Here is a 132081-nt window from a genome sequence, read left to right as displayed (position 1 = left end):
GACAAATAATTTTGTGTTGAGAATTGCATTAAGCTAATGACGTGTATAATTAGAACCGATCTTCACTAATGGCTAATAGAATTTTATCCACTGTAACAGCTGATGCCATTTTAAACGGCTTATAAAATAGTATTCGAAGAGAAAAACAAACGACATGAAGAGATAACAAGTTATGGAAATAAAGTTTAAGTGTAGTAAAGACACGAACTCCTAAATAAAACACGTAAATTGAAGATCTAGTTTAAAACACACACTATACAATGCTAGTTGTAGACCATGAATAATAATTTGTTTGTTTTGAATTTCGCGCAAAGCTAGCTGTACCTGGAGGAGAGGCAGCTAGTCATCACTCTTGTTCTATTCTTTTACTAACGAATAGTTGAATTGAATTTCACGTTATAATGTTTGCACGTCTGAAAGGTCGAGCATGTTTGGTGTGTCGAGGATTCGAACGCACGTCCCTTCGACTAGGAGTTGAACGTCCTAGGCACCAATAAAACGCCTAAATTGAAGTTTAGGAACAGAAAACACATGAAAAAAGATAGGAACAAATACTCTGTAAACAATCCACAAAACATAATTAGACAGAAAAGATGTCTGAAACATTAGGTAGCTTGATAAATCATAAGGAAAGATAGAAAAAACGAAAATATATCCAATGTGCAAAAAAAAAAAGCGCTTATTTTTTTCAGAGAACTTGTAAAAAGGCTTCGAAAATTCGTGTACTGATAATTAGTATGAAAAACACATATCAACTGTAATTATCAATATTGAATACGTCAAAAGTTATACGAAAAAATACATCGTAAGCATTATCTACGAAATAATACATGGACTGACATACTGAAATATCGTTCTGAATATTTTGTAGCTCGCGGTTTCAAACATACATTAACAAACGAATCTGGTGTTAAGAAAATTGACGAGGCTATTATTAATGTCTAATGGTCAGCTTTTTCTTAGGTTTGTAGTTGTTGTGTATACGTGTTGCTGTTGCCAACAGCTTAAATAAACGGTTCTCGAATTAAATGAGAAAAGATAAAAGTGGTAAATCTGTAAGGAAAACAATAAAACTAAGAAAAAAATTCAAGTTACAGAAAAGACAATAAAAGAAATCTATATGTGGACAATCCGCAAAAGAATAGACAAGAGTAAAAAAGATAAAAACTGATTCAAAGAATATATCCAATGTTATAAACGTCGTGTACTATTAGAAAGAACTGTGAAAGTGAGGAAGAATAGACATATCTTGATGTACAAAATTGGAATAATATCTATTCAAATTTCCCATGCTTTATGCCTTTATTTGTTGTGACAATTTAGGATATGTTCGATTTTACACCATGTCTGCAGAAGGAAAGGAATCTAGTAAACGGAACTTTATTTTAAAATTCTTAAATTTAGAAGATTATTTTGTATTGATAGCATATTAAGTCGATCTTTTCCTTTGTATTTATTTTTTTTAAATAAAGGGGGAAAAATCCTAAAATCGTTCCTTTTATAAAATTGGTTAACGCTAACCAAAAGTATTTTGGTCGTGAAAATTCGAAACTCTTTCTCCTTGACTTGTTTTGACTATTTCAGCTATTTAAAATCCTACACATCCGAAGAAAAGAAACGGATTCAGACACAGATTTTTTTTTAAATTCTTAAATCTAGACAGTTATTTTGTTTATATTTCTGGCAAGTCCACCTTTAACTTTGTCTCTATTCTTGATAAGAGATATTTTCTTGTTTTTACACTTCGAAACACATCACGACTTATTAAAGTTACGATATTTCAATTTTGTGCATTTATAAAAAGTAAAAACAGTAGGTGGTTTCACATTTAGTTTTGCTTATGGCAAATTTTGTATAAGACGTTTCACAAAATATTTTTTCCACACCTACTAAACACTATTTAACGTGTTTTCCAAAGTAATTTCTTGACACAAATTACAATGTATTTTTAATTTTTTTTTGAAATGTTGTATTTTTATATAATTTATGTAGAAAAATGCACACAGTGTACGCTTATTATTGGACAGAAGTGTTCCAATAAAAGCCCCTAGAGTCTAGACTTTTCACGCGATTTGTATTGCGAATTTAAACTATGTTTGTTTTTACTATGCCAGATAAAAGAAAGCGATTGAGGAATATGAAATTCTTTTTAAAATCCTATAACCTAATTCGTTACAGATTTAGTCCATCGTTAAATTTGTTTCTTTTCTGGATAAGAGATATTTTCTTTATTAAACTTTGAATAAATTATATTTGTTAAAGCTACAACGTTTCAGTATTTTGTTTTTCCAGGAAATAAACAAATCGGAAAGTTTCACGTTTACTTTTACTTTCAAGTAAGCGCATTTTTACGTGTTTTCCAAAAGTCATTTTTCAGCTCGGCAAAAGGGAACTCTTTCCGTAAAATTCACTATACTTTCCGCACGAGTTGTATGAGGAACTTACCCTATGTTCGATTTAACTATACCCGAAGAAAAGAAAAGGATTCAGGAAAAGGAATTTTATTTTAAAATCCTATAACCGAGAAACTCGTTTGTTGTTCATTGCAGATTTAGTCCATCTTTAATTTTGTTTGTGTTCTCGATAAGGGATATTTTCGTTTCTTAGTTTTCGACATGTTATGATTTATTAAAGTCACAATGATTCGATGGGCTTTTCTTAGAAGCATATACAATGAAATATTCCACACTTAATTTTACTTTGAAATAAGTATTTTGTCATATTTGTTCAAAATTATTTTATTATTCACCGAAACAACAAAGAACAAAGTTCTTGAATTTTTTTACCATAATATTATTTCTGTAAAAATATGCACTTAGGGCACAGTTTTGAAAAATAAACTCTCTACATTAAAACTCCCAATGCGTATCTTATCATTTGTTGCAAGATTTTCAACTGCGTTTGATTTTAATACACGTCTGAAGAAAACAAAGGGATTCAGGATTAAGAATTTTATTTTAAAATTTTGACGATTATCTGTTCCGCTGTCTTGGTTTAATCAATTGTAAACTTTGTTGCGATATTATATGAGAAATTTTCTTTTTTCAGTTTTAGACTATTATGATTTATTAAAGTCACAGTATTTTCTAAGAAATAAACCCGTAATTGTGTTTTCAAACTATTATTTTAAGGCGTTTTACGAAAGTTATTTTTCACCCTAACTAGACTGTATTTTTTAAAAATGTTTTCCAAATTTTTACAGCTTGTCATGGCCAGATGGTCGAGGCACTCAACTCCCCGTCACACTAAACTTGCTCGCCATTTCAGTCGTGGGTGCGTTATGATGTAACGATTCATCTCACTATTCGTTGGTAAAAGAGTAACCCAAGAGTTGGCGGTGGATGGAAATTGTTGATATAGTAATACGCACTTCATGCATGTTTTTTCTAAAGGGAATTGTTTTCATAAAAAGTTCGAAAACTTATTCCATTATTAATTTTTAGAATTCGGGTATATTCGATTTTACCATTTATCTGAAGAAAATAAAATGATTGATTTGTTTTTGAATTCGCAGAAAGCTACTCGAGGGCTAGCTGTGCTAGCCGTCCCTAATTTTGCAGTGTAAGACTAGAGGGAAGGCAGCTAGTCATCACCACCCACCGCCAACTCTTGGGCTACTCTTTTACCAACGAATAGTGGGATTGATCATCCCATTATAACGCCGCCCCCATGGCTGAAAGGGCGAGCATGTTTGGCGCGACCGGGATGTGAACCCGCGACCCTCAGATTACGACTCGCACGCCTTAACACGCTTGGCCATGCCGGGCCAAAATAAGAACTCCGTGGAAAATGCATTGTTTATAATTTAATAATAGGATCTATAAAGACGAAGAAGACCTAATCATGGGTTATCCACTGTCTCTCTTGTTTGTGTGATGTTTTCTTGGATACGTTTAAAACTGGTACTTTGGTGATTGTTAAACTTAAATCTGAAATATGGATTAGGTATGTCGATGACTCATTCGTTATTTAGCGGCGTAATAAAGAAAACTTGACAGATTTTGCTAATTACATGAACGGCTTAGAAGCCAATACTAAAATTACTTATTAAATTGAAGAAAATAATAATTCACCGTATTTCTTGGCGTATTTGAGAAAAACAAAATTTATAAACCACTGATTTCCATAAAATTTTACCATTTATCTGAAGAAAATAAAATGATTTATTTGTTTTTGAATTTGCACAAAGCTACTCGAGGGCTATCTGTGCTAGCCGTCCCTAATTTTGCAGTGTAAGACTAGAGGGAAGGCAGCTAGTCATCACCACCCACCGCCAACTCTTGGGCTACTCTTTTACCAACGAATAGTAGGATTGACCTTCACATTATAACGCCCCCACCGCTAGAAGGGCGAGCATGTTTTGGCGCGACTCGGGCGCGAACTCGCGACCCTCATATTACCAATTGCACGCCTTAACGCGATAGGCCATGCCAGGCCCAAATAAAATAATTCAAATTAGGAATTTTCTGTTTAATTTCTTATATCTAGAAGCCTTAATTGTTTTAAACCATTTTTTTAAATTGTTTGTAAATTGCGTTAGAGAGATTTTCTTTTTTTGTAACTTAACCGTACGTATGAATTGTGTTTTTCTAAGAAATGAACACAGTAAGAGGTTTCAAATTTAATATTTCTTTAAAATAAGTTTTAAAGTGTTTTTAAAAATAATTTCTTTCCGAAAAGTGCAAATTAAAATTTTATATTCATATATTTGGTTTTGAAAGATACACTTCATTTTCACTATGCTCATTGAAATTCCTTATACATTCCTATGATCTGTTTGAGAATTTCTTAAATGTAAGATTTTACTACATGTCTGAAGTAAAAAAAGAAATGATCTAATTATGTTAATTTTCATTTAAAATTATTAAATCTTGATGGTTAATTTTTCTTAATAGCATACATAGTCCATCCTTAGCTTTGATTCTGTACTGGATAAAAACTTTTTTTTGGACATATCATAATTTAATAAATCACACTTTTCAATTTTGTTTATGTTCCATACTTATGTTTGTTTTAAAATAAGTACTCGTTAACAGTTCCGAAAACGCTTTTTTTTAATAAAAAAAACTACATAAAATTAGCGTTTTAAAAGTATTTCTCAAGCATGATTTAGCATTCTGAAAAAGTGTTAAGATAAAGTTTTTCATCTGATCTTCCTCCTGGATTAAAGCTATGTTTTCTTCATGTCAAATGCAGATTTCAATTTTCAGCAAACTGGACAATGTAATTCTGTCCTTTCCTTGAAATTACACAGAGAGAAAGCCAAGCAGAACTTTCCTGCTTTATTTTAAGAAAAGTACGAATATGATTATTAAAGACATCTGACTTTAGAAAGGAAGTGGTAAATCTCGCAAATTTTCATTATCTCGACTGCTTTTTTTTCTATTTTTGTTTGTTTTTTACTTCTATAAGGTATTAGGTTGTCCAGAAATGTTTTTGAACTGCAAAGTTTGGAAAAGTATAAACTAATGTTGTAAAACATGCTTTAATCAAAGTAAGCACCATTTGTTTCAACACACTTTTGCCAACTTGTAACGACGCTGTTTATGTCCCTGCTGTAGAAATCAGAGTCTCTGTGGTCAATGAACTCCCTGAAAGCTTTTTTGCTGCTGCCAGGTTTTGAAAGACTTTGTTGTTCAAAAAGTTGTCAAAGTGCTTGATAAAATAAAAAAATTGTAGGGGAAAGGCCTGGGGAATAAGGTGGATGAGACAGAACCTCGATTCCCCATTCGTTCAATTTTTGGAGCGTCATCCTTGACAGGTCTCATAACGCCGATTTTGTTTATCTTCAGTCAGTTCATACGGAGCCCATTTATCCAACTTTTTCGTCTTTCCAATCGTACTCAGGTGGTTGGCAATGCTTGATTTGCTTGTTCCTAGCTTTTCTGTAAGCTCACGTACTGTTATGCAAGGGTCTGTCTCAATTGCTTCCCTTAATACGTTTTCATCTGAAGACGGCTTCCTTCCTCGACCTTCGTGGTCTTCAAAACGTTCATCTTCATGTCGAAACCTTTGGGACCAATGCTGAACTGTACGTTCAGTAACAGATCCATGGCCGAATGCCTGGTTGATGCTCCGTGTAGTTTCAGTAGCTTTTCGTCCAAGTTTGAAGTTATTGAGGAAAATTAGATGAAAGTCTTTCTTTTCCATGTTGCCTTAGGGGCTGCAAAAGTTACTCTGAGTAGAGTTGAAACAGCAGACAATTAAGACACCTTGTAAGTGACAAACGTTGGATTAAACCAATCACACCAACGATAAGATACTCAATATTCAGCTTCTAAATGTCATTGTGAGAATTTTGATATTTATTTTTTGACAACCAAAAACAACAAGCTGGAACTGTAATCCTGACAACATATTCTCGGGCCCGGCATGGGCAAGTGGTTAAGGCGCTTGACTCATAATCCGAGGGTAACGGGTTCGAATCCTTGCCACACAAAACATACTCGCCCTTTCAGCTGTGGGAAGTTATAATGTTTCAGTCAATCCCACTCTTCGTTGGTAAAATAGTCCAAGAGCTTGCGTTGGGTGATATGACTAACTCCTTCTCTCTAATCTTACACTGCTAAATTAGGGACGTCTAGCGCAGATAACCCTGGAGTAGCTTTGCGCGAAGGCCAAAACAAACAATTTAACACAAATATATTTCCTTATACAAACATAAAAATAATACAATTTATATTAACGGTTATTACTAATAGTTATTACAAATTATAGTTTATACACAATAATTTACAAACTATATTGAATCTTATACCTGGTCTAGAGCTAAATATTTTATCAACGATCCAGGTTCACGACGAACGTATTAATTCTGAGTTGATATTATTGCACCTCGCTCAAGTTAGTTAGGCTTCATTGGTCTTACACCATTGTAACTTCGATACTACCAATGAAGATATTTAATCTCTTTGTAGAAACAATAACGTCCGAAATAATTCACTGAAGTTGAACTGTTTGTAATGTCCAAGAATCCATAAACGTTCCTGGTAAAATTCTGTAGTTTTCCGATTAATAGACGTTAATCACAATTATAGCTTCCGAGCTTTATAGCGTACTGACTGACTTCTGCTGTCCAATAATATATTCACTTTCTTCGGCGATTTTGTAGAACTTTCGACAGAATTCAGGCCTGGCATGGCCGAGCGCGTAAGGCGTGCGACTCGTAATCCGAGGGTCGCGGGTTCGCGCCCGCGTCGCGCTAAAACATGCTCGCCCTCCCAGCCGTGGGGGTGCATAATGTGACGGTCAATCCCACTATTCGTTGGTAAAAGAGTAGCCCAAGAGTTGGCGGTGGGTGGTGATGACTAGCTGCCTTCCCTCTAGTCTTACACTGCTAAATTAGGGACGGCTAGCACAGACAGCCCTCGAGTAGCTTCGTGCGAAATTCCAAAACAAAATCGACAGAATTCTCGAGCGCTTTCATCAAACAATCATTGTTGGTTTCTGTACAAGTTTCGAGAACAGGCATTACACAGTTAAAAATATACGTCACAGTGAAACAAGAAAACTATACACATAAGCTCATGTAGTATAACAAATATATAACTGTAAAATCTGTTGCAACTTCTGTTCATCTTTTGTCACTTAGTGCATGCAAATATTGTAGTTAACTAATAGGAGCTTAGGGTTTTAATAGCTTATAATGTATTGTTCTTTTTACTGTTGTTCAACATAAGTTTATTCAGTTTTTTTATATATTTAGTCTCAATTTTTTATGCGTGATTAAGGTTTGATTTTTGTTTTTGGTTTTCATTAGTTGCATTTTAAGTTCGTACAAATCACTATGTAATGCTTTACATTGTTGTTTGCATAAATGACTCAAATTATTATTAAGTAAGGTCGAGGAAGTTTTTCTAGGATCTCGTTGACACCTTGCAGTATATTAAAGGCAAAACTCTATCATATCCAAACTGACTAAGTATCATTCGAACAATAACGATTATTCAGAGTGGAAGAAGTAAATAACAGGATATAAAGTGTCATAATTGCAACAAAAAGGACATTCTACCAGGAATTGCACACATCTGTAAACTGGTCTCAAAAAATGCCAAAAGAAAAGTAAACTTCAATAATGTGGATTCCAATTTTTTTTTATATTTTGCGAAAACACTAACTATGTTATTCTTCTGAATAACAAAACAAAAGTCAACAACATCAACCAATCTCAGTATTAAGTAATGGTATCCTATTTATAAATTCATACAAATCAATATCATAAAGAATGAACAAAATATATTTGAATGCTCGCTATTTACATTTTTTTAAGTGAGCAAAACACCAATAGGTCATTGGTTACTAGTGTTAAACCAATTTTTCATACCATTTTATTTTTCTTAGTCAGTTCCAAAAGTATTCATATTATCTTTTAAAAATAGTGATGCGATGTTCAAACATTACACTGGTTACATTTTAGATAGAATAGTAACCATTTAGAGCTCAGCAAAATGAGTTTTGTGGTATTAAGGTGGATCCTGATAAGATTGAGCGGGCCCACCGCTAGTGAAGCGGTATGTCTACGGATTTACAACGCTAAAATCAGAGATTCGCTTTCCCTCGGTGAGCTCAGCAGATAGCCCAATGTGGCTTTGCTGGAAGAAAACACACACAAGATTGAGAGGAAGAAGATAAGCAGAGCACACGTCTGTAGTAATATTAATTTAGTTATCTAACACAGATAATGAGAGATGGCATTAATATCTAGCTGGTAAAGTTTATCTCAGGAGATCCAAATAAGACTGAGAGGAGTGTTATTCAATATATTTTATGCTAATATGATACAACATTAACGTTAGGTTAGAACAACATTATATTTCAGTGTTGGCCTTTCTAACGTAAAAAGTTTAAAAACACTCTGCTAATAATTTTAGAGGAGGTAAATAATTGGACATGTAATATATCTACTACCATTTTTTTGTATAGGTCATTGGTTAGGTCACATTTATAGTGTTCAGTTTTGGACTCATTACCTTAAGAAGGACATTGAATCATTGAAGAGGGTTCAGAGGAGGGCTATGAATATAGTTTCTCAAATGAAGATAGGTCAAGATTTCTCTTGATAGGTCAAGAATCAGATAATTAAGATTTTTCAAGAAATTGAGTATTGATACATAATATTTTTAGTACTTACTTAAAAGAATAGTAGAATATTTATTTTTGCAGGGTACGAGTGAGCTTCATCTAAGATAAATTTATTTTTCTAACAGTATAATTGGTCTTTGTAATGGATCGCCTTTGGCTGATGCAATTAATTTAAGGAAACTTAAGGGAAGGTTTGATCAAGATCTGAATGATAATGGCTGGCTTTGAGCATTTTATTTTAAACTTTAATGAATGAGACAACCAAGATGGATTCACAGGTCTTTTGATGCCCTTTAAGTATACATAATCTGTAATACCACGGTACCATGCCTCTTGTAAGTTTTCGTAAAGTCAAATGGATTTCGTTACTTTCTTTCAAGAAAAAACCTAACAATGATAATAAACTTTTTATAAAATCAGACACAAGGCAGGATGTATCCATGGGTTCATGCTGTTTACACCAAATTCTGACTCAACCATCTGCATGTTTCAGTAGAAATCGAGATTCGTCAGATCAGACGACGTTTTTTCAATCTACAGTTTCGGTCACTTGAAGCCCCGGCATGGCTAGGTGGGTTAAGGCATTCGACTCGTAATCTGACGGTCGCGGGTTCGAATCCCGGTCGCACCAAACATACTTGCCCTTTCAGCCGTGGGGGCGTTATAAGTTTACGGTCAGTTCCACTATTCGTTGGTAAAAGTGTAGCCTAAGAGTTGGTGGTGGGTGGTGATGACTAGCTGTCTTCCCTCTAGTCTTATACTGCTAAATTAGGGACGGCTAGCGCAGCTAGCCCTCGAGTAGCTTTGAGCGAAATTCAAAAACAAACAAACAAACAAACAAACAATCGGAGACTTCGTGCCACCGCTGCCTTATATTTTTTTCTTATTTGATAGGTGTACCCAATAATGTAGCCACTGAGTGTAATTATTTGGAATAACTATTTATAATATCTGTTATTATCAATTGTATTATTATTTGTATGTTAAAATATATTTATGTTAAGAAAAAAATTGTGTGTATCAATCTTGTTGGCAAATATTATAAATTTGATAGATTTTAGCATTTAATTAACTTCTAAGTTCAACTTCAAAATTCCGGCTATTTGAAATTGTAATACGTAATGGTTTTGATTTGTTTTGAATTTTGCGCAAAGCTACACGAGGGCTATTTGCGCTAGCGTTCCTAATTTTGCAGTTTAAGACTAGAGAGTTTGTGTGTTTGTTTTTTGGAATTTCGCACAAAGCTACTCGAGGGCTATCTGTGCTAGCCGTCCCTAATTTAGCAGTGTAGGACTAGAGGGAAGGCAGCTAGTCATCACCACCCACGGCTAACTCTTAGGCTACTCTTTTACCAACGAATAGTGGAATTGACAATAATATTATAAAGCCACCACGGTTGAAAGGGCGAGCATGTTTGGTGTGACGGGGATTCGAACCCGCGACTCTCGGATTACGAGTCGAATGCCTTAACCACCTGGCCATGCCAGGCCGATACATAGTGTACGTAACATAATAAATCGGAGACTCCTTCGAAATAAATTAAAATACATACCACTGTATATATACGCTGCTGGCCAAAATCTTAAGGCCAATGAACATAAAGAAAAAATATGCATTTTGCGTTGTTAGACTCAACCATTTATTTGAGTAGAGCTTCGAAAGATGAAAATATGAATTTAATAGGGAAAATGTAAACACAAAGAAATTAGCCTAAATACTAGCTGGTCAAAAGATTAAGACCATACCAAAAAAGAAGTTCTAAACAGGGTAGGAAATACCTAACAAGAGGTCTCAGTAGCGAGTTGCACGGCCGTCATTGCAAATGACTTCAAACATTCGTTTTGGCATGGTCAATATAAGCATTTGCAGAAGGCTGGCTGGAATGTTATTTCAAGTGGTGAAGATGGCTTCACGAAGATCATGCACTGTTTGGAATTGACGTCCATTTCTATAAACTTCCCTTACCATCTACTCCAAACATTTTGAATGGGATTCAGTTCGAGCGAACACGCTGGATGGTCCAAAAGAATCACGTTGTTTGCCATGAAAAAAAGTCCTTTGTCCTGCGGACATTGTGGATTGGAGCATTGTCCTGCTGAAAGGTCCAGTCATTTCCACACAAGCGAGGGCCTTCAGTCAATGAGGATGCTCTCTCCAACATGCCAATGTAGCCAGCTGCTGTTTGACGCTCCTGTATAACCTGAAGCTCCATTGTTCCATGGAAGAAAAAAGCACCCCAGATCATGACGGAACCTCCTCCACTGTGTCGTGTAGAAAATGTCTCCTGTGGGATATCCTTGTCGTGCCAGTAATGTTGAAAGCCATCTGGACCATCCAGGTTAAATTTTTTCTCATCAGAGAACAAAACCTTCCTCCACTTTTTTACGTCCTATGTTTGGTGCTTCTCACCAATGTTTAACCGAGTTGTTTCGTGGTGTGGAAGGAGGCGGGCCTTTGAAGACGTTTACGATTTTTTAAAGCCTTTCTCACGTAGATGCCGTCTTATTGTTCTTGAGCTGCATTCTGTGTCCGTAAGGGCCTTAATCTGGTTCGACGATCGGCTGGTGTCTTGGCGAACAACCTTTCGAATCTTCCTGCTCAACTCCAGCGAAATTTTCTTGGGCCGACCACTTGAAATTTTCGTTCCGTATTCCTCAGGGTCTTTTAAGACATTTGCAACAGCAGTTTTACTATGCCCAGTCTCACTAGCGAAGGCACTTTGAGAGAGACCTTGCTTTTGCAGCTCGACGATTCTGTAACGTTCAAACTCTGCCAACTTTTTAGCCTTTGCCATGTTTTTACCCAATGTAACACAGGATATATCAGTGGGAGATGTTGACAACGCTAATACTTGAGCATAAATGACTAAATTTCGGTACGTGTTAACCAATTAACGCTTCGTTTCAGTATAGTCTTAAGCTTTTGACTAGCTAGTAATTAGGCTAATTTCATAGTGTTCACAATTTCTCTATTAAATGCTAAAACAGTTTTTTATTTTTATTTTCCCTCTTCTTATTTTCATCTTTCGAAGCTCTAACAACGCAAAATGCATATTTTTTCTTTATGTTCATTGGTCTTAAGATTTTGGCCAGCAGTATATACAGTTTGAAATATCGAACTTGGGAAATACCGTTCAAATATTTTAAAACTATATATAATATTTTTTATTTCTTTAAGCTCCCCTTCGCTTGTACAGCGGTAAGTCCACAGATTTACAACGTTAAAATCAGTGGTTCGATTCCCCCTCGGTGGGCTCAGCAGCTAGCCTGATGTGGCTTTGCTATAAGAAAAACAAATTAGTTCTTCAAAGTATATTAGAAAATGTGTGTAAATATTTGAGCTTTTCAATAAATTGAAATCAGTGCCCATAATACAATGTAATACATTACATATATATTTCACCTTTATTAGCTCATAGTCCATCTGACGGTTATATCCGTAATATATTTTAATACGTAAAATAAGTGTACTGAGTTACAGTTTTATTTGAGTCACTTGTACTTTATTTATAAGTGTATATAAAAGAAATTGTTGTAATTTACGTATCAAATTGCGGTTGTAATGTTTCTGAAACCTTTTTAGTGTGAAGTCTCACTCTTTACTCAAGGGTTCGGAAAGGTTATTATTAATTATAGTTTGTTATAGTTAGTGAGAAGCTAGTATTGTGGTTATTAGTGTTAGTAATACTATTAGTAGGCCTATATAAGTACTTGGTGTTAGTATTACCACCATCGAAACAGGTCTTTTGACATTTTTAGGCACTTAACCATATTAATTATTACCATATCATCATTATCAGTACATGAACTAAGACTTTAATTGTTTATTCTACATTGGATATTTCAGTTGCAAAGTTTTCACTGAACTGATGAGTATACTTTGATGATAACATAGTACTAATAATAATATAGCACTAATAATACAAAGTACAACTCCACATTATGTTATTCATTAGAATTATTGTCCATGTTCCTGACTGAAATAGTGAAAGAATGAAAAATCTGTAATTGATACAAATAGGTTGTACATCAGACAGACAAAATTATTTTAACTCGTAACACTTAAATATTAGAAGTAATTACGTAGCTGGCAAAACATGCACATAATGGACAGTACTTTTCATAAAGCAGTAACATTTACCTTGCTGGGCTTTCAGTAGAAAGGTCAAAGGTTTAAGGCTACAGTAACTTATTTGTGGTATTAAATATTACTTTTATAAAATGCTATAACTGAAAATTTAAACCATCATTAGCAGCAGCATATTCAGGTCTCTGACTTGGCTATTTGGTATTATTCAGATTTAAAAGTGTAAAATCCCACACATAAAAGACACTATTAGCTTTATTTATGTTATAGTTGATGTTTGTAGTAGGCCAAGTACATTAAAAATTCAGTATTTGTGAAAGTAGTAGAAGTAGACTTTCCAGGTACTAATACATTTCTCTCGTATCAGTAACTTTAGCACATATACATTTTAAAAATTGATGTTTTAACCCTTTTGCAGTAGGCTCATTATAAGATACACAAGTGTGTCTACGTATTTACACACATAAAGTATTTGCACTATGACTTTTGATACAGCATGTGTATTTTCACAAAATTTGGTTGACATTCAGTGAAGATTACAAGCTTTTAGTATACAAAAAATCAGATTCTTAAATTAAATATTTTTATTAAAGATTTGTTTGTGAAAATAGTGTTTCATTACTAGTGTGAGTGCAAAATGATTTCATGTTATGAGTAAAAATATATTATCTGTCCCAAAAATTTCAAATATCAATTGTGTTATATCTTAAAATGTAAATACATTTTAAAAGTTTGTTTTAAATAAGTCTTAATATTTTATATTATTTTCTATACCCTAACTACATATGGTAAATTGACCAATGTTGTAACCATCATAAAAAAAAAAAAAGGGAAGTAAATATGAATTATGTTTTTATTTTTTTGTGCTAGAATGACCACATATTATAACATGAAAATACAAATGTTTAATCTAAGTACCTTAAGTCTTGTAGTGCTGTATATGAATATATATATAATTTTTTATTATATTGAACCTCCAGTCATGCCTACCTAAAAAGTATGTAACTTGCATTGAAACAGTGTATGTGCACTCTGGTTGCCTATCCAGTAATATAAAACTGACTGTTAGTCTGCCCTGTCTTGGCTTTGTTTCAGTGAGCTATTATTTTGTAATATTTATTCACATTTCAATTATTTTACATTATTACTATTTAGAAATGAATTAGTAAACTTGTTTTTCTTAAAATATTGAAAAATAAATCAAGAAGCAAAGGAAATGATCATTTCTTCTTGCTATGACCTTTGCACTTGGTTATTTCTGGACATAGGTTGCCAGTTCTTTTTAAAATTTCACACATGGAGGAAATCAAACAAAATTTTTTTTTTTTCAGTGGAGGAAATATTGCTTAGAGGCATGTATAAATATACTGTGGTATGAGAGGGTGGATCAAACCTTCTAGCCTTAGAAGTCTAGGAGTGAAGTGTGAGTAAGGAGACTGTTAGATATTACCCATTTGCTCTGACATCTTCTGTAGCTTACCTAGTTTCAAACATATGAAACTTTTCTTTGGAGCAAATCAGCCAAGTCAAGAGTGGGATTTCGATCCACAGGGATTCCAGGATTTTCACAACTGTCCAGTTTATTTTGTATTTTGGAAAGAATACTCTTGACTTCATCACCAGTGTAGAAACAACATTGGAAACATCAATTACGAGATACAAGTCCATCTCATTTTGCAGTTGCATACAAGAAAGACATAGTGTCTGTGAATATTGATTTGGATATGTGGGGAAAAACTGCTGATAACCAGAGTGTATTGGAAACAAGCAATTGAGCTGAACCTGAGAAAGGAGAACGAAAGATTAAAGTAAGAAGAGAAGAGAATGTGTTGAAAAAATTCAAAAGCTGTACAATCAACTTGAGGGTACAAAAGTTGTATGTGAGTGTCAAACATCCAATTATTAAACTGGATTACTCACTTACATCCAGAAATGTCAACACCACTTTTACAGGTGTAAATATCTAATGTTTTACAAGACAGAAAGATGCCAACCACTACTAATACTAGAGGCTCATTGACTGTGGAAGACACTACTGGAATAGTTCATTGTATTAGGTATGGATTCTTTGATGCCGTTTTTGCATCAACATTTGTTGAAGACAGTGTTCCTTCCTCTGAATCTCTAGGGATTTGATTACATAGGATTGTTCTTTACTTTCCATTTCTCATATGTCTTTCATTTCTTTCCATTTCTTGCTATTTGACCAGCATACTGAGAACTGTTTGATGCTTTTCTATTTTCCATGCATAGGACCCCTTGTGATGTATTTCTTTATGTGGTGAGAGATTTCTTCTGTAGGAGTACATCTCCATCTGTAAAGAAGAAACTGTGCTGCCTGTCAATGACCTTATATTGACATTCACATTGTCATATCTACCTACCACTGTCAAGGCAGGATGTTTAAACTGTAATGTAATGCCTTATTTTCTAACCTTCCCTGGTGTTTCCATTGTCAGTAGTTTGAACATTCTAAGGAATTTTGTTACAGTTCTATATTTGCTTGTTTTGGTAGCAAAGACCATGATGCCTATGAATGTCAACTGGATTCTCATTGCATCAACATTTCTTGTCCCAAAACCTATAAGTTTTGGACATATGTTGCTGCACTCCATTCCATTATTATAATGGGAGTGCAGACAGACCTTTCCATGCTTCCATTTCTCTCACCATGTTGAGAGTTTTTTGCTGCGTGTGGATGCAAGAGGTAAAAAAGTTTACATCTGTTGTCTCCAAGGTGCAGAACCTTTATTGGTCATACTTATAGTCATTGGGAGTCTCTTTCTGACAGAGATCTGTCCAGTTGACTTTGGTGGTTGATCGACCTCTTTCTACTAAGGAAAAATGTTTGGTCACAAATGAAAGGGTTCTCTGCCAAGTTCTCCTTTTAAATAAAAATGGTAACTTTGATACAGTGGAACTGACAAAGTTTTTATTCTAATTCAAATAACTATCTATCATTCAGTGTATCTATCTTTGCAAGAATCATTCCTTCAGCCTATTTGGCTCTATTCCTTGTACCAGAATGACGTGCAATGCAATGGTCGAGTTCATGGAGATGTGACACTGCTGGTTGACCCGTAAATATCCACCTTGTGTGTGCCACTTGATACATCCCTGGAGGCTATAGCTGTCTTTATCTTTATTGGTTTTACCATTATTGTGTGTTCTGTATACTTTGCTTGAGGAGAGATGATCAACCATACATTGATGATCATTAGAGAACAGTTACTTTCTCCCTTTTTCCTCTTCATAGGCTTTAATAGACTCAATAAATACATACTTTCAGATCACAACCGTTTTCTCCAATACTGGTTTATTTACCTATACTTAAACACCTAGTCCTTCTTTAATGCTATTGGTGTATGTATCTGTTGTCCTTTGCTTCTTTTTTTTTTTACTTTTCTTAGAGGGTTGACAGTGGCCCATTTGGCAGGGATCATTTTGAGGGGTATTGGCTATGGCTAATACCACCTAACCCATGTGCTATAGTGGAAGTTGGAGCAGGTTGACTGATTATCTTTCACTTCTCTCTTGGAACTTGGTCCTGTTACTATTAGTCTCGCATATATTAAGGACTGTATGGAGGCAGTGACTGACTCTGTAATTCAAGCAGCTGTTTATTCTATCCCCAAAACCTTGACATGTTTCTCACAGTATAATTATCCATGGTGGTCTTTGCTTTTCAGCTTTATCAAAGCATGGGAAGGACCCCAAGATTCTCTAATTATTGCTCAGTTGCTTTGACTAGCTGTCTGTAAGGTTTTGGAGAGGGTGTCTTTGTTTCATTCCTTGAATCAAACAGTCTCCTCTTGCCAACCCAGTGTGTTTTTTATTGTCAGCACCTGTGGACCACCTGTTTTGTCCCAAAATCTCAATCAGGGAAGCTTTCGTAAAGTAAGAGTATCTTGTTTCTATATTTTTTTATCTTTAGAAGGCTGATGACACCACATTGAGGTTTTGTATTTTATGTGATTTCCTGTAGGCTGCATGGCCATTTACCAACTTTTATTTGTAACTTTTCACCTCCCAGTAGCACAGCAAAATGTTTGTGGACTTTTGCTGCTAGAGACCAGGTTCCAGTATCTGTGGTGGGCAGAGCAAAGATAGCCCATTGTGTAGCTTTGCACTTAATCACTAACAAATAAATTGTAACCTTTTACTCAGCTGGAGTTTTGAAGTCTATGTAGGTTTGACACTGTCCCAATCATTTGCTCAGGAACCTTGAGCCCCTCAGGGCTCTGTATTAGTGTAACACTTTTCAGCATTAAGATCAGTGCTTTCACTGATCAACTTTCTTCTATTATAGCAAACAACTTCTATATTGACAACTTCACATTTCTTGTGGGTTGTTGAACATGAAGTTTACTGAGTAGTAGCTTCAGGCTGCTCTCACTCTGTTGGACTGGACTAGGGCAAATGGTTTCACTTGTAAGATTGTTTGTATTAATTTCTGCCTCCAGCAGGTTCTGCATCCTGATCCAGAGCTCCATCTTAGTGGTGATGTTCTTTCTGTGGTGGCTGAGACAAAGTTCTTGGGACTTATCTTTGACTGTAAGCTTCCTTTAATTTCTCATATTGAGCAACTTCATGTTAAGTGTACAAGTGCACTTAACATTTCCTGTGTACTTTCTTTCACCTCTTGGGGAATGGATGGATGTTCAGTGCTCAAGATCTGTTGTGCTTCATGTGATTCAAGCCAAATTATGGGTCTCAGGTCTGTGGTTCTTCTAGGCTTTCTGCCTTGAAGGTGTCAGACCCTGTACTTCAATTGGGGGTTTGGCTTTGCACAGGTACTTTCTGAACTTCTCAAGTCCAGAGTCTGTACACAGTAACATGAATGTCTAATATTTGTAACTTTCTTGGCAGTATACTATTAAATGTTGATCTTTATCATGGCATATGACATTTGGTTTTCACTATCATCTGTTACTATTCAGTTTTTCTGGATATTCTAGGGAAGGAGCATATTGACACTGGAGCTAAGTCCATATACTTTAGTGCTGTCACAGCCATGTCTATCTTGTATATGGCCTATGGTACTGTGATCTAGGCTCAACTTCTTGTAAGTTGGCAGTTGAACTAGGGTGAACAACTTTATAACAAGCTTTTCCAGGGCAAACCTTTGTTGTCGTTTAGCTATTCAGTTTCCACAAGGTTTGAGTGAAGGAAGTTGTATAGGTTAAGCTATGCATTGTTCAGAGGTTTTCACCCATCATTTTATTTTGTGTGGGATTGAATTGCCAGCATGTGACATTTCTGATACTCACTTGTTTTCTGTTTATCTTTTATTTTTTTTACTTCTGCCATTTGTACCAGTTCTTTTGGACAGGTAGCCTAGTTGCTCTGCACCAAGAAACACTGAACAACCTATCTAGGACATGTTCCTGGTTCATTTTAATTCCCAATTTCAAATGCCTTATTCTCCTCAATTTCAGCATTCTTTTCCATGACTTATGACCATATTTCTTTTCTGTTTTTGGTTTCTAATCCCTGAAGTCCCTTCTATTCATGTATGGAACTGATTTCCAGTATCACTGTCTCCTGCTAAATTTTCCCATTTTCACTTATCTCTTAATTACCTCCTATATTAACTATTCTTTCCAACTTCTATTTGAAGCACTACACTGTAATCTCATTTGTTTCTCTGGGAATCTACATTTGGTTTTTTCCAATACCTTATACAGGAGTCTCTGCTTATTTGGTTCTTCTGTTGTTGGAATCTCCTTGTGTGACACTCTTCTCTGTACTAAAAATGTTCTCTGTTATTTCTTTCATGACCTATGTCTAGCTTCTTTTCTTTACCTTGAACTCTACAGGGAAATTTTTGACCTCTTAGAGATTTGGGCTGAGGCTGCTTAATACTTGTACCCTATTTTCTCCTTGTGTTTTTATCTTTCATAACCTTAACCCTATGAACCCTTAACCACTCTCTCTCTTCTCATATCTTGTGCATATGCCACTTGTTAATGTCTTCCTGCTCTTTTGGATTGGCTCGTCACGTTTTTCAAGTCATTCCTCACTCAGACTCAATACTTGGCCCACCTTGGAGTCTTTCAATTAACAACTCAGTCAGGTTCAGCCTTCTCCTTTCATCTGTGGGACATGAAATGTCTAGTCATGTTAACTCTTGCTTCTCCTATTGTTACTGTGTGAGAGGTTCTTTTTCTGTTGGGGGATTGTCACTTTTCAAGAACATCTTGTCCCTCTAGGTCACCCCTTGGTGTGGATTCTTGTATGTGGTGAGGGGACCTTCCAGGGAAGGTTCTATTCTTTCAATTTACCTCCTCTGGGATCTAAACATCCCCAATATGTTTGCCATGCATGGTGACCAGTAAAGGGGAGGAGAGGATCCTGGTGGTTGAGGGGTCCAACCCTAACTCACCACTTTGGCCTTGAATTCCTATAGATGGAGAGCCTTGGGGTGGCCCCCTAGGGTCAATAAGCTGGTCCACTTGGGCTAGGGTCAACCAAGTACCAGTGTTGGATGTTTTCAACAGGTTTTGTGAATATTGTATCTGATGCTGGTGTTTGGGTATAGTGCTGACATTGCTGCAGTGTACTTGTTTGACATTGTAGTGCATTCCTTCATAGGGCTCCACAATGGGTACTGAAATGTAGCTTCTTTGTTGTGGATACCCCTCTTTCTAACAAAATAAATAAAAATGAAAGAATAGAAAAAACATATCATTGGAAAATGACCACACATGGATGACTGTTGTACAGTTACCATGACAGCCAGATTCTACACCTTGATTTCTGATTCTTCATTCCTTATTTGAGAAATTCTTGGGGCAGATGTCTCCATTTTCATTCAGAAGGGATTAGAGGGACTTGCTGGTTCACCAAAGTCAGTAAAGAAGTTGCATTCTGGAAACATTGTGATGGAAATATTTTCACCACAGCATACCAAACTCCTCTTGAAATCAAAAGCCATTGGGGATATACCCATTGAGGTTACTCCTAATGTGACTTTGAATTCTTTCAGAGAAGTTATAGTTGAGAGGGTTTTAAAGAACATTCCTGAGTTGGAAATTCTTGCTGGTTTCTCCAGCCAAGGCGTTACTATGGTACACTGAACCTTCACCCATAAAGATGGGATTATGGATCCTACCGGTGGTTTGATACTAACATTTACATCACCTCGTCCTCCTGCCACAGTCAAAGCAAGTTATCTGAACTGCAAGATATTTCCAGTTCAGTTAGGATAGGATGGGATCACAACATAAGGCCTTCTCTCCAATTCATATGTAACCAAAAGTGCTAACTATAATTTGTCCTAACCAATTGTCATGGCCTGTCATTAGCACTAGATTGGTAGTTAAACCCTGGTTTATGTTTATGCAGTGCCCACTTCTTCCACTTCCTCTTTGGTCATCTCTGTGAAGCTAACCATGATCTGACATTGTTTATGTGGCTCTCCAAAAGCTCAAGCTTCAGGTACGGAAGTTATTCAGTTGTTCATATGGCATCAAATTTAATTTCTAAGGTTGCTATGCACATCTCAGACTTTCCTTAATCTCTCAGTGGACATTTATCAACAGAAATGTCACACTTATTGGTAACTGTGTATTAAGACAAGGTTAAATCCACTTCAGTCAGAAGTGCCAAACATAACTCATTTTTAACATGGCTCTTTATCAAGGGTTTTGCATATTCCACAATCACTCTTCTATAAGGCAGCTTTATCAACTCCCATTCAATAATCAAAACAAATATTATTTGAGTCCCTATTACTCTCCTGCTTCGTCAAGTCACTTTGAGTCCTTTATCCCAAATGACCTTTCAAGTTACTTAACTGGTATTTTAAAGTTGCATTACATGCTTTTTTCTCAACAATAATTTGTGACTTTATCCTCATTATCTTTCTCTGAAGGATTTTTTTTATGTTACTGCTGACCTACAGACATTGCCAATCGGGGTAGTTTGTGCTGACTTCACAAAGGACACATTATCATTCTGCCTATTTTCTCAAACTGATTCTTTTTCACAAAGACACTACCAACCACAGAAGGGGATAAATTATTTTCAATAATTCATGATTCATCTGATCACTATAACTCGATTTCATGACTTATCAGATTTCATTTGTTTGTTATATCCAGTGAGGATCTTGAAGATTTTGTCACATACACTAATGCCTTTAGAGATCCTAAAAAACAGCTGTTCATTCATTGGGATCATTCCATTTCCAAGGATTTATCCACTGTTACATTGATGAGGTGGATATGAAGTTGATCCATTTAATTTATTTTGGTCTTTCTTTGAATGTGTGGAATGCTCTGAAAGTTGCATGTTATCAGATTTGTCACATTTTCGTGTCTTTAACAGCTTCCTTGAATTGCCTGCTGAAGAATACTGTGTGAACTGGTATGTGGACCTCCAATACCTTTATCTCACATTATTTGCATGATCTAACATTATTTTTATCTGAGGATTTTTGTCTCCCTTTTACAACTATGCTAACAACTATCACTTTTTTACAAGATCCTACTCTGTGGCAGTTGTGCTTTTATCAAACCAATTCTACAATAGCAACCATTAACTCAAGGTACTTTATTTGGGTCGCAACAGGCTCTGTAGAAACGAGTTGTTTCATAAGACTACCTAGAGGCTGACTGGGTGGTATTACTGTAATATGCTAAACTGCCACTCATGGACTACCATAAGTAATGCAAAAGTAGATCTTGCTCATCCTTGTTGATTATTGGATTGAATAAATCAGGGTAGGATTGCTTTTAAAAATTTAGGGTACTTGGTGCACCTATTGCACCAAGTAGTGTTGTGTTTCTAGAGTATTGTTTCATTTCCTATTGCCACCAAACATGTTTGCCCTGTCTTTGTTATGACAAAGCTAATAAGGCTATTTGGCACTGTTACTGATTTAGAATTTTTTTATTAGAGAAGAAAGCAGCTGTCTGGCATCTATTAATAAAGTAATGAGAGATGCCAGTTAAATGAGTAGGAAATACCAATAATCTCCCAGCTCTAGCATTAAGGAATGATGATGAATAGAGAATAGACAGAGTGGCAAAGAACAAAGTAGTGGGGAATGAATAACAATAAACATTTAAATTTGTTAAGAAGAGACAAAACTGGAAGGATTTCAAATTTGAATTGTATAATCTGATGCTTTCAAATTATTATAACCGTAACCCAAGTGATATTGTTGTAAAATATAGGTGCAAGCCTAATATTAATAAAGTCACTGAACAATTAAAAACGTGATTCTCTTTTATCTTCTAATTGTGGTCAGACTTCATGTTCAATTCATGTATTTGCAAGGAAGTATCTCATAAATGTAAAATTGTATCTCAGGTAAAGAATAATTTAGCTTTGTACATGCTCTTTTAATGCACATTTTACAGTTTTATCTCAGAATGGCTAGTATGGGTATTAACACTTACTGATAAGGAGAGAAGGTTTCGACCTTCCTTGGTCATCTTCAGGTTAAGATCAAAACATTGTTCTCTCCTTATTAGTAAAAGTGTTAATACCCATACCAGCCATTTTGAGATACATTTTTATTTCAAGTGGGTTTCTCATCATCAAGAAGGATATTTTACATTTGTCTTTTGAACTAAGTTTATTATAGATTTTTATAATTTATAGAAGAATTCTGTGATTCTTATATATTGCCATTACAAAGTGAGACATTGACCACAGTTTGCTACTGTGTTTAGTACTTTTATTAAATTTGTATTAAAATAGAAATATTTTCACAGTGCAGATACACACTGTTGGTTAGAATATTTAATATAGCTCATTTTATTTTTTATTTTAAGTATAATTTTATGTTTTACTATTTTATGATAATGATTATTCTGTCCTGTGAATTTAGTATGTGGTTTTAAGAAGCCTAGGCTGTCTGAATCTTGTGAAATATTGTTGAGATAATGGCCAAAATTATCTTTAAGAACTAGGGTACTTAACTAATAACTCTGTGCAGTCTATGGTCTTTGCTAGGTACTCATGTAGATAGCTTTGTTTGATGAAGAGTTAGGCCATTAAAGAAATTGTACATTTCACAAGTGGTATTTTGATTATCGTTTATCTCAGTGGACTTTTAATTATTTTCTATTCATTTTTAAAGTAGACCTTTCAACAGTTGGTTTGCTGTGGAATTTGTTTTTTTTTTATATAAACTTTATTTATTTTCTTTTAGGAAAAAGCTCCGTTCAGTAGTTGAAAATCAATTTCTACATATTTCTCCTGAAGATGTTAACATTCTTGTTCCAAAGAAAGAAGAAATAATTAAGATGAAAGTTATGACACACAGTGGAAATCATGTATTTATCTATTTTTGTGGAGCAACTCCCATTTTATTTGAGTTAGAAGACAGGGTTTTCCCCACAGTTTACACTTTATGGAAGTTTCCCAATTTACTTTCATCTGTGACTACATGGGCACCTGTGTTCGAAAAGTTACTGGGAGGAGCTGATCTCATGTTGCCAGGGCTTGTGAGGAGAACAAGTAAACATCTCTCAACTTTAAGATCCTTAAAAGAGAATGACATCTGTGCAGTAACACTTCATGGTAACAAGACACCCATTGCAGTTGGAACCTGTGTCGTATCAGGTGATGAACTAGTATCAGATGATGCCAAAGGGAAAGCAGTTCGAATTTATCATCTTCATACTGACTTGTTATGGTCACGTGGAAACAGAAGTGAACCACCTCTTTTGGAAGAAACAGAAGATTCTACTGATTGTCAAAATGATGAATTTTATGCTTGTGATATTAATCATGATGAAATGTCTTCTAACAATGTAGTAGACAGAGATAATTGTCCTGAACAACATGAAACAAAGAAATGTGAGTATCCTGAAAATCCTCAAACTTCACAAAAGTCACAAGACTTTGCAATGCTAGAAGGTTTTGAAGATTTAACTATTGTTCAAGAAGATGATCCAACATGTGAAAATCTTTCAGAAAATATTAATATTGAAGAACAACAAGATACCTCAAATAAATCTGTTACAGAAGAAATAGACTGTCTTCTTAAAGAATGCTTTTTCACAGCATTGAAAACTTTAGGCAAGAAAATAAAATTACCTATTCTGACTAGCATATTTTATAGAGCTTATGTTATTGCTGCATGTCCACCTGGTTGTCAGATTGATATAAAAAAAAGTAGTTTCAAAAAATTATCGACATTCCTTAAGGAAATGGAAAAAATTGGGGTCATCATTGTTAAAGAAATGTCCAAAGGTGTTGAAAACATAGTATCTATAAACGTAGAACATGAGGAGTTAACCTGTTTCAAACCAAATCCTGTTTTTGAAATGCAGCTAAAGAACTTTCATTGTGATGCCATGGGGTGCTCAAACAAAGTTGAAAATCATCTGCCCAGTATCAGAGAAGTGCATACTGTAACAGTGGCAGTGTTGCCTTTGTTTAAATCTCAAAATTACAGGTAAGGTGCATTATTTGTTAAAAGTGAGTCTTTAGTTCTGTGTGTGTGTGGACAAATTTTCCTGATAAATTTGTTCATGTAAATATTTGTTTAGGTGAAATTTCCAAAGTGCAAATAGTTTACATTGTTGAACCTGTGAATGGACCAAAATAAAGTAAAAGTAAATTATGCTTTTGAAAATCCCAAGGTAAGGTTTGGTTTTTCATTTCTCTACGTTTTATTTTAATTATTTTTGCAGTTATTCTAATTCTCAATCTTCTTATTTTAATATGGTGTTTAATGTGTTTCTACACCTTGTGAATTTTTAAAAATAAATTTAAAATGAAAATATTTGGTATTTCAGTTCTATTTTGAATTTTGGTATATCATACTAAATTTTTTTTTGTTATTGTGATAGAAAAAAATAAAATCTTAGTGATATACTTGTAAATGTATCTTTGTTCACTCAGCAAAAAATATAACATATGAGGGACTACAGTCAGCTACTTCACCTGTTGTGGCTGTCTTGTTCATATCAACAAATGCCTTTCTGCTTTTATCAAGCCCTAACTTCCAAAGTCTCATCAAGCCCTCGGTTGAACTGTCCCAACCTTGTATGTCTACTATGTTTAAATGTAATCTGTTCCAAAACTACAGACTGTCTCTATCCTACCAAGTCTTAAGTCTGTTCCTCTTATTCCTACCATTCTTGGAATAAAACAGTAAAAAAAAATCATTGGTCCTCTATCCCATTTATATTTTTAACACTCTAGTCAGATCCCCTCTAATTTTTTTGTCAAGAAAAAAATAGTTTTAAGAACCTTAACTTGACCTTGTATCAGCTGTCTCAATATCAGGAATTGTCTCGGTAGTCTTTGATGAATTTCTACAGTTTGATGTTCTTGTTAAAGTAAGGAATCCAAGACTGAATACAGTACTCTAAATGAGGCCTGTCCAGAGATTTGGACTAAGAAACAATAATCTCCTTAATCTCCTTATCTGCATACTCGTGCAGATAAAACCCAAATCCTACTTTCATAATGGCAATAATATACTGCATACAAGGCACCATTTCAAGGGCATTTACATGTGAAGTCTTTGGAAGTCTAAATGTTTAACAAGCCTTTCTATTACATTAAATAACACAAGTAAAACATGGGTTAAGTTACCAATTAAGTTGAGAAATTCTCTGAATCATAATCTGTATAACCATATTAATAGTTCTTTTAAGATAGCTTTAAAAAATTACATTATAAGCAGTTTCAAATCTACTTCACTTTTCTCTTTCTATACAGTATTAAACCTTACCTGAAGCTCCATTAGACTAGATCAGAAATAGCATAGACAAGTTTCTGTGGGGAACTTGTAGATTTAGGACTATTACTATCTTCTGTCATTTGGAGTCCAAACAACTTATCAGAGAGTATTCTCAAGACAGCTGGTATGGGTATTAACACTTTTACTATTAAAGCAGAGAACAACATTTCAACCTTCCTTGGTCATCTTCAGGTTAACAAAGAGAATTGGCAATTGACCATTGCTGGGCATGTCTTAGGGATGATAGTGTAAACAGATACAAGATTGTAGGGGTTGTTGCAATTAGATGTTAGGTTATTAATTAATATAGACCAAATTCTTCCGATAGTGATCTTTGTTATCTCATGATCTGTCAATGGGTTTGTCTCTACTTTAGGAGTTCTCATATTGATGCATTTGCAGCTCCTCTCTTTGCAGCCTTTCATTTTTTATCACCAATGTCAGAATCCATGATCCTGGTGGTATTCTTTCTGAGTTTGTATTGGTCCACCATCTTAAAGTGTGCCTATCATTTCTCCATCTTCTTCCCAGTTTGCTGTTTGTGATTTGTCACCTCTTGCTGTGATTTTCTCATTGTCCTCTTTAGCAAGTTTAGTCATGAGTTTTATTCCTTTAACTCGTGACAGTCCTGGGGCATCTGGCTCTTCCACCTTGGAGATCACTTTTGCTTCATCTTTGGCATTCCTTCTTTCACCACAATGATTCCACACATGCATCTTCACTTTGGCTTTTGTCCAGTATAGTTTCAGATAGCCAGGTTTTTCTTTTTGAGTAACCAATTTTTATGTTGACTTTTTTCAACCACCCGACCTTGCAATTTATCATGAGAAGTAGATGATTTGTAAATTCTTTTTTTTTCTTTATTCTCTCTCTCCATGTTGTCTGAAACAGTTCAGCATTTTACTTCCTTTGTTTACCAGACATTTTGATGGTTATCTACATTTCTACAATGTTCTACAACAGTGCAAATTTGTCAAAGGTTATGTGTTCTCCATGGTCATTCTCTTTTATTTCTCTAGTTCTTAGGAATCTGTTTAGAGCATTTCTAAATCTCATCTTCCTCAGCTGATGCCTATTTTTCTTGAGTGGGACTTTATTTTAATTCTCAGATCTCCTGTATGTCTTCCATTAGAAAGTTTGGCTGCCTGTTCCCTATACCATCTTTTTCTCGTTGGAGACATTGCTTATATGTTTGTCTCATCCCTAACTATTCATCACAAAAACAGGTTTGTTCTGATTGTATCTGATTCCCCAAGAATTCGACTGCTTGGAAGGATGATTGGTTTTTATGTTTCTTTCAGTTTCTTTAGATGTTCATTAAGACCTTGACTCCTTTCTTATTGTGACTTAACTTCTACCTTAACCAGTCAGATTAAACTTATCATCCAGTTTATATATTCTTTTATGGGAGTAGATAAGTTTATTATTTTTCATGTATTGTTCAGGAACTAAAATATCCTTTCCAATTGTCATTGTTTGAGATAAATTATAATCTGATGAAGAGTACTACAACTTTCACCACTACAGTTTGTGGTTTGGTATTCCTCATACAAAGGGTTCTCCATTTCAAGACCTCCCCTAATGATCAAATCCTTATGTTATTTGGAATTTTGGTGATAGTCGCTTTCTATACCAATTGATATGAACTTTAAAGAGCATAACCAGTGAAACTTAACTTCATACTGAAAATTTTGCAGGTACAATACTATCCAACATATTCCTTTGAAATTTCTGAGCCCAAATTTTAATTACTTGCAGACATTTCATAATGCACATGATAGAGCTGTTATGGTATATTGTATTTTATCCTTCAGCAGAACTTACAAGAACATGTTTTAATAATGTGGATAGCTCAAAACCTTTGTATAAGTTTTCTATACTTTTTTTGGTCTTCATGCATTTAGACAGAAGTACAATTGTTATCCTTCTCAACAGGTAGGTGTAGCATACCATCTTTTTGTAGGAAATAAATTTAGTCCTTTGGAAAAGTACTAATTCTATCATTTCACAAGATTATCATTTTGCAGAAATCAACTTTCATCTCTGGAGAAAGTATTACTTACAAAGTGGTTCCTTTTACCAATTTTTTTGGCTCAGCCTTTGGGTGTATATAATATGCCTTGATCCAGTATTGCATAACAAAATTATTTAGTTATTTCTCACTTGGAGCCATGATAAAGGTGTTAGACTATATCAATATTTGTGGCATATTTTTTTTACTGGTACAGCAAATTTTACATTTGTAACATCAGCAAAGAACCTTGCTTTTACACAAGTGTTCACACACACAATCTTTCTAATCTGTTTAAAAAACAAAACAAAATGGGACTTCATTTCAATTTAATAGATGGGTTACCAGTTCATAGAGAAGACAGTTAATTTATCAATCATAGTGAAACATTTATTTCAAGTGATGTATACAACATGAGATGTAGTGTTATTACCTTCAGTTCATCATTTACTTGAATCCCTTTTTAGCAGTTGATTTTATAATTGTAAAGTTTTTGTAGTAAACTAATTTGATTTTTTTAAGTTATTGATATGAAAATATTACATTAAGTGAAAAACACTTGATTTTTCTCTTCCATTTCAGTAAAGGATCTGCTATAGCTGCTACTGATATCAGAAAGACTTTAACAAATTATGTTAAGTCAAATAACTTGCAAGATTCGGAGAATCAGAGGTAAATTTTTTAAAAGTATGTTTGTGATTTTTTGGAGTTTGATTTTTACATGAATATTATTATCATCATTGTTTTATTCATTTAGAAGTTATTTTTTAAGTTTGTTTGTATGCATAATTTCTTATTTGTGTAGTTTTCTTAATTTTGATGTTTTTTTTTAGTTTTGTATTTATTCACAGTACTTAAAAAATGAATTTTTCTAGTTTGTATTTTGTTTGTTTTTTTTATTTACACTTAGAATCCTCATTTTTGGTTTAACATTCTTGCATTGTTTCCACTCATGTCTTCTATGTATAAGTTTAACCCTTTTACAATAGATCAGAGTTCACATGCCATGTCATCGCATTTATTTAGTTGCATTAAAAATTTTATCAAACTACTATTTTATAAATTTATGTCAAAAAGTTTAGAAGCAAATTATAGATTATAATTCAAACCTTAATATTATGTACAAGTTATTTTCTTAATTTAAAAGTAAATATTAAAAGACATTTAAATATAGATTTTAGTGAGTTATGCAGTTGTTGAATGCAGCACTGTTTACAATTAGATGTTTGTGATGTCAAAATACTAAGTCTATAATTTTGTACAAATTAGGAACTACAATTTCTAATATTCACAAGCTAGAATATAAAATAAGAACCTTTTTTTTTTATTTTGCTGAAATGTGGCTTATCTACTGAATCAAACACAGTGGCCCCATTCATCTCTTTCCACTTTTTGAAACAGTCCCTTTTATACTCTTACTACAGTTTGGAATAACCAATTAACAGCTCAGAATGTCCCCAGAGTGGTTCCCCCACCATTTTAATTTTTGAAAAGGCTTTCACATTCTTTTGATACATGTTTTCAAGGGAGATAAGTTGTGTCTCTAGTTTGCTCAAAGTTTCATATTTTATTAAATTAAACAAAAAAAATCTTAGTTACTAAGGTTAATAAATTATAGTGGAATTCTACAGTATCAGCATAGTTATTTATGATTTTGTGATTATTCAACTGTTTATGTATAACTTATAAAAAAAATTGTTTGATATCTTCTATGGATGAAATTTTAAAAGGCTAAACAACCTATGTCCAACAGTAATCAAGTACAAAGGTCATAGCAAAAAGAGATAATTGTTTGCTTTACTTTTTGATTTATTGCTTTACATTTTAAGAAAAAAGTTTATGTTTATATAATGTATAATAATTGAAATGTGACTGTATATTATAAAATACTAGTCCAGTTATCACAAGCAAGACAGGGAAAACTAAAGGTTATTTTTATATTGCTGGATATTGTGACCTGAGAGCACATGCAATGCACCAATGCAAACTATGTAATGCTAGGTAGGCATAACTGGAAGGTCAATATAATAAAAATAATAAATATATATGTTCATATATAGCACTATGAGACTTTAGCTACTTACACTAAACATTTGTATTTTCATATTGTAATATGTAATCATTCTGGTATGAAAAAAAGCATAATTTATATTTATTTCCTAATTTTTTATGATGGTTACGAGGTTGGTCAATTGACCTTACATAGTTAGGGTGTAGAAAATAACAAAGTATAAAGACTTGCTGAAAACAAAAAGTTGAAATGTATTTAGGACATTTTTTGAGATTATACATATATTTGAGATTTTTGAGATAAAGAATTGTTTATTTAATCATAACATGAAATCACTTTACATTCAGACTAGCAATGAAAAAGATTCTTTTTACGAGCAAATTTTTAAGAAAAATATTTCTTTAAAAGATCAGATTTTTTGTGCACAAAATACTTCTAATCTTTACTAAAAGTCTTGAATTTTGTGAAGATACACTTGCGGTGTCAAAAGTTATAGTGCAAATACTTAATGTGCAAATGTGTAGATGAACTTGTGTATATTATACTGAGCCTGTTGTGAAAGGGTTAAGAAAAAAAGTATGTGTAAAATGGCTTGAAAAGGTAAAGAATAAAAGATTGCAGGTTACAGGTTTTCTTCACTGTCCATTCAAACCACATATAAATTTTGTTTCAAAGTGGTTTATCATCATTAAACCTAAGTGTGTGCAATATATCTGTCAACCCATTTTGGTGATTATCTGTATTTACTATCACAAAAATACCTAACTTTCTAAAATTACCTGTAGGATTGCACAACAAACTCATTCTTTCAATCAGTTTGGTATTGGAACCAGGTCTTGTAAAAGAAAAATATCAGTTGAGGCTGCTTGTTTCTGGCCTTTAAATTTTGTTTATAGTACTATTTTTATTTGTTTATTCACATTGTAGATGCTGATGCTGTAATTGTTACATTGAAATTGCATAACTAGTACAGTTTTTATCCCAGACTGAACATAAGAGTGATCCTAAACTCGTTTACCATGGACTTGTATGACAGACACTTTCAATTGTCCTTTGGTTTGCAAATTTTTTTTCCTTGATAAAAGTGATAATTGTAAGCAAAAGATTTGGTAAATATAGTGGATGATGTAAAGTTTCATACTGAAGTTTGTTAAATTTTTGGACAGTAATGAGTGAGACATGAAGTCAAGCATTGTCGTGAAGCAGTATGGATCTACTGTGATTCACTGTTGCTGGATGTTTTTGTGAGAATTTTTTATGCATAATTTTAAGTTCACAATGATATTTCTCTGCTGTGATTGTTTCTCTTGGGTTTAAGAATAAATGATGGATCACACCTGCTGACAATCACCAAAAACATAAGCTTCTTAGAGTGAAGAGCTGGTTTTGTTGCTTCTTCATAGTCAAGCAACATATTTGGATTATTGTTGATTGTTGTAAAGAATCCATTTTTCATCACAGATAACAATTGTATGAAGAAACTGGTGGTTTTTATTATAAGTTATGAGTGAGTAACAAATTTCATCTTGTCTTGTTTGATGGTTTTCAGTCAGTTCTTGAGGTACACATTTTTTGAGCTTTTTCACCTCACCAATTGCTTCAAGCTCTTGAGGAACTGCTGAATAATGAACAGTAAAGTTGTTGGCAAGTTCTCTCACAATTTAGCAAGTATCCAATTAAACTGAGACCTTCAATTCTTTCTCATTAATGGCTGTCTGAGGGCAACTGTGAAAATCATTTTCAAGGCATGTATCACCAGAGCAAAATCTCCTGAACCAACACTGAGCTGTGCACTCTTTATCTGTGCCATCACCAAATTAATGATTAATATTACGAGCTGCTATCACTGTGACCAAGCTTGAACTTGTACAAGAAAATTACATGAATATCAGTTTTATCTGTGGTGACAAAAAACAATATAAATATGATTTACTTTCTGAAATAAGAAAATTAAAGTGAGCTTGAAATGAACCAGACAATATACTACTTCATAAATTTGAGAAATTTATTGTAATGCTTCTCTTTCAGCAACTAAAAATCTAGGTTTGGCAGTTGCTTAATTAAAGATGCTGAGAATGTTGTTTATTGATCTATTCTGAATTTATTCCCAAAGGGTAGACATTAATACTAGCTAGGATGGAGACTTGAGGATGATGTATTTTACTTTAAAATTTATCAATTAACAAAAGAAAACTTTGTCTCAAAAAGATGTATCCAAAACCACCCTCTTTGGAAGCTTCTGGATTGAACTTTATAATATTCAACACCTTGTAGTGTAAAGAAGACACCCCTTTGGCTTTTGAGGAATATCTTAAATATGATATGTTCTGGTTTGTTTGCTGGGGATATTAAGTCAGCTTTAAGGGAAGGTTTAAACTAGGACTAGACAGAAGTTGAGAAAAGTTTAGCATAAGAAATGAATAGAGAAGTAGTTATAAGGTTAGGCTTAGGTGTTACTATTGAAATGCTACATGTATAAGACATAAAATATGTGACTTAAGAGCAGTGGTGTCCAACAGTTTTTTATACTTGCAGAGAATGTTATAACATTTTTGCCACAAGACAAAAACTTAGCTGTGTTTATAGATATGAAAGGGTAAAAAATACACAATAATGTTTCAGTTATTTATTGATAGTTTTAATTATATTAAAAAAGAAAAAAAAGGTGGTGGAAGTAAAGTACCAATTCATGACAGGCCAGTAGATGTTTTGCCACATGTGGTGAATGGTAATCATGCTAGACGTCTTGTCTTTTGAGCATTAGTAAAAATGAAAGCTTTTGATATAATTGGAATAATTGAAACACGGTTAAGTGTAGATTATTTTGATGGCATAAATTTCTTTGAAATACAGGAGTACAGTACTAAAGATGGGGAGGAGTGACTTCATATTAAAATGTGAGCTACATCTTGATGAAGATGAGGATATCAAAGATAATTACAAGTAGATTAAATCCATTTAGGTTTTTCTTTAATGGATATAAAGGGATAAGGCCTTTAATGTGACTGTAACAGATCACTAAATGACACTGATGAAATTAGTGAAAAACATTTCAAAGAAATTATGATTTCATATTTCTATGAAATCATAATTATGGGTAAATTTAATTACATACAGATAGATTGGGAAATGTTAGAATCAAATTATTAGAAAGAAAGGTTAAATTGTTCAAGATGGCTTTTTTCATCCAATAAGTCAAGGAACATACTGGAAACAACACTATTTCAGATTTATTGTTAACTACAAATAAAAGTGATTGAAAGGATAGAAATTGGGAAACAACTGAGTTCAAGTGGTCATTGCTTTATGTTTAATGTTTTGCTGTATATGAAGATAAGGAATAATGTTGTTTTGGTTACAAATTTTGAAAAAAACAATTATATGTTGTGAATTTGGTAGCTGAATTATTTGGAGACACTGATCAGAAATAGAAATATTTTTAAAGATAACTTTTTAAGTATTTGAGTTAAACATTTCTTATGGAAAGAAAAGGCAGTTGCAACTAAAAAACTGAGCTGGCTCTCAAAGAGTGTGAGAAATAAAATTGAATCAAAATATCACAAATTGGAGAAATTTAAGTTGACAGGTATGATAGGAAACTTAGGAAATTATAGCAGATCAAGAAAGTTGGTGAAAGAGGAAATTAGGACACTTAAAGAGGATGTATGAGGAAAGGTTGTCTGAAAGTGTAAAAATTTGCAGTAAGGATTTCTTTAAATTTATTAAGGGTAAACAAAATGTTAGGCTGGGAGTAGGACCCTTGAAGGCTTGTATATTATGATTATAAGATGGCCTGGTTATTAAATTTTGCTTTTTCTTTGGTTTTACTAATGAGGATTCAAGCAGTATTCAAAGTCTTGAACAGTTGACAGGTGGAAATAAGATTAAACAAGGTGACTGAATTAATTCTGAATTGGTTAAGAAAAAATTAGGAATTTTAAAGAATAATAAGGCTTCTAGGCCAGATATTATTTCCCCAAGGGTTTTGAAGAAGGTTAAAAATTGGATATGTGAGCCACTTGCTACTCTTTTGCCAGTCCTTGAATATTGGGCAGGTACTACAGAACTGGAAGTTAATTAATATAACTCCTCTTTTCGAGGGAGATGATAATAATTGTCCCAGTGTTTATAAGCCTTATTTTTACATCAGATATGAGAAAAGTTTTGGAAAGACTGATGAATAATGATTTGCAAATTCACTTAACAGCTTAAAATGTTATTGGACATTCAATGTTGTTTTACTAAGGGAATATCTTGGCTTTCAAATCTTTTGACATTTTTTGAGAAAGGTACTGCTTATGTATATGAGGATAAGTGTGTAGATTTAGTGTATCTGGATTTTCAGAAAGCATTCAACAAGATGCCACATGAAAGATCTGTAAAATAATTATCTCCAAGTGTGTGGGATAAGTTAATAAATTGGATATAAGAGTGGCTGGATGAAAGAAGGCAGAAGATTGTTACAAACAGAATTCAGTCAAACTGGATTAGTGTTAACACAACAAGTGGGGTACCTTAGGGCTCAGTCTTATGACCTTTACCCTTTTTGATTTACATCATTGACATAGATGAAAGCATGATCAATACATTACTTAAATTTGTAGATTGTAATATGGTATTTAGTGTTCCTTTCTGTAAAGAGGATGCTACTTATTTCCAAAAATGTTTAGATCTGAGTTGAACAGATAAATTGCAGATGGGTTTTTTATTATAATAAATACAAGTTTATGCATGTGGGTTATAATTTGAAAATGTATAATTTGGATGGGAATAATCCTGATAGTGTCTTAAAAGAAAGAGATCTTTGTGTAATAGTCGATTAGTCTCTAAAGCCATCCAAACTGTACTGTTAAAATAGGATTTTAGGTTGTATGTACAGAAATATTAAATACAAGTCTAAAGAGATTATAACTTCTTTGTATAGGCCACGTTTGGAATATTGTGTTTAGTCTTGGGCTTCTTAATGTAGAAAAGACATTGTGTTGTTTGAAAGGGCTTAGAGAAGAGTTGCTAGAATGGTTCCTTGGATTAGGAGAAATTAAAATCAAGTTGTTTTCTTTTGATGAAAGAAGTTAGAATGGATCTGACTGAGGCGTTTAAGATTGTAAATGGAATTGATACTGTTGATGCATCATCTTTTTTCATATAAACAGTGGGAATAGTAGGACTAGTTGTCTTCAGCTAAGACAGATTGTTTTTACTTTAGGTGGTTGGCTTTTGGAATGGGTTGTTTTGAATGTTATGGAGGCAATAAATTTAAGCAAGTTTCAGAGAAAGCATGATAAATATATAGATAAAGGCTGGTTTTAATTTTTTTTAATTTATTTATTAATACTTTTACTTAATGTTAAAGGATAAAACAGCTGAGATTAGCCAATGGGTCCAGTTTTCCCAAACTAATTTATTTCAAAATGTAACACAAAGAATAAAAATGTAGATTTGTCTTATGTTGTACAGTAGCTCTTAGCATGATTTTAATGGCCCAGCATGGCCAGGTGGTTTAGGCACTCGATGCATAATCTGAGGGCTGTGGGTTCGAATCTCCATCACACCAAACATGCTTGCCTTTCAGCTGTGGCAGTATTTTAATGTGATGGCCAATCCAACTATTTGTTGATAAAACAGTAGCCCAAGAGTTGGCGGTGGGTGTTGATGATTAACTACCTTCCCTCTCGTCTTACACTCATAATTAGGAATGGTTAGTGCAGATAGCCCTCGTGTAGCTTTGCTCGAAATTAAAACCAAAAAGAAAACAAGCATGATTTAAATGCTCACTAGTTATGTTTTGCAGTGTGTGGTATATGTAGTTCTGAGCTTTAGCTGTGAGAGAAACCAAGAGTGCAACACAATTACTCTTTTTGAAGTCCATGAAATAATTTGAATTGATAATTTAAGCTTTTCCAATCACTAGGGATGGATACTTTTGCTAGATTAACTTAAACTTTTCACATAACTGTGAATAGGTATGTTTGATTGTAAAGTAGTAATTTGAAAAAGAGTTTCAAATGGATTTTTACTTATTAAAATTTTTTTTTCTCAATGGTTAAAAATAAATTTGTGTTGTACAAGAGAAATCTGGAAAATTCTTTTGTACTGAAAAAAGATTGATGTATATCTGATAGTTAAGTATTTTATTTATTTGTAGGGGTCATTATTGTAATTTTATAATGTTTGTTATTGTTTGTGCAACATGAATGATAACATTTCTGCTATTCATCTTACAGTGCAATAAACATGAAGAAATGTTTGTGAAATCTTTTACATGTAATTGGATAATAATATATCAGTTGTTAGTTGTGTTGGGAAAATTTTTGCTAAATTGAATCTTTAGTACTAATTATTGCAAGAATTTCAGTGTCTTTGATGGTTAAAATTTCTTTATCTCATTTTGAACAGAAATGTAATTTTGGATCCTCTTTTGGCTGATGTTGTTTTAAACAAGGGAGAAGGAAATGTGACATCACTAAGTTGGGAAGATGTTATAAGCAGGTAATGTTTATGGAGTATATGTATGTATGTTAATGCTGTTTAAATTTATGTTAATCAACCAGGTTTTTTCCTTGTTTAACATAATGCCATACACTTTCTACAGAATATTTTACAAAGACAAAAACCCAGTGTAAGTGTTCTCTAAATTTAATTTTTATAGTTTACACATACTCATGCATGCAAACATATACTTGGGTGAAATGGATCACACAACTTTAATGAGGGAATCTATATTAAGCTTTGTTATTAACACAGACATCATGAGCCAAGCTGATGTTTTTTGTCAGTGAAAAAATACCACATTGCTGCATGTTTTTTGTACTGTTATGGAAACATATGAGTGTTTGATACACTATTTAGACCAGAGACAGATTCCCGTCACCCAGATAAAAGCACAAATTCCTTGATATAAAGTGTTACTTGGGTAGAATTTAACTTCTAAATTCAGTTGCTGTAGATGTTCTTGTGACTGTTTGTCACCAAATACACAGTTACATTGTAAATGTGAGGGTAAGCAACTAATTAAAAGTGAAGCACTGTTTGCACGAACAAGAGGAAAAGTAATTATTTTGAGGGTGAGATTGTAGCTCCAGTTTCAAGTGATGCTGATGAAGTTCATTATGACCTTGATTTAAGTGCTTCTTCTGTTTCTTGGAAATGGCAAAGAAGCCATAAACAGAAATCTCCAATTGGAGCTACTAACACTGTTGGTATTCATAATTATTTTGGTTTAGATTCCAACCCAATGAATGGCCTATCTGGCACAGACGTATGCCAATAGATTGGGTCTTCCATTGAAGACTGAAATTCTTAGTAGCAGGCTATATCATACTGTTCATGGGGTGTTCGACATCCTTTTAGAAGCTCTTTGGTAAACATAGTAGCCAAATCAGAATTCACATACGCATATAACTGTTTGGCCCAAATTTATCATCATTCATATGGTTGGCAAAGAAATTACTACATGCCCATCTGATTCTAAGGTTAAGTTAATCATCGCTCAGTTGAAGAGTAAGCATAAGAAGCAAAACAACAAGAGAATGCAAGGCATCAATCAAGATCAAATTATTGGTTAAGTCCCTTATCTTTATTTACTACTAAGTTTTGTCCTGGCTGGTGCTATTCTGGTAGCACTTTCAATTGTTTGTAGTTTAGCATTTGGTTTTAGAACACAAAAAGAAATACATAGATTTATTTCTCTTGATTAGTTCAATCATAAAATTGCCTCTTTGGACATTTCTGCATCAACACTTTTTAGACGTTCCCAAGGTAGTACTGAAGAATGTTACCATGGCTCATTAGGAATGTGTTAACTATGTGCATAACATCATGAAATCACATCTTTTTGTCAGTACACAGGTTAGACTTTTTTCATTCCATGTGCTATTCTGCCACTTGGAAATAGTACTATGTACACAAGTTGTGTGAAATATGTGAAGTGCAATTTAAATCTCCTTTAGGATTTCTTTTCAAGAGAAAAATTCCTAAATGTGTAAACAATTTCATATAAACATGTTTTCTTTCAGTCAGATACTATCAATAAGAATTTTTAGTTTTCCTGGATAAATTTTTTTTTGTTAAGAAATAGTATTAAAATGTAATTTTTTATCTCAAATAGGTTTTATTAATTCATCCGAGTCCACTTATATTTTGTGTTAATTAACCTAAAGAGATCTCTTATTTTTAAATTTTAGTTACTTTTGTAATGATAAATAAACATGAAAATAAGAAATAAATTATTTACCTGAGTATTTTTTCTTGCTGTTGATGACACTAAACCTTATTTTTTTGTACCAATGGTAGTAGTAGTGCATTGAATAATTGTTATTCAATTAAATAACAGATCAAAGAACATTGACTAATAACATGCAAAAAGCAGACAATTTTTTGAAATAATCACAATTTTTCATGCCATATAACTATGTGACAAGAGCTGTTTCAAATTCATTCAAGGTAGCCTTTGTGACACCCATGGGAACCAAAGTTGTTTTATAAGTGAAATTGTCACTTATCTATTCAGAACACAATGTAATACAATACATTATTTGACAGATGAAAACCTTAATTTTATATTTTTAATGGGTAAAATATAATTAAACATAAGAACTAATTATTAACAAATCTTGAAAGAGAGGGTGTAACAGGAGGGGCCTGATTTTCTATTTGATATCTATATAACCAAATAAAAATAAGACAAAAAATTATGGTTTGTCTGAGCAATGACAATTTTATAGTGAGTAACGTGTGCTTACTCTCATAATTTCTTGGGGGGATAAAATAGAAACGAGAAGATACCTGGAGGAAATGTGTGATGCGAGTCACACTGGGAAATTCAGGATTTTTCAAAAAATTGTCTAACAGAGTTAATAAGTTAAAACTTGTATAATATTAAAATATATCTATCACACTAGACATGGTGGTGCTTGGTATAAGCTAAAAAAAAGTCACAATTCTAGTGTACACAGTTATTACTACCACTTGAAGTTAGATATCTGGAGCTCCTTTTAAAAAGCATAAGTAGAGCAGACAACACTTTTACTCCATGTATAAATGGAGAATTTTTCATGAAAATGAGTCTTTAATACCAACTCTATCTTTAAATGATTCTTAATGAAATCTTGTAAAATTTCACGAAGATACCAAAATGTATTAGAAGGGAAACTATAAAAGTCAATATGAGGTCATGAACTTGATTGATTTGACCAAGCCCATTGCAAGAGAGTTAAGGTGAAGATATTTGTCATTCCTAAGTTAGATTTCTTATAGATATCTGGAGCTCCTTTTAAAAAGCATAAGTAGAGCAGACAACACTTTTACTCCATGTATAAATGGAGAATTTTTCATGAAAATGAGTCTTTAATACCAACTCTTTATCTTTAAATGATTCTTAATGAAATCTTGTAAAATTTCATGAAGATTCCAAAATGTATTAGAAGGGAAACTATAAAAGTCAATATGAGGTCATGAACTTGATTGATTTGACCAAGCCCATTGCAAGAGAGTTAAGGTGAAGATATTTGTCATTCCTAAGTGATGTGCAGTCATTGTACTGGGAATCTCTCAATAAACTCGTACAGTGTTTTTGTGACCTTCTGAACCAGTTGTAAGGTATGTATTCCCATATAACCAGTGTTATATGCTATGTTGTAGCAATATTTAGAGAGTATATGTTATGCTTTAGGTTACTGACTCTGTTCTGTCAGTAACTAGAGCATGTGTATTTTAGTGGCTTCTTTGATTGACTTTCTGTCCTAAGAATATGTATGCTCAGTATGCTCAGAAATTTGGAAAAGCTGTTTATCAACTGAAAGGATAAGAAACATATTCTGTGATTTTATAGAAGTGTGTGTAGAAATAGTTTAGATATGAGACTAATCCAGAATTTATTCATCATGAGCAGCAGAAAAATGGAGATGTTATTGAAAGAAGTCTTAAGTTTTGTGTTGATACCATAGTGCACTGGTGTGGAAACCAGCAATTACACCAGAACATAAATTTTCTGTTTTATTTATGAATATATATATATATATATATATATCTGTATCATACATTAAGCTTTAATCTGACATGTGACCATGGTGATGTATGATGATATTTACTACATTATCCAAACTTAATGGAACACTTTAATCAAAACTCTTTTATTGTAAACCTAGAAACTGCACTCTAAACAAATATAATAATTTTGCCACCAGAAGTGAATACTTTTTCTCTGTGTTATTTAACGAGAGAAAAGAATAATTAATTTCACAATGCTGTAAAAAATATTTTTATAAATTAATACAAAGAGATTGACCATTAATGTGTTATTTAATTATGTTCTTGTGCTTATCAATTTTTTTATTGTAAAAAATAATTTTTTAGATTAAACACAGTGGAGTACAAAGTAAATATTTTACTTTATCAGGCTTATAAAAGAAAGTTGTTAAAAAGTAAACCCATTCAAAGAGCGTAAGCATATATATTTATTATAGTTTAATATAAGTACTAGTGATGAGTGTACTCTAAGTGATTTTAAAAATCTACATTTGCACTTTTCTGAGAAAAAAATAGTTCTTCATTTGATTATCTTAATAATCAAACAGCTGAAAATACTCTATGGAATACAGTTTTATTCTAGAAAGTGAGCTGATAATGTACTGAATTTTTTTTAAGGTGTATTTCAAAAATGCAACCAGCATATGAAGTAGTATTTCCTGGACAGCAACCTGTTTTGCATAAAGGAAAATTTCAGCCAATAGAAATAGTTGTGGCTCAAAGGACAGGCAACAAAAAGGTATGGTTTTACAGTAGATTTCTCTTTTCCAAATGTAAAACAAATTGAATATATGTGAAAATTGCTAAAATTTGACAAATTCCATATTTTATAGTAACCTGTATGCACTTGTTTCAAAGTTTAGTGCCTCATCCCAGTGGCAGAGTGATATGTCTGCAGACTCACGCTGCTAGAAAACAGGTTTCAATACCCGTGGTGGGCAGAGCAGAGACAGCACATTATGTATCTTTGTGCTTAATTCTAAAAAAAACAAAATTTAAGCTTATTTATTTTAATAATTTTATACCAGAAAAAAGTGTAGACAACTGTGCTAAAACATTAAATCATAGTTATTATGAACTTTGTTAATTTTATAACTGAAAATTCTAAGAAGTCAAAACTTCCATTTTTATAGTATTTGTAAAGCTGTACTTTGGATTTTCTCTCTTTCTTTTGCTGCTACTTCTTTTTATTCATGGCTTTTAACATCAGAATTGCCAGGTTTGTACTTGTATCTAACCCGACCTTGCTGTAGTAAGCATTAAATCGAAAGAATGATTAGTTAGGCAAATCCAGCAGCCCAAAGCATATGAAATTGAATAGCTGCACATAAAGACTTGTTCAATAATATAAATATATCAAAAGAAATAAGCTGATAAACAAGTATAAACAGGTACATACAAAACTTTGAATAAAACTGTTAGGTATTATTTTCTAAACAGCATTTGTTTAATGATACAACAAAACACAAACATAACAGGAAACATTTATCAGACATTTTGGAATTGTCAAAATTCCATTATCAATGATCTCAGGTTACAAAACAAACAATATTTGTAATTACAACAAAAATATATACCTAAGAAACAAACAATTTGAATATACAGGTATAACACAATAAAATGAAAACTAAGGCAAAAGTGCCAATAGTTAAAATAATTTTAAATCCAGTGAAGACTGCATGTTATTTAGGAATGAAAGAGTTTTTTCATTATGTTTCTTTTATAAGTTCAGTATTATGTTTAACTACTGAAAGAATTTTTATGTTAATGAGACAAATCAAATGTCTTGTTTCTGTATTCTGTTGAAAGATAGTGGAGGCGAGAGGGTTTGAAATCTTTCTTCCAGTTTTTTGTGGGTATGCCCATGTGTTCAAATGTTTCTACTTTTAGGTGACACTTAGTTTCACCAATATAGGAGGCTTTACAAAAAACAGTTTTTTTGTCTAAAGTTGGGTTTCATAATAACTTTCATATCAATTTGGGGATAGTAAATCTTACAGAACTGTTTCAACTGAGATATGGTAGACAGGTAAATAAGGGAAGTTTGAGTACAGTGGGTGTCTTAGGTGGTTTGACAAACTAATTAGGAATGATGAAGCTATATTCTGTAAGAGATGCATGGAGTAGCTGTTTTGACAAAGAAGGTTTTGCATGCAACTAATTTCTTTGTAGTGGGCTGGATAGGATGAGGCAGTTTTGTAATCTTTTGGCAGTCCTGTTCTGTGAGCTTGTGTGGCCTACCCCTTCGTGGCTGAGCTGTTGTTGCTCCTGGACATTTCCACTTCATAATAACAGCACTTACAGGGGCAGCTCTAGCAGAGAAGAAATTTGACAAACTGACTTGTTGGAAAGGTGGCATCCTATGACAGTACTATGTTGAAGGTCTGAGCTTTTCAGTACAACCAATTCTATTACCAGTGTTTGTCTATAGAGATTGCATCACTGTATATTTGATATTATGCACCTGTTAGCAATGGGTGTGGCTGAAATAGCCAAACCCACTAATTAAAAGGGGTGTCTACATACTTTTGGTCATGTAGTATGTTGAATATATAGCACTGGCTCAAATTAGGTGTGATGTCCAAATGCAAAGAGTAGTTTCATATGAATAAGAAACTCAGATTACTGTTATTTACAAGTTAGAATATTAAATAAGAACCTTTTATCTTTTACATTTGCTGCAATATCACTTGCATACTGAATCAAATACAGTGGCCCCACCCACCTCTTTTAATTTTTGGAAACAATCTCTCCTATACAGCAGCATCTATCTATTACATGTGATTAACCAATCAAAAGCTACAAATGTCTCCTGATGACTTTCTTAGCCATTTTCAAGTATTATTGTGTCAACTTATTTTTTCAATACAAGACTTCAAGTCAGTTAGTCGAGTCTTTAGTCTGCTCGAAATTTCATATTTTTTTTTAAACCCAACTACAGCTTAGCTATTAAGCTACATAAATTCTAGTGGAATTATATGGTATCAGTATGGTAATTTGATTTTTTATTTCATATGTATATATAAAATCTAAAAAAATCATTTCACATCTATCATGTGCAAAATTTTGTTAAACTTAGCAGCCTACAGCAAGCAACAAACAAGTACAAAGATCATAACTAGAAGATATAATTGTTTGCTATACTACTTTATTTACTGTTTTATGATTTAAGTAAAATAAGATTAAGAAGTTATTTGTAAATAGTAATAATGCATATTCATACATAATGTATTATAACTGAAATGCAACTGTATTTTACAGTAAACAACATATTAAAAACAGGTCAGTTTAAATTATTGGATATGGTAACATGAATGTGTGTGCACCGCATCATTGTAACTTCTGTGACGTTAGCTGGGCATGTCCGAACATCTAATAAAACTAATGTGTGTGTGTATATATGTTTGTGTGTTTAATGTTATGATATTTTAGCTATTTAGATTAAACATTTGTATTTTGGGTTATAATTTGTAGTCATTCTGGAACAAGAAAAGTGTAATTTGTAGTTATTTCCTAATTTTTTGTGTTGGTCATAAGATTGGTCATATTCACTGCACCTGTTCACTAGTGAAAATAACATTAAATATAGTTTGTTTTTTGTTAGAAAACATTTGCTAACAATCTGGACATTCTGATGCATAAAAATATTTCTGATCTTAAAATTAAAATTACTTTACAATGTGGATAGGCAACATGAAAACAAAAAAGGCATAAGAAAAATATTACTTAAAAACTTTAAGACTCACTGAAAAAATGATATTTTGAGTATGAGAGCCTTTTAACCCTTTTGCAACAGGTTTAATATAATATGCACAAATGTCTACACATTTGCACATGTTTAGTATTTGCACTATAACTTTTGATACTGCATGTGTATTTTCACAAAATTTGATAGACCTTTAGTAAAAATTACAAGCTTTTAGTACACAAAAAACCAGATTCTTTATGAAATATTTTTACTAAAGATTTGTTTGTGAAAATAGTCTTTCATTACTAGTGTAAGTGCAAAATGATTTTATCTTATGGTTAAAAAAAAGAAACTATTCTTTTCCCCAAAATCTCAAACATTATTTGCATAATCTCTAAAATCTTCTAAATGCATTTCAAATGTTAGTTTTCAGTAAAACTTTATATATTGTTATTTTCTATACTCTTAACTGTGGGATCTATCACATAAGTTAGGAAATAAATATAAATTATGCTTTTTTTTTGTGCTAGAATGTTTACATATTATAACACGAAAATACAAATGTATAGTGTAAGTAGCTTAAGTCTCATAATGCTAATGTGTGAACATACGTATTTATTATTTTTCATTATTCTGACCTTTCAGTCATGCCTGCTAAGCATTACATATCTTGCATTGTTGATGTACACATGCTCTCAGGTCACAATATCCAGTAATATAAAATATTAATATTCAAGCTTGTCAATATTAGTAATTTCAGTTCCAAATTTGAAAAAAATTAGACTAGTAGTTTGAAATCACAAACATCTAATTTTAAAGTGTTGTGTTCAACATACCATGTAACTCAGTAAAATCTGTATGTGAATGTGTTTTTCTAATATTTACATTTAAATTAAGAAAGGAACTCGTATATAGTATTAAATTTTGAACTACATTCTACAGTTTGATTTCAAACTTATTGACATAAATTTATAAAATAGTAATTTGATAAAATTTTGAATGCGAGTCAACAAACGTGATGATGGCCTTTGTGAACCCTGGCCCATTGTAAAAGGGTTAATGTTTACTGATAATCTGCCAGATTTCATGAATATGTGTTTACTAATTTAAAAGTTATAGCATGAAAACTATGAGAAGCACAAAAATGGTTACCAGGTAGTTTCTATGGACTAAGCTAACATTGAAAGAGTTAGCCCTTTCAGGACCAGGTCTGTCAACTAGGCTGACCTGGATTTTGCACAACTAAAATACATTACTGAATCAAATTCCAAGAAGAATAACCAAAACTTTATAAAGAATATAAACATTTTTTATTACAAAAGTCATATTACTGTACAGATTGATTATAAAAAAAAAAAACAACAAAAGTTTTGCAGTTCAGCATACCATATCTAACAAAAAGTATGGCATGCAAAAGTGAAACTGTACAATCCATTCAAAAATTAACAGGAAACTTTATAATAATAAATATGTATTTTTTGTGGAATAAAATCACAGTATACTTTGTATTTATACAGACTTTTAGCTTCTAAAATTTTAGAAATTTATTTGTACCAAATAATGGAATGGATATTAAAGATCATAGACGTCACTGCTCATAGAAAGTGATAAAAAATCAAGCTATTTAGGTTAGTTAAAATTTATATTTTCATTTAATACTGTAATTCATTGAGGAGTGTAGAACTCCACAAATTATAATCCATACCAAACTGTAATATTTTAAAAGCTATCTAAAGTCATGTCTCTTTCACTGTAATTTTACTTGGGGCCTCCAAGTTTTGATAAGTTTCTTCATTGGTTCTTTATAGGAGTTATTGAACATACTTTTATATGACATTGTGCTCATTGTTGTTTTTGATTTGTGACATTTTTTTGGTGCTTATTAGTATTTCAGTAAATAGATTCTTTGTTTCCATATTTAAGTTTTTCTGCTTTAAAATAAACACTGTATTCTGCTTAACAATCTGCTTTAATGTTTAGGTGACTTTGCTATACAACCTGGAAACTTTTGGTATTGACCCTGCAAAATTAGCTCACAAAATTCAAGTTGGTATTGCAGCAAGCACTAGTGTTGGACCCTCTGTTGCAAGGAAAGGAACACAGGTTTTAGTGCAGGGTAATCAAGTACGATATGTGGCCAAATTACTACTAGGTTTGTAATTCATTATTTGTTATAAACATTTACCTTTTAAACAAGTACATTCTATTATCAGTTTATAAAGCATTTAGGACTGAAAATAATGATGCATAAGGATTTTATATTGTAGTTAATATAGAATTACTTGTGAAAATTATGAATGTTTTTATTTTAGTGTATTTATAATTATGAAAGTGCTTTTAACTTTTACAGAAATTGGACCCATTCATAGTAACTTCTGTTCAATTGCAGTATTCAGTATCATTCAGAAGTCTTAGTTAAGAAAATGTTAACACATTTTCATTTAGGTTTGTAATAGAAAAGACTTATCGTGTTGACTGCCAAGTATTTCAGCTGCTATGGCAGTTCCAATGTTGGTTTTTTTCAGCAAAATTGAGTAATTTTTAAAACAAAGGAAATAAGCAACAAATAATATTTTTTCTCTAAGCCAAACTTTATAGTAGTACACAAAATAAAGAAATATGTACAAAACATGAAACAATAACTCATCTGTGGCACTGATCGGCTTGGACGAGTTATCTCGTCTATGGCACTGAACAGGTTAATTTATTTACTTGTATTTGTATCCACTGTTACATTTAAGCATAAGAGGATTATTTTGAAGCATAACAAATTATGAAATTAATAATTATTATTTTTTTGTCTAATCTTAATATATAAGAATGTCCTATTAGTTGTTGATACTATTGGAATATTCTACTTTTAATTTGAAAATTGTCAACCAGTATTTCCCTTTTTTTTTGCTGTATGATATTTGTTACATATTATAATTTTTTTTCCAGATAAGTTTCCAATTGATTATATTATGTATTTTAATATATTACTATTTCAAATAATCAGAAATTTAAATTTAGAAGTTAATTAAATATTAACATGTATTAAATTTATGTTATTTGCCAACAAGATTTATATACACAATTTTCTTTTTTAACACAAATGTGTTTTAATATACAAACAAAAACCAATTTATAATAACAGTTATTACTGGTAGTTATCACAAATGATGGTTTATCTTCAAGAGTTTTACAACTTATGGGAAATACTGATTCTTATATCTGGTATGGAACTGAATATTTTATAAATGATCCAGGTCTACCATGAGCAAATTAATTCTCAGTTGTTATTGTTACACCTTGCTTAAGCTAGGTGGTTAGGTTGGCTTATTGCAGCTTATAAGCTGACTTTTACTAATGAAGATGTTTAACATCATTGTATAAATACTGATGTCTGACTTTAATTCACTGAAGTTGAATAGTTTATTGTGTTTGAAATCTAACAGTGTTCCTGGTCCAATTTTGTAGTTTTCCAATTCATATGTATTAATCACAGTTGCAGCTTCTGAGGCCTACTGTACTGACTGTAGCTGTCTGATAATAATGCCATTTTTTTATCTTGGTGCATTGCTTTTATATGGATCATACAAACTCTAGAACATTCACCAAAGTTCATTTGGCAATAATACTGTCAATCATTAGTATTACAAACACAGCTAATACATTGTTGATTCTTACACTCAAGAATCTTCTACAAAGTTCCAGTACAGCTGGGACTTCTGTAATACACAGTTAAGAGTATGTGTTACATGAAAAAATGAAAACTATACTAAAACAAGTGCAGACAGTAAAATAAATGTACAATAGCAAGTCTTTTACACCTCCCTCCTTAAAGAATTAAAAACTGGCATTAGACCAATACGTTAAATACAATACATTGTTAAATGATTATACAAATTCCAAAATCATGACACCATATAATACAATGAATATTTATGATCTTATGATAACAAAATTGCATAGCATGTAAAAGTGTTTAAACATAAATGTTATCTTTTGGCTTTGCTCAATCAACTAATACATGACTGAGATGTTCTTTGAATATTGGGATAGATTTTAAAGGAGTAACAGAAATTTTCTTATTATGTTTTCTAACCAATTGACTTTTGACAAGTTTTACGAAAGTAAGAAATATCTTTCTAAATTTTGGCCAAAAGAAATGTCTCGTAATTTTATCATTGGTCTTGTACTCAATACCGTACCAACCATCATTAGAATACAATTAAGAGATCTCTGGATCATTTTCTTGTATGAAGATCAGTTTACTTCTAGCAAATGGAACTTTACTGGTTAAATCAGATTTCTCACATCCATTATTGTCACTCACCAAAGAATTGTTAGTAGGACAGTCATTTACAAGATCCTTGTTGGAAAGAGAAAATGTCTGTGACATATCTATAATGCCATCCTCTGAACATGTGCCCATCATTTCTTTATGGCTTAATTTCTTAGCCTGAGCTTGAGTCACATGACACAAGGGAAACACTTCTGGATACATCACAACATTATCATCATCTTTGGATGAAACAGTGATTGGCTCGCTGTCTTGGGTTCAGCAAGAACTTTTCCCTCAGCCGAATCATTTCCCAACAATGATGATACACCCTTAATTTTACAGAGAGATAGCAACATAAACTTCTCGTGTTTTACCACTCAAAACACTGTAATAATAATGATCATTTTTCAGTGGGCCATTTGAAGGTTTGGACAACTTTCTCAAAATGTTGGGAATGTTTATCAACTTGATTTTCATTAAATGGTGGTACCTTAATATATTGATTGAGTTCAAAGTTGTTATTTTGCTTTGGTTAATTGAAGTTAACTGTAATTTCCATTTCTTTCAGCTGAATTTCTTTCTCTGCTTCAGTACGGGCTTGTTCAGTCTCAAGACATCTCCTTCTTTCAGCTTTGATACAGGCTTGGTTGGCCTTGAGACATTCGCTTTCTCTCTCAGTTTTGATACTGGCTTTCTATTTCTGAGCTTCAATATGAGCTTGTTTAAGCTTGACTTGTTTGAGTTTAAATTGGATTTCTAACTCATCACACAACTATATTTGGCTAATGGAGATGCTAGAGTACTCCCCTAATGCCTCCTCAGACAAAAAATCATCATGGACTTTTAGTTCATTTTACCTGATGTTTAAACAATCTGCTTACTTTATTTAATTTTTTCTCATTGATTTCTTAACTTCTAATTTTAAAATTTTGGAACTTTCATGCAATTCACATTTGTTATATTTTCCTAGTTCTTCAAGGAAAGGTGATTTAACAAAATCTTGATAATCATACATGATCAAATCTTATTGAAATTGATAAATATAAATTGAATTAAAATTTGAATCCTTATTTAGAATTAATTTTGTGTCTGTCTCAGATCTCAGACAGGAGCCTTCAGTTTTTCATGTTAACACAATTTATTCAGGATGAGTCTCTGATTCATTGTATTACATATGTTAATGTATTATACCATTTATAAGAACCAGAAATTTAAATTTGAATTTAGAAGTTAATTAAATTTTAATGTATCATGTTTATGATATTTGCCAACAAGATTAATATGCACAATTTTCTTTTTTGACACAAATATATTTTAATATACAAACAAAAAATAATATAGTTTATAATAACTGTTATTGCTAATAGTTATTACAAATATTTTATATACAAGAGTTTTACAAACCTACAGACAATACTGATTCTTGTATCCAGTCTAGAACTGAATATTTTATCAATGATTCAGGTTCACAATGAGCAAAGTAATTCTCAATTGTTATTATCATACCTTGCTCAAGCTAGTTGGTATTGGTAGCCTAATGCTGCTCTTAAGCTTACTTTTACTGATGAAGATATTTAATGCCCTTGTAGAAATTCTAATATCTGATGTTAATTCACTGATGTTGAACAGTTTGTAATGTTTGAAATCTATCAGAATTTCAGGTCCAGTTCTGATGTTTTTTCATTAATAGTTGTTAATCACAGTTATAGCTTCCAGTTGACTCTGGGTTGGCTAGTTTATTACTTTTACAGTACCTTCTCTGAATATTTCTTACTCAGTAAAACTGTATCATGGATCATTATCCTGTTGAAATTCAAATCAAAGGCAAACTAAACATTATCCACAGGAATTGCATGATGAACCAAGATCTTACAATATTCTTCTGAGAACTGCATCATGCCATAACTTTAGACATCATTTCACTGTTTTACTTGTATACATAGCTGCTGAAATATATCAAGATTTTTGATTAACTTGGCTGATGAATCATCAGGAAATTGAATTTTGGAGACAATAAATCTGAAACATCAGTAAATTTTTATCACCACTAGTGTCCTTAAAACATAATCATTAGTCAAAAAATTGCATACAGCTTAAATTTGGTGCACTTAACATGTTAGTATTTGTATATAACCTTTGTTTTATTTACATTGAGATTTTTCTTACCATAAATTTTTATGAACTACAAAAAAAGTTGCAGCAAATTTATTAAACAGTAGCTGGTGTAAAGACACAGGAAGAAGCTTCATCTAGTCTTCCTGAAATTTGGTCATGGATAATCATTTTACTATTGCACAAAAGCTCTTAACAAATTATCAGGTCATCCTATAAATAATGTCCGATTTTAGGTTCAGGAAAAGAGAAAGGATTTCAAATGTTTTTAATCAATGATGTATGTTCCATTATTATTAATTACTTCCTGCTAATGATTCACAAGCTCCTGAATACCACTTGTATAAAATTCTTGGGGTTTGGAGGGTAGTTCAGACATCTTCTAGTGTTCCAAGCTCTTTTCCATCATGATAGTTCTTCAAGCTTTGGAATAGATGGTAATCAGATGGGGCAAGGTCTTGAGAATAAGTAGTATGTGGAAGTTTATTCCAGTCTAGCTCTTCAAACTTTGTAGATGTGATCCTTGCTGTATGGGGCCATGCATTATTCTGGTGTAACACAACACCTTTATGATTGATCAAAGGAGGCCTCTTTTCTTTCAGTACAACATTTAAACGTTCTAACTATTTACAGTAGAAGTCTGATGTAATTGTTGCATTGAGCTGCAGCAACTCAAAGTGGATCACACCAACGATATCTCACCAAATGCTTAACAAGACTTTCCTTGGGTGGAGATCCATTTTGGGCTGTGCTTTAGCCAGTTTACCTGCATTGAGCCATTGTCTGCAGCACTTAACATTTTTATAAGATATTCCTTTTTCATCTCCAGTCCCTAACCTGTCCAAAAAAGGTGAGTTACATTCACAAGAGTGTAGAGAAGTGCAAATGTCCACCCATGCTCTAAGGTTTGCTACTGTCAAATAAGGGGGGACCCATTTTCCAAGTTTTAACACTTTTTCTAGCTGTTGCAGCTGTTGATGAACTGTTGAATGGATTGAATTAAGCTCCTGTGCTACTTCTTCAACTGTTACAGCACAATCTTATCAAGTGCAATAAGCAGCAAGTCATCATTAAACTCAACAGGACGACCTGAACATGGCATATCATTTAAACCATAGTCACCTGATTTGAACTTCTGAAACCACCTTTGACATTTTCTTTCATTGAGAGAATCTGCACCTTAACCACCTTGAATGTTTCATGTAGTTTCTGTTGCACTATTACCTTTTTTTAACTCCTAAAACATTATATGCCTAATGTGCTTCTCAGACACATCATCTTCATAAGGGTTTATTTGATTAATAATATGGAAAAGTGGAGTTAGGTTAGTTTCTTTTATATATCTGAACATTCTTATACATGTCCTACTACATATTTTAGTCATTAAAGCCTTCTACAAAGACAGAAATTATGATACATTTTCTGTATTAAATTTTCTGACTGTACTTATGGGATGACCTGATACAATTTAGAAATTAGCTACTTCTATTAAACAACTTATTTTGACCTAACAAATTTTAGTGCATCATTAATACAGTCTCTTTGTCAATAATCCTAAAACAAATGTAGTAATGTTAATTATGTTATGTCAGTAACATGTTTGTGTATGAAAGATTTCAAAACAGTTTAACTATTCAGTAAAGCCTGACATTTCAATGTAGAATGAATGCACAGAGCTTTTATTATGTATCAGTATATCAGTACTTATATTTACTTCTTTATAAAGCACAGTATACATGTGCATGGACAACAACATTTGAAGCATAATTTTTTTTTATGCATGTTTGCTTATAAGAAAATATGCTTTAATAAATATTTGACATATTGACATGTTACAACAATAAATATATTCCTTTTATGTACTAAAAGTAAAAATATAAACGGGAGAACATTTAGATATTACATTGTTGACGAGAAAGAAATCTTGATTGCTTTAAACATCCTGATGTTCACACATACATATTTGGTTCTGATAGTACAGGTAATATAAAGTATACTTGAGAAATGTTGATAAATGAGTATCTGCACTATAGTTGACTGAGGACGTAGCCTGTTATCTCTCTTCTTGCTTAAAACCTCTAATATGTATGGGTGTTCAGTTCATGCAGTGCATGTGTTCATAGTTTATTATGAGAATTAAAAAAGTTTTTTTTTTCATGATTATCTGTACAACGTTTGAGATTAAGTTCTTTAAAAACATGTACTGTTAGCAGCTGGTTTAGCCCTGATTACAGGTTTTGAATACACAACTGTATTTCAAAATTTAATTAAAAAACAAGTATTTCACCAACTTTTTAATAAATAGTATTTTAGCATTATATAACATTCACTTTGCATTTTCATTTCTTCAACATCTAAGACTGTTACTTTACTGCAAAGAAGAAATTGACAAATTTCTAATTATATATATAGTAGAATTAAAAATACATTTTACAAACAGTTTTAAATTGATATTTTAGCATTACATAACGTTTATTTTGCATTATTATTTCTGCACATGTTAGAACATTACTTCACTGTGGAGAGAAAATTGACAAATTTCTGACTATATACACAGTAGAGTATGTGTGTTGTGTAAGTAGTAGTTAGTGTTCTGTTTTATAAAGGTAACTGTTAAAAGAAGTTATTTTTCTGTGCTCAGTGTCATTTTATGTATATCTTGTCAAAATAAACGTATGAATAGGAATGAAACAATACAAAAATGGAACTTTCTAATACATTACAAAAATCGAGTTTGTACCAAGTTTTATCCACTTTGGTTTACTATTTTCATTGTAAGCTTGATGCTGAGCTCTTGTTTACATCTTTTCTGGTGATTGCTGGGTTTCAGGACTATAGAAGAATTCTGTTTGACATATGTGTAATTACATCATTTGGAAGAACAGATATCCAAATGTTAGTACTTTCCTGATTTTGGTCTTGATTGAAAGTTGGTGTCATTTAATATAGAAGAAATATTGTAGTTTTCATATTATGCACTATTGAGTTGTCCAGAATTTAATGTTGATCCATGTTCATTATAAGATCAGCCTTGTAACAGTAATGACATTTTTTCAAAAAAAGTAAATGTAGAGATGGCTGATATCAGTTTTGGAAAAACAGTGCAAACAAGGTAGTAAGGATAGAATTTGCCTCATCCCTACTTAATAGCACAGGCAAGAAGTAACATATAACAATACATGAAACTGTTCACTTACAGCTGAGTTCAATTTATTGTATTCTTATCTCTTAAGATTATATTACACTGTGTACTTGTGCTATTATGGAGGGATAATGCAAATGCTATACCTACTGTCTTGTTTTTGAAAAAATGATGTTTGCCATTCCTACATTTATTTCCTTTTTTGAAAAGTTTTTCCTGTTTGTTTGTTTGTTTAAATGCAGTATTTCAATAGACACAGGAAGGTTGTAGTTTTAAACATAGTGAGGTTCAAACTGTGATGTTTGTTTATCTGTTATTGGCTAATAATTCCTGTTTCACCCGATACTTTAAGCTTTTTAAAGGAAGATCAAATTTCTGTAAAAAACTAACTTGAAGGGTTAATGATAATATATGTTTGCATTAGTATTTTGATTAATTAAAAAATTACTACTAGTTAATAGTACTTGTAACAGCAGATACTACATGTGAAATCACACCACCTCAATGAGATTGGTTGACACCATTGTTTTGGTTTTTGAGTTATATAAAAAAAAGCAGAAGCAGTAAGAAATTCAAACTTTTTGCTCTGATGTTTACAGACATTCTCAGAACTTGTGACTCAGTCATTACATAGATATTGTCAACAAAGGAAACACTGCAAAGTGTTCTACAGTTATGTTGACCTATTGAGGATATATTTAAAATATCATTTCAATAAACAGTCCAAGCCATCCCTACATAGGCAGTGCAACTGCCTGTCTGCTTCTATGGAAGTTAATTTTTCTGTTTAGTAGGCTCAAAGTGACATTATGTTTTTTCAGTTTTCATCCTGTAGATTTTTCAATGTCACTTGATGATAGGCTCAAGCTATCTCCAACAAACTTTATTTCTTTGTCTGGTCTTTTCATAAGTATTCTTCCTTGGTGCAAATGTTTTTAATAATCCAACTGAGAACCTATGAAATTTATGACAATGCATTTCATTCAGGCCCCAGTAATTTTCCATAACTTTGGAAAGATTTACTTTCTCAAGATTTGTTTTTGTGGATATACTAAGAATGAAACTATAGTTATGATTGTTGAAATGGACCATCAGTGTTATGTCATTTAGTATCGTGATGGTCTACTACTTCAAAGTTTATCTCTTGTAGAACCTTCAACTATATAGCTGTCATTTAACATATAAGTAAATTAAATCTTATCACACGTCATAGGAATGAATCTTTGGAACGATTTATTCTTGATGAGACTTTCTCTTCACCACATAACATAACCTTTGAACAACAAGGGACTATCTGGTCCTTTAAGATTCTCTTTGCATACCTTTCCTTTGGAAAAATAAAAAATTTGAAACCACCATTTAATTTTTAGGAAGTCATTGTTTCTCCTCATGAAATCAGTGCAAAGTGCTGGCCTCCACTCCTGTTGATGGTAACTCATTCCACAAATCAGCCTCTGTTAGAAAAATCATCCATACTTGGAATCATTGTAGTAGCCATCCTCTAAACTCTTTTCAGTAAAACTTCCTTTATTACATAAGGATGCCAAAATTATTTGCAACATATTTTTAGTTTGTAATCAGTGTTTATAACTGCACCCTAAAATTATTTTAGTTTTATTACTAGCAAAAGAGCAGTGCTTCAATGGGTTGAGTGTGCCAAGATCATTTACTTTAATCATACTGCTAGTTCCCTTATGTAATAATGGTGTGATCCAACTTATGATAACCCTGATGTACTTCCTTGTGCTCCCTGTAAATAAAGGTCATTTGCTCTACAGATACTTGTGAAACCAAGTAATTCATCCAAGTCATTCTGTTGTATCTCAATGTAAAGAAACAGAGGCTGAAGCACTGACTCTAAGGTGGTACTTTAATGTTATCGGTTTTATTTAACCATATTTATTTAACCTTAGGTGGAATTTATTGCCTATTTGGTACTGTACTTTCAAGTAACCTGACCACTTGAGAGGTGATCTTGATCAGTGGCTTGCATGGGTCTTGCAAATGCTCTATAGCACAAAAACATGTTATGTATATCTTAAAAATTGTTTTGAAATTCCACTCAATTTGTCAGGACCTGTTGATGCAGGTGAAGTTTGTTTGTTTTTTTTTAGTTTCTTCTGTGGTTAGCATTAACAGCCACAGAAGTTTCATGTAATACTAAAACCATAACTTTGAACTTACAGAAATCTCTCCTGAAACTGAAAGCATTTTGACATAACTGATTTCCTCCAGCTCCTTTAGCTCATTCATGAATGCCAAGTGGAATGTGTAGAATCTTTCTGCTTCCAGTATAGTGTTAAAAAACCTTGTTTTTATGAGGTAAAAATAAGTTTACAGACTTGAGTGTTACCATTTGTCTTTTGAAGTCAATACAGGATCATGGTGAGCCATCTTTTTCCTTCACTGTTAGTACTGAGGGAACAATCTGCTGCTATGTGCCTAATTAATGCCATGTTTTAACATTTCATCTCTTGCCATACTCCTTATTGACCTCAATTTTCTGAGTTGGTGTTTGGTGAAGTACGTGTATTCTAGTCAGCCATCTGATCCTATTTAATCATCAAATTCATTTACTGTTGTGCTTAACCATATATATGCTTGATCATTTTACAACCTTGTAATTACTATCTAACAGTGCAACTACACATACTATAACTATTAATGCAGTGAGTGTACATTTATGAAATATAGAAAACTTTCAGCAATAATCATGTCTTTTGGACACAAGAAAATCAGATATATTAGGAGTTATAGGTAAAAATACTTTTTTCGTTTTAAATTTAGTTACTTGCATGAGAGTAGAAAAAATATACATAAAACAAGAAATTACTTACATAAGAGTTTTGTACTTTGTTTGCTTTCAAAGTTTCAATAACAGTTAACCCTAATTTTTGGCATTACAGTGGTCTTCAGTTAATGAGCTTACTTGGTCCCTAGAAAAAGATCAAGTGAAAAATTCATTAAATGAATATAGGATTTCCATTATAATTCTGTCTTTTCAGGTACCCAAATCCCAGTATGTACAAGTAAAATACAGAAAAATGCAGATATTATAAACTAATTTCTGGTTCTTTGCAAGGAGATGCAGTTTATGAATGTGTGTAGCATCCATTTCATCCATCCTTTTTCAAGTTTTATCAGTGGCAGTAGAAAGTCTTCTGTAGGTAATTTTGCCATGGAGTTTCTTCTCTGCCCACTGTCCCTCTTGTGGGTTTCTTCACTTGTCTGTTTGATCAAGATGCTTCTGTTTCATTCACTGTAGGTTATTGGGCAGCCTAGTCTAATACCTTCCAATTTTCCATGTACCATTTTGTATTTTAGTCTTCTACGATATCCTTGTTATTACATTCCTTCTGGAATAGTTAATCTCTGTTGAACAGCCCTTCCTGATTGAAATTTTACTATTGTTCTCCACTCCCTTATCCTTCCTTTGTTTAGACCTATGTTACCCTGTTTTGTGTATCATCTGTCCCTTCAAGCTTATTTCCTTCTTCTCCTCTTCTTTTCCATTCCACAAACATTTTCCTTTATCTGTATTGATCATTCCTGCCTGAAATGTCAGCTGCTTGTGTAGGATGTTCTTCATTTTTACCAATTTCTCTGCCTTTCACTTTTCACATTTATTACCAGTTAGATCCTAATGGACTTCTATATCCTGTTTGTGTTCTTCATTGTTATAGTATCTGCACAGTTTCTTTCCATGGTTCTTGATCCTGCTTCTTTATTCACTGGAATCTTTCCTCCCAGGTTGTTTTTTGCCCCTTCTACCCTGACAAACTAGATTCATTAGCTTATTAGTCTGGCATACTTATCCTTCTCTCCTTTCAGGTGGATGCTCGTGAGGGGAGTTCTTCGTTTGTGCCAGTTTCCCTTCCCCTATTTCTTACCACTATTACTAGGTAAACTTTTGTATCCTGTTTGTATTCTTCACTATTATATTGTTTCCACAGTTTCCTTAAATGGTTCCTGATCCTGCATCTTTATTCACAGGAACCTTTACTCAAAGTTTGATTCCCTGCCCCCTTCTATCCTGATAGGCTGGGTTTATGTTTTCCAGAACATCCTTTGGAATAGATTTTTTGGTCAGGTATGTGGACTACCCCTCATATATTCATTTCCCACACCCTTCATTGTGTGGGTATCTATTCCATGTCTCAGTACTATCTTCCTCCTGTTGCCATGCTTCCCAGATTGGTTTGGCTATGACTCAGTAATCTTGCTTTACTCTTATGAGATTCTGGATCCTACTAACTTGTAAGTGTTAACTCTATTGGGATGTTGCTTATCTATACATTACAAAATTCTATACTGTATGGCTGATCATAAGTTATAAAATAATATATTACTTGCTACATAGTGACCCAGTTACTCCTCTGCATGGCAGGTCCTAGAGATTGAAGTTGCTTGATCCAAGCACTGCTTTCCTGTAAACTGTTGTTTGGGATTTCAGGTGGTGATACATGTGCTCCAACTTTTGTGTACCTCTCCAGGAAATGATTTTGAGTGGTTTACACCCCACTACTGCTTGGTAGGATTGGACCTGAGAGGGAGAAGTTAAGTATGGTGAGGGATGTATGGGATGTCATATTGAAGTTTTATTTGACTGGAGGCTAATCCCCCCCCTCCAAATCTTGTTGAATACACCTGGTAAATAATGCACACTGTTCTAGAAGATTGCTAGTTGGTTTTCCTTGTATTTTGCAACAACAAAATGTCCATTGCAGACTGTACTAATCTGAGGGACTTGAATGGGTAGAGCAAAAGAGGATTGCTGCCTGTCTGTGCCATTACTTTTCATTGAAATAAATCAATTGCACCCTGCTTTTTAAGATGGAGATTTCATAGTCACCCATTGTAGTGTTTCTGGTGTCTGCATTCCTCCAGATTTCCACTATCCCCTTTTCCTAATCTGTTATTATTCTTGTAGATTATAAAAACCTTGTCACTTATCAGTTCCTAGCTGCTGGGGTGGTGGGCCATGGAAGCATCTTCCTGTATATGCTCAGTTACATTTACTAGTAAGTAGTGTGGTGGTATTCTGTTGGAATAGATGGCATAGGTCCTCCACATGAATCATAATTATGTAATAAAAGCAAGAGAATAGATCCATCACATTGCATTTTATCTCTCCAGTTGGGATCCCTCATACTACTACTGACTGCATGTTGGTTCTTGGTGAGTGGTTTTGGATTCAAGCATAACTTCTCACACATATTGTTTAGTTGTATTCCATGATGTTGTCTAGGACCATTGCAGTTTCTCTGGCACTCCACTTTATTGAGGTTCATTCCCAGAGTCTGATTGATGTTAAACACAATGGAAACAGTTTAATTAGTTTTGAATTGGAAGTGAACTGCCACATTGGTATTTATCTACTGACAATTGTTTGGATTTTGGGTTCCCAGATGCCCGGTATCAGTTGTGGATTTGTACAAATGTGCCCTATTTATCCAACTAGTACAAAAATTCATCTATTCTACTAAGCTTGAGATGAAGATGATGTGAGCACTCCTCCTCTCATGAGTTGGAAGATGTATATCCAATGCCACTTTGTTTTAGACTGGATTTGACCTATCAAGTAAGATCTGTTGTACCCTTCTTCACCAAGAGGCATATCCATTTCAGCTTTCCTCACATTTGGTTTGTGGATAGGGGCTTTATATTCATTCTGTGATTCTAGAGATTTCAGTGAGATATGGGATCAGACCACCTCAGATTTTTTTCTCATATATTGGGGTCACATTTTCAGGCAGAAATAATTAACAGTGTTTCTAACATAAGTTCTTCATCAGTTACTTCATACTGTTGTTCTTATCAGTTTTCATTTCATACCTAAAATACTTAAAAATCTGATTAATGATCTTACTTATTATACCATATGATGACTGATACATATGTCATCACCATTAATAAGATTATTTAGAACAGTAACTGATTTTAATGCCATTTAACTGTCAGAATAGGCTCAGTCTCTGGAATTCACCTCATAACTGTTTTGTGCATGGTATAGTTTTTTTGCAAAACTTATAAATTAGTAAGTCTATGTTCACAAAATTTAGCAGATTGTTAGTAAACATTACAATGTTTTCACACTCAAAATATCACATTTTTCTTTTTTCTTTTTATTGAGTCTTAAGATTTGTAGAGCAGTGAAATTTGAAAAGTTTTTGATGTATAACAATTTTTTTACCTTAAAAGGAAAATTACAGGTTAGATTGGCAGCATGTTAAAAGATACATGAGAGACTTTTCAAATTTCATAAGTAAAATCTTTACAATGTTCAGATTGTTATCAAATGTTTCTTGAGAAAAATCTTTATAACTTATTTATTGTTGTGACCAATCTCTTAACTACCATAGAAAATTAGGAAATATAAATTGTCTTTCTCATTCTAGAACAGCTACAGATTATATGATCAAAACACAAAGGTTTAGACTAAGTAGGTTAAATATCATCACATTATACATTCATTATTTTTAGTATATTGACTTTTCAGCCACGTCTGGCTAGCATTACAGAAGTTACATTGACAAAATACGCATTCACTTATGTTACTGTATCCAGTAATATAAAACTGACCTTAAGTCTTTACAAAGTGATCTGTCTTGGCTGTGTTGTATTGGACTAGTATTTTGTAAAACACAGTCATATTTCAATTACTATATATTATTACTATTTATGAATAAGTTCTGAAACTTATTTTCCTTGTAACATAGAACAGTAAATAAAGAAGTAAAGCAAACAATTATCTCTTCTAGTTATGACCTTTGAACTCATTTGCTGCTTGTCTTAAGTTACTAAGACTTATAAAATTTCACACCTGGAGGATGTGGAACAATTATTTTTTTAGATCTTGTATATGCATTTAAAGTAACCAAAAAAATCATAAAATACTATATTGATACCATAGAGTTGTACTATTATTTATCAAGCTTTGTAGCTAAGATGTACTTAGGTCTTACAAAATATGAAATTTCAAGCACATTAAAGAGTCACCAGCTTAAAGTTTGTATGAAAAGAATGAGATAACATTGCAGTACTTGAAAATGGCTGAGAAAATCTCAAGGGGAAAATCCTGAACTTTCAGTAAGTTATTCACATGTCATAGACAGAAGTAAGTGTATGTAAGGGAGCATTTCCAAAATGGAAGGATTCAGTATATGAGTGATATCTTTGCAAACAGAAAAGATAGAAGGTTCATATTTTGTATTGTAGCTTGCTAATATCAGTAATCTGAGTTCCTAATTTGCACAAAACTATAGACTTAGTATTTTGACATAAAAAACATCTAATTTGAACTAGTGCTGCATTCAACATACCTCATGACACACAAAAATCAATGTTCAGTTATGTGTTTTAATATTTACTTTTAAATTAAGAAATTAAATAATGTACAGTGCTAAAGTTCGAATTATAATCTACAGTTTGATACCAATGGTAGTTCAATAAAAGTTTCATTGCAAGTCAACAAGCTTGGTGACATGTCCTTTAACCTGTGTGGAAAGAGTTAAATGTGAGTATGTGGTATTGTACAATAACAGTTACAGAACAAACAACATGTTGAAATACAAAGGTTTTACTGATATACAATGTTTCCATTGCTCTGAAAAGTTCTTTGTTAGGGAGAAAAGTTTTACAAGTCACAGAATGCAATTGTGTAAGTAAACAGTCAAATGTACACTAACAGTAAGAGAGTGATCTCAGTGTCAATATGATTGTGAATGTTTGCTATGTAATTATGGTTACATGTGTTATTTGTTCAGTGGCCAATCAGGCACTATTGATTGGCAAGTGGAAATAATGTGTTCATTACATATCATTTAGTTTTGATTACAGTCTAATGCAATTTCTAGCTTTGAACAAAGCATGGTATTTGGGAGAAATATGTAAAATTTTACCACTAGTAATTAAAAGTAAATTAAGAATAGTTGAAGTTTACCTATGAAATTGAAAGTGCTGTATTTTTAATGCTTTGTTCACTTCTCACACAATGAAAACAAAGTCTGACCTTCTTCCTCACATCATATCTGTAATATAATCATTTAGAAGTTATTTTAATGACTTGTTTTATATTCTCATCTTTTTATTGAGTAAGTGTTTTTCCAATAGTTCAGGTGTTTCTGTTATTGCTAGATAGTTTGTGCAGCTGTTACTGCATTGTGTATAAAGTATAATAAAATATGAGCTATTTAGTTCTTGTGGTGTTTATTTTCCATTAAATTCAGTAAATTAGGTCTTTGAAAATGACACTTTGGTCATGTGCTTTCTTTTCTGTTAGTCTGTGTGAACCATGTTTAATTACTATCATTCCCTTGAAAAGGAAGGTGTTATTCTTGCTTTTCTGAAATGAAGGCTTTGACTTTCAATCATTCTAATCACTTATTGCAATTTTACCCAAAATATTTCCAAGTCTATCAGACCTACTTGAGGTAGATGAGATTACTGTCAAGTACCAGACTACTACTATATTTTGTACCCTAAGGTATTGAACATAAGTTGGTTAAATGTTTTTCTCATAACTGAATGAGACTTGTTTTCTTGGCATCAATTTAACTCAACCTTCTGTTTTTGCATTACCTATCTTGTTGGGGAGTTATCCCCATCCTTAAATTAATTAGTCTTTGCATTGAAACAATTGAATTATACTGTAAATTTCTAGTTTTGGCTTTTGTGGCACAAGTGATAAAAGGTCTATAGGTTTATTTACGCCAATACAGTTTATGGGATTTCTTTTTTCTTTGTAAAGTACTTCCAGTAAGTTGAAGAATAAAACAAAACAAATTACACTTTAGGTGAACCTGTAACAAAGGGTACATTTGCAACACATGTCTGATTGATGTTGCATACCTCTGATAGTCCTATTTTGGAAAATTTACCAGTGACCACCACCAGATCTGTTAGTTTATATTTGATTGAAAGTTCTATTATCATGAAGGTAATCCATACGTATATGGAATGAAACATTCACATGTCATTTAAAAATATATAAGATAGTACACTAAATATGTTTATGTAATTTATGTAAAAAAATGTACATGTAATTGACGTTGTTTCTAACACTGTAGTAACACCTTATTGAAACCAGTTAGCAGAACAGTTGCTAACAAATAAAATTAATCTTTATTTATCAGTCACTTCTCCAAACAGATTATCAGTAGTTATATTTGTTTTAACATTGTTGATTAAGTAAACTTAATAATGAATAAACCACAAAACATAACAAAGAAACAGGCTGAATTAAAAAATAAACACAAACCTTCAAGTATAACAAATTTCATTTCCACAAAGCATATAATAACAAATAATACATTGTAAATCTTAATACTATGAATAGGTATCCATTAACTAAACATTTTGTTTGATGTTTGCATTTGAAACATAATTTTAATTTCAAAATCATTGAACAGCATTATTTCTATTTACTAGTTGATCGTACTCAGTTTCTGAAATTAGAATTATTAGTGTTACTGAACAATCAAATTGTTTATTTTCAAAGGTTAAGAACTACCTTCAAATTCTTAGCTAGCAAATGAACCTTGAAACACAGCTCTCAATTTGAAAGTTTCAGTTTCTGCCTTTCCATTTCTGTGTTGGCTCAACCTTTCTGTTAATAAATTGCAACATAACTTCTGTGCAGTTTGGTTTGACAAAACTGATGCTAGAATGAAAACTTGTAAAAATAATCTGGCAACTTGTGCTCATGAAACTATAATGTTTTTCTGGGTTTTTTTCACATTATTTCACTAATTGATGTATTTAAGTTTAGGAATGCTTAAACAGTTGCAAAGAATGATTAAATGAAATTTAATATTGTAAGAAGCTGAGGAACAATCATTTAATACTGCAAAAGCACTTTTCAAAATTGGATAAAAGGGAAAACTTGGAAAATCACAGCTATCTTATTTATTCACTTGTTTGGGTTACTTATGAAATTGTAAAAATAAATAGACAAATATATATGTTATAACCTCTAATTTTATAACTCAATTAAAATTTTAAATTAATGAAATTTATCACTGAATAAAACATTTTTTTTTTATATTGCAGATGAATATAAAGTTCCAAGGAAGTACATTAAAGGCCTAGACAGTGCACCTAAAGAGAAAAAAAAGTAATGTTTTCTAATGAATACTGTCATAAAATAAAATGTGAATAAAATCTGTAAACTACTGCTGGAGGATACAAGTTTGTAATAAAATAAAGCTGTGACAAAAATCCTAGAGATTCTTATTATTGATACTTACCCTTGTAATAGTTCTCTGTAATTATGTTCACTCTTCTTCAAACATAATGCTTTTATATTTTTATATTTAGACTTTTTTATTTTAGAAATATCATGTCTGATTACTGATCAGTTTTGGTAAATTTCTAATCCAGTTTACTGTAGGTTAGTTTTCACTTTAATGGAAATTAAAACATGATATCAGATTTATTTTCTTGTATGAATAATCACAGTGAAAAAGTGACTGAAAAAAACAGAAACATCAAAAAAACACTTGCTGCTTTAGAAAACTCAAGTGATTCCGGGTAATTTGATTGTGCCGATTTCAAACATATAGTCCGAATTAATCCATCACCTTTTAGATTTTGAGTTATTGTACTACCTTAATATTTTATCAGCACCATGTGAAATACCATGCAGTTGATTCAGTTAATACATATATATGTTGTGGTATTAACTTTTCTTGAACAGTTTAATGGGCAAAAGACATACAATTTTGCTAACTTCAAATATTGACTGTATTATGCTGATGTAAAATTCCAAATATTTATACTTGTATGCCATTTGTTCGTGATACAAATGTAACAAATAACACCACTTTTGCTTCATTCCCATGCTCACCTGTTCAGTTTGCTGGAACATTCTAAAAGTTCTTTGGCTGAACAGTCAGTTGCTTCTCACTCACTCAGTTGGTCACCTCACTTTTCACACAGTGAAAACAAAGTCTGACCTTCTTCTGCACATCATATCTGTGATGTAATGAAATTCTCCAAAACTTGGTTTTTAAAATCTTTTAAACTCTAGTTCTGTAAATAAAAGGTTTTTTTTTATATTTTCTATAAAATCATTTGAAGTGCTGGAAAGTTTAAGTTCAAATGTGCAAAAGTGTTCCATACAGTTTTTGATAGAGTTGTGGAAAATATATTACAGGTTCATGAAGGAAAATATCACACACAAAATAAAGGTAGCTTACTACCATCAGGAAGGGACATTTGACCTCAACCCTTTAAATTTCACAGAAAATTGCATGCATTATGATGTAAAGTTAACATTGTAAACTAAGTGTTTTTTATTAAACTATGTATTTGTATTTGCATTTAAGCATACAGCACATTATTTTAGTCTGTTAGATTATGCTATAAAAACCCAACACCTATATATGCCCCCCTTTCAAAAAAACAAAATCTGGCTTGACACAGTGGTGAATAAGGAGAGAGAAGTATGCCATTTGCTGTTCCCGTAATATGACATGAATTCAAAGATCATCTAAATGTTATTTTTGCATGACTTAACATTTCTGGATATTCAAGCAAAACTAAACAATGAATTAAATGTCTAGATAATGAACATACAATGAAACCAGTATCTCAGTCTTCTAGTGCCACATCCACCAGCAAATCAGAAAGCAGAAGAAGACTCATCCTGCAGAGAACACAATAAACCATCTTCAACTTTTTAATTAGTAATTCTATTCCTGTTGAATCTCATCTGATCACTCAAGATCAGCGAAATGATCTGTCAAAGCAGCATGGAGAACTTCCTGGTTCTCATTTATGGTAGTGGAACTTATTAGCTTCTGGAATTTATTGATGTTGCCACTAAAGTCTTGATTCTCACCACAGTATGCAGGATACTTTGTGTTTCTTTACAAATGTTGTTGTATTAATAGGAGATTAGGTATTGAACATCATCCTAAAGAATGGAAACATTTTATTGACTCTCTAAACTTAGTCTGAAAGCTGTACTTTTACACAATGGAGACACTAAGTCATTGATTCCGATAACTTATGCAGTGAACATGAAAGAAATGTGTCAAAGCATGCAGTTTATACTTGAGGCCATTAAATATGATTACATGTGGAGTATGATGAGCTAAAAGTTACTGCACTCCTGTTAAGCCTGCAGAGTGGGTATATCAGACATGTTTTTTTTTGTTATTGTTTGTTTCTGGGTTAGCTGAGATGATAAAAATTGTTTAAGAAAATGAATGGCCAACAAGAGAGAACTGCCTACCAGGAAAAAAAATTTTAAGTATCAAACTTCAGTAAATCCACAAAACATGTTTTCTCACTTCATATTAAACTGGGACTCATGAAAACTTTTGTATAGAAGAATGGAAATAAATATTACTGGTTTCAAGTATCTGTCTGACCAGTTTCCAATAATCAATAAAACAGAAATGAATGGAGGCATTTTTGTTGGGCTACAGATTCAGGAGAGGCTGGTGGATGATGATTTTGAGATAGTAATCGATTTGAAAGAACCTGTCAGAAAATTATTCAATGTGTTTGTCAAAAATTTTTCAGGAAATCACAGAGATGAAAACTGTGCTGTGATGATACACTAAAAAATTACAGGAAAATGTGGTCTAAGGATGTCAAGATGTACTTACTGTACCACATAGACTATTTTCATTGGGTGATGAGCATAATGAGAGTTCCCACCAAGTTATTTTTATAATGGAACAGCAATATCAAGGGCAATGGAATCTTACAATTATGAGAGATTATTGTTGGTTATCACAGTATGAAACTGAGAAAAATACACAAAGGGGACAACAAGTCAAGTGCATGTTTTGTAACAAAAAAAATACCGTGATGAGTTTTGAACATAGTTTGAATGTATTTTCAATATCTTATAATAGTCGTTTTTTAACTGAAAATGATATTATGTATTGCTTTCAAACATTATTAAATGCACTTTTCAATGAATAAATAAAGTTATTAAAGAAAAAGTTATTTTCATAAGATGTAAGAATATTATGAATAAATCTAGCATAACTAGAGAAGATCCGTAATTTTAAACATGATTTTTAGAATCCACACCATCAGTAACAGTTGCATTTTTTGCTAGTAACAGAGAAAAAAAATTTGTTTTTGTCCACCATTCACTAGAAAATTATCATTCTGTTTTTAAGTAAGTAAAATTTGCAGTTTTACTTTGGCATTGAAATGAAATTTCAGAATTACAGGGGTAAAATCAAAATGAGTACAACATTTGTTGCAAAACAGACATCATAATATTGTAATGTGACTTAAACTACCTTAAAATTTCTTTTTACTGATTTAGTGTAAAGCCTCAACTCTTGTCTTGATAATATAGTATAAACCTTTAGTTTGCACAATAATTACAAACCTTTGGATCCACAAAATACTTCTTTGTACTTGTTTTATACCATATATAAAGATTTTCACTGAAATGTGAAGAATGATTTCCAATATTGTGATTAAATTTATTGTTCCACATAAAAGTAGTTACTTTCCCAAGGTTGAAAAGTTATCCAAAAATTAGTGTACTTTTTGTAAAATTGGGAAATCTGTATTTTTTTAATAATGCAAAAAAGCAACAATGCCAATAAGCATAAAATAATTGGTTATACTGTTAAGTAAAATTTTAAATTTAATACTAGGTGGCAGAGATGCTAATTCTATGTGTGGCTATTATGGGATTAAATTTTAAAAAATATTTTTAGTTTTAATTTAATTTATTCACTGAGGAATATGAACAGGTTAAATATGAAACTCCTTTACATTTTACACATCATGATTTTGTGTACAAGTTTTACTCCTTGGACTTTTATGTGCAATAAATTTTACTTTTGAAATAGTCCAAATATTTTTTTGTCTTCTTAATAACATTAAAGGCAAGTTGATATAGTTATTTTTTCCCCTCTAGGTAATGAAAGTAATATCTCTGTTGTATCATACCTCATTGTTTGTTTGTACAATTGGTGTTGATGAAACATTTCTCAGTCATAGTTACATGCAAGTTTATTAAATTTGGCATGTGAGGAATATAGTGTCATCTCATGATCTTGTTTTTTTTTTTTTTAAACAGGGTTTATTGGTTACTAACAGACTTTTGTCACTAGCTGAACTGTCAGATGTTTAAAGATCAGAGTGAGCTTTTTCAGTTCTGAATTTTGCTTTGTATGATCAAGGCCTTAATCATTCTGATAGACATTTCAACTGGACCTGTTAAAGCTTTGGTATCCAACTGTAGATGATTGGCTATCTGCTAGAAGAAGCATTAGTACTAGTGTTTACAATCATCATGGCCAACCAGTTGTTAACATCAACAATTATTTTTTGATGAATAAGAAAAGTGACATCTTTGTGAATACTCTTTATTTTATAAAAGAGCAGAGCAGACCTAACTTCTGACTATAGAAATTTGGGTTTAAATATAATTTCACTTTCTTTCATAATTTTCAGAAAGTCAGGTGTGACTCCATCACTTCTTTCCTATGTAACTTATGATTTAAATTGAAAAGTAACTTTCTCCTTCAAATACCTATGTCCATTATATAAAAGCTATTACTGCATCCATTGAAATACTTTTTTAATTTTGGAAAAATATATAGAGATAAAACTTTCTACTAAATGCATACAAATATTCATTTTATAATTACAAAGGAACTATAATTCAAGGTGAATTAATAACATCAGGTTTCACTCTTTTTTTTTTTTTTACACGACCTTAACTTTAACAAATGTTTAGAAAAATATAAACATTTTCAAATAGATTTTTTGTACAGTTACATAAAATATTTATTTTCAAATATTTTTTGTACAGTTAAGTTTCATTTATTTTTAACAAGTTAAAAATGTTGCTTTAACTTTTTAGTACTTTTTTATTCATCTGGAGGTGGAATACATAAAAGTAATTATCAAAGCTCTGTATCTATTGATGAAGAACTGTTCAAAATAGAGTATTATTTTTTAACGTGCACCTCAGGACTAATGCTTCAAATATTGGATTAGAAGCAGTTATCTATTAGAAGGATGTTGTACATAGATGCAAAAGAATTTACAACTGTAACTGACTATGGTACCTTGAAATAGATACAAAGAGCTCTGAAGTTAACTGGTAAGTTGATGGGATGGCCACTAAAATTACAAGACTTAACATTGTAAATACTGCACAGAAAAGGAATAAGGATCTAGTTCCCTCATGCCCTATCAAATACATCTAATGTTTTTTTTTCCCCCAGTTATCAGTTCAAGCACAAAGTATGTGCATATACAGTCTGCAATAACATTTGCAGTCCTTTTGAACAACGTAGAACTGGTTGTTCTTCGGGTACAATGCACATCTAATGATCCATACACTGCCGATTTTGCACCTCTGAATGAAGATATCCTTTTGATTTGATAGTATCCATCTGGAGTCAGAAAGAGTGCCTTTTCTTTAGAACCTGCCTCCATTTGGAATTTGCCAATAATCTTTAATGAGGTCCATCCTAGTAAAGAACTTGGTCCCGTCTTGATTTGCCATGAAATTTCTTGGTTGCCCATAGATTGAGAGTCAAACTTCATCAAAAGGTTCAGCTTCTAGAAATCTATTCAAAAGTTGTTTGAATTGTTCCCTTTCTTCATAATTACCATTGATGAACAGTAGGCTGAATTCGAATGCTTAATAATTCTGGCTTTTAACATTACATCAAGTTCCTGCTTGATCAGGTCTCTCACTACATAGGGCATCTTGTAGAGCTTTACCTTGATAGGATTCCTGGTCGTGGTCTGGTTTTGTTTTGAACAAGATCTATCTGTAAAGACACCTTGTAACTATTTGTTCTGCTTGCTACTCAGTTCTTCACTGATTTCGACATATTTCTTTGTTTCATTTCCACTTTGTGGCTTTAGGTCTAATAAGTTTCATCTTCTGTGACAAAGTCACCATTTTTCGGTACTGTAACGTGGTCGTGGATTGACTTGCAGGCACACCAAGTGAATTCTCTCAGCGTGGTAGTTGGAGTTAGAGTAATATTACGTGCTGTTACATGAAATATTTATTTGAAGTGAGGATGTAGTGGGCAAATGGAGCACACAGGTACTAACTTGAGGGTTTATAGTTAAAGTGGCTCAAAAGATTTGAGACTAGGACTTCCAATAATACTTTATTTAAGTCATCAAACACTTAATATTTACACACACGCATATACAGGTATCTTTATTAATGTTTATCGGAGGCAATCATTTTAACTCTATTAACATGATGATTGATATTTAAGAAAGAATAACATTAAAATTACTTGCAAAGGTCTTTGACGTGAAATGGCCTGATTTTTACTAATGGTAAAAACATCTCTCCTTCTTCTATGAGATAAGCTGAGATGTGAATGATCAGATCAGTTCGGATTGCTTGCTGGATTTCTTAACATTTTGGCGTCTCTTCTAAGACCATTTATACTAGCTGAGAAAGGAAATTGTCGGCCTATTCATAGTACCGTGATGTCATCTGACTTCCTGTTTGTGATTTCTTAAACTCGTTAGTTACTAATAGTTCATACTGACACGTCACCAAATGGTCAAGGTTTCTTTCTTGTTTATGAACTTCTACGTTTGTAAGTTAAGCATTCTCTTGAAAACTGTAGCCCATACTGTAGCGTCGGTCCACTATCCAAGTTTCTTCTTGGTTTCAATATCCAAGTATGCTTAACCTCGACAGCGTCAATTCACTTCAACTCTAACAAACATCGGACAGGACAGTTTCTCATCTTTAGTTTATAGCTTGAATAACCTCTTTTAACCTTGATAGTGTCTTTCTGTTCCAATCTAAACAAAAATCGGATGTTTTCAGCGGCTTTCTCTGAATCTCTATCTAAAATAACTCCTTTGTTGTCCTTAATAGCATCAGTTTTTCATAAACTAGCTATAAATTAATTACATGGCAACAAGTTTCCTTGCATGTCTCCTTGCTGTTCTTATTCTATAAACATCATTGCCTTAAACGTACTTTTTTATACTTCACTATTTTCTGTTTATTATCACAAGTACTTATACGAGGCATCCAAATATCTAGCGATGTCTCAGTCCTGCATCTATAACAGACCTGTTCTTCAATAGCTGCTTCTGTTAAGCCTTCTTACCCCTTGAATAGATTGGTATGATAGATCTTGGTTCTCCCATTAACTTTCACCTTATAGTATATTCTGTTGTCTACTTCCTGTACTTGAAATGTTGATTGTTGGCCTTCTTTTTATAGAAGTACTCCTGAGTGTCTTGAACTACATACAGACTTTCTTGAGTGAATTGAAATAGCTCTTCCAGATAGTTTCTGAAATATAAATATTGGTACGTGTTCCTCACTTGTGATTCTTCTTTTTTTTCTCCAAAGTTCTTTCAATATCTTCATCAGACTTCGTACTATTTTTTCATTCAGTGGCTTAAATAATGAAAATCTCGTACTTGCTTCCTAGCCTTCTCAGTAGGCAAATAATATTACTTACACGTACCTAACCATTCACGTGATCTCTATTTGCACATCTTCTTCAACATACTCTTTAAGACACAACTGTCCCTCTCACAAAGTCCATTAAATCTGAAGTTGTATGTGTTTGTAAAGGTTGCCTAGTGCTGATGAATCTGCACAATTCTTACATTTGTTCTAAACTCTTTTTCGCTCTCAACTTCGAGGAAATCAGGTCTTCTGCTACTCTCTGTTTCTATATTTAGAAGTGATATGGTTTCTAAATAATGTGTGATATAGTCGACATTTATAGATGTCAACTATGCCACACATTAATTTCTCTTGTGACATACAGATGCTAGTGGTCCAATCGAATCCACAGCTGCTCTGCTCAAAGACTTGTCTATGAGGTGCATGAAATCCAGTGGCACTTTGCCTACCTTCCTTCTTGGTACTGTCCATTGGCAGATTTCAGATGACCTGCAGAATCTGTTCATATCTCCGCTGATATCTGCTCGATGAAAGTTTCTGGTGATTATGTCTGCTATCATCTTTGTTCCCAAGTGTCCTCCTACAATCGACTCGTGAACCAACTTTATCACTTGATTGCATTATTCTGTTGGTAGTATGACCTATTCAAGCTCTTGCCTTGGTAAATCTAATACAGCACTCTCTTCTAGTCCTCCATTCTGTAAGTTCCATTCCCCTAAGTCTTATGCTTAGCTTTTTCCCAAAGTTTCTGCAGTGAAGGGTATTTCTTCTGAACTTCCTTCAGTTTCTATATACTTACATTTGGGACGTCACTCTTAGAAACTTTCAGCGGCTTTATTTCTTGGTTGTTTTTCTTTTCTTGAGCTCTTGTGGTAATTGCAGATGTCTCATTAGTCTCCTCATAGTCTGATTCCTCCAAATTTCTACTGCCTAGTATATCACCAATCACCAAGTCACAATTAGATGTCTTCATACTCATGGCCTCAAGGCCTGTCACATAGTACAGAGTGTCCACATTTATTCTTTTTTTGGGAAACTTTCTCACTGTCCTATCAGTCAGCAAAGACATATGTATCCTGCCCATCATACAGCCATCAGCTACTAGACTGTTTAGTGCTGCCTCCTATTCCTGTGAAAAGCTGGCTGAGAGAAACTGCCCAGTCGTCTTTGTTATAGTTCCGACGTTTTTTACATTTCTCCTGAAAAGCATTCATGTTATCTTTCTGTTCATCACATTTGGACAGCTTGGGTCGACTGGTCCTGACCCCATTGTCATTTATGGATCTTCCAACTTTCATTTGGAAGAGCTTGGCAATCTTTGTGCTGATATTATTTCTGTTTCCAGTCTCTCCTTTTCTTCTTTCTATTGCTCTTACTTCATCTCCTCTCTTTGATTTTTTTCTAAATCTTATTGTTGTTTAACTAACTCTTATAGGTCATATAAGTCTATTAGCTGGCTTGCCACTGTCAGGGAAGAGATATGTACATCACTATTTATAATAACATCCATAGCTGTAACATACATATCTCCTATTATATGGCCCGGCATGGCCAAGCGTGTTAAGGCGTTCGTCTAGTAATGCGAGGGTCGCGGGTTCGAATCCCGCTCGCACTAAACATGCTCGCCCTCCCAGCCGTGGGGGCATTATAATGTGACGGTCAATCCCACTATTCGTTGGTAAAAGAGTAGCCCAAGAGTTGGCGGTGGGTGGTGATGACTAGCTGCCTTCCCTCTAGTCTTACACTGCTAAATTAGAGATGGCTAGCGCAGATAGCCCTCGAGTAGTTTTGCACGAAATTCAAAAACAATCCTATTATTTTGGTGGCATGAATCAAAGTATTTTTCCATTTGTAATTCTTGCACAACTGAAGTAGTAGTTTCTGAAACGTCTTTAACTCAATTGGTAGTCACCTAGACAGAACCAAGGCGTTGCATTATGTTTATGGTCAAAATCACTCATATAATAAACTTCTAAAGCTGAATTGTTGTGAAAGCTGTTGCAGTGATCACTGTAGCTTTTCCATGATTTGAAAACCTCGATAAACATTGTAGTTTATTAGTTTATACACACATATTTTCATGTTCCCCACATTTGTGAACCATGAATTTTGTCTGAAAGTTACTTTACTTTCTACTGACCCAACACGACGTCAAACCTCATTTAACATGGTTTTCCTGGTAGACAACGAGCTAAACTTCAAATATTCTGTAGTATCAAGTGCCAGGTCATCATTACCTTGCTTGATCTTGATTCAAGAGTTCTAAATGAAGGGTATTGTCCTAAATTAATTCACACTGTTAAAAGAAAAGTATCAAATGAAACTGTTTTTGCAAATCAATAATAAATACAAACTTTCTTGAAAAAGTATCATCAATTTATACTATTATAGTACATCGTGTATCAGTTCAAACTGTTCTGTTAGAACGTGGATTAATTCAAAATGTTCAGCACGTATAAAGTTAAGCTTTTTTACAAACACATGCAACAATACAACCTTCTTATACAAATTATTTTAATAAATTCATATTATCCTATTACAGTATGTGTCAATTCAAATGGTTAAAGTAAATAATGTATTAAAGTACTTTACTATCATGCATAAATCCACTGTTTTAACAGCGTGTGGCAATTCATACCAATCTAGAAGGTAATGTATCAACTTAGTCTCTTCTAGTAGAACGTTAAACAGTTGAAACTGTTCCAATACAACATGTATCAATTCAAACTATTATAACACCTCTTGTATAAATTCAAGCTATTCTAGAAAAATATGTAACAATTTCAACCGCTCTGGAATATCAGATATAAGAGTTTCTTGTAAAGTGCCTGTTAACATAGACAACTAATGTAGATCACATATTAGTGCCAACTGTTACAGGAGAAACACCAATCTATAAATTAACACTAACTCATGTTTCAGCTCAAACTGTTATAGCATATCATATATCAATGAAGTGTTCAACTTGACAATGTATCAAATCAGACTCTTCTAACAGATCGTTGATGGGTTCTTACAGCACGTACAAATTCAAACCATGCTAGTGAAACATATCTATCAAATCTATTATAACACACCACGTATCGACATCAAACACTCAAATAGAACATGTACAATTCAAACTGTTTTAGAATAACATGTATGATGGAATTTGCTCTACTGGAGGATCTCGAAATATTCTGGTACATCAAATATAATTTCAAACTGTTTTAGTAAATCTTGTTTATATTCAAACTGTCCAAGTCAAAATGTCATATCAGTTTCGGTATGAACAGAGACTGTTTTAGTGCATCGTATGCTAAGTGAGACTATTCTAGCTGTTAATGTATCAGTTGAAAGTGTACAAGAGGAAAGCTGTTTCTAGTAGATAAAGTATCAATTCAAACCTTTCTATTACATGATGTACTAGATGTACTTCCGCAAAATTCTCCAGATGTTTTATTCCTGAGTAAATAATACCGAAATTAAGAATAATATATATATATATATATATTTGTTTTTTGCTTTTGAACTTCAGATGTCATGCTGTGTTGTAGGCTACAGACTGCATAATTATTCTTGTAATTCATGGTAAGCACACATTTTACTGTTGTCACAACAGCGCAACTTGCACATTAATCGTCCTTTACATGACGTTATTTTAGTGTCTACCGACAGGCTGAGAGACAACACATTATCGTATAGCGATGCAAATTATTAAAATTCGTGACTCCCCCCATACAGTCTTTAACCCCATTTTGAAGGACTAAAATCAAATTGTTAATGGGTCACTTCAAGTTCTTCTACGACATCATGTTCAGTGTTCGAACAGATCGTGTAACAATTCAAACTATAGCAGTAAATCATGTATCAGTTCAACTTACTATGGTGGAGTATGTATCGAATGAAACTGATAAAAGTAAATCATGTATCAGTTCAAATGCATCAATTCCAACAAATGTAGTGAAATATATATTAATTTAAACTGTTTGTGTAATAAATTAGTAATAAATTAAAGGCCCGGCATCGCTGGATGGTTAAGACACTCGACTCATAATCCGAGGGTGGAGGGTTCGAATCTCCGTCACACCAACCATGTTCGCCATTTCAGCCGTGAGAGTGTTAGAATGGTACGGTTAATCCCACTATTCGTTGGTAAAATAGTAGCCCAAGAGTTGGCGGTTGGTGGTGATGACTAGCTGCCTTCCTTCTTGTCTTACACTGCTAAGTTAGGGATGACTAGCGAAGATAGCCCTTGTGTTGCTTTGTGCGAAATTCAAAACAAAGAAACCAATAAATTCAAACTGTTAAAGTGGATCTCGTATCAATTCAATTCATTGAAGTAAATCATGTATCAATACAAAGTAGTCTAGGCGCGCATGTTTCAAATCATAAGTTCGTAGATCATGTACCAGTTCTAACTGTTCTTGTAAATAATGTATAAAGTGAAACTGTTCTTGTGAAATCTGTGTCAATATCTACCGATTATTTCTCAATTCAAACTGTGCTAGTATAGGATCAATCAAATAAAACAGTTCTAGGTGATTATAATATTAATTAAAACTGTTCCAGTATAACATCTATGAATTCATAATGTTCTAATAGATCATATATAAATTTAAATCATTCTAATAGAACACGTATCGCAATAGGATGTGAATATATTCGAATTGCTGGTGTACGTCGTGAATTAATTCAAAATTTTCTCGTAGATCACGTATCAGTTTAAATTAATCTAGTAAAATATAAATCAAATCGAACTAATATATCATGATTAAATTCAAACTGTATTAATAAAGCACGTATATGCTGATGTATGTCTACTACATTAAATATATGTGTAAGTTCAAACTTTTCTATTAAAGCATGTATCAACACATAGTGGCGTATTTTCAAAGTTATCGCGTTTACTGGCGGTACACCATTCTTGGGACAATTTAAAAAAAATAGTATTTTAGTTGATATAAAAAAATGAATCTTATCATTTACCAACATATGTCTCCAAATTTGTTCTAGCAAATCGTATAAATTCAACCTTTTCTAATACTTTATGTACCATTTCAAATCATTCTATTGAATTATTCGTAAATTTAAACTCTTTTTGTAGAGTATGCATTAATTCGAGATGTTTTAATAAATTATGTATCATTTCAACCGTTTCCTGTATACACACCCTAAGAGGTGGAAGAAGGTATGCAGGCAATACCCATTGCCTTTGTATACTTAATATAAAACTTTTTAATGTAAGAAATGAAAGCAAGCCTACAATCAAAGATAAGCCCCAAGAATTTTGTCTCAGCCACCACAGGAAGAACATCACCACCTTGACAGTTGGGAGGAGCAGAATTAGGCAGAAAATTCTTTCGTTTGCAACTAGAACATTTTTCAGAAGAAACAGGTCGATCGACTTCTGTGGAATCTACCCTAGGACGATCTGGCGGATCTCCATCAGAAGAAGGAGACTCCACAGACTGAAGGCGTGAGTAAATAATACGAAAAGAAGATAGACCCAAACAGTCACTGTATACAATGGTATGAAGAGAGACAGTAGAAGTATACTTGCTACTTCTTGAATCCAGAGAGAGCAAAAAACTCTTGACATGGTGAGAGAAATGCTCTCGTGAAAGCATGGAAAGACTTATACGCACTCCCACTGTAATAATGAAACAGAGTGCAGCAGTCAGAACTGGGGACAGGAACTTCTAGGTTTACATACTTGTGGCAAGAACTACAACAAGATGTTTTAAAATGTTTGAACCGCTGACAATGGAAACACCAGACATGGCTAGGAATATATAGTTTTACATTTAAGTTTAAACGTTCTGCCTTGAAAGTTGCAAGCACACGTGGCAATGTAAATGCCAATATAAGATCACTGACAATCTGCATAATTCCTTATTTACAAATGAAGGTATACTTTCACAGAAAAAACACCTTTGCTGGAGAAACCAGCGAAATATTTTTTGATGCAGAGATGTTCCTTACATCCCTTTTAACAAGCATTCCTTGGGAGAAATTTAAGATAGCATGAAGAGTAGCCCCAGTAGGTGTATCTCCAAGGGTTTTCAAAGTCAGGAGTTTGCTGTCTTTTGTTGTTGGGTTTCCACAAAGATGTCCCCAGAACATAGCTTCTTAACTCGTGATGACGAGAAACCCACTTGTAGAGAAAAATATATATGTAAAAGTCGAAACGTTGTTCGCTCCTCTATAAATAATTTTTCAGCCCATACCAGCCGTTTATATAAATAGCTTCTCAACTGACTTTGATGAGCCAGAAAGTTCCCATGCAAAGATATTATTTAGGGACAACAAGGAAACTGTTGGTCCATCTCTGCTGTCCTGTCCACTAAGTTTAAATTAAAACTATTAAATAAAAAATTATAGCCAGTCCTCATCATTCCTGTATCTATCATGGTTTCTTTTAAACTTAATTAAATTAACTAACTCCAAAATAAGATTGTCTCGGCCGAAGACGGCTTTTACCTTGCTTAAATTTTATTTGTATCTCCTAGTCCTACAATTCTCATGTTAAGCTTGAAAAATGTTGATGCATCAACATTATCATTTCATTTTATAATCTTAAACACTTCAATCATATCCCCACTAACTCTTCTTTTTCCAAAATAAAACAAATTTAAGGATCTTAATTTTTCCTTATATGACACCCCATTCATTTTAGGTACCGTTTAGGTACTAATGCTTCTCTGAACCCTTTCCAACAATTCAATGCCTTTTTTAAGGTAAGGAGACCAAGACTGAACACAGTACTTCTAATTTGGCCTAACAAATGACCTTTACAATGAAATTATAACATATTTATAATCTTCTGTAGATACAACCTAATAACTTATTTGCCTTTCCACTATCAACAACTCAATGCTTGGATGGCTTAAGAGACTGATCAACCATTACACTAAGATTCTTTTCTTTCCTGACATTTCTAAGGTTATTTCTATCTAAATTATACTTACAATTCAAATTATGATAACTCACATGCAATATCGTGCATTTATCATAATTAAAATCTTTCTGTTTATTCCTTTGAACAACTCACTAAATGATCTAATTTTTTTTATAAAGCAACAGCATCCTTTTCACAGCCAGCAACACCCAATACTTAGGTATTATCAGTAAATTTAAGTAATTTATTCATCATTCTGTTATATGTGTCTTTAATGTAAACTGAAAAGAGTAATGGCCCCAAGTCTGAGCTTCGTGGTACACCATTTACAACATCAATCCAATATGATTGAACTCCATTTGTGACGACCCTTTGTTTTCTTCCATCAAGCCATTATTCCATTCCCACATCTATAAAGATAAGTTTCTTTACAAGCCTTTTACCTGGCAATTTGTCAAATGCTTTCTGAAAAGCCAGACACACCAAATCTACACCCTTATCCTCATCTACATATGCATTAACATTTTCAAGACAAGGTTTTCCCTTACTGAAACCATCTTGACAATTCAATAAAATTCTAAACTTTGTTAAATGGCTTTGCAAAGTATCTTTTGCTAGACTTCCTGAAACTTTTTCACAACTTATATAAGACTTACAGACCTATAATTACTGGGACAACTTCAATTTTCTCCCTTGAAGATAGGAGTGACGTTAACTAATTTCTAATCTGTTGGGACTTGCCCATTATTCAAGGACTTACAAAAAATGTCGCAAGAGGCTCAAACATCTAGTACTTGATCTACTTTTCTCCAAGGAAAAATATTATCTGCCCCAGAATCCCTACCATTCTTTGAACTTCTCAATTTTACTTGAACAAACTCAGAATTTATGGAGTAGTCTTGTTCAACCTTTTTTTTCATCTATTAGTTGCTCAAGATGAAGAATATTCTGAAGTCTTCGTTAGTAAAAACTGAAAAAACGGCCGAATTTAATAACCTAGCCATTTTATAATCATTACGTACAAGCTTTCCTTTGTCATCCTTTAAGAGTTCTATATCCATTCTAATATTTTGTTTAACTCTAATATACTTTATAAAAATTTGTTAATTTTTAAGTTTTCAACCAAATGTTTTTAATACATCCGTTTGGATGTTCTAATTTTGTGTTCAACCAATTTTATTGATCTTCTATAATATTCTAAATCTTTTATAATACTAGTCAATGTAAATTTCTTAAATTTATGATGCTTTAATTTAATTGTATCTCCTATACTTAGGGAGCCAACCTGGTTCTTGACTTTTTTTTCTTTTTGTTTGTTTTGAATATTAAAATATTTTTGTTTAAAAATTCTCCACACTTATTCAATGTCTCCAAATAACTCAGCTTTCCAGTTCACCACATATAATTCTTGTTGTATCCCTTCAAAAGTCAATTTTTTTTTTACATTCTGGCTCAAAATATCATTATTCCTGATTTCCATACATTGCAAAACATCAAACTCGACACAGCAATAATCACTTGTGTCTAGGTGTTTTCAAATTTCCATTCTTTAAATTTCTATATTAGAAGTTATCAATGTAAAATAACATTATTACCAGTAGGTTCCTTGGATAATTAGTAAAGAAATTCACCTTGAACCGTTTCCAGAAACGTTTTTCCCTCGTGGTTTGCCTCTAGCGTATCTTAATCAATATGTTTGAAATTAAAAATATCTCTAATTATGATTTTGTTAACAGCTGAAATCGTAATCTCACTTTAAAATTTTTCTCCAATTTCATGTTTCATCTGGTCATCTGTAACAAATTCCTACCAAGAACGTTTTTCTTTGATATCCTCTAACAGAAACCGAAATAGATTCAGTCTCCTTGCTGTTATCTTTAATATTATCAACTTCAACAAGTTGTAACCACACTTTACATATACAGCCTCTCCTCCCTCACTATTTACTACTCCGTCCCTATTAAATAACCCATGACCATGTACTTCTGTCGTCAAAATTTAACCATATTTCGCTTCTTTCCATTATATCAAAATATTTTATCCTTGCCAATGCCTTAAAGTCATGTATTTTATTTATTATACTTCTAGCATTATAATGGTAACAATTAAGCCTGTTCTTATAAATACTTTTACACTGATTTCTTATGCGAAACTTTCATCTATATCTCAGTTTTGTTTCATTTAGTTTATCTTTGCCCTTTCTTCTATCTAGTTCAAGTTTAAAACTTACCTTACAACTGAGTTGACTGCCCCTGCAAACACGCTGGACCCTTTTCTATTTAAGTGTAAACCACCCATTCCAAACAGATTTCCGTCTCCCAGCGAACTGATCCTACATATCCAACCAACTAACCTCCTCACTCTTACACATAAATTTCAACCTAGCATTTTGCCCATCCTTAAATAAGGATGCTTGAAAATAAACACAAGTCGAGCTATATTGAAATCTGTATGCTGACCTTTGTCTGTCTATAGTACCTTAGTAACACCATTCCTCTCATTTAGTTCTTCTAAAGATTATGCAAGAGTATTATCGTAAAAACTACAATATACAAATTAGATAAATTATTTTTATCGCTTTCATTGTTACTGTAACGTTGATTTTATGTTAGGACAAGTTGTTCTATTTTGCTCTTAAGTACACACAACTCTTCTGTGTTATGTGTGTCTAAACGTGATGCACAATGATATAATTATCGCTTGCTTTGGCCGTGATTTTCGTTCTAAGGCTTGTTAACAATTTTGTGGTATAGCAGAAAAATCAAAACTTTTTATTTTTTCATATGTTTTCAACGTGACGCTTGTGCCTGCTTCCGAGAGCAAATCAAATTGAAGCGAGGCTCTAACGTAGACAAACAAGCTCGCATTTCATTATCGACTGTAAGAAGCCTCTTTCTCTTTCTGGCTTTAATTTCAGTCAATGCTGAAAATCCAATTTCGCAAAACCACGAAGATGCAAATGAAAGCAGAACTTCAACTGCTTCTGAAATGATTGCAGGATATGAATTTTTAATGGGGATCCAAAACTTATCCAAGCTCTTTTCGGGAAACAATGACTGATAAAATTTGTCGTTTCGTAAATCAATGAGCTGTTCTTCCTCCTAAGTTGTAAGATTTGTTGTCTCGTTGATTCCGAATGGATAGGTCACCCAGTTATATTCGTCGACAGCAAGTGACGGGAAATAATGTTTTAGTGCGGACTGTAGGTCGCTTAATGTGTTCAAATTTGAGGGACTATTTTCTTCTTTGACGGACATTCGTTAATGGAAGGAAAACAATCAAGAACTGGTTTCGAGGTCTTATTCTTCCACTTTGTTTGTTTGTTTGGAAATTTCGCACAAAGCTACTCGAGAGCTATCTGTGCTAGCCGTCCCTAATTTAGCAGTGTAAGACTAGAGGGAAGGCAGCTAGTCATCACCACCCACCGCCAACTCTTGGGCTACTCTTTTACCAACGAATAGTGGGATTGACCGTCACATTATACACCCTCACGGCTGGGAGGGCGAGCATGTTTAGCGCGACGCGGGCGCGAACCCGCGACCCTCGGATTACGAGTCGCACGCCTTACGCGCTAGGCCATGCCGGGCCCTTATTCTTCCACAGCGTCATCTTTTCATCGAAGGCCTTCAGTTTGGACGTTGCAGTAGTAATGTTTTCAGATGGTCCTTGGAGACTTAAGTCCAGATAATTTAATTTGTTAAACAAGTCGGAGAGAAATTGAATCTTCAGCCACTAGATTTCATCATAAAATGAAAATTCAAAACCTGCTTCCTCAACCTCCAAGAAAGAAATTACTTCAGTTTGTAGTTGGACAAGACGCTTTAACACCTTTCCTTTTGAAAGTCATCGAACTTCAGTGTGATACAGTAGCTTTTTGTAGTCTGAATCCATTGCCTCACAGAGAAGAGAGAAAAGTCGAGATTGAAGTGGTCGAGACTTGATGAAATTCACCACTTGAATAACGTGATTCATAACAGACTGCAAATATTTCGGCAAAGATTTGGAGGCGAGTGCCTCTCTGTGAATTATGCAGTGAACAATCCTAATGTTCGGATTTTGTTGGTGTACCAGAGTAACGAATCCCTTCTTTTTTTCTTGCATTGAAGGACAGACATCGGCGCAAACGCTGACACAGGTATTCCAATGTAATTTGAAGAGCAAAGTTTTTTTCTTTTACCAACTCGAAAATGTCTTGGCATTTCGCTGTATTTTTTTAAATCTTTGCAAAAGAAGTATTCGTTTACGATTTTTCCATCTTTTATGAATCGAACAAAAACCAGAACTTGAGCTTTTCTACTAACGTCAGTAGATTCATCAACTTGAAGAGACCACAACAGAGACAGTTCATCTTCAGGCGCTTCGAAGTGTTCGCAAACTTGATCCTTCAAATCCGACGACAAGTCTACAATTCTGCGCGAAATTGTGTCATTGGACAGTGCAACTTGCTTAACATTTTTGGCGGCATCCGTTCCAAGCATAGTTTCAACGATGATTGCTAACGCTGGCACAATGACTGATTCGGCCTCCGTATGCGCTTTTTTGCGATTTGCCAACAACTGAGCAATTTTATAACTTGCAATCAATCCTTTTTTGGGCAGCTTCATGTAGTTCACAAGCTTCCTTGAATGTTTATGTTGTTGAGCCGCGAGATTCTAAAAGTATTCTTTTGGTTTATCCTTCACAGCTGAATGTTTTGTTTCCAAGTGTCTCTTCAGTTTGCTAGGAACAAGCGCCTCGTTTGACAAAGCTGCATTGCAGAGTAGACAGAGTGGTAATTGAAAATGTTCCTATTCCAAAGCGATAAAACTGTATTCGATATATTCGTTTTTGTACTTTCGTTTGATTCCTTGCTTTTGGTTCAACACATTCTCCTTTGAAGCACCAGACTTACTCAGATATTTTTCCACGACTAAATGATAAAGCTAATTCATACACGATAAGCACGAAGTTGATATAAAATTCCTATCTACAGTGTAGTAGCTGTAGCTTACCGCAGAATGAGAACGCGTTTCAGAAAGTAGTTTGATTGTTTGATGCATCATTTATGACGAACGAAGCGCTTGTTGCACAACAATTAAACTAACAGTCGAATCGTTGCAGTCGAGAAAGTTGAATGTGTTTCAAAAACACCACGGCACACCTGCCAATCTCTCGCGGCACACAGGTTGAGAATCACTAATTTAACCTCTTTCAAAACCCTTGAAAAAATATATTATCTAGTCCAGGAGACTTACCGTTTTTTGAACTTCCCAGTTTGTTCTTAATCAACTCAGAATTAATGAAGTAATCTTGTTCGATCTCGTAGAATGCTGCTTAAACCTTCATCATGTTCACTAGATATAGTTTTGTTTATTTGGAATTAAGGACAAAGCTTCGCAATGGGCTATTTATGCTCTGCCCACCATGAGTATCGAAAACCGGTTTTTAGCGGTGTGAGTCTGCAGACATTCCGTTGTGCTACTGTGCGGCCCATTAGGGATAGAGCTTAAGTTAGGAAGTTTGTACTTTCTAGTATTACTGTTCATACAAGATTGATAACCGTCAGTTTTAAGAAAAGTCTCTGCTGCTTAAAATTTCTGTTCGTATAAATTTGACTTGAGTTAGAATTTAGAGGAAGTCTATGCTATTTATTATTATATTTCATAAAAGGTTTATGTTTTATAGGAAGTTTCTACTTTTTAGAAGTATACCAATACAAATAGATCAGAATAAATCATTATCAGTCATACAAGTTTGACTATCGTCAGTGCTTACATGAAATCAATATTTGTGGTATTATAGTGCTCATGCGAGATTGATCAGTGTTAAAGTTTTAAGGATGCCTATGCTGTCAAGTATTATTGCTTATACAATTTTAAGCAACCGTTAAAGCTTAGAAAATGTCTGTATTTTTCAGTATTATAGTTGGTAGAAAATGAAGTAGCGTTCTGGATCAGTCGAAGTCTATATTGCCTTGTATTATATTTCATACAAATATGACTATCGAAAGGAAATCGCACAACAAGGGAGACAATGTAAAATCCTTGGCTAGACCTTCGATCTATTTATAGTTCATATTATAAAATTTGATTTTAAGTAGGCAAAGATTTTATGTCTTATCAAAGGTTTGTTTGTTTTTGAATTTCGCACAAAGCTACTCGAGGGCTATCTGTGCTAGCCGTCCCTAATTTTCCAGTGTAAAACTAGAGGGAAGACAGCTAGTCATCACCACCCACCGCCCACTCTTGGGCTACTCTTTTACCAACAAATAGTGGGATTGATCATCCCATATAACGCCGCCCCCGCGGCTGAAAGGGCGAGCATGTTTGGCGCGACCGGGATGCAAACCCGCGACCCTCAGATTACGACTCGCACGCCTTAACACGCTTGGCCATGCCGGGCCAAAATAAGAACTCCGTGGAAAATGCATTGTTTATAATTTAATAATAGGATCTATAAAGACGTAGAAGACCTAATCATGGGTTCTCCACTGTCTCTCTTGTTTGTGTGATGTTTTCTTGGATACGTTTAAAACTGGTACTTTGGTGATTGTTAAACTTAAATCTGAAATATGGATTAGGTATGTCGATGACTCATTCGTTATTTAGCGGCGTAATAAAGAAAACTTGACAGATTTTGCTAATTACATGAACGGCTTAGAAGCCAATACTAAAATTACTTATTAAATTGAAGAAAATAATAATTCACCGTATTTCTTGGCGTATTTGAGAAAAACAAAATTTATAAACCACTGATTTCCATAAAATTTCTTATGTTATTATGTCACCAGACCAAGAATCATGTCTTACAAATAAAAAAAAAACACACTTAACTTTTTATTTGTATATTTCTAGGTCTTCAAAGTAATGTTGTATGCAAGAATACTGATAAAATTAATGTTATAATTGAATATGCAGCATTAGACATAGATTTTTCATATAATATTATTGACAGACAATCAGAAACATTAATAAAATTACAAACAATGATAAAAAGGTAAGCTAAATTGTTTTTTGATAAAATATATAAAACGTAAATGTTATTCCTACCTGCCATATGTCGCAGATTTACCGTGTCCCAGTTTTGAAAATTTAGCAAACAAGATCTTCTTTTGATTTACAGAGAAGATTAATCAAATAGGTTGTTGTTTTGAAATAAGTACAAAGATAAACCACGGGTATGGTACCCCACCTTTTTGCATTGCAAGTCCGCAGACATACCGCGTAGCTACTGGTGGACTCTGAATTTGAGCTAAAGCAGTAATTAATATTGTAGAGAAAACAAGTATTTATAAAATTAATAGTGAATGCGGTTGTATGTATGTATATTTATATATATACATATATCGGTCAAATTAGAAAAAAATTAAAATCAAATAAACATTAGAGAAATGTCAAAAATATAAGTGAAAATTCTGCAATAAATGACTATAGAAAAAAAAAACTTTTTTTGGTTCAATGCATAAAAATAATGAAACATTAAAAATAACTATCGTGTCTCAAAGAAAGATAAAGGATTGAAAAGTCATAAAATGTGCAGATGGCGTGATATTTCTGTTGGTTTTGTTATCATGTATTTTTTTATCCAGATCATAGACCATTCTGTTTAAAATATAGAAAATTATGTGAATCGTACAGATGTTAATTTAAAAGTAGATTAAGCATCAGAACCACTCACTGTTTCTTTGGGGTTTTAAAGGATTATCAAAAATCGTATTTGCAGTCTTCTTTCTCCCATTTCTGGTAAGTCAATAGAGACCAAGTAGACGATTTAGTGTATATAACGTGTAAGACTTAGAAAACTGATATTTTGTGATAATATTATTCCTGTTTCTAGTAAAGGTGTTAAGGCTATTAAGGGTTACCCAGGTAAAAACAAACTAGTTAGTCTTACATTTGTGGTAATGAAAGTTATAGAAAATGTGATTGACCTCTTCTGTGATTTCCCCAATGTAATTGATGTTCACCATCTTTCAAAAGACACTTGCCACAATTTATCTTCATGTTATTATACATTACTGTCGTTGATTTGATAGATGACATTGAAAATGCTGTTCTCTATTAAATTTATTTTACGTTATGTTCTATTATAAACACTGGAGAAAAGTATAGTAGTTATAGTAGTTTCATTGAAATAATACATGTCGTTTAGATCCAGGTACATAACATTTACATTTAAGAAGTATGACTTGTAGAGAAATATAATAACATATCTTAAAATATTTTTTTTATAATTAATATAAAAATATGTTATTAAAAAGTGAAGTAAAAATACCTTTTTCAGTTTATTTCTAACAAAAAGCCTGACATGGAAGAGATTAAAGAAGCTTTGGAAAATAATTTAGTGAAATATATGAGACAAGTTCAGAATAATTCATAAGATGGAAGTATTGTGTTGTGTATATGTTTTTTTTATTTAAAAGATTATACTTATCTACATCAGAGGAAGGCTAGTGACTTTTAGTACTAATTTTCAGAAAGGTTTTGATAAACTAATGTACAGGATATTATATAGAACAATCACACTGGTAGGGAATAGAGAAAAATATAATTAATTGAAGATAAAGAGGATTTTTGAAAGTGAACAAAATGTTATTAATGAAGTTCAGTCAAACAGGACTTTTGTTACCAGTGGAATGCCTCAGAGCTACATATTGGGCATTTATTGTTTTATTTTTTATTTGCATTAACAATATTGATAGTGTCATAATTAATAATGTTTGCTTATTACATTAAACTCTTGAGTAATTATAATTATATTGAGGATATTTATGTTCTATATAATGGTTTGGGTTAAATTTATAAGTTTGACAAACAGTTGGTATTTAACTTATAGCAAGTATAAGGTAGCGTGTTTAGGTTATGATATCTGGATCACATGTTCAGTATGGTAGAGGGAAACTATCTCAGTAGTATGGTATAGTTATATTAAAGGATCTTGGGATAATGATAAATGAGTCACTTGAATTATTGGTGGGCTATGCTTTTTCAGAACAGATGATCTGCCATTGTTTCGTTTGGCCTTTGTATATCCAGGCACAGTTGGACGAATTTGAATTGAGTCTGTTCTTGGATGACATTGCTGTATCCACTAGTTAGTCCATTTTACCATCCCCAAATATGACCTTTTTTTGAGTCATCTGAGAAAGGCTGATACTCCTGATTGCAAGTACTGTCTTTTATTTGCTGAACATCTTTCGAACCATCCTTTCATTCCTGTTTATACTACCACTTATCTTATATAAATTGTAACTTAATTTTAACTTTTTTATACCCCTAGTGCATTACTTCTCAAAATATAAACTCCTTGTTCACATTTTGTTGTAGTCACTAAGACTCTCCTTGACATTTAAAATTGAATAAAGTAAATCTGTAATACCAGCTGTTCTCAACCTCTTGTTATCATCAATAAAACAAAGTATAAAGAAAACTCGAGCACAACTTTAGTTAAAACATTCTTACTCGTAAATTAGAATGGTCTGTTTTCTTTGTCGTAAAACCAGTTTTTGGTCCATTTAACTTTTCAAGCAATTTCATTAGATTTTAAGTTTCTACAATGTAGCATTATTTAATATAACAGTTTTGATAACCTTCTAATTACAAGCTATTGTGAATGATGAACCAAATTGATATTAATTTGTTAAAGGTTTTGTTTATAGTTTGGGATGTTGGTGTATATGCTGGGTATATACATTGTGTATGTAATTTATTTCTCTCATTCAAGGACAGTATGAATCCAGACTACAGAGGTGAACATGAGCTATTTGTGAGTTATCACACAGGTAGCAGCCCTGAAAAAGTCTTAGTGGTTTCATTGATTATGCCTCTCAGTAGTTTTGCTCTAAAGTTGGTTTCACCATGGTTGTTGACTGATGATACTAACTTTTGGTGAGTATGTATGCTCATAAGATTTTTTTCTGTAACTATTTTAAAGGTGATGCATTTCTTCAAAATAAATGTGTGGAAGTTACTCCTGGCTTATTTTCTGTAGTAGCATTTTTTTTTATTTTCTATTGAAGGGGGTTAATTTAATTTATATTTGATTTAGGCTCATTGTTCTGGAAAGCTTTAGGTACAACTTGATTATTAAAATTGAAAACTATACTGGTAGCTACAGCTGTCTCATTCATCTTTTGTAGGTGTTTAATTGTTGACTGTTTTGTTCTTCTGTTATAAATCATTAACACTTAAAGTCATATTGCCTGAAATATCTTGTAAGGTAGTCCATCACACCACTGTAAAAACACTGAATTGACGTGAAGATCTGTACTGGGAATTGTATGTATCCTATAAATATTGAAATTCAATTTCCAGACCTGGAGAGTTCTTGAAAGATTGTATTTTATTCAAGATTCTTGGAAAACTAAAATGTTTTATGTTGAACAGTTACTACACACCCTTTTGAATAATAACAAGCTAGAAGAAACAATCATGGAACATGTATATGCCATTCTGTTATTAATTTCACTGTTGTGCATATTGTTTAATTTCACAATATACAATTATATAGTAATCTCTTTCTTTCAGCCATTTTGTGGAGTTTTGTAGTCTTAAAGATAAAATACGTGCATTTCATATTCTTATTTTGTAATGGATTATATTACTTTATGCTACTGTATGTACATTTATTAAATCTTTATTGTTGTCAAGAAAGTTTCAGAACAGTCAACAGTATTAAGATACTCTTTAAGTTAATAACTGTGCATCACCCTCTTTCTTGGACAATTGTTTTTTAATCAACTCCGAATCATTGCAATCCTCATCAGAATGGACATTGAAAAGCCAGATTATTCACAATTGTTACAAGGAGAAATTCAAACAGTAATTTTTAAATTCATGTTTTGAATCCAAACACACATTTGTTGTAACAAACAAGCAGTTTCTATGGCTGTGATTCATTAATATTATATGACATCATGAGAGTTAAGAAGGGGTTAATCAAAATGAGAAACAAGGTAATAATTACGGATTGTAAAGTACCTGATTTCTGCAGTTGGTATCTGTTTTTCTAAGAACTATATTCATTCTGAATGGGTATCAGTATACATTAAATGTTTTATATTCGGTCCATACATATGAACTTTAATTAGTGTCTTGAGGTTATAAGATTGTTTATTCTATAATTGTGACAACTTTCAGTGGTCATACAGGATGACTTGTTCAAATAACAAAGATGTTTGTTTATACAAGAAAACAATCCATTTGTTATGTATTTTGTATTCTATGAGTCATTGGTTAGAACAAAATGATTTATATGAAGACAATGACATAATATGCCACTCTAATAATACAGTTTGTATAATTAATTAATCACTGATATCATCGTATCTTTATAAAATCTTCATTAATTAAAATAGAGTTGTAAAAGCCAGAATGCATTTATACAGGTAGAATAATTTGATTATTATCAGTCCATTATGATTTTAGTGACAGGGGTGCAAGGTGGCTGTGAGGAAGGTGGTTCTGTGAAGTCTTATAAGTTTGTGTTGGTATGTAATAAGCCAAATTAAAGACATATTGTAGGATCACCTGGGCTAGAACCAAGTGCATAAAATTTATCATGAAAGTAAAAATATTGGTTCAGTTTTTAAATTTAAATCACTTGTGACTAACCTATTTTCTGTTACATCACCAATGTTTTTAATGGAAAACCTCTAATCAGTGAAGACTGTAAATTGAGAAATAAACAAATATTTTTTCTCTTTTATTGTTTATTTATTTTATACTTTGAGTACATAGACTAACAACAATATTAGTCATATTTTTGTTGCTAAGCAACATTACAAAAGAGCCATTGTTGGAACATAGCATTACTAAAATATAGTTGCTCTTCTATATAGTAAAAGTAATTAACCTAAGGGATTTTTGTAAATATTTATTCAATGAGTATGGTAAAATTCATTTCATGAATGATCTTAATTTTAATTGTCTCATAAAACAATTTACTGTTGTATGACTGACTCATCTTCACTTGTATAGTTCTTTGTTGGTTAAGTTTAAGTTTGTAAAATTTACTTATTTGAGTTTAATATGAAATGTGAGATTGGGGTTTACTTATGGGGTGTAGTGGTAGTACTTGCCCCTTCATATCTGATGGGCTATATGCTTGTATATGATAATAAACTGCTCAGTTCATTATGCATATATTTGGTTTTTGTTTCACAGTTGCTTGTTCACCCCTATTAGTTTGCACCTTTAGATTTATCCAGTCAGTAATGGACTCTATTAACTCTTTTACAACAGGCCAGGGTTCAAAGGCCATGTCATTGTATTTGCTGACTTGCATTCAGAATTTTATTGAACTACTATCTTATGAATTAAGTCAATAAGTTTGCAATCAAACTGTAGATAATAATTTAAACCTTGATATTATATACAAGTTAATCTCTTAATTTAAAAGTAAATATTAAAATGACACATCAATGTATAGATTTTAGTGAGTCACGTGAAATTTTAAAAGGCTTAGCAATCTATGCCTAGCAACAACTAAGTGCAAAGGTCATAGCAAGAAAGGATAATTGTTTGCTCTACATCTTGATTTATTCTTCTATATTTTAAGAAAATTAAATTAAGTAATTTATTAATAAACATTAATAGTCTATATACATATACATATGTATGATATATGAAATGTGACTGTATAATACAAAATACTAGTCCACTAAAACATAGCCAACACAGAGAAAACTAAAGGTCAATTTTATATTACTGGATATATTGCTTGAGTGCATGTGCACTGTATCAATGAAGGTTGTGTAATGTTAGGTAGGCACAGCTGGAAGGTCAATATAATAAAAAATGATAAATATATAAAAGTTCATATATAGCATTATGAGACTTAGCTTCTTACACTAAACATTTGTATTTTCATGGGATAATACTCATTCTAGCATGAAAAAAGCATAATTTATATTTATTTAATAATTTTTTTATGATGGTTACAAGGTTCATGAAGTAACAGACCCCACATAGTTAGAATATAGAAAATAACGTGAAATATATAGTCTTACTGGAAGCAAACAGTTAATGTATTTAGGAGGTTTAGAGATTACACAAGTAATATTTGGGAAGTTTTCGTGATTATAAGAAACCCACTTGAATAGTGTTTTAATCATAGCAAGAAATCACTTTGTACACAGATTAGTAAAGAACAGATTGTTTTCACAAACAAATCTTTAGTAAAAATATTTCATTAGAAAATTTGATTTTTTGTATACAAAATTTTTGTAATCTTTATTAAAAATCTACCAAATTTTATGAAGATATACACTGTATCAAAAGTTATATTGTAAATACTTTTTGTGTGCAAATGTGTAGACAAACTTGTGTATATTATACTGAGCCCATAGCGAAAGGACCTAACAAACTCGGTGACATGGCCTTTGACTCATGACCCATTGTGAAAGGGCCAAACAAGTGAACACATCAGTTAGTGATCCTTCTAATTAATTGTACTAATTTATTTATTTTGAACAAATTATTCATTGAACTTGACCAATCTTGTTCAAAGTTTGAGCAGAAAGACTTGTACATCCGATATTTTAATTGAGTTTATGTTTAATATATTTTTAAAAATTGTTTCAATTTTTATGTGCAAAGTTTTGAGTTTTCATAACCCTGTGATGATCAGTGCCCTCTATGCAAATTTTTCTGTTGAAAAAGCAGTTTCTTTGTACAGCTCAGGAGTGCAAGAAATGTTTCTTAAAATTGTTACACATAGCTCTGTTTTTGGTTTTTTCATTATACCATGGCTAACACTAGTAGAAACAGACAAATACAAAATTATGGGCCTGGCATGGCCAAGCGTGTTAAGGTGTGCGACTCGTAATCTGAGGGTTGCGGGTTTGCATCCCCGTCGCGCCAAACATGCTCGCTCTTTCAGCCGTGGGGGCGTTCTAATGTGACGGTCAATCTCACTATTCTTTGGTAAAAGAGTAGCCCAAGTGTTGGCAGTGGGTGGTGATGACTAGCTGCCTTCCCTCTAGTCTTACACTGCTAAATTAGGGACGGCTAGCACAGATAGCCCTCGAGTAGCTTTGTGCGAAATTCAAAAACAAAAAACAAACAAAATTATGTATGGGGCAGAGAAAAGGCAAAAAAAAAGGAAGAAATCCTAAAGTCACTCAAAGAGCCCTTTGAAGTTTGTAATTTCAAAAAATCCTTCAGCTAATGAGGGAAATTGTGCATTAATAGATTAGTGATTGTTTGAGTGCTGCTATTGTAGATAGTATTTAGGGTGTGAAAGGACAATAATGCAAGATGTTCTCAGTCTGTGGAAATGGACAGTTTTTCAGATGCTAATTATGCCAAAGATTTTTATTTACTTAACTTTTTCAACACAGACTTGGTTGCTGAGACTGACTTCTTAATTATTGTGTGCTTGTTACAGTTTTCATGCTAGAACTTTCAAATTAGTAAGTGTGTGTTTGCAAAACATGGCAGATTATCAGTAAATATTACAATGCTTTCTAAATGGAAAATATCAATTTTATATTTTATTTATTCCTAGGTTTGTTAAGCAATTCTTCTGTCATGCCTGGTTTTGTATGCTACCCATCTGACATGCAAAGTAATTTTTATTTTAAGATTGAAAATACTTTTAAGCATCAGAAAATTTTCAAATTTCACGTTTGAAATCCTTACAATGTTCAGATAGTTACCAAACTTTTGTTAAGAAAAAAAGCCTGTAATTTATCTGCTATTTTCACTAACAAATCTCTGTTTGGGCTCAGTCAATTTAACCAGTCTCATCACCACAATGAAAATTGAGAAAATAAATTGTTCCAGAATGATTATAAATTATAACACAAAAACATGAAAGTTTAGAATAAATATCCTAACAATTTACATTTATATATACAGGGGGTAAACAATAACAGTGCTTCCCCCTTAATTTGTATATCTTTTATTCTATAACAAAAAAATATCTAAAACTGTATGTCTTTTAGAACTTATTTAGCAAGATCTGTTTAAATGTTATCTCAAATCTTGATTTTAACATTGGCATTCATAAATACATGAACTTTTATGATTTTAGTTAAATTATTTCATTAAAAGCATCGTGCATCTGCTGTAGTTACCTAGTTCTTCTTACTCCAGTTAGCCTACTAAATGATCAAACATGTTTCTCTGCAATAATCAAACATAAAAATGAAACTCAAAATAACACTAACCAGTTTCACAAGTTAATATTTATTCAGCATTCCTTTGAATTTCATTACTGCTTCACATCGATGTGGCATTTCATATAAACAGTTGAATAACCAAAGAATCATAAATTACCATATTGATGCCATAGAATTCCATTATGATTTAACAAGCTTAGCAACTTAGCTGTATTTTAGTCTTCAAAATATGAAATTTTGAGCAGACTAAAGCTCAACCTACCTCCTTGAAATATTGTTTCAAAAGAACAAGATGGTGTTGTAACACTTGAAAGTAGCTGAGAAAGCCACTAGGGAGACATTCTAAGCTTTTGATTGATTATTCACATGCCATATACATAAGTGTATATGAAGAAGCATTTCCATAAATAGAGGTGAATGAGGCTATATGTTTAATTCAATATGAGAGATATCTCGGCAAATAGAAAAGATACAAGAGGGTACTCCTCAGTGGGAAGAGTTTGCTCTTTTCCTCAATTCAAAGTTATCTCTCTCTTTTTTGGTCTCCAGTCCCTTATCCACTTGCCCTAGCTGTCTATGTGTTTAGACAAGATTGGGATAAGCTTATACCTACATTTAATCATCCCATTTGTCATTTTCTTCAGGTGATTTCATTCATCCATGCTATTTCATGTCAGATCTTTCTGATTGCTTCTTCCTGGCTGGCACAGATTTGGTTTCTTGGTTGCTTTAGCTAGATCTTTTTTTTTTTTTTTGTGGATCAAATTTTACAAATCAACATTTTGACAACTTGTTTGACATGTTCTTCATTTTCATTGTTTCATCTCCCACCTTTATTCCTAGTTTGATTCAAATGGCCTTTTATCTCATGTAAGTGCTCTAGATTCCCTTTCCCATCATTTCATTCCCTGGCACCACTCCTCTGTTTGTGACACATATTTTGACGTGTGCTTAGGGTCATTGTTGTGTTGGAAGATCCAACGACTCTCAAGCTGCAAGTTCCAAGCATCATTCTTGATATAAGTGCCTAATATATCAACATACTCTTCTTTTTTCATGATTCTGTTGACCCGGTGAAAGCTGCCTACACCAGAAGAGCTGAAGGAACCCCATAGCATGATCGAGCCACCTCCGTGTTTAGCTGTAGGGACGGTGTTCTTTGGAAGATTTCGTTCCCCTTATAGCGAACATCATTGTGGCTGAAAACCTTGATTTTAGTCTCGTCTGACCAAAGAATACTCTTCCAATAGGTAAAGGGCTTATCTACATGCTTTCTTGCATACCTCAATCATGCTTTTAAATAAACAGGCTTTAAATATGGAGTTCTATGAGGATGGCATGCTTTGAACCCAGAAGAGCGTAACATGTTCGTAACTGTAGAGGTGCTTACTTGAACCCCAGTTTCACTTACCAGTTTCTGTACATCATTACGTGTTAAATGAGGGTTCCTACTAACTTCTCTGAGAACCTTCATCTTGGTCTTTCTGGAATTCTGGTGGGGCATCTGGAACGAGGGAGGTTAGCAGTTGATCCTGTAAGCTTAAACTTGGCAATTATGCTTTTAACAGTAGATTTCGGCACATTAAGTTGTGTAGCAATACCAGAAAGAGACACACAAGACTTGTATTTTACAATAATTCGGTTTTTTAAATCACTGGACAGTTGTTTCCTGTTCGCCATGATGACCAAGCAGATAATGATGGAGATGGTGTTAAATCGGCAGAATTACATTTTTTGCTGACTAAATTCCATTAATTATGAACCCATTGTCTAGTTCTGGAATGGTATAATGTAGTTTATTTGCCAAACTAAACAAAATTTTTACGGGAAAATCAGTTTTTTTTACACGTTCTGAACTGTAAGAATACTTTCTGCTCCTCCTGTTTTTGGTTATTTGTTTATAAACAGTTTATTTGTTCTTTAATTTACATCAAAATTTTTGTAGATGTGTGTTAGTATAATATTTATAATATATTGTACTTCTGTTAGCCTACTCGTGATACTTTTTAAGCTAAGAGCAAAAAACCACTCGGGACGCAGAGGTACAAACACTTCTGTCGTAACTATATATACCTCTCCTTTTTCAAGGACATGATCCTTTTTTTCCTCTTTAAGAATCCTGATCTGTGTCAAGTGGTGCTTGTCTAGTTTACTTAAACTGGTTTACACTGTAAGGCATGATGACTTCACACTTATAAATTTCCATGATCACTAAACATGTTATTGAGATGAGGTGTTTCGTAAGATCACTTATAGGTTTTTCTTGCTGTTTATCTGCTTTTTTATTATGCCCATTCCATATCATACTCGCCCACGAACTTCATGGATAAAGCAGAATCGGATGACTGCCAATCCTTGCCATTTTTTAGATTGAATTTACTGGTTTGCTTTTGAAAATAGGGTTCTTGTGATTACTGTTACATTGTTTTCAGTGTCGACATTCCTCTGGACATTTCACTGCATTTTCTTAACCCCCATTCTTCCAATAGAGTACAGGAGTCCTTACCACTTTCCAGTTCCAGTTGATTTGCTGCCAGTATGATCCGATATCCTACTTTCACATGGACACAGCTCCCAGTGGCTGAGTTTTGGGTTTTAATTGACTTGGCACTAGTATGATCCTTTTTTGTACTCTCAACTAGATGTCAGTTCCCATGTGACTGGGTTTTGGATTGTAGTTGACTTGCCGATGGTGTGATACTTATCTTACCCATACATGGACATCTGTTTCCAGTAACAGTTGACCTACTGTGTATAGTATGTAGTACCAGAGGCACTCTACATATGGGGGCACATTCTTTTATTCTCATTCACATACTGTTTTCTAATGGATTAAGATTCTGATATCATGTGTTTTGAGTCCATATCAGAATGTTGTTCTTTTTCTTTTGGATGTGCTCTTCTCCTCTTCTGTCTATGTTTTCAACTTTTCTTTCAACACTGGGCATAGAACACACCTGGTATGGATGTTGTGCAGTCTCCAATGTAAGTTCTTAACTTTCCTTCCCATGCACTAGTTTCTTCATTTGTTCAATGTGGAAGTCTATCTATATTTGTTAAGATAGGCTTCAGTTGTTCTTAATCACAATTTTAAAGGTTTTTTACTTTTATTTAAAATGTCTTTTAGCTGAGGGGATTATCAACAGCAAGGAGTTATTTGCATGCAGTTGTTGTATTATCTGATATACCTGAATTATTATTGAAGTTCTGAATGGTGATTTTAATATTTTAAATGTGCAGAGATGCTTGTTTCTCTCTGTCATATTGACTCTCATAAATTATCTCTGACAGCTTTTGGCATTTCAAAATCCTACAACAAGAGTTCTTTAGTTTTTACAAGAAAATTCAGTGGAAATGGATATTTTACTGTATAGGGATGTGCTATTTCAATACTTTGACAGTGGTGTGCCCAGTGGGATGATTCAGCAGATTTAACCCCATGTCCTTGTACCAAAAAATGCCTTTTTTTCTCATGCAGAAAAAAAATCAGCTACTTTGAAAGGGTATACCTGATTTCATATCTTCCTTACTGTGAGTTATTAGGTGGAAAAAATATTTCAACTTTAAAATTAATGGAACACAGGGACTTGTAAAGTTTAGCAGTAAACAACAAAAAACAGTTATGATATGTAGGTAAGTGTTAATATGCAAGAACTCATTGTTTATTTATAAATTTTAAGTGTTTATAAGACTTAATGAGTAGGAGTAAAAGAGGATCTGTTTGTTTCATAGCTTTTCAGCCTATGTGTACGAGAGGCAAAACAAAGTCCCCCATAATCCTCTCCCCCAAAAAGGGTTTGCTTTACAACACTGTGTCACCATGCACTTCTTTTTAACCCTTTATCATAATTATAGAAACTCAAGGAAAAAAGCACCTTTCATCAAGAAATCTGGGTGTGTCACTCATGCAGCTCATATGTCTTAACGAATTAATTTATGCATATGATTTTTTGTGTTTTTCTTTATTTTTATTTTCAAAATGATGAAAAACTTGGGCATTGTAAATACATACATTATAACTTCTTCCAGAAGAAGTACTAAAAATCCACAATTACGGTTAATGATAAATAGTCTTAATTATAAGAAACAAACAAACTACAGAAAGCTTCTAAGATCACTGTCTTATTTCAACAGTTGGGGGGTATTCTTGCTGCTAGTATTGTTTTTGTTCTCTACTGGTACAGTGGTAAGTCTAGGGATTTACAATGCTAATATCAGGGGTTTGATTCCTCTCTGGACTCAGCAGATAGCCCAATGTGGCTTTGCTATGAGAACACACACACACACACACACACAATATTGTTTTTAGCCCTTATCCCTGGTCATGGCACATGTCATTTTCAACAGAGTAAATTTAATTCTTGGTACTTAAATACCTACTTTTACATTTAACATTGGATTGCATATTTAGTTTTGCTCATCTGCGTTAATTATTTATTTCACCCTTACCTTATCAACAGATTTTTGCCTTTTCATTGTATTTTGCTGGGAGATTATGTTGCAGGTCTAAATTGTGGATGCTGTCAAATTTTATTTATACTCTTATAATTTTGGGTGTTAAGTGGAGAAACAACAACTTTGACACCTCAAATAGATATAACAGTTATTCATTTTGTAGCAATGAAGGGAGCATATTTTTAAATGGTTATTTTAAACATTTATGTAGATAGTGTACTTAGAAAATTTATAAAAATATTAATTTGGTTTAGTTTTTAATATTTAAATGTGTTAATTTCAACCTAAAAGCATAAAAAAGGGCATGATATTTAACTGTAACTTAAGTACACTGTTATAAATATTTTTAATATGATTAATCATTCATTGCATTTCAGGCTGAAAATTATCACAGAAATTGTACTATTGGTATTTCCATTAGTTCTATGTCTTACCATTTGGAACAGTCATATAATCATCTTCATCTCAAGTCTGTCTGCTTTGTGTCTGAGTTTGATTTTGTTGAACCCTTCTATTAGATGTTTATTGGGACCAAGAAAGAAGACATACAAAAGTAACTCTTCTTCCACTCAAAGTAAATTTGTGATCATACCTGTAAGGTAATAAGTTTCATTAAATCTCTAGGAAATAAACTGTTATTTAAAAGTGATGTATTTGCAAATTACTTTTAGAAACATTTGAGATAACATAATAGTTTGGTACAGGGTGGAACCTAGTGGTCCATTTTGGCCATTTCAGTCTCTAAACTAAACTATTAATAAATAAATTAAAAAAACAACAACAACTTAAATCTTAAAGCCAGCCTTTATTATTCATATACTTATCAAGCTTTCTCCAGTGGGGCCAATAATTAACTTTAATATTATTTCTTTCAATTGTGAATGTGAATGTTTTGATAAACAAGTTCTCATGTTTTATAGCCACTTTATTTATATGAAGATGTAAGGACATATTTAGCAAGATTTCTGTATGTTATGTACAAATACATTATGCTGTGTGTTTTACAAGTAGGTTAATTTTGTAAAGAGAGTTTTGATTATTTTAATGTAATTTTGTGCCAAAAATATTCTGTAATTCCTTTTTTATTTATGTTTTTAATTTTGAACTTGATCTATAACTGATATAAAAAGCTATTATTTGTATAGTATGAAATATATGCATATCACTACATTACCAACTTGAGATATGACTGGAAAACAATCTTTATAAAAAAAATATCCAGTTAAATGATGTGAGTATGGAGGAGAAAATGTAATAAAAGTAAACGTTTTAAAGTAAAGCAAACAGTCAGTATTTTTATAAAGAAGAAATTAGATAATAAAAGTATAGTATATGTGTATACTAGCAAACACTAATGAAACATTTGCAGTCAAATTAGTATCTCTACTACAACATTACTTCTTTAAATACAGGATTTATAAAATAATTCAAAGATATTGTAATTATGGAAACCAAAATTCATTAGTTAAACATTTATTAAATACAGCTTATATTTGAAAAAGAGATAAATTAACACTAAAGCTTTTGTACATTTTTTGTATTGGAGCTAAACTTTACCATACATAATACTGTTGATAAATAAACATATAATGTCATTATGTAGCATAATGTTAGATGTTTTTAAAAACCAATGATATGTTTTTAATATGTATTTGTAGAAATTTTACTACAATATATTTACATCTGCTTTTTTTTTTACATCCCATTTCCTCAGTAAGGTGTGTGCACTTTGTCAGGACAGAAAAACTTAGTATTATTATAATAGATTTCTGCAGATTGAGAACTGCTAATGGTAACTTATATATTACATGTATATATACATACATTTATACAGCACTAAGTACATAATATAAATTTTAACCCTCAAAATTTTAAATCTTTAAAATGATGAAATTGGTAGGTACACTTCACCAATAAACATACATTGAAGAATTCTTTACATGTTCAAACAGTATTTTTTATAATATTTACCTTTGATAATGGTATTTAGTTGCAGGATGAGATAGCTCAGTATTTAGTAAAATACTACAGTTTTTTTCTAATTTTTGCAAAATGTTTCATTCAGAATGAATTTATTTCAGGATAATTGTTAAGTTTTTCTATTTTTCTGCTTTTTTATACTTTGATTACAAAGTACAGGAGCTATGTTATTGGCTGTAAATTTCTACATGTTCAATCATTTTTATAAGGTTCTCAGTTCAATAAAAACATGTTTCACCTACTCACTGCTAGTTAAGCTTTGATGAACAGTGTGTTTGGTAGATCTCTAAAGAATGACACACACCATTAGAAATGGTAAAATTATTAATGAAATGTCAGTTAGGCTATGGTAAAGTTCAAATGCTGAAATCCAAATGTCTGTAAGTGGGCATAGAAGTGTCAAAGTTAAGGTTCTTTATTTTTATTTTTGTCAGTTATTTTAATTTCTTTTAGCTCAAGAAATGCACTTTTAATAACAGGTTTATTAAAATGTTAACCTTTAAAACACTTCATACCTGAAGTTATTTCACGTAGATAATGTAAGGGTTCATAAAAGACTAAATCAACACCTTCATAACTATATTTGCTGTGTAGAATATTTGTTTCAAATGTGTTTACATAATATATAACTATGGCTTACTAACAGATGAATTTTTAAATTTTTCTTCAGTTTCTTCTTTCTATATTTTTAATACAGGCTGAAAATGTAAGTGAGAAACAGTCAGTAAATAAATAATGAAAATGCTTTACTCCACTAATGCAATATATCCTGGTCATTTTTTGCTTATTTAATGTAATCTTTGGAGATTGGTAGACGTAAATAATTATGAGACAGATTTAACATGCCTTTCTCACAACATAATAATATTTGACCATAAGATTTCAAAGTTTTTCAAGAACCCATCAACTAGTGAAAATTAGAACTTCAGTGATATAACAGTATCAAAGAGATGTTGTTTATGGTTTAAAATTTAGTTACAAGAAGGAATATAATGGTAAAACAAGAAATATTAGTAAAAGTATCATATTCAGGAAATCAAGAAACCTTTGCTTCCTTTTGAAATAAAGATTATATGTACTATCAGTTGTAATGGATTTAATATTATTTTAATATATATGTTTCTTTCATTTATATATGTATTTAGAAACGTATGCAACTTATATTGTTAAATGTATATTGTGCAAGTCCAACCTATTCTCTAAGTATATAAGAGATTCTCAAGAGTAAGAATCAACAATATATGTTTTGTGAGAGCACTAGCATATCTTCAAATATTGTTGGGCTAACTGAACTTTCTAGAACCTCTCCTAGAGATTATAAATCAATGTACCAATAGACAGTATAATATTGTTCGTTTGCTGCAGTCAGTATACTATAAGCCTTAGAAGCTGTAATTTCAATAAAAACTCATTAATCAGAAAACTACAGGTACTTGACTTGGAATGTTTTGGATGTTGAACATTACAAACAGTTCAGTTTCATAGAATTAACTTCAGACATTAGTTTTTCTATGAGGACATTAGATATTTATCTTCCTCTGTGAGAAGTAAGTTTGTAAACTGCATGAGGCCAGCCAAAAATTGAGCTAGCAGCATTCCTGTCAATTGAAATGTATCTATGCATCAACATAAAATTAATTTACTTGTTGTAGACCTGGAATGCAGATAAAATATTCAGTTCCAGACCAGACAGCAGACTGAATATTGTTTGTGAGTTTGTAAAACTTTTGTATATAAATACTTATTTGTAATAACCATCATTAGAAATTGTATTGTTGTTTGTGTATTAAATATATATTTGTTTTAAGTAAGAAAAAAGTGTGTGTCAGTCTTGTTGGCATATGTTATAAATTAAATACATATCGACATTTAATTAACTTCTAAATTATAATTAACATTTTCAGCTATTTAAAATCATAATACATAATGTATGTAACACAATGAACACCAAATGTTGCATAAACAAGAAAATGAATAGAAGAACATCCACATTCTAGATAAAGAAGCACATTACAGTTGTTAAAGGAACATTACATATCAAAAGATGTGGAGACACAAAAAGCATCATCAGTTGTGACAGGGAGAGTCAGTTAATTGTTTGTAGATTTTTTGTTAAAATACATTGTATTATTTTCCCATCATTGATTCATTAAGTTTTTTGCTGAATTACTTCAAAACAACATTATATCAGTTATAATAATTGCATATTATTCTGATGTTTTCTATTAATTCCTTGCTGGCTCTCTCATTATATTGATGTCAACAATAGTATTGTATCACAATAGAATTGTTTATACACTACAAGTATTTTTTATTCAAACTCATTTAAGAACTCATTACCAAATGGAAGGCAAAGCTTAAGTGATCAGAAATGGAACAGTTTGCAATGATTTGAATAATAAATACTTGCAGTGTATAAATGATTATACTTTGAATAAAAAGTCTGGATTATTTAATTATTTAGATTAATTTTTGTTGTTACAGCTTTTCATCTTTTTTAACTGCCAAATGTGAAGAATTAAAAGACAAGCCCCAGTTCATTACTAATATGAGGGCACATGTACTACTTTTAACAGTTATTAGCATACTTGCTGTGGATTTCCCAGTTTTTCCAAGAGAATTTGCTAAAACTGAAAAATTTGGTTGGAGCTTAATGGATGTTGGTGTTGGCTGTTATGTGTTTATGAATGGATTAGTAGCTCCAGAAGCCAGAGGAAAAATAAATCAAAATAAGTAAGAATTTCTTGTTATTAATTAATTGTTTTCAAGTCATGCACTTTAGGTTATTTTTTTTTGTAATTAAGTTTCATAAGCATTATTCTCATATTAGAAACATTGTTATATTATATATAAGAAGAAAACAATTTTTTATCCAGGAAAATGTTATTTATATTTTACTCTAATTTGGGAATGTGAACATTCACCATTTCAGCTAATAAATTGTTCAACGTAGAACTGTTTTTTGAAAACGTAAACTGAGATACTAAAGTAAAGGTGATACTTGTCATTTTGTTTAACATGTTTTGAATATTACAACTTAGCCTCTTGTGTGATTTGACAATATACAAGTACATCTACATAAAAAGTAAAGTCAACTTAAAACACTGCTAGTATGTTCTATTTTCATCTTTCATTATTACATCAATTAATGAAAAGTAAATCCAATCAGTCTTTTCTTATAAGCTGTACTAAGATGGGTCTTAAATACTCTCAGTAATTTAGTAAAGGATTATATTTCACTTTACGTGTGAATAAAATCAGGTACTGCTATTTTCTGTGATGAAACATATTTTTTGGGAGTTCACTTTTATTTATGGCATATACATTTTTCAACTGACTGCTGATATTCTAGACTATGATCATATTCGGAATTTTGAAGTTGCTTTTCTGTGTCCATATGATGTTTTATAGAATATCTTTCTGGATTTTTTAATTTGTTAAAACCTGTGTATGATGGAATGGGTACAATATTATAGAGCATTACAGCAGAGCAAGACAGTTCATTGTGTCTTGGCATATACAACCAAAAAAAATCCTTTAGTTTCAGATATGCCACTTACCTCTAAACCAGAAAGATTGCTAATATCTTACTCCACTGCCAAGAGTTTGAATAAAATTTCCACTCTGGCATGTAATAGCATGTGTTTCACCATTCTATGATGCAATCAGTATTAGACTATACTTCTCCATCAGTGTGAGGGCAACACATCCTTTATTTACAATACTCCTCATGAGCACTTTGTGTATGTCTAAAACTCATTCTTTCCCTCAATACTGGTGTGTTCATTCATTCTTTTTGGTCAAGAAGTAGATAATTGTTTAACAAACCATTTCCAATTTTCTTATATTTCATTAAAGAAGAACTCCAATTCAAGAAAGAAAGATTCAAGTTTCATATCTTGCTGTGATTACTTCTTAAAGAAATTATGAACATTTGGGGGATGTACTCTAGAGCCATGACATACTTTTTTTTTACATGAATATTTCCCATTGTTATTGTCACTCTTGTTACATGTTTAAACAGATCAGCTGATTTCTTGCTTACAAATTAGCTTTTTTAGTTTTCATACCATAACTTAATATGCTCTGTGTATTTTTAGCAAACATCAAAGGTCTTTTGTAGGCAAAAAATTAGAATGTTTAATGAACTATTCTCCCTGAACATTTCTCCATGATTATATGGAGTCAAAGTGTTGACTGTTCTGAGTGCAAAATGATTTTCATGTTAAGATTAAAAATACTTTTCTTCAGTGCAAGATGAAAATTCTCATATTTCATTTGTGTAATCTATAAAACCTTCTTAATAAATATCAAACAATTTTTTTCATTAAATTTTATATTTTACATTATTTTTTCTGTTCTAACTCTGTACAAGGTTGGTCAATTTGACTGATCTCATAACCACCATAGAAAAATATGAAATAATCTAAATTACCTATTTTTTGAATTTCTAGAATGACTTCAGATTGTATCGTGAAACTACATTTTTTTTATTGTAAATAGCTTTAAATCCATAACAGTGCATGTCTGTATACGCTTAAATTTTATTGTTTTATTGCCGTATGGACTATGTCTAACTAATATACTGCTACACAGTAGTAAAGCACTTGGCGAACATGTAGCTCACATTATACTATTGAATTACAGCAACACACGGAATATTTGGAGTTGGTTGCAGGTGTAATTTGTTGAACATTTATCCTTGTTTACTCACCAAGTTATTGAAGTTATATGGGTTGATCTCACCAATTTTCTCCTGAATAAGCTGAGCCTGTTCTGGCAGTCTAGGACTTGGATCACCTATTTCCAACTCCTGATTTTGCTGTTTTGTCCTGTCTGAGGAGTCAATTAGGCCTAATATGGTCTTTTTAGATTTCATTTCTCATACTCAACACCTCACCTTTTTCCTCGCATCTCATCTTCATTGTTCATTGGAGGAAATCCTATAGTTGGCTGTGTGGGCTACACCTTATACATTCATCTCTTATTATTTACACCATATTGCGATTTATTCTTTGTCAGGTTTTCGTCTTTTACCCGAGTCTGTTTTTCAGGCTTCAGTGTGACTTTGATTGGGGAAGTTTATGTTCATACTTTCTTTTCCTTTCATGGGGTTTTGCTTCATTTACTCGTTATTTGGATCCTGCTCTGTAGCAAGTGGTACCTGACTAGGTACTTATCAACTTGAAATGTGCACTGTACAGCCATGTTAAATTGCACTTTATCATCCATGGCTTTGCATTGTTTAATGTAAGATAGGGTGTTCCATAAGATCACTTGTAAATGAATAACCTCATGATGCACTTGCTTCATAACCTTGCTCATTCCAGACTGTGTACCAACCATGCATGAGTTAAACAGAAGGGAATAGCTGCTCATCCCTACAATGCCTTGTATTGAATAAATGTATGTGTTTTGCTTTTCAAAATTGAAAATTATCCTCAGGTGATGATTTCCTCAAAATCTTTGTGTTCTCACCTCTCTTTCATCTAGTGGAGTACAGGAGTACTTCCCACTTTTCAGTTCCAAGCTGCTGGGGTGGTTGACCATGGAGGCACATTCCTGATAGGGTTCTCCACAGAAATGACAATAGTATTTCAGTGCAGAGTAGGGCAGTGATGTTCTGCAGGGAAAAATTATGTGATATCGTCAGTATGCAGTATATACACACAGAGGAGTAAGATGTCAAAATGCAGTTTACCCTTCAATTGGAAGTCCTCGTCCTATCCCTGTGCAGATGTTGGTACCCTGTGGCTGAGTTTTGGATATAGAATAGAACCAATCAACATAAGTCCTCACACAAGTTTATGGATGTCTGTTTTTGTCTCTTGATCATATTCATTTTGTTTTGTGGACCACAGTGAAGGTAAGAGGTTTGTTCTGGTTCTGTCCTTTTTGCTATCCCTCGCTGTATCTTAATCTGAGGATGTCGTTGCTTTTTGGATAGTACCAGTCAGTTTTTCTGTTTGGGAGGTTGATTCACATTATATGGACATTTTTCCAATTCCAGAAGTCAGGTCCATAGATTGATAGAGCAAAACTAAAGTGTCATTTTCATGAGTTGAAATGGTCTCATGAACTTGAGGTGAACATGGTATGATCCTCATCCAACCCACACGTGAGTGTTGGTTTCTAGTGTTTTGGGTTTTTGATGTGGTTGACTTCCCATGTATGGTCCCTCTAGCCCTAGCCACTGTACACGTATGAGGTACATCTGTTGTTTTACCCATTTTTTTATACCTTGTGGGATTGATTTACATGTATATTTACCCAGTTTGGATCACTGTCCTGTCACAGTTCTCTCCCACTTGGATGTGCTCCTTTCTTTTCACACCATTATCTACTACACTTTTGATGGATGGGAGAAGAAGTATACCTGATTCAGAAATGGTGTGGTTCTCCTCATCAGCTATTTGGATATGGCTCTCTCATTTCCAGGGTAACCTTCAGATGATTTTTGGGGATACTTCTGTCATTTCCTCACACCAGGCCTGCCACTCAATCAGTGTGGGATTTTAAATAATCTTGTGTGATGATGGAAGTACCATATCAGAAGTTATAGTTTTCCTATAATTAAAATATATTTCTGAAAGGTACTTTGCTCCACTCAGACTTTCTACCCTTCCTCATCACTTTTCACTGGTGCTTGCATCTTCTACCAAACCTCAGAGTGAAACTTCAAAAGAGGTGTATAGAGAAGTTGGTGGAGTAGTGACACATGATGATTTACATAAGGACAGGTTGGAATCATTCATTCTCCATGGGGGAAGCAGAAGGTTTGTGCATGTACAAATAAAAAATTTGCATATAGATGAAAGCACTGGATGAGAATAGCTAATCTTATGAATGGATGGAATTATCTATTGGAAATCTGTTTTCATTATAAGAAAATTATAACTTCATACTTCTCAAAGGGGTAGTAAATAAATTAAGAGAAGAAGGAATGCCTAGAGAGAAAATATCACTATTTTTATACTAGGTAAAATTGAGGTGCTTTTGTTTTTTTAATATTGTCTTATAGTATTAAGAACTTAAAACATATTAAAACAAAATAATTAAAAAATATTACTTTAAAAAGGAGAACAGTATTCATAAAAAAAAGAGACAGAAACAAGTTAAATCAAAATGCAAAGACTATATTTTCAAGATTACAACTATGGACTCTTTAAAGTGAATGGACTGGGCTGGAAATTGTATCCACATGATTTTGCAAGTTAATTTTCCTGTTTTGGTACCATGTCTACAGTTGTTACATTTTTTTTTTCGCTTGTTCATCTCTTTAACTTTTCTTTCTGTGGCTCTGAATTGCTATCCTGACAGCTTTACTAAGAAAATGTACTCTACCATGTTTTACAGTTAATGCCTAGTTCACTTATCATCTTTGTTTCTGGGATTTAATTATTCAGGGTGTATTATTTTATAGAGTTAAAATACCTTTGTTTTGTTTTGGGTTGTTTCTGGAACAAATCATCAACTTTGGTCCAATGGGATCTTAGTAATTTACACTGTACATCGTAGACACACTCAGTATGAACCAGTGGCTCTCCCATGTTTTCTTTCAGAACATATCTTGGTTTTCAGTTAAGTCTCAATGGCTTTCACATGGAGAATGGAACCTTTGGGTTTGCATTTCACTGTATGGACATTTACCATGTCCTAGCTCTATCCTTGGAGGGATTATCTGCTGTGACCTTCCTTTTTCATCAGAAGTCTTGTTTGTTTGGGTAGACTAGTCAGGCTTTATATGTCAGTATTACATTTGGTATCTGATTTATCTGTAAATCCTCATTTGTTGGGTAGGCTAAAACTTCTCCATTACATTTCCAACATATTGAGCTTCTAGCTTCTAAGGCTTTCATGTTTCCTTTTCTTTTTGCATGTGAGGTTCTGTCTCTTTTGGGGTCTTTCACTTATTTTGTTTCCTTTCTTCCTCTGGATGTGTTCTTTTGTGTTCTCTTCAGTGAGTTATGTGCCTATACACTTCATTAATTTGCACTTTTCTGGCAAGTTCTGTCATGATTTTTGCTTCTTTGTCTCTTGGTGACAGTGAGGCATCTACCTCTTCTTTACTTTTAGCATTTTATTTGTTTTGTAAAAGGTTTTATGTGCTCAGTATTTTAGTATTTTGAATGAGAATATATAAAAGCTCTTACTTAATGTAGTAGTTATTTAATAGTTGAGAATAAAATGTAGTAAATTTGAGTGAATATTTATACTTTATGTAAATCAGACAATAAGACGGAGTTCTAAAATAATTGATGTTTTTATGCTTGAGTGATAAAATGTTCAGGAAAATATTTGAAAACTGGCTTTTTATTCTTGGTCATTTTATTGGTTTCCTTTCTATTCAACTGTGTGGAATTTTACTATGGTATCTTCAAAACAATTTTTGTATGCCTCATTTACTCTGACAAGTTAACTAACTGTGAGTAGAAGTTCTTAGTTTACTTTTCATCCAGAGATTTTTTGAATTCTATTTTACTTTGAATATGCAGAATTGAAGAATTCTATGGCAATTATCAACTTCTAGCTATCTGATCCTGGTAAGACATTATATATATATGCTTGAGTAATTGAAAGAAAAGAGAAAAAATATCTTTAGAAAATGTGACTAGTCTGCTTAGACATTTTCTTGACCAGTCTGTGTATACATCTGTATGTGTATGAAATTTCATACTGCTAGTTTAAACATAGCTTAGGTTTCAATGTTTATTAAGTATAAATTTTTGTCAAAAACTAAAAAATAATATATTATTTGTCTTTCCAGGACATACATATCTTTGCCCCCAAATAGAGCTATTACTCCACTTCCAGGGTTTCTTTCTTTACCCACCTTAGCATTCATCTGATTCTTTTCTTGCTTGTACCAATCTTTTATACCCCACTCATTTGCTCTTAACAATAGATTTCTCAAGATACTCTCCATTTATGTCAATGTTCCCTCTATCTTGGTTCAGTATATAAGCACCTCATTCAGATAATGTTATCAGTTTTTCTTGACAAAGCATCACTAATGGGTTTCCAAGCATTATGATTGTTTGTAGATAGTTTGAATGCTAACTATGATTTCTAAGTTGATTTTTGTAATAATAATAATTTTCTGAAAGGAAGCCACTTTGGTTTAAGCTGTCTTGGATTTATTTTCTTCTGTTGGTTTTTATTGAGTGTGATGTTTTGTAATTTTACTTAGTTTTTTTTGCGTTTACACCTTACTTGATGGCCAAAAGGTTTGAGAGTGAAAATTTTAGTTTTCTTTTCATCCATGTATATTGTGGTTCATACTGAAAGGTATATGTCATGTGAAGAGACAGTTATGCATTATTTGACTAGTTGAAACTTGAGTGATCTAGCCTACCACCACGAGGTGGTAGTATTATCTGACTCTCAATTAATAGATCCTCAAATTTCAGGGGTTTGAAAGCAGAGTTGTAGTTAATCTGAATATATCATTGTCTCCTGTTGTCTATGGACTTGCATCTCTAAACTCCAGCATAGTGTTTTCTTTTCACTTCACTTTGTTGAAAGACTTTCAGGGTAACCAACTTGATGGATAAAAAGCTGGATCCTTTGTTAACATGCATGTTGGTTCAACATTAGTCTTTTTCATTTCTCCTTGTTGTCATTGGAAGCTCAAATTTCTTTTGCTTCTATGGGGGGTCATAGTTCCACCTCTATTTGTAGGTCCAGACCCCAAAATCAGTACCTTAGTAGGCACCCAGAGTAGATTCTGTCTGTATCCAATGATTCTACTGTTGGATCAGATTGCCAGCAGTGCCATTGATTATTGTATATCTTCAGGGTCTGTGGGGCTCAGTTCCAACTTTTGGTAAAGCATATGTATCTTCACAAATTTGGAAGACTTTTAGTAAAGATTACAAGCTTTCTGTGCACAAAAAATAAGATTCTTAATGAAATACTTTTAGTAAAGATTTTTTGTGAAAACAGTCTTTCATTACTAGTCTGAGTGCAAAGTGATTTTGTTATGATTAAAAAACTATTTTCTTCCTCAAAATCTCAAACACTTTTTGCATAATCTCTAAAATCTTATACATACATTTCAAATGTTAATTTAAAGTAAAACTCTACATTTTGTTATTTTCTGTGCTCTTAACTGTGGGATCTATCACAAAGAAAGTTAGGAAATAAATATAAATTATGCTTTTTTCATGCTAGAATGACTACATATTGTAAGATGAAAATACAAATGTATAGTTTAAGTAGCATAAGTCCTTGTTTGATTGTTTGAAACACAATGGTGGATTTTAAGTTTTAACTTTAATAAGAAATAAAAAAAAAAAAGCACCTGTATTAATTAAAATAGAAACCTAGTAAATCCACAGACTTTTGTCAATGAGATAGAAGATTATTTATACCATGATGATAAAACTCTGATGCCCTAGAACTAAAAAATTCTTTAAAGCCATTCTCTGCTACTGGTCTGTTGTTGAATCTTTTGCCTTGTAAAAAATTGTCAAAGTGCGTGAAAAAGTTGTAGTTGGTGGGCAACAGGTGTGGGAAGTAAGGAGGATGAAGCAATGTTTTGTAGTCCAATTTGTTGAGCTACTGGAGCCTCATTTGAGCAATGTGTGGCCGAGCATTATCATGAAGCAAGATTAGTACTGTTCAACTGACTAATGCTGGTATTTTCTTTTAACACAAATTTCTATGTATTACTTCAAATTCTTGACACTAAACCTTCACAGTGATATTTTGGCCCTAGTTGAGCAAGCTGTGATGGATAATACTGGCTGCAGACCACCATACAGTAACCATAATTTTCCGTTGGTGAAAATTTAGCTTTGGGAAGTGTTTTGGCACCTCGTCACAGTTGAGCAGTTACTTTTTTTGTTGTAAAGGATCCATTTTTTGTTGCAGATGACAATTTGATCAAGAAATGAGTCATTTGTATGGGGCAAAATCAGCATAGAGTACACTTCAAAACAGCAAATTTTTTTGATTCTCTTTGAGTTAGTGTGGAACCCACTTGTAAATCTTTCCCACTTTTTCAATTTGCTCATGATGGTCTGAAATTGTGAAAATGCCAATATCCATTTCTTATGCCATTTCTCAAACAGTTTGACGTGAATTTCTTTCCACTAAGACTCACATCTCCATTACAAAACTTTTGTAATCAACTCTGTACTGTACATTTGGAGGTGGTTCCTTCATGCCATGCTCGGTTGATATTGCAAGCTATTTGCAATGCATTTTGAATTCATGCAAAAAATATGTGCAACTTTTTTCCATCATTAGTTGTAAGGGTCCAAAATATTGGGAATAAAGTTTTAGAAAAGAATAAAAGCAGGAAAGTATAGAAGAAAGCTTTAGTTTTTTATTGGTATATATGATTTCATAAAAAAGACATTTCTTATCCCTATAAATGACTAAAATTTTCATGTAAAATTTTGCCATTATTTTTTGAAAAACTTAATCTTTTTACTATATCGATCTTCCAGTCATGTCTACCTAACATTACATAACTTGCATTGATCAGTGCATGTGCACTCATGTTATGTATCCAATAATATAAAAGTGACCTTTAGTCTTTTCTGTTGTAGCTGTGTTTTAGTGGACTAGTATTTTGTAATATAGAGTCATATTTCAATTGTTATACATTATATATACAGATTATTACTATTTAGAAATAAATTATTAAACTTATTTTTCTTGAAATAAAAAACAATAAGTCTGGAAGTAAAGCAAACAATTATATCTTCTCACTACTATCTTTGTACTTGATTGTTACTGGACAAAGATTGCTAAGCCTTTTAAAATTTTGCACATGGAGGATATCAAATGAAGCTTTTTAGGTTTCATGTAGACAGTGGAATAACCAAAAAATCATAAATAACTACACTGTTACCATAAAATTCCATTATAATTTATTAACCTTTGTAACTGAAACATATTTATATTTTATAAAATATGAAACTTCAAGCAGACTAAAGACACAACCTATTTCATTGAAATCTGCGATCACAAGAATGTGGAAACTTTTTCAAAAATTAAAATGGTGAAGAAAATCACTATGGGAACACTAAGCTGTTGATTGGTTATTCACATGTTATGTATTGAAGTAGCTGTATATAATAGACTATTTCAAAAAAAAAATGGAAAGAGTTGACAGGGCCACTGTTTAATTTAGTACATAAGTTATATCTCAACAAAATAAAAAAATGAGTTTTTTATTTTATATTTTGGTTTGTCAATATGAGTAAAATGAGTTCCTGATTTGTACAAAGTTACAGAATTAGTATTTTGACATTACATGCACATAATCATAAACAGTACTGCATTCAGCATACTATGTGACTCACTAAAATCTATATTCAGATGTGCTATTTTAATATTTATCATTAAATTAAGAAATTAACTTGTATATAATATTAAAGTCTGAATTATAATTTACAATTTGATTCCAAACTTTTTGACATAAATTCATAAAATAGCTGCTCGATAAAATTTTAAATGCAAGTCAACAAATGTAATGACTTGGCTTTTGACCCCTGATCCATTGGGAAGGGGTTGATTTGTATTGCATTTTAGGAATTTGTTTTTCTGTGAACCTTCACAGTTTTGGAACTAACAGGACAGATAGATATTACCTATAAGACATTTGTTTCTAATTAGTTTTCTTGCATATATAATTTATCATATTATTCTTAGAAACCATAAGTTTCAGTATTAAATGGTATTATAAATCATTCTGTACTCCAAACTGTGTATTATGACAAAGTCATGAAGCATGTCATTTTACTGTACTTTCTTTTCAATACATAAAATTGAATATATGCTGAAGTCACGTTTGACATGAAGATGACATGAATGCTATGACTTGGCAGCATGTAGCTGCATTCTTCATTCTGATATCTTTGTTCTTTTCATTGTTATGTCTAGCAGTTTTTAACTATTTTCATTGTGATTGCTTTTATAAGTTCATTTTGGTTTTATGGTGTATAAATTATGTGTAGATCTATATCAGTGTTTATAGTGTAATAGGACAATGTAATGTTTGCATAATGACACGTGATACAAGATACTGTTTGTATATGCCATTGGAGAGAAACAGAACAGATATGTGAATAGTGGTTGTGTAAAGAACTGTATAAAAAAATAAATCCCTTAACAGTGCTAACATATAAGTTTGTTAATTTTCACGTTCTACTTGAATAAAATACTATTGCAGAATTAAATCAATGCATTATAAGGTTATTTGCAGACACTTTGTAAACTTATTTCATATTAAGATAGATAAATGACATTTTTATCTTTTTTTTTCTGACAGTTTGGCCATTGTAATACTTACGTGGACATATTATTATCAAAGTATAACAACAGTGTTAACTTTTCTATCTACAGTGAGATCACTTGTCTATAATAAATTTTCTCACTCAAGATATTTTGTTGTTTGTTGCTGAGTAATAAAGCTTTAAGGATGAACTGTCATAACAAATGCTAATTAAAAGGGAAAATCATATTTTTAATTTAGTCTTATTTGCCAGTCCTACATCTGTTTGTGTATGTATTTAAATATATATTATAAACCAGAATATCATGAGATGTTATATTTTGAGACTTAAGTATTTAGTATTAAAACCAAAACTTCTTGAGTATATGAATTTTATGAGTGATATAATAACCAAACTGATGCTTTAAATATCAGATACTTTAATACGTGTTTGAAATTTATATTAAAAACAGATGGTCAACTAAATAAATTATGTTAGTGCTAGAATTGTCAGTGTTGATTATTTTTTTACATAACTGTGTACATTTTTCAGTCATTAGGAACAAAATATAAGCAATATTATAGTATCATAGTGTCCCTGAAGCTTTAAAATTATGTCAAAAATACATTGTAAATACTTGGGAACCTTTTAACTTTTTTTTTTTTTCTTTCTATAGATGCAGTTCAGTTTTCAAAACTTTCCTGTCTTCTTGTCCTTTGTTTGTTTTGGGTTTTGGAAGGCTTGTGGCTATTAAAGCTCTAAATTATCATGAACATGTTACAGAGTATGGAGTTCACTGGAATTTTTTTCTTACTCTTGGACTTACCAAGGTAGTATATTTTATTTTGAAATTGTATTTTTGAAGTTTTAAACTAGTTCACTTAATGTACAGTCATAATCAAAACTTGTTTTTTAATTGATACTGCAGTTTTTATGTACTCTCAGAATTAAATTTGAGGAAACTATTATTATTTTTCATCAGCAAAATCCAACTGTATTCTAAAAACTGAAAACTTAAAGGAAATCCAAGGATGGAAAATCGGTGAAAAGAGATCTTACTTGTGTAACTCACAATTTGTTCATCAATTTGTTATATTTATAAGCTTAGACATTTGTGAAAGAAAATTAGATAGATAAGAATGTATATGTATAGTACACAATAGAACTAATGCCATGGAAGAATACATATGGTTAGGGGCTGTGCCATCCTCTTCCCAGTGAGGGACCTGCACTCTACATTTTGGGAAGGCTGAGACAATTTCAGCACCAGTAAACAACTTATTACTGCCACATGGTTAAGCCCCACTATGATTGCAGATACTTACTAAATATATTGTCAATAAGAAAGCTCAAATGCTTGTTGGGAAGTGTCTTATGTTGTGTCTCGTGTTTGTGTTAAAAGCCATCTGTTTTCAATGAAACTAACTGGTAATTTGTATACATGTAATAAAACTACTACCACTGTATTTTACTAATGTAATATTTTGTAAGTGCATTAGGTATATGTATATTAGATGTTATTAATCAAGAAGTTAAAATAATTAACAGATAATTTGTCCAAATATATTATAATTTTGTTTGTGTACATATATATTAATATAACACTTAAGTAATATGTCATTTATTAAAAGCTTACATGTAGCAAAACTTCATTTTTTTCTTGAAATCATTTAAGAATATTTTGAAGCAATTACATGCACTCATATATGTAGACACACACACAAAGTACCCATTAACATTACTTGGTAAGATAATGGCAAGATTACAAACTTACATTGCTAAAATATGGGATTTGATTCTCTGTGATATATACAGCAGATAGCCCAATATTTTGCTCTTAAACAATCATCTACCCCTTTTAAGAGGGAATAGTCTAACACTAATTTTATACTGGATGTCTGTGAGATGTACGGTTATAGGTCACCAATGTTCAAAACAACCCTGGCTGCATTAAGTATCAGCATAAAGTAGATGATAGAGTGAATAACTTTATAACTAAATTATTGTTCCTTTACCATATTATAATACAAAACAGTAAGTTTGAATGCTAAGTACAACTGGTGAAAGAACTAATGAGTCATCAACTGCACATCAAGACATTACTACTGGACCAAAGTTGGTCTTGATGTGTAAAAAATTGAGAAATCTTGGTTTAATGTACAGTGGAAAAGGAAATGACTCTTAATGTTATAAACCTTTGATATGACATAGTAGTATCACCCTTTATAAAACACCACAAAATTGACATTTACCTTACATATAGTTTTGCATAACCTTTTAACAAACAGATTATAATCATTATTTCTATATGACCAAAGTACATATCATTCAATTAACTATGTGACCTATAGTAAAAGAAAAACTCTTTGTAAAACATACAACCATATTAACCCTTTCGGCGCGGTTAGCGACCTCAGTCGACTTGAAGGCTCAGCAAGGCAGGCAATCTTCATCGACAAGATGTAAACAACATACCCTTGTGGCTAATTATCATAATCACGCAGGCCTGTAGACCCACTTGAGGCCAGAACCATGTGTATTCATTGTTTATTTGGGATTCCCAGCAGGTATTTAAACCGGAGGTCATGTGATTTCTTTGTTTTCTAGCCTGTGTAGATCATACTGTTCGTTGTTTTAGAAGATGCCTTCCTTGCATATTCTGTTGATACTTATGACGTTGTTACAATGCCAAAAGGAATAGCTTATATCATTAAAGAAGTAATTGGTATGATTTGTAACGATGAAGAGAGTGACAAAGAGTTTGAGCCAGATGATAATGAAAGCTTACTTGTAACGGACGAGAGTGATAATGAAGACATTCATGGCCTGGAATCTGCCCCTGCTTAAGGTAAGCACATGGTGTAGTTAGGGTGATATAACTTATTGCATAAACTGACTGATCAAGGCTAGTTCTTGTTAACGGATATATAATATATTGTGCAGACTGCAAGAGCAACTGTGAAAACCCAGTATCTCCAAGACTATTCAGAGAGCAGATTATTCAAAATTTGCTGGAGGGATATGTCAGCAAAGCCAAACAAAAAGGAAGACCAAGTACTGATAAAGGTCAGCACTTTGTGGAAAGACATAGTATTGGGCAATATGAAGACAAAAACACAAACCTGATTGTACTGTTTGCAGGGATAGATACACAGCTGAATGGAAAAGAAAGCAGACTAATTATTTCTGCAAACAGTGCAATCTCCCATGTACTTTTTACCATGCCATGAGATATATCATTACCACAAAGACTATCGATGGGCTGCTGCACAAATTGTATACAATTTATAATAAATTATTGTGCTTTACATGGCACTTCTTCATTGTGTATCAGGGTGTTTTCCTTTATTCCTGTTACTCTTATGTGTTTAATTTAACATATATAGTATTGGGTACAATCACTGAATATTTCAGGGACTTTTGCTGAGTTATTGCCAAGATATCATGCTTTTAATACTGATACCATAATTAGTTGAAGTATCAAAAATATATATTCAGTGCCATGCCAAGCATTAAAATATTTTATTCAGTGCCAAAAGGGTTAAAAAAAAGTTCATTAACAGTAAAACAACACAAAAGACATGCTTTTAAACATAGGTAACTTGTATTGTTTCCAAATGCAAGAGTACAACATTAACATTAAATCCTTTAACATAATATTACAAAAAATTACTTTGACCCTTTTAACACAGAAATTAATACACAAATCACAACAGATAAAATCATGTGGTTACAGTAAACAAAATTACAATATCCCTTAATAAAGAATAGTGCATAATTATAATAAATATGTTAATAAAGAAAATATAAATATTTGATAAACTAGAACATCATGAAAGTAAAATAAAAGTATGGATATGAAATATATGTACAACACTTTCTGAAATATCCTAAAAATAAAAATGCTACAGGGTTATATTTGCTTTCCTCTCAAGTTACATATATTTACAGTTACTTAGTAGTAAACACAAGGCCCCAATTCCTCTCATTATTACAGGGCCTTAACATTCAGAAAAAATATCTTATTCACATGTGGTTGTTATTGTACTTATTGATTCATTTATGTCATACAACACACATAAATGACTTTGTGAAAAGGTTCTACTCATCTATAGAACCACAAGTATATAATTGAAATTTGCATCATTACGAACATTTATCACCATTACACATCTTCATATAAATAAATAAATAGCCTTACCAAAGAATAGTTGAATTTAATACTATATCATCAAAATCTGCATGTTTTGAAGGTACTCCTGATGTTTTATAATCGGGTTCTCAACAGCATACACTTTCTTCAAGTCTCTATCTGCACATAATATCCACGTCCACTATGAACTCTTTCCTCATGTAAATTCATGCCATATATTTTATCTTCTGGACTCTTGACTCAAAACTATAATGAGTAATCTAATGTCTACAATGTGCTCTCCAGTGGCACAGCATTATGTCTGCAGACTCACCCTACTAAAACCAGGTTTCAATACCTGTGGTGGGCAGAGCATAGATAGCCCATTGTGTAGCTTTTGGTTAATTCTAATCAATCAAAGTCTACAATGTAGAGGTCTAATGTATTCTTTGATTCACTGTATCCTCTGCTGTGGATTGCAGTTTAGACTGTTCAAAACTCATCAACACAGATTGGATTAACAAACCAAAGAAATACAGAAAACGTTCTTGTAATGATATTTATTGCACAGTATGTTTAGGGTTTTTGAGTTCTTTTAACTCATCTAGGTTACTATATGGTGAGTTAAAAATGAATCAAAACCTGTAGGATCTGGGAGTTTGGGTTAACTGGAACTCTGATGAGTGATGCCATAAATATATAACATTCCCATACAATACAGGTATGTAACATAAAGACAAATACAAACTGTGTTGTCAATAGCAAGAAATTCTAAACGTTCTTGATTGAATACATGCAAGTTGGAAAAGAATTGGCTATTCTGGTTGCTCATCATGCACAATGTACAAACAACCATTACACAAGTGGCATAAGCATACCCCTGCAGTCTAAGTCAAAAGGGGGCCTGAAAAACTTAAGAATTACTGGGAAGGGGAAGAAATGTAGAGGACCCAATTACTTTTCTTGCATGGGGCTTATTTTTTGTAGTTATAACACTATGCACTCTATGATTTTCAGTATTGCAGCAGGTACATTAGAATACACATTGTACATTTTACAGTTCTAAAAAACACCATTTTTAAATTTGAAAAATAGTATGTTTACTAATTTATGCAATAATATGGTATATTAAAATACTGTTAAATTCTCTGGAATATACAGAAATACATACACATGTAGACATGCATTATCAGTATGGACCTTAATGACTGCACTTTTAGTCTTAGACATGAATTTATTAATACAACCATGCATATTGTACTGACACAAAAAATCAAGTGAATGTCCTCCTTTTTTGGGAGAAGATGTGTAGAGTTTTGAAGACTCATGTTTTTGTGTTTGTGTGAAATGTTTGACATTAGTTCTGTCGTGTACTATAGTGTAAATTGTTTTATACAGCCATTTTATATGTTTTCATAAAAGAATGGAAATAATTTTTTGAGTCTGGCTATCTCTCTAGGTAGCCATTCTACTTGTGCTTTTGGTTTTTAATGTTTGTGTATCTAATAAAAGTCAGATTAACTTGTGCTAAGCCTCAGAACACATACTGCAACAAACTGAAGTTTTTAATTTATTAAGGATATCTACTTGAAGTAATATTCATTAAGGATATCAACTTGAAGTAATATTCATTAAGGATATCAACTTGAAGTAATATTCATTAAGGATATTAATTTGAAGTAATATTCATTAAGGATATCAACTTGAAGTAATGTGAAGCTCAATTCTCTTCTTTTATAGCTGGGTAACATTTAATACTGTAATTATTTGCTTGTTTTTATTTTCTTATGTAAGACTAATATGCTTTCTGTTGTAAGAAAGGTACAATTCAGAAATTTTGAAATGTATAAGTTATAGCTTTGGTAGCCTTTTATACAGTATTTTGAAATATCTTGGAGACCACTTAGAAGAAAAAGATAATTGAAAATATTGATTCTTTTTCAGGTATTATGTACAATATCTCTAAATGCACTCCCTGTGTATGTGCATGTAGTTGTACCAGTTCTGTATCAGTACTTATTGTCACAGTATAGAATGACAGAATACTTGTTTAGTGATGAAAGAAATGGCTTCCTTCACGCAAATAAAGAGGGTTTGTGGTCACTGTTTGGTTATATTTCCATATATGTGTCTGCTGTACAAGTTGGTAAACTGCTGTTTAAACCAAGGTATAACTTAAGCATTTTTGTTACATAGTAATACTTTGTCTTAATGCTTGTTAATCAAAACATTGTGTAGTAGTTATTACCTTGAACAATTTCCCTACCTTTTAGCAGTGAGTCTTTATGAAGATGTGCAAAAATGCTTACCTATAATGACACCTCAGAAACTTTGGTGCTTTGATGGTGTTAAATAATACATATACTATTGTGCTGTTACTAAAATATAATCTATATTTCATATTTTTGTATGTTTTTTTATTTTCTCTTTGAAATTAAATATGAGTGGTGTTTCTATGATTTTTGTTACAATTTAAGTAATAGTATTGTTCTTAAAGTATGCAAAGATTAAATGTAGGAGGGAGCCCAGATTTCTCATATGTTCTGTATGTGGTATAATTAATTCCTCAAATTTATAGTAAATCCATACACTAAAAACTCGTTGTTTGTTCCTTCCTATCCATATACAGTGAAGTTGGGTGGATAGCTAGGCCTCTTTTTCTATTACTTTAATACTGTCTATAGTTTCAGTTGTTTCATCCATTTGAATAACAAGTTAAACAATAGTTCTAGAAATATCTAGAGCATGGAACTTTTAAAAATATTTAGCCAAAATTATACTTCTTTCAACAGGAAAAATTGTATGCTCAGCCATTCATGAATTTTACAATTAAGAATAGGTCATTTAATACAATAGATAGCATGTTCCCATCAAAAACGTGATAGCTAGCCCTGCCAGATGATCTTCAACAAATGTGATTTTTATGTTGGAAGAGAAATTGCATAAGTAATGTAAACATAAAGAGAAACAAAATATATTTGTGCATATAGTTATACCAGTTCTGTATTGATAGTTGTCACATTATAGAATGAGAAGATACTTGCTGGGTGATGAAGTAAAAGGCTTCCTTCATACAAGTAAGAATAGTTAATTCTACACATTATGCAAAATCACCAACAACATTATACAAAACACTTTGAACTTTGGTAGTATTTTTTTTATAGCAAAAGACTAGCAATACTGAAGAAACGTTTGAAAAGTAATTTTTCAAGCAACATGTTTTTTTCTACATTTACGTCTACGTATATATGTGTGTGTGTGTGCTGAAAGAAGTATTCAGTGACTTTTTGAATACTGGAAATTACACTTTACAAGGTAGTTGCAGGAGCAGACAAGTACAATACTTATAGTAAATCACAAGCAGACAGTATTCATATCATACTTCATACTAAAATTCATATACGAATGAGTTGATTAATAAAACCATTTAACACTAAATTTGTGGAGAAATGAATTTACTTACTTTTTGTTCTCCCTCTGCCATTCCCCCCGTCACACTAAACATGCTTGCCTTTCAGCCGTGGAGGTATTATAATGTGACGGTCAATCCCACTATCCATTGGTAAAAGAGTAGCCCAAGAGTTGGCAGTGAATGGTGATGACTAAGTGCCTTCCCTCTAGTCTTACACTGTTAACTTAGGGATGGCTAGTGCAGATAGACCTTGTGTAGCTTTGCACGAAATTCAAAACAAACCAAACTCTCTGCCATTAAAAATATTCTTTTTCTGACAAGGCTTACCAGAAACAAAACCAAAGGAAACTTTTTAATCAGTACTTTCATTAATAATTAGGCTCTTTTTTTGATTTTACCATTTCTATTACAAAAAAACAACAATTAGATGATAAACATTTTGATGATATTGATCAGTATGAAATTGATTTTTAGGCAAATCACTTGTTAAAAAAATGTATTTTTTTAACAAAATGGTTTTGACTTTTATCACTATTTTCTGAGTTGGTTTCACATCACCAAACTACTTTTTGTTTCGACCTAAATAACAATTTGGATCAAGACCTGTGTGCAATGTATGTCATTGGTATGCATGCATCATTTAACTTACTATCTTATGGTATGTATCTTTAACACAATGACACAGTTTTTAATCTTTGATAGGGTTTTAATTCAAAATTATGTAAATCCTAGTAAGAAATCTGTCTATGAAGTTACTCTCTGCAGAAGAACACAGACAAGGGTGATGTTCACTATTTCAAAGATAGTTGTATTTTAGCAAACACTGCCATGTGTGTGAGACTATTTTATAACTGTCACTTGAGGTAGAAAACTTCACTTCAGTTATTACTTTTATTCTATCTTGTATTTGAAAGTACTACTGTACCACTTATTTGTGTTAAATTCATCATATTTTTTCCCTTATTTATAATGTCTTATTTCTATTTTCATGGTTCTTAATGCCATAATTAAATATTGTTTTCACTGACAACATTTAGTGTATGTTTTTATCTTTACAGTTAGTTTTTCTTTTTTCATTCAGCCAGTAACAACTTATTGCTAGTGTGTTTTTACATATAAGAACCTCAAACCCCTAGTTACTATGGTGATTAAATAACTGTTCTATTTTATTCCAAATCTTGGAACATACACATTTTCCAATATAACTGATTTTTTTGTTTCATTTTAGAGTGTACCATTTTTTTCTCTTCAAAAACATTTATCAGCAGGTGTCATATACTACGACTTATTTTCAGGCAGTGCTATCACTATTCGGTAAAAATTATACTTACAAGACTGCAGGAGGATGTGTATTTGTAGTGTTGAGTGTTTGTAAAAACCAACTAAATAAATAGAAATAAAACATTTCGCTGAGTTAAATGGAGAGAGCTGAATAATAATGCCTTTAAATAAAATTACCAAAACTGTCTCCTTAAAATTGTTCAATGGATAATAATTCTAAACTACGGAATAGTCATGAAATTCTGAATATTCATAAAACTGGGCAATCAGTGAAATTTTCTAATTAATTATTCATTCAATTAATTAGTTATTCTTGCATGAGATTAATCTTCTAATATGCAGCTTTATGTTTTTTTAAAGGCCTATAATATAATAGATATGTTGAAGTACAACAACTTAGGGTTAAGTTACATTTTTAATTTTAAATTATTGTACATAAAAATGTCTTACCTATACAGTTTAGTAAGAAAACTGTAATAAATTATAAATATGATTAATACCACTCCATCAAATTCATCATACAGATTTTCACAAGACTATTCGAGCTAAGTAAACTGATTTTAATATAAAACTAATTGTTCTTAGATATCATGTGATGGATAAAAATAAATATTTCTGTTACAGTATGTGAAAGATAATATATAGTGTGTTCCAAAAAATTTACACATTTTTTATACTCCAAAAATATAAATACAAGATCTGGTGATTATCAGATAATAAATACATTTATTTAAAGACTAATGATGAAAGTTTATGTTTGCATAATCTCTTCTTATACCACATGTTCAATGTAGGCTCCACATTTACTGATAACAACATGCATTCAAATTGACATATTCTTCCTGACTTCAGGGAATGTTTGCAGTGGGATGTCTCAATCTCCTGGCAGAAAAGGTCCTTGATCTCATTAATAGCCTGAGGTTTTAGATTACCTATAAAAAGAAGTCTGGAAAGTATGGAGGCCATTTGGTATCATCATTAAAAGAAGTCAGTTGGTCTGGGAAATTTTCACAAAGGTAGTAAGTACCTTGTTTTCCAAATAGCCCCATCATGCTAGAGCTACTCTGTTCTTATGTGAATATTTCTATTTTTATGTCAAGATTGTTTGCATTGTACAGGAAGTTTAAATTCCTCAGTTATTTTATGATAGTTAACCTGGTCAACAGGAGCTGATTTGTCTTTATGAGGATGTGGAATGGTCACCATATTCACCTGATTTGTCTTTATGACGATGTGGAATGGTCACCATATTCACCTGATTTGTCTTTATGACGATGTGGAATGGTCACCATATTCACCTGATTTGTCTCCTTCAGACTTCTTTTTCATGAGTTATTTAAAAGACAGAATTTATGCCTATCCCAATCCTCGAACTGTTAATGAGCTTGAGGACAATACTCACTGGGAGATTTGGACCATTTTCTGAAATGATAAATAATATGGCAGTTCAAATGCAAGCTGTTATCAGTAAACATTGAGCTTACACTGAATATGTGTGAAAGGGATTACAGAAACAAACTTTCATTATGATCATTAAATATATGCAGGGTCCATATGGACCCCAGGTGTACTGATGAAGGTTAAGCAATTGTACTTTTATATAATACTACAAGTGTTAGGTAGAAAAATTGTAATGCAAGAGGTGTAAGTGTTTACAGTTTATAGTAATATTTTATATTAACTTTCTGTCAAGAAATTTAGACTTTAAAAAAAGTTATTGGTGTTTTTTTTTAACTTTTTCTTTTGTATTAAAACTATATGAATTTTGTTTGAAATGGCTGTTACTGTATATTTTAGGGTTGTAGTGGTCTACCAAAACTAGCATATGGGCCACATGTATGGCCCTTAAATACCCTCATGGGCCACAAAAAAACCTATTTCTAGACTCACACATGATCTTTCAGTATTAATTTTCTTATACAGTATGTTATTAACATATGCATATTTATTTTTTCAGAAATACATTAAAAGAGTGGATTATTTTCCTTGGTTACCTGTTACTTGCTGGAGGAATGTTTTGGATATTTATGCTCTTTTCTGTTGAAAACATAGAACCTTGTTCAAGAAGAACTACAAATCTTTCATATGTTTTGTGGATGGTAAGATTTATTTTGTCTTCTGTTGCCTTTTAATTTTTGAGAGGATGTCTAAATTTGTTTAAAATGTAAAATTTAATTTAAAATATGTGAAGTATGGACAAATAATTTGAAAAAAAAAGTATGTGGGACAAAAATTAAAGGTAGTGGTAGCAAAAATATAAAGTATAAGGGAACATAAAGGAAAATTATTCAAAATAATTTAAAATAGTACATACAAGAACCAGACAAATGAGATATAATTCATTTGATATTTAATCTTTTGTAGCAATTTATTTTAATTTTTTTACAAATTTATTTTTTAAACATTCATTATTTGATACTTGAGAATAAATTAAATTTGTTTTGGTCAGTTTCAATGACTTTGTAGTGTCTGAAGACATCTCATTTTAGGTAATTATTTGAAGATACATGCAGTTTTCAGTTTATACTTGAAATTTCTGTCAAGGTTATTTGTACATGGAGAACTTCCCCGAATGGTGGTTCGTATATTTGATAACAAATTAATGTTTTCAAGCTAGATGCAAAACTCGAGCATTTTCAAATAGTTAATTATTGTTCATTAGAAGGATAGTCGGGAATTAAAAAGCATTCGAGTTTTGGGTATAGTTTGAAAACATTACAGTTTTTGTCGGTGACCCTGTGTGTTAACTTCTTACCCAGAATTGATAACAACTTGAACATTTTAGTTGAAACATGATTTTATACATAAACATTTCATGTATTGAACTTTAACAATCTTATTTGGCTCATACATTGTTAATTTTAATGTATTCTAAACTTACTTGACCAAGAGAAAGGGCAGCATTATTGTACTTTTGAATTTTAAACTTTTATGATGACAGAATTATCTTGTGCATTAAACTCTTGAAGTTTATTATTACTTTTTGTTTGGATCATTGACTTGAAACTGTTGAAATATTTTGATCACAATTTATATATATGTACTCATGTTAGAAGGACATCATTTATCATTCGTATATTTTGTTTCAGCAGTGATACAGTGACTTCTATGAATACCATCATTTATGATACTTTAATTTTACCAGGATCTATTCACTTGTACATTAAAATTATATCTTTATAATTTCACACTTTACATAAATGTTATTTTAGTTTCAATGTTTTTGTTTTTTAGTGTATGTGTTACTTGTATTAAAATCTAAAATATGTAATAATTTCTGTTGTTTTCTTGTTTAATTAAAAATAATGCAAAGTTAACAATTTTTATTTATAGCATTTCAGTGCCTGTTTGATTAGAATTACAAATCATTTCAGATTGCCTTTAACCTCTTTATTATGGCAGTTCAGTTAGCCGAAGTAATCTTGACCTGTTTATTAAGAGCACAAAAATTGATGTTGGGACCAAGAACCATTCTGATGTCCAACAATGAAAAACGAGAACAATACAGAACCATATTAGTGGAGGCTGTCAGTCAAAATGCATTGTTGTTTTTTTTGGTTGCTAATGTTGCAACTGGTGCTGTTAACATGTGTGTTCAGACATTGTATACTTCATCATTGACTGCTGTAATAATCCTTGTTTGCTACAGTTCAATTTTATGTTTAGGAGTAAGTTCTTTATACAAATATTCAGTGCAATTTAAATTTTGGTAAATATGTATATTATGTTTTCATTGTTTTTAATGCTGTGGTTATGGTTGTTGTTTTTTTTAAATAATACACAAATAAACATTTTTTTTTCACTACATACTTGAAAATGCATAGTAGTTATAGTGTTGGAATAAACTGAAAATGCATAGAAATATTTATCTAGTTATGAAGAAATTATATGTATGAAAAATGTGGACTAGATATTTATTGTAAGCTAATATAAGCTCTTTCATATTTTGTATGTTACAAATCTTAGTTGTAAATGATTAACACGTGTTGTTTTCAATAGGATATAATGACCACAACCAAATGATATACACAAGATTTGTATTTGAAATCTGAAATGGCATAAATTATCCCTTTTATTTGATAAAATTATCAGTAAAACTTAATGAAGTACATAAATGAGGAAATGAAAAGTCTTGTTTAGTCTTATAATTAGGCAGTTTTTGTTTTTAGTACTGATATATCCACAACATAAGTTTTCATTTATATCATACATAATTTTGACTGATTCAGTATTCAGTGCATGGAAAGTATATCTATGATCATTCTATCATTTCTCCTTTCACGTGTAAAATGTTATAAACTCAATTTCATGGTGTTCTGATATAAATTAATTAAAGTTTTAATACCGATAACACCAATCTTGAGATTACACTTTTACTTTAAGTGGGTTTCTCGTCATCATGGAATACAAATTTAACAATATAAATTATGTAAATTTCCAAATATATATGAACTGTAATAAACATAAATATTAAAAATAATATTAAATCCTTTACAAATGTAATTAGTCAGTCAACTGAAATGTAGTTGTTTAATGTAGTTTTTAAAAACATCTACCATTGTAAATCAAGGAAGGCTAATATTTTATTATTATGGAATGGCTAAGTTATTGAATTCTACTTTTTCTTCATGTTTCACATTTAACCATTATCCTTCATCCTTAACAGTTTGGTCAAACAAGGTGACCACGTTCATTCATTAAGAAACAACTGGGAAGTTCAAAGAATTGTAAAACCAGATAACATTCCACCAAAGGTTTTATATGTGAGCCACTTGCTGTTACTTTTTTAACACTTTGAACAGTAGACAAATTTCACAAGATTAAAAGTTAGTTGACGTTACTTATCTTTTCAGGGTAGGTGATAAAAAATTGTCTCGATAATTATTAGTCAGTTATTTTTACATCAGCGTTGGGAAACGTTTTTTTAATGTCTTATAAAAGATGCTTTTAACGAATTCTGCTGTTGTATTGACTCGTCAGCATGTTTTTTATAATAGGCAGTGTTCCCTTACTAATATTTTGATATTCTTTGTAGAAGTTAACTGCTTATGTAGGTGAGGGTAGATGCATTTAACAACGTGCCGCAAGAAAGACTTGCTTTGAAAGTTGTCTTTGTAACTATAGAAGATAAGGTTAGTTCATTAGGTAAAAAAACTACAAGTTAACATCTGAAAGAAAACAAATGAATGCTATAAATGGAGTTCAAACAAATTGTACGTATATTATGAGCAGGCTTAAGCCTTCTTCTGTAGCGTGTAGGGGTTTTGATGTGGACGTTCCATATGCCAGTGTGTCTTTTTTGAAGTGATAGTATTTTTTCTAGAAACGATCCAAAATCAACATTACATCCACTTGTTGTCAGTGGTGAACAATTTGAAAAGGCTACTTTGCTGTTCTCGGCTTTATACCCATTAACAAACCAATCCTCACAGCATCGTACGAAGTTGCGTACTTGACTGCAAAGCAGGGCAAACCACACACCATTGGTGAAACACTCGTAAAACCAGCTGCGTTGAAGATGGCGAATATCATGCTGGGAAAAGCTGCTGAAAATAAGTTATTCCAAATTCCTCTTTCAAATGATACCATCAGCAGCAGAATAGGTGACATGAGCAATGACATCTTGGCTCAAGTAGTTGCAGATCTGACTTCAAGCCCAGCAAAATTCAGCCTTCAACTCGACGAGACCCCCGACGTTTCCAGTCTAAGCCAGCTTGTATTCGTGCGCTACGTGAAGAACGAGATAAAAGATTTTTTATTTTGTAAGCCTCTTACAACAACAACTAAGACAGCTGACGTGAAGAAACTTGTGGATGACTTCTTTAGAGACAACAATCTTTCGTGGGGTATGTTTTCTGCAGTTTGTTCGGACGGAGCTCCAGTCATGCTGGGACGAAACTCTGGTTTTGGTGTGCTGGTGAAAGCCGATGCACCACACATCATTGTAACACACTGTGTTCTGCACAGGCATGCGTTAGCGACAAAAGCCTTGCCTTCACAACTGGCAGAAGTATTAAAAATTGTAGTGGAATGTATGAACTTTGTGTGAAATAGTGCCCTGAAGCATCGCATTTTGGGCTCTGAATTCGAGGTACTTTTGTACCATTCTAACGTTCGGTAGTTATCCTGGGGTAGTACTGAATTGTGTTTTTGCCATGCGTGTAGAATTAGCCCTGTTAGTGCTCTCGCAAAAACATGCAGATTGCTTCGAAAAATCTGAGTTCATTCTCATTTTGGCGTACATGGCCGATATATTCAATGCTCTTAATCATCTCGATCAACAAATGCAGGGCGGTGGAGTCAACATCATCGAAGAGGAAGAAAACCTGAATGCTTTAAAAAAAAAGCTACCGTTATGGAAACGACGAACAGAGAATGATAACTTCGCAAACTTTCCCCTGCTGGAAGACTGTGTAAGTAAGATCGAAGATGTGTCTGAAATCGGAGACATTTCTGTACCCGGGGAACTGAAGCAAGCAATTGCCATGCACTTAGATGAGCTCGCAAAGTCTTTCGACGGATACTTCCCCACTAGAGAGTCATATCCAGCATGGGTGAGACAGCTGTTCACGTTTAGTGTTGCGACAGCAGATGTCAATGATGAATACCTCGACGAAATCAGTGAACTTCAGCAGAGCCAGGTTCAACAGCAACTTTTCAGAACAACAACACTCTCAACGTTTTGGTGTCACCAAATCGTAACGTACCCTCTTATTGCTAAGAAAGCCCTTAAGATATTCATACTGTTTGTTACAACGTATTTTTGTGAGCAATCCTTTTCGAGGATGGTTGACACAAAAACGAAGAAAATGATATGAGAATGGCACTTGCCAAGGTAAAGCCGCGCATTTCTGAACTTGTCTTTGAAAGGCAACAACAAAAGTCACATTGATTTTGCAGTAAATATTCATTGTGTTATGTTTTTGTGTGAAATTCATGTTTTGTTGGTTTTGTTCTTTGAACACAGTGATATTGTGTGCAACTGATGCATGGTTCATTTTGTGCACTAATAAAATATCTACTTGTATTTTGAATTTGAAAAAAATCATATTTTATTTTTCCAATTATGAAGGGTTTAGTGAATGCAAGTACGAAACTTCCGGGGTTCAGTACTTCCAATAAGGTTAAGAACCACTGTGTTAAACAAATTAGACAGTACAGCAATATCACGCTCTCTAAGGATATTTCAATTGAATAAGAGTTAACAGGAGATATTATACTAACATGTTCTTTCACTCGCTTTATCAGTCTTCTTTCAGCAGAATTGATGTAACCTTGCTGACAGCAAGGACAGGTAAATTTATAAACTACAAATGTGTGATGACTGTAAGGTAGAAATTTGATCCCTAAATCTAAAATAAAAGACTTCAGCGAATATTAGATCTAAACATTCATCTCGGTGCATCTACGAATACAGTTAAAGTATATTTATCCACATATGATTAAACTGATAATTATAGAACACTTGGATACATCTGGCGTACCAGCATTTTGTTTATTTAAATAACCATGAAGTATTCCATCACTAAGAGAAATAGGAAAGTCATTCTTACACGCAAATTCTGTAATTAAACAGTATTTTAACCATAAAGTTTTCTGTTTAGAAGAAAGTGAGGTTCTACTTTTACAACAAAATTAAGTTAGTTCAGAAAACCACGTTAAGGTTGTTTTTGAAATTTTCGCAAAGCTACACGAGAGCTATCTGCGCTAGCCGTCCCTAATCTAGCAGTGTAAGACGAGAGGGAAGGCAGCTAGTCATCACCACCCACTGCCAACTCTTAGGCCATTCTTTTACCAATGAATAGTAGGATTGACCGTCACATTTTTACGCCCCCATGGTTGAAAGGGTGAGCATGTTTGGTATGACGGGGATTCAAACACGCGACCCTCAGGTTATGAGTCGAGTGCTTTAACCACCTGGCTATATTAGGCTTACATATTATGGAATAGTCATATTGAGGAAAACATCGTTGTAAATCAAGTTGGTCTCTTCCAATAGTACGTGTGTATGATTCAATATTAAGACTAAAAGGACAATCAATACAGCGAACGTTAATCATATTCGCGTGTCAAAAAGACAAAAATATATCCGTATATACGTCATTTTCAATGAAGACAAACAGTTTTCAGTTAGACAATAATGAATGTTTGACATAAATCAACCAAATTTCATCAAAATCCGTTAATTTTTGACTGGCGTGTAAAGCACAAATGGTGTAAAAATTTAGTTTCCATGTCAACAAATGGGGGTTTGTTTGGATATTCATCACTTTGCTGTAACCATAAATTTTGACCCTCCAGAAAACTAATCATTTTTGAATTTGTCAGTAGTCTAAATGTATGTCAACTTTCGTCCAAATCCGTTCGGCCGTTTTGGAAAAATTCTACTGAAAAATGCACAAACAAACACACATACAGGGGTGAAAACATGAATTCCGTTCATCTTCGGTGACGGAGTTAATCAGCACAGTGCACACTACTGTTAAACTTCAACTGTTCTTTACAGCATACTAACTGGAATATCCTGGATAGGTAATTGTATTTCTGTTTTATTGTTCTAACATAAGTACATAAAGATACCAATATTGAAAAGAAAGACATACTTTTTCAAGAATTCTATCACTATGAAATTAAATGGTGTCCAACTCCCTTTATGACCTTTCTCGTGCCATCTTGTATCACCATGTTAAGTTGTGATAATTTCATAGGTTTCCGAAATTAGATACGAAATAAGTTGGGCGTGGTCAACTTCCAGTGACTCTCTTCGTGTCATACTGTATCACTGTTACGTTTGGTGCAAATTGAGCAAGAAACATGGAAATGTATAAGAAACACACGTACAGATATTGACGTTTATTTATACAAATGCTATGATAGTGAGCATTTTGAAAGTTCCAGTAAAGTATGGCTAAAGGCTCCGTCGTCAGAAATATAAAGTAAACCATAAAATGTTATGTCTGATACCTAGTAATGTATAGTGAATCTAATTCAAACACAAAAATAACAAATATACATATATATTAATTCAAGCTTCATAAAACATAAAAATATTAATAAAGGGTAAATGTATTTTACAAAGTAAAAATCACTTCTGTGACCCATTGCAGAAGTAGATAATGTTTGTTACATTATCTTCTTAAACGTTGCAAAAGCAGTTGACCAATAGATGTAACACACTATCTTTATATACGTGGACTTGACCTTCAAGCTCTATTTATGTTATTTATGCCAGAGAAATCTGAGAACATTACATGTGTGAATAGATACCTTCATCTACCGTCGTCTAAAAACAGGTAAATATAACTGTTCTACATTACTTGGCTCAGCGATAAGACTAATGGTTAATAATGCTACAAATCAGGTTTCAATACTTGCAGTGAGAAGAACACATATCTGTTTGTGTTGGTTTCTGCTTAACAACAACACAACACTTTAATACATTACAGTTGGTGATACATTTGTACCTCAGAACAGCTGGTATGGGTATTAACACTTTTATTGATAAGGAGAGAACAATGTTTCGACCTTCCTTGGTCATCTTCAGGTTAACAAGGAGAGTTTGCAACTGACCGCTGCTAAACACATGTCTTAGGAACGAGAGTATAAATAGGTATGGGATTGTAGGGGCATTGCAGTTGGATGTTATGTTATTAATTAGTGTAGGTATAAGGATGTTTCTTCATATTGGTTTAATTTTGGTTTTAGTTGCTGTATAAGTGGGTTTCTCGTCATCAAGAATTACTTCACCATCGTGATAAATTTGCAGATTTTAGACATTTTATGTATAGGGCAACACAAAATAGTCCTTTTAGGAAGACCTAGATAACATACTATCCATCTTCTGGTGCCAGTTTGTGGAACCTTATGCCTCCTACCAAATTTTTCTTCTTCATCGGAATTTGGTTCATGTTTTGGACCAGACTAGAGAGGAGCAGGTTTAGTGTAGATCTCTTCCTCTCTCTCTGGAATTGTTATTTTATTTACACTGTTACTAAATTCTCGGTAATTAATTAGCTTTGCTACTTTATTGTATTACTTACATAATTTTAAATTTTGCCCATTTTGCGCAGTTTTAATTAACATAACCTCTTCATGGGATGATATTAATTCGTATGTTTTTATAGCTTCTCTTATTTATGATTGCACTTTTAGTTCATGTTCATAATACAGTTCCACATAGCAATCATATATTCATAGACATATTCCTATTTTTACATACAAGTCTTTTAAAATAGAGCTACGTTTGTGTTTATGACTCAGTTAGCCTGGCAGTGTTTGGATTTTAAGTTTCTTATTTATAATCAGAGGGGACAGATACATAGGGCTAGGTTCATCATGCATTACGTAACTCTCTAGTTTGCTCATCAGTTCATTCATATTAATATTTTTCTTATAATATTGAAGCGAGTTATCCGGGAGTTTGTCTAATAGAGTTGGCATGTTTGAACAGTTGTGTAGAAATACTGAGTTTGTTGATTGTGGGACTGTATATGCTTTCGTTAAAATACACTTTGTATTTGCTCTAGTTTGTTGATATACATTTATTCTTTTATTTTTCGAAACGAAGCGTGCTTGTGTCTTGATGGATGAGCAGGATTTGTCGATGAATGCTTTGTTTAAAAAGACAAAATGATTTGCATATATATATCAGTCTTTAATATAAAAAAAATGTTGATAATACAACCGTTTTCCGATTATTAATTTGACCAAAGGCCTGGTAATTATAATAACGAATTCACTGATGTATTTTTGTTTCAAAGTTCCCACTGGTATGTAAGGTCGCAGCTTTTTATGTTTGGGTTTGAGGAAATTAGGCTTAGTAAAACGAGGCGTTATCAAATGATTTAAAAAATCTCTTGAAAACGCTGTAATGCAATATAAGGTATATAAATTTATTTAATATAAATTAAACTTTGAAAAAGTTGTCGAAATTATAAATCTACAAAATTATACATAGTTAACTTGCACGTGTATATGAAACTATTGGGATTTTTAATGCATTAGGATCTGATTGCACTTCGGTAATTAAAGTGGAGGATTGTGGAAGTGAAGTGTATGGTTCGTGT

At 32.5% G+C, this 132081-nt stretch overlaps 2 protein-coding genes and 1 long non-coding RNA gene across 11 annotated transcripts; 2 read left to right on the top strand and 1 right to left on the bottom strand.

Moving 5' to 3' along the window:
- Positions 1–12524: 12524 nt before the first annotated feature.
- eIF2D (eukaryotic translation initiation factor 2D) lies at positions 12525–63354 on the top strand. The gene is made up of 7 exons (XM_076481520.1): positions 12525–12699; positions 23333–24583; positions 28473–28562; positions 36298–36390; positions 40546–40666; positions 45596–45767; positions 63187–63354. Exons 2-7 carry the CDS (start codon positions 23427–23429, stop codon positions 63252–63254), a joined length of 1701 nt encoding a protein of 566 aa, XP_076337635.1. The 5' UTR covers positions 12525–12699; positions 23333–23426; the 3' UTR covers positions 63255–63354.
- On the bottom strand, positions 62727–79774 carry LOC143239906 (uncharacterized). The gene is made up of 3 exons (XR_013021437.1): positions 79654–79774; positions 63983–64167; positions 62727–62797 (listed from the first exon to the last, which is right to left on the bottom strand). It is a non-coding gene; the product is annotated as an uncharacterized LOC143239906 (long non-coding RNA).
- A 5148-nt stretch (positions 79775–84922) lies between these two features.
- On the top strand, positions 84923–125504 carry LOC143239861 (uncharacterized). 9 transcript variants are annotated; one of them, XM_076481488.1, is made up of 9 exons: positions 84924–85144; positions 86394–86570; positions 87126–87289; positions 97359–97580; positions 101446–101694; positions 112867–113020; positions 118267–118490; positions 122973–123114; positions 124418–124819. In XM_076481488.1, exons 3-9 carry the CDS (start codon positions 87132–87134, stop codon positions 124424–124426), a joined length of 1158 nt encoding a protein of 385 aa, XP_076337603.1. In that variant the 5' UTR covers positions 84924–85144; positions 86394–86570; positions 87126–87131; the 3' UTR covers positions 124427–124819. The 9 variants fall into 9 exon arrangements, with proteins under 9 accessions (XP_076337612.1, XP_076337603.1, XP_076337598.1 ...); XM_076481463.1 differs by having other exon boundaries at positions 84925–85144; positions 87131–87289; positions 124390–125504; XM_076481446.1 differs by having other exon boundaries at positions 84925–85144; positions 124390–125504.
- Positions 125505–132081: the final 6577 nt, after the last annotated feature.

This window comes from Tachypleus tridentatus, chromosome 2 (assembly GCF_004210375.1).
Source record: "Tachypleus tridentatus isolate NWPU-2018 chromosome 2, ASM421037v1, whole genome shotgun sequence".
NCBI lineage: Eukaryota > Metazoa > Arthropoda > Merostomata > Xiphosura > Limulidae > Tachypleus > Tachypleus tridentatus.
This window is presented reverse-complemented; position numbering and strand designations above follow the sequence as displayed.

Bases quoted from the DNA above. Each gene is read 5' to 3' on its own strand.
- eIF2D (XM_076481520.1), top strand. From the start codon at position 23,427: ATGAAAGTTATGACACACAGTGGAAATCATGTATTTATCTATTTTTGT. The intron at 28,563-36,297 runs GTAAATTTTTTA...CATTTTGAACAG, and splicing joins CAAGATTCGGAGAATCAGAG to AAATGTAATTTTGGATCCTC. The intron at 45,768-63,186 runs GTTTGTAATTCA...TTTATATTGCAG, and splicing joins TGTGGCCAAATTACTACTAG to ATGAATATAAAGTTCCAAGG.
- LOC143239861 (XM_076481474.1), top strand. From the start codon at position 87,132: ATGAATCCAGACTACAGAGGTGAACATGAGCTATTTGTGAGTTATCAC. The intron at 118,491-122,972 runs GTATAACTTAAG...TTATTTTTTCAG, and splicing joins AAACTGCTGTTTAAACCAAG to AAATACATTAAAAGAGTGGA. The intron at 123,115-124,389 runs GTAAGATTTATT...AAATCATTTCAG, and splicing joins TTTCATATGTTTTGTGGATG to ATTGCCTTTAACCTCTTTAT.